At 36.6% G+C, this 136,511-nt stretch overlaps 13 protein-coding genes, 2 long non-coding RNA genes and 1 pseudogene across 28 annotated transcripts; 8 read left to right on the forward strand and 8 right to left on the reverse strand.

Annotated features, from left to right (window-relative positions):
* Nucleotides 1-1,485: 1,485 nt before the first annotated feature.
* LOC113695463 (myb family transcription factor EFM) lies at nt 1,486-4,327 on the reverse strand. Its single transcript, XM_027214577.2, has 4 exons — nt 3,946-4,327; nt 2,875-3,513; nt 2,582-2,658; nt 1,486-2,292 (listed from the first exon to the last, which is right to left on the reverse strand). Exons 1-4 carry the CDS (start codon nt 4,136-4,138, stop codon nt 1,789-1,791), a joined length of 1,413 nt encoding a protein of 470 aa, XP_027070378.1. The 5' UTR covers nt 4,139-4,327; the 3' UTR covers nt 1,486-1,788.
* An 8,555-nt stretch (nt 4,328-12,882) lies between these two features.
* LOC113695135 (uncharacterized) lies at nt 12,883-15,504 on the reverse strand. 2 transcript variants are annotated; one of them, XM_027214123.2, is made up of 2 exons: nt 15,251-15,504; nt 12,883-14,537 (listed from the first exon to the last, which is right to left on the reverse strand). In XM_027214123.2, exon 2 carries the CDS (start codon nt 14,529-14,531, stop codon nt 13,371-13,373), a length of 1,161 nt encoding a protein of 386 aa, XP_027069924.1. In that variant the 5' UTR covers nt 14,532-14,537; nt 15,251-15,504; the 3' UTR covers nt 12,883-13,370. The 2 variants fall into 2 exon arrangements, with proteins under 2 accessions (XP_027069924.1, XP_027069921.1); XM_027214120.2 differs by having other exon boundaries at nt 12,883-14,677; nt 15,251-15,503.
* Nucleotides 15,505-16,365: 861 nt separating this feature from the next.
* LOC113695312 (pentatricopeptide repeat-containing protein At3g26782, mitochondrial-like) lies at nt 16,366-19,760 on the reverse strand. The gene has a single exon (XM_027214350.2). It carries the CDS (start codon nt 19,449-19,451, stop codon nt 16,590-16,592), a length of 2,862 nt encoding a protein of 953 aa, XP_027070151.1. The 5' UTR covers nt 19,452-19,760; the 3' UTR covers nt 16,366-16,589.
* Nucleotides 19,761-27,174: 7,414 nt separating this feature from the next.
* LOC113696232 (probable inactive receptor kinase At2g26730) lies at nt 27,175-32,108 on the reverse strand. Its single transcript, XM_027215639.2, has 2 exons — nt 29,999-32,108; nt 27,175-28,270 (listed from the first exon to the last, which is right to left on the reverse strand). Exons 1-2 carry the CDS (start codon nt 31,353-31,355, stop codon nt 27,603-27,605), a joined length of 2,025 nt encoding a protein of 674 aa, XP_027071440.2. The 5' UTR covers nt 31,356-32,108; the 3' UTR covers nt 27,175-27,602.
* A 1,324-nt stretch (nt 32,109-33,432) lies between these two features.
* LOC113694705 (uncharacterized) lies at nt 33,433-37,900 on the forward strand. Of its 5 annotated transcripts, XR_011816840.1 has the most exons (7): nt 33,449-33,840; nt 33,984-34,061; nt 34,363-34,439; nt 34,943-35,002; nt 35,602-35,787; nt 36,357-36,544; nt 37,675-37,900. It is a non-coding gene; the product is annotated as an uncharacterized lncRNA (long non-coding RNA). The 5 variants fall into 5 exon arrangements; XR_011816839.1 differs by having other exon boundaries at nt 33,433-34,061; nt 36,354-36,544; XR_003449457.2 differs by having other exon boundaries at nt 33,457-34,061.
* Nucleotides 37,901-47,208: 9,308 nt separating this feature from the next.
* Nucleotides 47,209-52,097, forward strand: LOC113697256 (sodium/pyruvate cotransporter BASS2, chloroplastic-like). Of its 2 annotated transcripts, XM_027216803.2 has the most exons (13): nt 47,210-47,632; nt 47,804-47,918; nt 48,520-48,643; nt 48,775-48,816; nt 48,891-49,004; nt 49,110-49,172; nt 49,280-49,407; nt 49,577-49,658; nt 50,067-50,118; nt 50,306-50,403; nt 50,520-50,678; nt 51,513-51,602; nt 51,707-52,097. In XM_027216803.2, the coding sequence occupies exons 1-13, from the start codon at nt 47,521-47,523 to the stop codon at nt 51,782-51,784; spliced, it is 1,257 nt and encodes a 418-aa protein (XP_027072604.1). In that variant the 5' UTR covers nt 47,210-47,520; the 3' UTR covers nt 51,785-52,097. The 2 variants fall into 2 exon arrangements, with proteins under 2 accessions (XP_071910947.1, XP_027072604.1); XM_072054846.1 differs by lacking the exons at nt 48,775-48,816; nt 48,891-49,004; nt 49,110-49,172 and having other exon boundaries at nt 47,209-47,632.
* A 3,585-nt stretch (nt 52,098-55,682) lies between these two features.
* Nucleotides 55,683-64,138, forward strand: LOC113697379 (transcriptional corepressor LEUNIG-like). Its single transcript, XM_027216973.2, has 18 exons — nt 55,683-55,811; nt 56,629-56,726; nt 56,838-56,932; nt 57,150-57,446; nt 57,527-57,627; nt 57,722-57,806; nt 57,921-57,993; nt 58,746-58,795; nt 59,010-59,252; nt 59,397-59,573; nt 60,019-60,213; nt 60,800-60,899; nt 61,010-61,113; nt 61,260-61,406; nt 62,084-62,239; nt 62,497-62,613; nt 63,201-63,407; nt 63,878-64,138. The coding sequence occupies exons 1-18, from the start codon at nt 55,777-55,779 to the stop codon at nt 64,013-64,015; spliced, it is 2,418 nt and encodes an 805-aa protein (XP_027072774.1). The 5' UTR covers nt 55,683-55,776; the 3' UTR covers nt 64,016-64,138.
* A 1,208-nt stretch (nt 64,139-65,346) lies between these two features.
* On the forward strand, nt 65,347-66,516 carry LOC113697503 (mRNA cap guanine-N(7) methyltransferase 1-like; annotated as a pseudogene).
* A 285-nt stretch (nt 66,517-66,801) lies between these two features.
* Nucleotides 66,802-77,379, reverse strand: LOC113696088 (ABC transporter G family member 32-like). 2 transcript variants are annotated; one of them, XM_027215424.2, is made up of 24 exons: nt 76,740-77,379; nt 76,053-76,173; nt 75,841-75,929; nt 75,678-75,762; nt 75,400-75,559; nt 75,248-75,324; nt 75,095-75,148; nt 74,356-74,446; nt 73,977-74,278; nt 73,618-73,899; nt 73,111-73,427; nt 72,869-73,029; nt 72,655-72,758; nt 71,912-72,071; nt 71,558-71,680; nt 71,343-71,434; nt 70,929-71,261; nt 70,566-70,856; nt 69,457-69,540; nt 69,202-69,335; nt 68,883-69,110; nt 67,960-68,131; nt 67,623-67,877; nt 66,802-67,256 (listed from the first exon to the last, which is right to left on the reverse strand). In XM_027215424.2, exons 1-24 carry the CDS (start codon nt 77,012-77,014, stop codon nt 66,984-66,986), a joined length of 4,263 nt encoding a protein of 1,420 aa, XP_027071225.2. In that variant the 5' UTR covers nt 77,015-77,379; the 3' UTR covers nt 66,802-66,983. The 2 variants fall into 2 exon arrangements, with proteins under 2 accessions (XP_027071225.2, XP_027071226.2); XM_027215425.2 differs by lacking the exons at nt 75,678-75,762; nt 75,841-75,929; nt 76,053-76,173; nt 76,740-77,379 and having other exon boundaries at nt 75,248-75,322; nt 75,400-75,538.
* A 5,514-nt stretch (nt 77,380-82,893) lies between these two features.
* LOC113696060 (uncharacterized) lies at nt 82,894-86,592 on the forward strand. 2 transcript variants are annotated; one of them, XM_027215385.2, is made up of 6 exons: nt 82,894-83,231; nt 83,326-83,493; nt 83,834-84,071; nt 84,349-84,531; nt 85,154-85,422; nt 86,217-86,592. In XM_027215385.2, the coding sequence occupies exons 1-6, from the start codon at nt 82,977-82,979 to the stop codon at nt 86,376-86,378; spliced, it is 1,275 nt and encodes a 424-aa protein (XP_027071186.2). In that variant the 5' UTR covers nt 82,894-82,976; the 3' UTR covers nt 86,379-86,592. The 2 variants fall into 2 exon arrangements, with proteins under 2 accessions (XP_027071186.2, XP_071910948.1); XM_072054847.1 differs by having other exon boundaries at nt 83,054-83,231; nt 83,340-83,493.
* A 2,031-nt stretch (nt 86,593-88,623) lies between these two features.
* Nucleotides 88,624-92,088, forward strand: LOC113696061 (protein PGR-like). The gene is made up of 5 exons (XM_027215386.2): nt 88,624-88,970; nt 89,080-89,193; nt 89,896-90,118; nt 90,757-91,005; nt 91,725-92,088. The coding sequence occupies exons 1-5, from the start codon at nt 88,825-88,827 to the stop codon at nt 91,854-91,856; spliced, it is 864 nt and encodes a 287-aa protein (XP_027071187.1). The 5' UTR covers nt 88,624-88,824; the 3' UTR covers nt 91,857-92,088.
* A 171-nt stretch (nt 92,089-92,259) lies between these two features.
* Nucleotides 92,260-92,925, reverse strand: LOC113696062 (uncharacterized). The gene is made up of 2 exons (XR_003449663.2): nt 92,784-92,925; nt 92,260-92,461 (listed from the first exon to the last, which is right to left on the reverse strand). It is a non-coding gene; the product is annotated as an uncharacterized lncRNA (long non-coding RNA).
* A 3,633-nt stretch (nt 92,926-96,558) lies between these two features.
* LOC113695769 (serine/threonine protein phosphatase 2A 57 kDa regulatory subunit B' kappa isoform-like) lies at nt 96,559-100,476 on the reverse strand. Its single transcript, XM_072054848.1, has 3 exons — nt 100,091-100,476; nt 98,046-99,226; nt 96,559-97,525 (listed from the first exon to the last, which is right to left on the reverse strand). Exons 2-3 carry the CDS (start codon nt 99,207-99,209, stop codon nt 97,169-97,171), a joined length of 1,521 nt encoding a protein of 506 aa, XP_071910949.1. The 5' UTR covers nt 99,210-99,226; nt 100,091-100,476; the 3' UTR covers nt 96,559-97,168.
* A 4,938-nt stretch (nt 100,477-105,414) lies between these two features.
* LOC113695763 (palmitoyl-acyl carrier protein thioesterase, chloroplastic) lies at nt 105,415-110,704 on the reverse strand. Of its 5 annotated transcripts, none has more exons than XM_027214910.2 (7): nt 110,345-110,702; nt 108,988-109,553; nt 108,739-108,872; nt 107,903-108,016; nt 107,493-107,664; nt 107,316-107,384; nt 105,415-106,010 (listed from the first exon to the last, which is right to left on the reverse strand). In XM_027214910.2, the coding sequence occupies exons 2-7, from the start codon at nt 109,483-109,485 to the stop codon at nt 105,741-105,743; spliced, it is 1,257 nt and encodes a 418-aa protein (XP_027070711.1). In that variant the 5' UTR covers nt 109,486-109,553; nt 110,345-110,702; the 3' UTR covers nt 105,415-105,740. The 5 variants fall into 5 exon arrangements, with proteins under 5 accessions (XP_027070711.1, XP_027070710.1, XP_071910951.1 ...); XM_027214909.2 differs by having other exon boundaries at nt 108,988-109,566; XM_072054850.1 differs by having other exon boundaries at nt 108,988-109,588.
* Nucleotides 110,705-118,082: 7,378 nt separating this feature from the next.
* LOC113694900 (uncharacterized) lies at nt 118,083-120,526 on the forward strand. 2 transcript variants are annotated; one of them, XM_027213805.2, is made up of 4 exons: nt 118,083-118,235; nt 118,386-118,581; nt 119,508-120,103; nt 120,187-120,526. In XM_027213805.2, the coding sequence occupies exons 3-4, from the start codon at nt 119,824-119,826 to the stop codon at nt 120,282-120,284; spliced, it is 378 nt and encodes a 125-aa protein (XP_027069606.1). In that variant the 5' UTR covers nt 118,083-118,235; nt 118,386-118,581; nt 119,508-119,823; the 3' UTR covers nt 120,285-120,526. The 2 variants fall into 2 exon arrangements, with proteins under 2 accessions (XP_027069606.1, XP_027069607.1); XM_027213806.2 differs by lacking the exons at nt 118,083-118,235; nt 118,386-118,581 and having other exon boundaries at nt 118,610-120,103.
* An 11,072-nt stretch (nt 120,527-131,598) lies between these two features.
* LOC113697384 (E3 ubiquitin-protein ligase At1g63170-like) lies at nt 131,599-135,947 on the forward strand. The gene is made up of 5 exons (XM_027216979.2): nt 131,599-131,738; nt 132,880-133,707; nt 134,616-134,741; nt 134,822-135,113; nt 135,421-135,947. The coding sequence occupies exons 2-5, from the start codon at nt 133,034-133,036 to the stop codon at nt 135,625-135,627; spliced, it is 1,299 nt and encodes a 432-aa protein (XP_027072780.1). The 5' UTR covers nt 131,599-131,738; nt 132,880-133,033; the 3' UTR covers nt 135,628-135,947.
* Nucleotides 135,948-136,511: the final 564 nt, after the last annotated feature.

The raw sequence follows: 136,511 nt of genomic DNA on the forward strand, positions 1-136,511 counted from the left end.
AGATGATTTGAGGCAGCCTTCTTGCTCCCTCAAGCAAGAAGTTGTGTAAGCTTTCGAGCAAGAAGAAGTGTGAAGATGGAGAACCTTGTTAAGTCAATTCTAATTGGCTTTCAACTGATCTACTTCGAGTTTTACTTGAAGTGGGTACATCTGCTCACGCCGGAGAAGTGTCAAAATGCTGTTATAATCTAACGGTACATAACCTTTTTATTTTTTATTTTTTCCATTTCAAGCTGAGCTGTTTTCGTAATTATTCCATCCAGTGATGTCCAAGTAAAATCGACCATTTTATCCTTCCTAAATTGTTTACTTCCCGATGGAAAAGCCGGCTGTAGCCTATTAAGAGGAAAGAGGTAACAAATAGTGTGATTTGGTGGAGCCATGGAATGATGTTCTTAGGCTAGCAGGTGATTTGGAATTGAGATCGATTCGTGATGCAGGAATACACCCTGCAGTGTGAATGCTGCATAGTTCACAGAAAACGGTTGTCAACTGAACCGTTTAATCAAACTAGAAAAGAAGAGGGGCTAGAGATATGTGCCGATCGTGCATTTGCTTTCTTAGACTTTGAGTTGGAAAGGAGTTGGATTATAGCCCTTTCGGTGCTTGGTATTAGTTTGCTTCTGTCGGGCTTGATTGTTGGAACCGTTTTCCTTCCCTTTTTCGTGGTTAATGACTTGATTTAATTCCATTTTCAATTATGATCGGTAACATTTTTCATCTAGTAACGCAAGTTGAATTTCTTCATTGTCCTATGCAAAATCACTGTTTTTTTCCCTTTCATTTGTTTACTTTTGTCCGCAATTTTGAATTGAAGCTTGGTGAAATAAAGAAGTGAAGTCTGCCAAAAAAGAAAAATAAAAAAGAAATGAAGTCTCCGTATTAAACTAAACCGCACAATGCCTGAACTAAGCAGAAGTGCAAATGTTTTTTTCACTTTGTGCATTGGAAAAATTGTCAATTTCCTCATTAGATCCACGACTTCACAAAATGAAGGTTTAAAAAATCACCTTCATTACTCTTTATATTTTCCGAGGCAAACTATCTAGTGTTAAAAAAAAAAAAAAAAAATAATTTTGAGTTGTCACTTATGGCTAGATGAATCATGAAAGGTTCTTAAGCAAAAAGCATCAATGTTGTTTTACTTTCTAACCTTTCGACTTTTGTTCTTGAAATTTGTCTTGCAGTTAATGTGGATTTGCAGTTAGGGTGAATGCAGGAACCCCATTTAGTGTTTACGGGCTAACTTTTTTTTTGAACAAAGTTAGACTGGAATGAGCTACAATCTAGTTGGTAATCAAATTTATTGCCACCAAAAAGTTTTAGCTTCTGTCTTGCTTTTCTCCTTCAATTACAGAAAATACAAACTGCAGCATCTTATAGTTGGTATCGAACTGTCAATTCAGGAACGAAACTAGGGGGCAAATCTGTCAAATCAAGAAAATACATGTAAAAGAAAACAAAAAAACTCCCGAAAACCAAAAGTTAAAAAGCCAATCTGCACATTTTGTTGTTGACAGGACATCGAGAGTCTGAAACATACTAGAATGGAATTATCGACAAAACAAACAAACAACTACTCGACTTTTTCGGTTTATGCCCAGCAAATATTGGTGACTGCTTGCCACTTTTACCCTCCTCTCCACGTCCAGTACAATACTAAAAGGACCTTATCAATTATCATCAACAGTTAGAAGCTTTAGATCTAATCTAATCTAATCTAATCTGAATCATACTGATTAACTATAATCCTAATAGTTCTAATCAGCCAGAAAAAAATGTCAGAACTCAGAATTTAAGAGTGATCTCACTTCCATTGCTCTCTTCGCCGTCTTCTCTCAGCACCAAAACTTTTCTCTCAGCAGCATTATTTTCACCATTGCTGTCAACCTTCCAGCTACTGCTATCCGACTTGCCATCCTCGATGCTCTCCGACCGGTCGCCGTTGCCGCGGACATCAGACTCAGGAGAGCTTTGGGTCTGTGAGGGTGGCTTGTAGACATGGAGCTGGTTGTGGAGAGGGTGGTGATGCAACTGGTGATGGGGTGGCTGAGGTGGAGGAGTTTGAGCAGGATAGAATTCTTGGGGCACTGGGGTGGCACAGTAATGAGCCGATGCATGGGTAGTTGGATGTGCGCCGTAAAGGGCGGCCGGTGCTCCTCCATGGGCGGCGGCAGCTGCTGTAGCATACTCTGGCGGAACCCATATGCCCCCTAAAACCACCAACTGGGGTTGTGCAGATACTGCAGCTTGTGAACTTGGACTAGGCCTTCTTGTGTGAAGTCTGTATTTCTGTAAGACCAATCAGAGAAATGGTAACATGAGAAGAGCGGCAGCAATGTAGAGCAGTTGTTGTTGTTAGGGATCAATGACTTGCAATGTTTATTTGAATATGCAGATTTGATTGCAGAGTAATAGTTTACAAAACAACTTTGACAAAACAAGGATAATGATAAAGATCGAGTCTTTCATGCAGACATGCATGTCTGTTGTACTTTGTTTCCGGTTCTCAGTGCACTGCCTGTAAGAAAAAGTGGGGGGAGAGAGAGAGAGAGAAAGCAATTCAGTACTAGAGACCAACCTGCAAGTGGCTTTTAACTTCATCATTGGTCAAGCCGTCAACCTTCATCAGTTCCCTGATTTGTTTTGGGGTGGCCACTGCAATCATTAACCACAAACAAATCCCAAAAGATTAGACTACTGATGATCAGTCACATGATAATAACTGCACTACAGCAATTTCTTCCATGATTTAACAGTACACCCCAACGATGCTAATAATAATGATAGCTATGCCATTTGACCATCAACATCAATTCTAAATTTAACTAGTGCCACTTTTCTAGTAGATACTTGTTTAAAAATTAGTAGTACCTTGGGAGCCACCTAGCATCTGAAGTGCATTAACAAATCGCCTGTGCAGATCAGGGGACCAGCATCTCCTAGCCTTCCTGTGGGTCTGACTGCTTGTAGTGTTGGGATTGCTATTTGTTTGAGAATCAGCCTGACCAGTTGTAGCTCCTTTGCCTTGTTCCAGTACTACTCCACTGCCACTGTTAACCCTACAAGAACTTTCTCTCCTTAAATCGCTTTCCGGAATGATCTTTTTGTCTCCCGCATGATCTTTATCTGGAGAAGAAGCAAGGGCCAAATCCGGGATTGCCCTTAAAGCGTGGGATGGACAGGAAATTGATCTATCTTTGGAAAATGGATGGAAAGCTCCTCCTCCGTTTCTCTGCTTGTTGTCCAAAACTTGCTTAGGATTGACAGCACCAAAACCAATATCGGTAGTTCCTTTAGGAGATGTCACGGGGGATTGTTGTTTGGTTCCCTGATCACTTGCTTGACTCCATAGTTGTGCCGATGTCATCCAATTTGCTTTGTCAGACATGGTTGGCGCCTTATCTGATCCTTCCGAACTTGGATGCTTGAGAGGAATGAATTCCTCAAGGAGGGGCTTTGGCACCTGGTTAGCTCTGTAGGACTGTAGCTGCTGCCTTGAAGCCTCCATTGCTGATAATCCGGACAGTTAAAAGCAAATAAGATTGTAATACAAGTTAATAAAGTTCAGAGCTTTAGGCTTTTGGGTGAATTATTTCTTCTTCATGTCGTGAAAATCATATGTCTAGATTAATAGCCAGCTACTTTAGATGCTATATAGATTCATTCGCTACAAATAAGTTTGTGCAGATGCAAAGCTGGTATTTCTCTATCCTATCAATGGAAAAGACGAAAAGAAGACTAAAGCTAGGTACTACTACTTCAAAGAACATGCATGAATATTCAATATCTGGAATTTACAATTTTTGTTTCTTTAACTTGTCAAAAAGGCAAATGTATTTCTCCAAATGTGTTGCATTAGTAAAAGCCCGAATGCTTGCCTAAAATAATGGGAAAATGTGCGTGACACGGAATCATAAATGGTTGTGAGCCTTGATTGATTACCATTGGTAAGCAGTTGCATGCAAAGTGGAAGCTCCCGTTTGAAAGCATCAATCTTGAGCCTTTCTTCTTCAAGACGAGAAAGAAACTCCTCAAGCTTATGGGCCTGGTCAGACTGCTCTCCCACAGATTTTAGAAGCATGGAATAGCTGTGGGGCTTGCAGTCGAGGCTAAGCTCTGAGGGTGATGCCATCATTCACGTATGTCCTTAGAAACAGCAGTTGATAATTTAATAAATTTACGTAGATGTTCGACAAGAATTTCTACTCAAAAATAATGTTCATGCTCAAATAGGAAGAATTAGGCTGTGAGCGAGAGGGGGGCCTCTTTGCTTGGTTCTTGGTTTCAAACAGAGAAAAAAAAGGGGGGGGGGGTGTGTTGGGAGGGAGAGAATGGAAAGGGATGTTGTTTGTGAACACAAGGAGGATTGAGGAGGGAGGGGGATGGTCTTCTTTTTAGGGTTGAGTTCGAGGGAGAATAAAGCAGCGGTTATGAGAGAGAAAAGGAAAAGCAAGGACGATAGATAGATAGATAAAGAGCAGGGATGGTAACTTCTTGCAAAGAGCAAAGGCAAAAAGCTAAAAATCAGATGTGTGTGAAGCTGAAGGGGTGGGGTGCCTTTACTTACTTACTGCCTTGGCTGGGAGAAGATTAGAGAAGAGAAGAATCTGTGAGTCCTTTTTTTAGCTCTCTGACACCTGCGGTGTGGGTCATGTGGGTTACTGGTTAGGGAAAGTGTCTCTTGTTGGTTGTAGAAGAACCTTTGCCAAGGCTCGGCTTTGCTTTGGGACAGTCTTTGTACGAATTCAAATCACCAACAGAAAAGATGATTCTTCTTCTTCTTCTTCCTCAGTCTTACTTTTTCTTTTCTTTTTCCCTGTGCACGGTATTCGTATTTTGTTCATAAGCCTTGGTTTAGCATAGAATTTTTTAGAAAGTTGTCAATTGAAAAAAAAAAAAAAAAAAGCACATTTGGCCTAATGGGAATCTCAATTTTTTTCTTTTCTTTTTTAAAAAGTAGCCATGTACCAAATGATTCTTCAAGGCATGAATAACCTTTAATCCGTGGCACAAACCAAATATGCATGCAAGAATGGTGCATGGGACATATACTTGATAGCTATAGTAGGATAAGGATCAGTGTCAAAATTAATTGGGAAGAAGCAACTCTTGGTAGGTTAGTAGCAAAGATTGATGCAGGAAGAAAGCGACGAACCCCGCCATGCAGTGTTTGCCTTTAGAATTAACATATATAATAGTTTACAAATATTAGTGTAACATATTGAAGGAAATTTGAATTCACTTTGTTTGGATTACACGTTATTTACACACACTGACTTGCTTGTCTCATCAACATGTTTTTCAATCACCTTTTTATCTCACATACATCACATCAAAAAAGTACTATAGTGTTTTCTTCACAAAATTATCTTAAATAATCTACTATCCAAACACATAAACATGTAGCTACTGGCTGCATGTGCATGAGCTGAGTAACATGCATTTGTTTTGAACTCACTTTGTACATTAATACTTGTATTAGATGATACGATCACTTTATACATTAATAGTGCTTTATTAGATGGTGATAGCGGACGTATGGATTGGATGGTAGGGGGAATAGAGCGTTAAAGATAGGCTGCGAATTCGAGACCTCCCACTTACTATTTAAAAAAAAACTAAAAAACGAATTGTGCAACTATTCTCATGGTGCCATTAATGGAATGTCTTATTGGCTAAACACAGTAAGGGGGGAAATGACAAAAAACAAGAAAGATTTTGGACCTAAACAATATAGGATGTCTCAGTGCGTGTGTGTGAAGAAGAAGAAGAAGAAGAAGAAGAAAGAAAAATTTTAAATGGCCGTGAATCTTTATTAGTATTAAAATTTGGGAAAAGGTAAGCTAATGGCTGTGATTGACTAATCATGTAAATGGAAACCTCTACGGAGCCGACAAGCGGCAGAATTTAGCACACGTATACGGTTTATGGTACTTTAAGGCATCCTTCAAAAGCATTGAATCACAATTTATTTATTTATTTATTGGTTTGAATTCAGATGATTCTGATTTAATTACTACCACACTAATTAACACTAGTTCGTAACACGTAAAAAGTTTTTTTTTTTTTCTTTTTGCCAGAGCATATACTACCAATACCATCCACCCTTTTGCAGAATTTCTTTGTTGTACGCACACCAATTAAGTATTTAAATAAAAGAGGATCGGAGGAGAGGATATATTCAATTTGTGTTGAGTATCAATCCACCAAGAGAGAGCAGCTCACTTTTTGGTTTCAAAAGTTGCATAATTGTTCTGCATTTGAGTGCAGTAGATAAAGGATCGGAGGAGAAGGGAATATATCTAATCTGGTGTTTGAGACAGAGTGATTATAAAAGAATATAATATTTGCTTCCAAGCAAGGAATATCTGAGTTCCAATTTTACGATTCTAAATTAAGGGGAGAAAAAATTAACCCGAAAGTATTAAAAATTAAAGCCGAAAGAAGGAAGCCTATGGATATTAATTTGCATCTCTATCTCTAAGCTATATATATATTTTTTTAAAAAAAATAAAAAAAGACATTAATTAAAGGAGGAGATTAAGAGGGAATCTTCTTCTGCTACTAACTTTAATGAAGTGGGTAGGAAGGTAGGAAGATTCTTTGTTGATATTTCATAATTTCTTTTGTGGGCAGCGAGAAAGTTCGGATCTTGGGTCAGGATCCACATGTGAATAATCAAATATGAGTTCAAAATTTGCCATTTTATCCCCCCCCCCCCCCCTCCAAAAAAATGGTTTTCCATCACTTCTTGGCTAAGGATATACACATTCCAGGAGTATACTACAAGGCTGAGAGGATGCACGCTCAACTCGATATACATTTTGCCTCCTTTTGCAGCCAGAAAGGAATAAAGAAAAAAAAATCACCTCTCAGTTTTTTTTTTTTTTCTGTACCATTAACTGGATGCTTTCCTATCTTGTGTTTTTTTTTCCCCCTTAACTTCAACTAGATTACATAGTACAACAATAGAAGGAGCATCAATTAGAAAGAATAGCAAGAAATACAGTATAACCCACACAGCAATGCGTATTCGACGGCATTCCTGAAGAAGAAGAAGATATGAATTGGATGGTACGAAAGAAAGAGAGTTTTTGGATTCGAAACATTTTCCTTAAAATTAAAAAGAAAAGTGAGAGGTTAATCCCAATTAAATTTATAGTACTAGTTTTCAATTCAAAATAGATAACAGCACTCCAAAATTCGAAATACTACTAGAGAGATAATAGTGCCAAGAATTCCCTTTGTAAAAAATGTGATACTAATAAATGGAGTATAAAAAGAGGCAATTGGGGCATGACGACGATGAAGAGGGTTGGCTGGTCACTTTCTATGATCAGTCTTCTCGTACAAGACTCCAACCCACGCCTTTTGTGCAGATTCTCTCTTCTTTCTCTCTCTCTCTCTCTCCCTTCTTTATTTCTTCATCCTTTTTCCTTTTCTACTTTCTCCTCTCTCTCTCTCTCTCCATGTAATTCTGTACTACTACTGCACTGCTGCTTCTCTCCATGAAATTCACTCCTAGCTAGGAATCAATTTCCCTTTTTTTAAAAAAAATTTTATTCTCTCTCTCTATCTTTCTCCGCGCTTAGTTTCTAGTCTGGGGGAATCAAAAAGACATGCATTTGGATGGCATGGCAATGCGTGATGGCGGAGATTCTCCTCGAGACACGTGTCGTGATATTCCGCCCCGATATCGTCGTCCTTTGTCTGAATATCCCTTTTGTCTGGCCTATAAATCTGTAAATATGTATGAAGTGGCAACCCACAGAATATTCGCTTCGCTTCCAATGAGAAGAATATGAGACGGAGAAAGAAACCCTCATCTTCCTCCGACGAACTGGTTCTTAGCCCAGTTTATATATATATATATATATATATATATATAACAAATTTCGATTTCGTAGATATATTTATATAAATAACAAATTTCTCAAGCCCATCGATTTCATGCATGCAACCCCGGAGTGGCGCGCGTGTTTACTCGTTCCTTCATCTTTTTCAGTTTTTGAAGATCTCAAGAGAAAATTAAACACTCAACTCACTACTGATTTGTTGAATATTGCTTCTCTTTCGATATTACTGATTCAAGTGCTACAATTCTTTTAATTTCTGAGCTGACAAGTTAGTTTATTCCCTTTTCTTTCTAATTTCCGTTTTGGGAAAAAAAAAATAATAAGAACAGTGTTGATCCCAGTTAACAAATACTATTCTGGTGGATTACTTTCTATGACAAACTCTTCCTTCTTCGAGTCTGATTAATCTTGGGAAAACGAGCTTATAAATTCTCCTCCATTTGCGGAATCCCAGAACCCGAATTTTGATGCTGATTGCTGACTGGCTTTGATGGTGCACAAGGACCAAAATCGCCCATGGAAAGGAAAACAAAAAAGCCTATCTTGTGGTAGTACTTTTTACAAAGCCCATCACGTGTGTTTCTGCAAAAGAAAAGCCCAAAGTAGGAGCATTGTATTCTTTGGTGTTTGATCCTCCCCGATGTTCTTTTCAAGTTTCCGCTGCCTTAATTCTTTACTGAATTTTTCCATTGCTTATACATATAAATATATATATATGTGTGTGTGTGAATAATCGTTACTGAATTTTTGACAAGTGCCAATACCATTCCCCTTTTTTCTTTTTGTGCAATCTTGATGATTATAGTTGAGGACTAGAAATTAGTTTGTCACTTCAAGGGAACAAAAATCTAGTGCCAAACTAAACGTCTCGTTGAACTAATGAACTAAAATTCCAAGCATACTATAGAAGGAAAAGTGAGGCATGCAGCCTGGCAGGCATATATGCATGTCAAGGCTTTTTGATCAGATGCCCATCTAATAAAAGTATAAAACAAATGAAAGCCTAATTAAGGAAGTTGGAAGAGATGCATAAAAGCCAAGTGGTTTTCTAACATACTATAGTGTTTTATCATGGAGATGCTTAGCTGCAAAGGACCTACGTACGTACGTGTAGCTTGATCACAAGAAGATTATTAGTTTCGGCAGCCCCACACATTCAATATCAATTATTATAAACATATATTAATTAGTTGGAGTTGGAGTTGGAAGAAGACCAAGAAATTAAAGAATTGCAGTTTTGTGGGGGGAGTATAAGAATAATCAATGAAAGTTCAGACACCGATACTCGATTTTTTAGAGATTCTATTCCTCTTCTTTATCCAATCCAACTACAAGACTTTGTTGCGCCTGCTTTAACAAATTAAATTGATTGAAAAATGAAAAAGGAGAGAAAACATCAAAGAATTGAAAATTCCATCCAGTTCAAATTCAAAAGGGCTGTATGTAAAGTAAGGAGGAAGAAAGAATGGTCTTTATTAATCTTTATTGCTGCATTATAAGGATATGAAATATTCTTGGTATAGAGGGCTTTGCGGAAAGCAAATGACAGGTACATTTACGGGCTGTAAGGCTTTGTCGTAAGAATCATTTTAACTGGGCGTATCAGAAGACGATGATCAGCATCACCAGAAACCGATCGTTCTACTACTACTACTAAATTCCTAATAATTCATTTGGGATAGCTAGATTCGACGATATGGCTCCATTATGCGTCAACAATGATTGATGGATTTTGGCTTTGGGGGTTTTTACATTTTCAGGATACTTATCCTCCTCCAAACTTCTTCCTTAATCACTGACTGCCGTTGCCCTCGCTTCTATACATGTATGCTTATCCATATCCATCTAATATTCGAATTTCATTTCCCTTTTCTTTTTTTTCTGGTGCCATGAAAGCTTTGAGAAAATTTAACGTTCATTCAGTTAATGAAAATTGAGTTGTTTACCTATAAAAAAGTAAAAAGCGACTGTAAATCGCAACATGCCCGTGCAAAAGACACATACATGCAAATATCTTCTTCTTCTTTGTTTTCTTTTGGTATCTATCGCAATGAATCGTGCGCATATAAAATACTAGTATCATTTTTCCTCGAAAATTCTTACACAGATAAACGGGTTATTGAAATCAACGCGGAAGAAGATGTGTTTGGATACAAGAGTGCTGGAATTTATTTTATCGATCTTACTTTTTTTTTAAAAAAAAAAAAAAAAAACACAGCAGTGAGGTTGGAACTCAAACAATCTACTGAAGAATCATCGTTTAAACATCTGAAGCCATGGATGGCCAAGCTATATATTTAGAGCCTATAGACTGGTAAAAGATATTTGTAATTTGAAAATTTTTTTTTTTTTTTTTGTGTGGTCTTGTTTGAGATACATTAACCAGGTCATGAGAGTAGACTAGATGCATGGCTTTCACCATAGATAGGAGTCTGAGAAAATTAGTGGTAGCTCAAGTGTCGAAATTCGTTTTAGAGTTTGACCTATATACAGAAGGCAGGAGCATAAAGGGCGTATAGCATCTGGAGCATGAGAAAGTGGGGAATGAATTCAGAATCACTCTGGTCGGCCTCATTCACAAAAGACGTCTTCCTAAACAAAAAGAAGAAGTTTAGAGTATTGCTGAAGACAAGAATTCGAGGAAATTGATAGAGATGGATCAAAATACAGGTCTAACAAATGGTTATTCATTTCTCTGACCCTTTAGCTTTCGCGTCTAGTGTCAACTAAAAGTTCAGAATCGCTCATAAAGCCGATTTTCAGTCTTAGAAAAAAAAACGTCTGCTTTCTTTATTGGCTATTTTTTAGTTGAATATATGCTACTAGTCCTTTTCTTGTCCATTACTTCCTTGAAGATACTCTTCCTTTTCCTATTTTCTTTTTTTTTTTGGGGGGGGGGGGGGGCAGAAGAATACGTTTGCGTGTTTGACCCAAAAAACTAGTTAGTAAGTATTCACTTAAATACATGTTGGAATCCCCAAACCCTAAATTTTTATCATTCCTTTTTGTGCTTATCCTGACAATGACACATAAGATGTGCTTAAAATACAAATTTGTCATTCCCGTTTGATTATGCTGTGATAAAAGATCAAAGCTTTGGAAGTGAAATATTATGAGTTATAGAACCAGCAAATGCCAGCACCGCCGGCCCAAGCAGAATTCGTCGAGGAAAAATTGTTAAAATTCATCTGATTCTTGAAAGAATACATATATATGATTGTTACATTTATTGAACAACATGAATTTATTACACCAATTTTTTACCCGGGCCTTGTGATTATTGTACATTCTTTTTTCCCAAATGCAGAATAAATCTGCTATATTAACAGAAACCTCCAAAAAAAAAAAAAAAAAAAACCACTAAACCTCCTTTCAGATAAATAGTAGAATTGCTAGTGAAAGATTAACAAAATTAAGTATGAAAGCAAAATAGTCAAAAAGACTAAGGCCAAGTTTGGGAATTCATGAGAACGAAGAGAGGAAGAGAAAATTTAAGTTATGAGAGGAAAGAAAAGGGAGAGAGTGAGAGAGATTTTGTAAGTTTCGCCCGCTTAGTGAGGAAATTTAGGAGGAATAGAATGATTTACAATTGATGAGGCAAATATGATTCTGTTCTTAAGCCTTATACCTTAGGTCACAATTTCTCCACTTTCTATAGAAAATTGTTTTAGCAATTCTATCCTTCCATTTCCTCCCATTTAACTTACTCCTTTCCATTTATACATCCCAAACGACGGAAAATTTTTGCATTTTTTAAATATATATATATTTCCTTTTTGGTGGTTTCTTTGCTCTTTCCATTCTTCCATTGGCTAGTGAAATGTCGAAACCAGAAGAACTCTAGTCGCTAGAGCTGGCCTGGACTAGGCCCAAGATAGTTTAACGTCTGGCGGTCAATCTGTTTGCAACTACTATCAGTTTGGACTTTCGACCCATCAACATAGCTCTGGGCCAGCTCTCGAAGGATACGGCGAAGTTGTCGGTGGTTGTTTGGGCTGGATTCCAGCCTTGAATCAAGTTGTCTAATAAAGCATCATCAATTGTCTAATTAGTGATTCCCTTTAGAACTGGACTATGTTTTTCCTCAGGAAGGTTTTAGCTGAGGTCAAGAAAAAAAGTAATTAAACAAATCTCTCGCTTGCAACCCTCCGAAAATTTGATTATAATCACAAAACGAGGCTTCGTTCGTGCTCTATGATATCAATTTTCAACAAAAAAAATCGCTGCCAATGAACCGGTCTCCGAAAACATCCCAGCATGCAACATGGAGCCACAGATTGGTGAATCTTAGTGCACCTTTTAATGTTCTCAATTACGTATGCTTCACTAATTGATGCTTCCCAGTCTGTAATTTTCCTCTTGACAGACAAACCGTTCATTGTTTCTTCTAAAGGTTACCTACCATCCTTTTTGTTGCCAGCATAATCGTGGTTTCATAAATTATATAGGTCCAAACGGCAGTAGAGACGCAACCCTATGATGAGGATTCTTGCAAAACACACCATTCATTTTCCATACCACGGCCATGGCAGCTACCAGTCTGGACTTTCACCAGTTGACAGTGCTGGCGCTGCTCTAGTCGAAGTCTACATGATTTGCATGAACAAAAGTAACAGAAATTTGTAAGAGCACTCACCGTGACAGTAACTACACAAATGTCCATCCACAAACATCGAGATTTTCTCTAAACCCATGTGGCAGCAAAAGCTCAGAATTGCAGAGAGCTCAGGATTAAGACTTGACAAGCTTTTCCAAAAAACAAACCCATAGACATTCATCAGCTGCATCATAAGCAATTTATACAACACCTCCAAGTAAAACAAGCAATAGTGATGGACAAGACACCGTAAAAATGAACAAAGAATATTAAGACTTCCACCTGGACTCTTGCAAGCTGCTAAAAACAGATCAACTGATGCAACGAAATGCTTTGCCCAATCCAAACAAACAAACTTGCATGAGAAACGCAAACATTTTGGTTCTAAACGGAACATAAAAAAGCTAGCAAAAGCAAAAAGAGAGAAGCAGCCAAAGTACAAGCAAACCTCGTAAAGTGTACAAATTTTGTCCATGCAGATTGTAAGTGGTTCAGTAACGCACAGAATACATAGATTCAAAGTCAAATAAAACGTTACAGGGGAAGGAAAAAAAAAAAAAAGAAAAACAGAAGCAGAGGCAATGCACAATGACAACTGCATACCACTGAACATGCACTTCTGGCTTCTGTGCACCACTCTAATGGCAGCAGAAAAGTCTCGCTTTTTGACCAGATGGGAATGTAAATACTTATATGTTTGACCCATTTTTCCCATGGTTCCTTTCTTGATGACGAGGAATATCCAGTATCAATGCATTATGTATAGAAAAGTAACAAAAATGAGACAAGCTCCTTTCATACAGAGAATGTCCTGTTTGTAAGAACTAAACTTAAGGTTTGAAACAATGACAAAATCTAGGGGCAGGGCAAGAGTGAAGAAGCTAGAATTTATCAGTACTGAGTTGACAAAAGACTTAGAAGGGAAATCCTTTTTGGACGCTTCTTTTTGAGGATTCAGCTAATCTCTTAATACCTTTTGCACTAGTATAGAATGACATCAATTCCTTGGCCACAGCCTCCGGGTGACAACTAATGAATGCCTTGATAAATCGCTTCTCAGTCATCCTCAAAGCTCTTACCATAGAAGGCCCCCTGACTTGAGGAACAAGACCCATATCATCAATCTTCTCTGCAAGAAGATAACGTGGTCTCAACAAGGTCTCCAAATTGAAGTACAGGAGACATGGATTACGTAATACACTGCTGGCAGAGAGCTTCATAGTGCCCAAAATAAAAGTCATGTTTCTCTGAACTTTATCAACAGAAAGTGTTAATAAAAGAGGAGAGCGTCCAAATAATTTCAGTATCTCATCTTCAGAAAAACCAAATTTCTCCAAATTCGCCATCTTTTCATGGATTGTCTCAAGACGAGAGATGGAAAAGAGAGTAACCACATACTTATACATCCTTGAAACCTTTGAGACCCCAGTTCGACGTATGTAGTCCATCTTTTCATCATTCAGAGCACACCGGGGGATCAATGTGGGCCGAGAGATGAGCATAGGGATCAAGTCCTTTCTGCTAAGACCAACATTCTCGAACCTGGCAATAACAGGTTTTATACTATTATGAAGGTCATACGTGAGCAGTGATGGATTGCGGAGTATAGCCTTGAGCAGAACTTCCCTAGAACCAAACAGTGCTTGAAGATACTCGATGCGTTCATCCAAGTTTTTATTGAGTCGACAATTGAGAAAGCGGGGACGACAATAAATAATCTTTGCCAGGTCAGATGAGGAGATACCCAAACCACTGAGTGTGTGAAGCTTGGATTGAAGGTTGTTTACATCCATTTTACGCAAGGATGGCCGGCGGAGAAAAATAGTGGACACATCATTTTCACTACAACCCCAGCTCCTTAAAACATCAGCAGGATCTAATGGTTTCTTTTGAATACCAACAGTTTTAACCTTTTCACCATAAGTTTCAACCACTGGCAAAGCTGCTGTAGCATAGGATCTAGGGTTCAAAATGACTGTTTCAATCGCAAAAGCACTAAACAAGGACAGATTGAACCTTTGGGTGGCTGAAAATAGGGAGCGCAATTTGACTAAAGCACTTAAATTCAATTTCATATCAATCTGCAAATGGGGGAGTATTCAGAGACTTGGAGGATTTATATGAACTAAGAACACTTGAAGCAAACCACCTAAAATAATTGAAGGCAGGTTCCCAAAAACAAGGCTGAGCCCCTAACAACCCAGCAAAGTAAAGGGCTTTTCTGCAAGCAATCAGCAAATAAAAGGAAAAGAAGTTCAGCACAGCCATCCTTGGACAAAACAGGAACTGTTTTGATTACCAAACTAAGCAACGAATTAACGTTGAGAACATAGAGAAAAACATCAGTTAATTATCTCCAAAAAGTACAAACAACAAAATATCAAACGCCTGCCGAATGTGAGCAAAGCAAAGCTGCAGTTTTATGATGGATGCGTGTGCATGATTCAAACAACTTAAGCGAATAACTAAAACCCACTTTGCTAGACAAATTAGAGAAATTCATCGTGCCAAATTAAAATCATCACTTTTCTTGTATGAAATACTTACGACAAAAATCTAACCCAGAATCAACCACTGCAAAACTTGTGAAAGAAAATGTACTTCGTCCAACAGCTTGCATTGAAAATCGAAAACTACACCAAAAACAAGAAGAAACTAATACAGAATAACTTATTGCGCTACATCTCAAAATCCAATATGATTTAAGGTATCGTAGGCGTCGAAAAACTGGAGGGAAAAGCAGTATTAAAATATTAAAGCAGATAAACAAAGATAAGAGCGAAGAGGAACTTACGTCGGAGAGGCAATGGAGAAACTCCCGGCCAGAGGTTTTAAGGTTTTGTCTGAATTTTTCCAGTAATTTTTTAGTCTTTTATTTCTTGAGCATACGGGCAAGTGCCAATGATACGGGATTTTACTGTTATACCCTAGGAATTATATTTTACTGTGGGACACAGTAAAAATTTGACGGGTAAGCAAAGCAGGACATGGTGATTGGTGAGTTTCTTGAAAATAGGAGGGGGTTGTTGGAAAACTATGGAGGATGCTGTATTTTTACACTTCTGCAAATCTAAGATGTTGTTGGGACTTGGGAGAAATCATAATTAGGACTCTTTTTCGGAAACAAAATTCTAAGAATTTTTTGGGTCTAAAATAAAGGCATCTTTCGCCGAGGAGAATTTTGAATCGTAAATCAAAATTGTCATTTTTTTTCAACTTATTTCTGCATCAGTTGACCATAGTCTTGTAAACAGCTGCATCAGTTGGTATTGGTAAGATGAACAAAGCTCATAATGTTGCCTGACTCAAGAAGATTAATTAGTTCAAGGTGCATCTGTTCTTAACTCGAAACGCTGTCGAATGAACAAATTCATAAGAAAATGCTAATAGCAACCACTTTGGGCTACATCTTTTTAACTAGAGAATAAGCTGTCTTTCATATCACTAAATCACTAATAGCTAGGCAGAGGAAACAAATAGGTACAAAATTCAATTTCTCTATTTGTGTTGTAATCATGCACAAAATATTACATTATTGTTTTTGAATCGTAACAGCCACAACTATTGCCCATATTTCTCCAACCAAAAGTTGTCTTAAGCGTACAATAATTATCCCCCCTAATTCGCAAATTTATTTTATTTTATTTTTTTTTGATACAAATGGGGTGGAGTAGCAACTTCTAATATGTCAATTCCAAGTAATTCTCTAAGTTCAGTAATTCGCAAACGAAGTACACTGTAAATTAAATATGAGGTTTTTATGTGACTTCAGAAATACAAACAAGAAAGTAGTTTGGAGTAATGGTGAGTAATTTCAATTTTCTACAGAAGATAGATGATGCCTCTCTATACAAGGTCTGGAGAGTAACTCTTTTTAACCTAATTATTTATCAAAGGCCATGAAAAAGATTAGTCCTAAAGAGCTCAATATTGTTAAATTGCAAGCGATCAGGAAAAATTAATAGTATTATAGTCCTAGGCAACGCCCGATGATGGAATAAGGGAAAGAAATTCTCTGTACAAATTATAAAGCCAATTGGTTCGCAATGTCAGCTACAGCCTAAGTATTGACATTGGTTAAGGATCTCGCTGCCTAAACTCAACAAAAGTTCAGTTCAAAACTGTCCCCTCTTCTACCAGTAGTCTCCACAAGAACACTTGCCATCTCTAAAATGGTGAAACCGGTAAGGATCCCTCAGTATGATTTTCCTTTGGACTATACTACTCACAAACTTGAAAACCGTATGGCAATCTCCACAAACGCGAAGATTTTTGAAAACCCTCAAGGTCGAACCTTCAGGAGTACTTATCAAACCATATGCAAGTGCAAGTCTCTCACTGTGATTCCACAAATTGTGCTCCTTCTGTTCTTCATCAGTGTCATGCAAAGCAAAGCTAATATCAGCAACATAGCCTGCTTCATTTATCTTTTTCCTCAGCTCCGCAAGTTTAACGTATATCTGCTCGGACTTTGGGTGAGAACGATCTCCTATTCCAAATGTACTAACTTCAGTTTTCAGCTTAACCCAACTGCACGCAGGCTGCTTCTTTACACTATTTGATTCCATTTCAACCCTTACATTCTGTACATCTTGCCATTTCCCAGACGCTGCGCAGACATTTGAATATAAGACAAAAGCTGAATCATCCGATGGCTTGGTTTCAAGAAGACGTTTAGCAGCTTTCTCTCCCAAATCCATGTTTCCATGTATTCTACATGCTGCCAACAAGCTTCTCCATATAAAGTCATTTGGTGGGACTGGCATATTTGTCACAAATGCTTCAGCTTCAGCTAGTCTTCCTGATCGTCCAAGAAGATCAACTATGCACACACAGTGCTCTATTGCAGATGGGACACCAAAAACTGAAGTCATCGAAGCAAAATACGCAAGACCCTCATCAACGAGACCCCCATGACTACATGCAGATAGAAGAGAGACAAAAGTGACATGATCAGGTTCTGAACCATACTGCAGCATTTCATGAAAAGCTTCCCTAGCCTTTTGAAAATACCCATGCCTAGCATAAGACGATATTAATATATTCCAAGACAATCGTGACCGCAAATTCGGTTGTGGAAGCATTTTTAGGATATCATCAATCTCACCACATTTACCATACATATCCATTGTAGAATTTTTAACATAGTGATACGAGTCAAACCCCAGTTTAATGGCCAACCCTTGAAGTTGTTTGCCTTCCTCCAAGGAAGCCAAGTCCGCTGCTACCGCCAGTGAAGCAGAAAGGCTAAATTGGTCAAAATCCACTTTAGCTCTTTGCATCTCCAGGATAAGTTTCAGAGCCTCTTCTCCACGCCCATGATGAGCATTTGCAGCAAGCATGGCATTCCAAGTTACAGAGGTCTTGTTAACCAATTCATCAAAGATTATATTACTCAAAGAGAGTTCACCACAGTTAGCATACATTGTAATGAGGGAGTTCTTAACATATTCATTTGTTTCAAAGCCCGTCAGAATCATATGTGCATGCAACGGCATTCCAAATCTCAGTAGGTAGGATGGAGCTGAGCAAGCACCCAGAACACTTATCATGGTAATGTAGTTTGCAGGTTCGCCTTTTTCTCTCATCAACTTAAAGGCCTTCGCAGCCTCATCTGGTTCTTCATTCTCAGCATACCCTCCAATGAGTGCATTCCATGTAACCAACTCGAGCTCAGGCATTTTCTGGAATACCTGCTTAGCTTCTGACATCATCTGACACTTTCCATACATGGTGACCAATGCATTCCCAACTATCAAATTTTCATGGAATCCAAATATGAGGGCAAGTCCATGGACTATCTTGCCTTCAACGAGGAATTCAGGATCAGAACAAGCAGCCAATGCACTTGCAAAAGTCACATAGCTGATAAATTTTCTTATGCCCAAAAGGCCACCCAACACTCTTAAGGCATCTGAGCTCCTCCCTTCAGAAACATAACCAGCCATCAATGAGTTCCATGAAATTAAATCCTTATCTTTCATTCCCTGGAACAAACTTTCTGCTTCTTTGGATCTACCAGTCTCTGAGTACATAGTAAAAAGAGTATTAGACAAACAAATGTTTGAATCAAATCCCACTTTCACTGCTAAACCATGAATCCCCTTTCCCCACTTCAAATTCTCGGGTGTACTGCTGACTGAGACCAACGTGGAAAGTGTGGTTGCATTTATATCACCATGATCACAGCGCATCACATCAAAACATGTAAAACATTCCTCACAAAGTAAATTATTTGCATAAGCAGCTATCATCGAATTCCATGATATGGTGTCGTGTTCAACCATATTATTGAAAACATAGCATGCTTGTTTTACACCACCGAAGCTACCAAACATGGACACAAGCGAATTAGCAACAGAAATATTTTCCTCAAATCCTGACTTTATGACATGACCAAGCACCTGATGACCCAAAAATTCGTCATCAAGAGCGCCAGAAGAACTAATAACAGTAGTAAACGTGTTCTGATTATAACCAATTCCTTCAAGTCTCATTCTTTGATATAAATCAACAACCACTTCAGCATCTCCATTATTGGAGAACCCAACCATGAATGAAGTCCAAGAAACCACATTTCTTTCAGGCATCTCCTCAAAGAGCTTTCTAGCACTCGACATAAACCCATATGCACCGTAAAAATGCAATAACGAAGTGCCTACGAAAACATCATGTAGCAGCAGCCCATTTTTCAACGCCAAGCTATGAATTTGACGCCCTTCAAAAACCATGCATTCTACCCTAACAAAAGCAGTCAATAAACTCGCAATAACAAACCCACTTAGCTGAATCCCTCGAGCCAACATTTCAACGAAGAGCCTAGTCGCATCAATGTAATAACCCATCTTAACATAACCGGAAACCATATTATTCCACGAAGCATCATTTCTCGCCGGCATTTGATCAAACACGTGCCGTGCCTCTTGAATTTTCCCAAATTTCGAATACATCCCTATCAAAGTATTTACATGGAAAATACTTAAATTGCTCAACATCCATGACTGTCTCAGGTCCTTCACAAAGAGCCCGTGCAAAGCACGGCCGACTAAGTTGTTTGTGATTTGTGAGAAGCCTTTGCTGAAAAATGCAGAGATTTCTGGGTTGGGATGGTCGAGAATGTAGTGAAGAGTGCTTTCGTTGTCGGTTATGTCCTCTTCTTCTTTCCATGGTTCTGAGATGGGTTTTCGAGAAACTCTAACGTAGTCGACGATTGCAAGATGTGCTGAAGAAGCAGTAGAGAATTTGAGTTTGAATGGCAGGCCAAGTTTGAGAGTTGGAAGCTTTCTCCTGCAGTACCTAGCCAGCTCTGCTTAAATTCACAAAAAGCGCGGGCCAGGTGGGATCTTTGGCTACCGGCAGCTTGTGGTGATGGCGATGATGGAAAGTTCAGCTTTCAGTTTCTGCAGTTGTTCAGAACCAGAGAGGGAAACTGAAGGGGCAAATCAGTCTTTCGAAAACTTTGAATTTCTTTTTTTTTTTTGTCTTCCAACTGCTATCATAGCTGCAGACTATTTTGAAAGCAGGCAAATTGTCAAATTGACCCCTTAAATGTTTGGAAAAAACTTTTTTTAAGTCCTTCACATTCAGAATTAGTCAAAATAATCCCTCAAATATAGAAATATTGTCCATTTGGTCCCAGAGCTTATTTTTGCTGCGTTCTTGGGTCAAAAGACGCACGCCTACCTTAATCCATAATTTCAAGAGCAAAATGGTAACAAAATCTGTCACCTTCTTTGTCAAATGAACTCACAATACTCAACTGGATTCAAGTTTTACTTTCTTTCTTTGTTTATATAGTGACTCATCAATATTTTTCGATTGTTTTTGTCATTTTTCAATTTGATATCGACACCCTTTTCTTCGCCTGCTGTGACGATGCACTTCTGAAGTTTTGTTATTAGGAATTGGGGTTTGGTTGCTTAAAAATTAGAAATAGGGTTTTAATGGTTGAAAATCGGGGGAAAATGGTGGTCATTTGTATGTGTGTGCATTTTTTTTTTAGTGAAGCGAAACGAACTTATTCCCATTTTGCCCTTGTAATTATAGGCATATGAGATAGGTGTGCACTTTTTTTTTTAATTGTAAAATTGAGCAAAGACGAGTTCTAGGACTAAACACGCAAAATTGTTTATATCTAAGGAACTATTTTGACTGATTTTAAATGTGGGGTACTAAAAAGATTTTTCTTGAAAATGGAGGGACCAACATGGCAATTTTTCCTTTTGAAAGCAGTTAAACAAAAATTTCATAGCTGATTTTGTCAAAATGATCACTATATCCATTCGCAAAATTGCTCGTGTATAGAGTTGCATTCGAAACAATTTTGATTATTCAGTTATTTGAATTCGATTTTTTTGGTTATTTTATTTGTAAAACTTTCACCTGTTTTCAAATTCAAATTGGAAATAACTGAATTCATTCAATTACCGAATCGAATTCGAAAACGGTAATGAAATCGGTTATAACCGAATTGGATAGTAATTTTTACATAATTAAATGAAACTCACTTGTGTAGTTGTATACACTTAGTCACTTATAATTTACTAAAGATGTATTGCATTATATTTACATTTATTCGTATTTTTTATATAGTTTAAATGTTTAATTTGCAAATAACTTGATTGCTTTCAATGGTGAATGTTAATACACTAATATGTTGACGTGCAATTCATATACATTCGCTTAGATTGCTTAATCATAGTGTTTAGTTGTCTACGTTCAAACAAGATTAGTAATGAAAGAATATAAATTCACATATCGTATATGTAATGTAAATTTAGAGTATACTAATACTTGCAAGTTAAAAGTTACATATTTAAATATTTAATGATTCAAACATGAATGATGAATCAATATCTAAATTCTAATCACTAATTATGTTTAATATTTAGTACTGTACTTATACTTATTATCTAATTCTAATTATGTATAAAAGGGTAAGTCTTATAATTATGTATTATTGTATATTTGTAGTATTATAATCATACAACAAATACTAAAATAGTATATTATACATCATTGTATATTTTTTATGATTATAGGTACATGATAATACTATATATTATCTATTATTAATAGTATTTACCTATACAATGTATTAATAGTATATAGCATTTATTTATATAATATATAATTTTATAAACTAATTTGATATTCGAATGCGGTAATACTCCATATGCTACTGTCAGAAGATAGAATGAGGTATTAAAATCTAGGGAAAAAGGAAAAGGCCTTGAAATGAGTTTTGGTACAGTTTGGCTTCGTATAAGAGTAGAGCTTAGTGCGTTTTTTGTTGCAGAGATTCACGAATAAACAGGAAATATATGCAACACTGACAGCCACGCGTTATTCAGAAGGAAAACGATGAAGTATAACTAGGAACCTATTAAGAAATTAAATTGCCAACTTCCAGGTGATTATGCACTCACTAATAAGGCAAGTTAGGAGGAAATGAGACTCGAAGAAACTTATGGATTTACTGAAGCATCCAGATTGTTTAATTGCCCAAGGAAAGAATAATTGTTGATGATACTATTCAAGACAGGTGCACCGCAGCCCCAGTTACGATGCTGAGCTCTTAAATGCTGGAACGGTGGCATAGGAACATGTGGGAGTTGCTCTGGCAAATTCTGTTATCAAAGACCAACCACCATGGCGCATACAATCTGGAAGGCAGTCAGTGAGCGTCAACACCGCTTCAATTGAGCACCCACCCTAGCAAACTTTCATTGCGATTTTGCTGCATGCATATCTGAGCTGGAAGCAGGCTTGTCAAATGCCTTGATGATTATGGTGTTAGTCTCCTAATGTTGGCGAGTTGTTTAGTTCTAACATCACCCTGCATTTTGGTTTTTGCCAATGTGACATGTTGCAGGATTGACGAAGTTCAAAATTGAGCACTTGAGGGGTTTGAAAAGATAATGACGACAAGAAACATGAGGGGCTGAGTGCCGACAGAAGAGATTACTGATTACTGATTTCTTCTTTTCGCTAGAGATAAACCATTCTCAGAGATTGCAATGTCTGAAATTATGAGATACGTCTAACATCCAATCCAAAGTAGTGCTTTTTTGTAACTTTCCCTTCAAGTTTGGGATACTTAGTTGATTTTTATTAAATAAATATTTTGATTGCTAATCAACTGGGCTGTCCTCAGTAAGCCATAAAATATCAAGGTATGCCTGAGTGATTACATCCAAATAACTTGGAACTGCTAAAATCAAGTGATTACTGATATTTATCAACCAGGGTATTGATGAAGAAGCCCCACGTGAATATCCATAATTGTTCTGTTCATTTTGGATAACTAGAGTTACTGACATGGAAACTAAACGCTTGTCCATGTTCTAAAGAACAAACAGCTGATAAATCTGTTAAGATTTTGCAGTGGAGCTGTTAGGCATCATGGTCGAATTACACAGAGAAATGGATGGGACCTGAATCATCCTTAGCAGCTCCATGGCAGACAACTGACCATATGCATCAATTACTCGCACAGCCAACATGGTTCCTTCAAGTAGCAGGTTCAATTTAAGAATGTAGTTTTCTGATTCCCTACTCTCTCTTTCATTAGAAGAATTATGGGCATTAATAAGAACCGTTGCCAGGAGTAAGGAAAAGGAGAGCAAGCCTTATGGAATTAAAACCACGGTGGGTGGCCAAAAAGGCACAGGACTTTATCGCGTCACATGGTCCTGGATAAGGTTTTAAACAAGTCATTGCTTTAATGATTTCCGACGTGAGCTTATTCCCAGATCTTAAAGCTGCGGCATTACATGATGAAAGTCCCATGTCTGGAATAATAAGTATACCTGCACAACATATATGCGTATAAAATTTGCTATTTCTCTGTTTCTTTCCACTCTTTCTTTAATCTGGTCCTCCTGTGTGAAGGTGGGATAGCACGTGAAGAAAAGTTTGTCAAACTCAATAGCGACCACACCAAAGTAGAGCACTTGCTGCATTAGCAAGAAAGGATCAAAGTAACGTTCGATTCTCATTCCGCAGAAAGAAGCTTTTTTTTTTTTTTGTATCAAAATCATAACGTCTTTCAGCATGCTGCCCATCCAAAATGATGTCCGGGAAGCCCCCTGGAAAAGCTACCTGCTAGCGGTTCCATGATGAAAAGGTCGTCAGGAAATTAATATTATCCGCATTCTTAATAATCAGAAGAAAGATGGGAGCTGATAAAGATTCTGTTTAACGATTGTGGAACGGATTCTGGGAGTTAAAAGATATACGATTGTAGTACTATGCCATATATTCCAGTTTTGGTGCAAAAACTTAACAAAAGCAGAGTCGAGGACCAAGGAAATCTTAGCGTGCTTTAAAAATATTTGCTGCTTTCCAAGGCAGTGACATTGCAGCACTTGTAACTTGTAAGTAAGGCCGCAGCCCACAGGAAATGATTTTCTGGAAAGCAAAGATGGGGACAGAGAAAGAAAGAACAACTATCCAATGCTTATGAAACATCTAGGCGAAGATTTTACACAGTTTTTCCAGTGGTATCGGTGCTTTTAAAATTCTGTCGTGCATTTCAGAGCCAATAATTGGGACCTAAATTTGAATGGAAAAAGATTCATGCACGCCAAAAGATTTCAGAGCTGATACTACTGACTGTGTTTTTTTTTTTTTTTTTTTTTTTTTAAAAAAAAAGTCTTTTCTTTTGACAAAGTAAGGCAAAAGATTTCATATTTACAGAGCAAACAGACATTCAACAGGATGGTTCTTCCCAGGTTTGCATGTACTGCTATGGTACAAGGGGAAATTTACAGGGAGAAAGATGGAGTTGACATGAATTTGGGGGCAGGGAGAAAGATGGAAATCAGGAGTTGATAGATAGATACAATTGGGGCCATCAACATCAAGAGCGTCATATAGATATAATCCAATTGTTGTTCCATAATTGAGTCACCCGCTGATTCGCTCCGATTTCTTTCCAACGACATTCTCATTCTCACGCCTATAGTCTATTTTATCAAAAGTCTCACCCTCCCTCCAAAAGCCAAAACTAACTACTGCTCTTAATAAAGCGGAAAAGCTATTAATGTCATCGGCCTACCCTTCAAATGGGGACCCCATGGCTTTGGCTTTGGCTTTGAGTTTGGCATCCAAAGAACAACAATCATTATTAACGTCAAGTGCATTTTTGTCCAGTGCTCAATTTAAGCTCCATGCTTCTGTTTAGATACACAGATGGGCACTACTACTGCTATGACACATCTGATTAACCCGAGAAGAATCTGAGCAGAAGGGGATTAGTACGTGTAATTACACGAGAATGAGATATCTCAAATCATGCCAACAAGAAAGAGGCTAACTAATCTCCAAATATAGCATCAAAAAAGTAGCATTGGTATGGCTGCTTTAACTTGAAAAGTAAAAAAGCTATGCTACTTAATTAGTCTGATCAGACAGAAAGGAGGGGCAATTACATTTCCTGGTTTTGTTGTCAATGAGGGAGATGCAGCACAATTTCACAAGATGCACAAGCCTGCAAGTCCAAGGCCAAAAGGCAAAGGAGAAGTGCCATTTTGTTTACGACAAAGGAAACAAATGTCTGTTATTCCTTAATTGATTGAGACTTTCAGTGATCAAACCTTTAAAATTTAGTAATATGTTTGGCCTTCAATTAAGGACTAACGTGTTTCATTGCTCCGTTTCGTGCTTTTCTTTTTCTTTTTTTTTTTTCCTTTTTCTTTTTCTTTTTCCCCCACCATTTTACAAGCTGGAAGAAAGGACCAGCAGTCTCTGGCACATTCATTCCTCCCTTTGTACTAGTTTCCTTTCCTATGCAGGTCAGTCCTAACCTCGACCACTCTTTCTAAGACTGACTGGTAATTCCTCTGCTTTAACAACCGTAAAGAGCTAAAGACCATATGACTTGTGATACATACGACTACTGACTGTGTCAATTGCAATTTTTGCACGTTTTTATCAGGGATAAGCAGATCAGATGGCTCTTGTCTTTCTTTTTGGGAGGGAAAAAAAATAATCGTTGTATTGAAGATTAAGAAAGGAAATGGGGACTTCATTAGTTTTCAAGATTCTGCCCTTCAATTGACTCGAGTGGAGTGGTAGGTCAAGGTTTCAAATCATGTCTCCCATCAATTGTTATAATAAGTGTCTCTTCTAAAATATTCATACCGGTGTTTGATCCGGTGGTGGTTCAATTCCCACCGGTCTCCCGTAGGTCCAATTGGATCTCCTCCCAAATAGATTAGAATAGAGTAAAATATAAATAAAAGCGACGATGACAAAAAAAAAAAAATCAACTTTTGTTTATCTGAATCTCAGCAAGCAAACTCTCTCGAAGAGTGGTGGAAGTATTTAAGAGGCAGGAATTCCAACTCTAATACTGAGTTATCATGTGGAATTTTCTATATTAGAAAAAAGACAAAACAAAGCCAATAGAAAAATAGGCATGTTGTAAAGTTAACTTCGGTAAAATTACAATAATATATATTACCATAGCGTAGGGCAAGGCAAGGAATGCTTTTTTTTTTTTTTTTTTTTGTACTTTTATCAATCCTTAACTCTTACACCATTTCTATTCCTATTTTGACTTATATTTAGGGAGAACTTAACTGGATTAAGTAAGTGGGACTAAGAGAAATGATTCCTGCCTCTGAACTATAGAAACATATTATCACACATTTTCAAATTTCATTATTATAAGTGCAAAGGGTTAGAGGGTGAGCATGGTATGTGCTAGTACGATGCTACCTACCAATTGGTTGCAGTTGCACTTGCACCACAGGGCAGGGCACGACGGATTGCCTACTGCCTGCGCTGCTCCTTTAGCTTGTCAGAGAAAAAGAAATGTCTCCACCAAAAGCGAGCCAGCCTGTTTCCCAATTCCCTGCCCCACCGCCCCGCCCCACCACGATCCCCGTCAGTCTTCCTTCCTCATCACCCGGACGATTAATTCCCGTTTCTCCTCCCCCTTCCATTTTGTAATAACTCTAAAGTACCACCAAAACCAAAGACCCAAAGCCAAAATCAAGCCCCCCCCCCCCCCACTTCCACTTCCACTTCCACTTCCACTTCCACTTCTCATTCCCACTTATCAGCCATTTATGCCACGTGTCAATTTATTGTTCTCCAGTTCAGAATGCCATCATTAGCAACTAATTACTGTCAATACAAATTAGTTCAATTAGTAATTAAAACGGATTATTTTCTTATGAAAAGATCTCCAAAGTATAATGATGATGATCAGAGCTGAATTTACTTGAACAATTTTACACCCAAAACAAAAGGGAGAGAAAAAAAAAACCATTGCCCCATATTTTGGTCTATTCAAGTTTCAACACGCACCAGTTCCCCAGTCAAAAAGAGATTTCAAATTATTCAAGATAGAGGACATTTTTACCAATGAGGATGAAACTTCACTAGATAAGTAGCCAGCGACAAAGAAGTATCAAGAAGTGTGGTGCATAGAGAAAAGTAATACTAAAGAACAAATGAGGCTGAGAGCGAAGGGTGACGCCTGCAGTAACCGAGTCGTCGTCGGCCAGCATCCTCCTTGACATCAATCAAACGTATCGGAATGTGCCTTGGTATGCTACTATCTTTTTGTAATTTCAAAGTAGAATTGTTTGTCAACAAACCAGTTGGCAATTTCCAGTCACATGGTTGCAGAATGACCAAATGGTAGTTTACCCAAATCAAGCCAAGACAGATGCATCCGCTAAGGAGGCATATATTCTTCCAGTCTTTGACTAAAAATCGGTAGTTTCTATTAAACAAAGAATCAAATCAAAAATATAAAACAACTAGTAAATCACAGAATGGTCAATTCCAACCAGTACATGGAATCCCCCAACTCCCACGGAACTATTTAAATCTTCAAATCTTCAACTATCACCGCATCCCCCCCCCCCCTCCCATCCAAAAGGAAAAACAAAAAAAAAAAAAATTAATGCACAATTTGAACCCCACCAAGAAAGGGGAAAAAAATAAATTCCTGCCTACGAAAAAATCTAAAGAGAAACACAATGGTGTCAACCCATTATTACAAATTTAATCCCCAAGAACTGTGCAATTTTTTGGGGTGACACCATTATTCCTTTTTTTTTTTTTTGGTGATTTCCAATTTCCCCTAAATGTCGATCTTATTTTTACCATTTTCCACCCGGTAGGGACTAGGGAGTGACACCACGAGGTGACGACCTCGACTCCTGAGGTGTGTGGCTATCTGATCCTTTGGAGGGATCATCAGAGGACTGCCGTAGCCCATCGTCTGTTTCACCTCTGTTCATATCTTCAATCATTCTGACCACCTCTTGCATTGCGGGCCTTTGGTCTGGTACGGTAGCAACGCATGCCATCCCTATTTGAAGAAGCTGCACCATCTCTTCTTCCACATTGTGATATCTCATTAGCTCGACGTCGAATACTTCAGCTGTCCATTCCTCCCTAACAACACTTTGGACCCATCTAGGCAAATCAATGCCTTCTTCACCTAACGAAGCTTGATTTGGCGCTTTGCCCGTTAAGAGCTCCAGTAACAATACCCCAAAGCCGTACACATCAGATTTAAATGTGACTCTGCGAGTTTCAAGCACTTCTGGAGCCCGGTAGCCGGCAACTCGGTGATTGGGAGGGCTCGAGTTGGAGAACAGTGGGTTCAACCCGTAATCTGATACACAGGCGTCCTGGTTTTCTTGCTTGAGGAGGACGTTGGACGACTTAATGTTGCCGTGGACTACTTTTCCTGAAACGTGGAGGTGCGCAAGGCCTCTAGCAGCAGCTAGGGCAATCCTCATCCTACTATCCCAGTCCAATGGTGTACGACCAGACCCTCTGCTCCCTGGAAACATAGAAAGCACCATTCAATAATCGGGTTCTAAATTATAGTTTTGAGTATATTGAAGTTCCATAACTATAGAAAACAGTAGCAGGCAAAAAGATAATCTTAATCTACACAACTGTTGCCCGACAAAAAGAATTAAACAAAGGATACGCATATAGCAAATGAGCCGAACCAAAAGGACCAGGAAATGATAATACATTTTAGCTTTAGTTACCGTGTCAAATTTGGATCAAAATAAGGCTTCAAAAGAAAGAAAATTGCCAGTGAAGAAAGAATCAGAAGATTGAGACATTTTAGTAAAAACAATCACAGTTGCTTACTTCCAAAGAATATGTCTGGTACCAGTGCATCAATTATTAGTATTATAAGCATTAGTTGTGATTGAGGAGCGCACTTTTCAATTTTTCAAAATAGCTACAAGCACCTTACCACAGAACTGCGTTTGGCGAAATGGGTTTGATGCGTAATTGGGGTTTACACAGGAATACATTATGAAGATATCGTGAAAGACACAACTTCAGAAAAGGTCATAACTACCATTTTAAAGCTGCTTTGAAAATTGAAATTTATCAATCTGGGTAAAACTGGAAACAGAGTAACAGACCCAGTGATACAACTGTAAGAGAAAAAAGAAAATATTTTCGTATCTTGACAAAGACTACATCTACAGTCTTAGAACATTTTATTAAATCAATCATCATTTATCAGAGAAAGCATGTTGGTCGTATGCAAAGGTACTACTGCAAAGTTAGAACAACGATGTTAATCTGTAAAATAATGGCAATGGACTTAAAACTACAATCACTAGTGCATTCTAACTTTCAAAATTGTTGCAGAACTAGTGCAACAAATTCAAACAAGAGCAGCTCTGCACGTTATAAGCTGGTTAACGGTGTTACATGAGACATTTGCGCAACATCTGAACCGATCAACAACAAAAATATGAATAAACAAAGCAGCAGTTCTTAAAGTAGAGTATTTTCATGTAAGACAATGCAGTGCAATCGCTCAATAATTGAGGGGAGAGGAAACACTCACAATTTGTTCAAGTTTCGAAGTCATCATGCCACGCCACACCAACACCCCCCAAAACCCGAAATAAGAGGTGGTTTTTTTTTTTTTGGGGGGGGGGGGTGGGTGGGTGGGTGGGTTTTGGGGGGAATGGAAACACGAGGGAGATGAAAACATATTGAAAGAGAAGAAAAGCGTGTAAACAAGAAAAAAAGCCCCAGTCTTTAGACTTTTCGAAATCAATCAGTAGCATGACAAGCAGAGAATTAAATGTAGCTATACATTTATCGCATCCATAAATCTGAAAGAAAAGTCTAAAAAATGTAGCACATATCGACAGAGACATGAAAATTCAGACATCACACATTTGTTAGTAGAAAATTCTTCAATCAGGATAGTAATGCAGCAAATAATTTCAAGAGGAAAGAGCGCTTGAAGTCCCAGCGAGTCAGTGGCATATCCACAAGTTAAAAATGATGTATAGGCAAACATAGATTTAAAAAAAAATCAAAACTTTCCAGAGTTGCAGAACTTCGCAACTTCATCTGTATCCAAATTCGGGTTCAATTAACAATATGTAGCAAGGAAAAATTGATCTACAAACAAAAACATCACTCCATTTAGTTAAAAAGTTAAAAGAGAACAATTTTTTCACAGTAAACCAAGAAAAACATGTTGGACATCCAGAAAATTTAGTAGTAATTAAGAACTCACCATGAAGCAAAGCAGATAAGCTACCAGCAGGCATGTAATCAGATACCAACAATTTCTCATCCTTGGAATAGTAATAAGCTCTCAAAGGCAGTACATTATCATGCTTGATCTTTCCCAAGACCTCCAATTGCTGCTCAAACTCTTTCTTACTCACCACCACATCTTTCAGCCTCTTCACCACCACAGTTGTACCTTCTTCCAGAACAGCCTTATAACTAGTCCCCACACTCCCTTTTCCCAAAACCTCAGCAGAAGCCCTCAACAAGTCCTCCAAATCAAAGCTATACCCTCCGCCATCAAAGAATACCAGCTTATTCCTCTCTTCTCCGGCAGAGCCACCGGTGACATCATCTTTAGAGGAAGATGTCCCTGCCTCTGCTGCCCCTCCCACTGCCCCAACGCCTGCCCCAGCTGCCCTTGCAGTTGACGGAGGCTTCTGGGCTTTGGGGGGCTGCTGCTTTCTTCTGCGTAATAGGCAAAGTAGAAGGACTAGTAACAACAAGAGCAGCAATGCTCCGGCAGCCACTGATATTCCGATTATCGCAGCGGTCGAGAGCTTTTTGGACTTTTTGTGGGGTGGATTAGATTGAGGAAGGGATGCAGGGGAGGGGGCTGGGGAGGGGAAAAATGGGTTGCATGGGGGCAATGGGCCGCCACAAAGATTAATGTTACCGGCGAAAGAAGAATCGGGAAATTTCTGCAGAGTTTGTGGGATTGAGCCATTGAGGCGGTTATTGGAGACATTGAATTGCGCTAGGGGTGCGTTAATGCTTGGGAGAGTACCGGTAAAGCCATTGTCTTCAAGAAATAGACCAGTTAAACGGGTTAAATTGTTGACGGAAAATGGGATTGAGCCGGTGAAGTTGTTGTGGGAGATGTCCAAGCGAGTCAGGCGAGTCAACTCGGAGAGACTCGGCGGGAACTCGCTGGAGAACCGGTTGTTCTGGAGGTAGAGGCTGCGTAAGGCCTTGAGGTTGGAGAAGTCGGGGGGGAGTGAACCGGTGAGCCGGTTGGCGCGGAGACTCAGGACCCGGAGCTGAGTCAGACGGCCCAGGGTGTTGGCCGGAATTTGACCGACGAGGCCGACTCCGGGAAGCCTCAAAGAGTAGACGTAGGACTGGTTGGTGTTGCATCCGACGCCGACCCAGTTGCAGGCAGAGTCAGAGGAGTTCCACTGCAAGCGATTCTCGTGAGGGACCCGAGAAATGAAGGAAAGGAGGGCTTGCTTGTCCTGAGTGGGTTCCGAGTTAACTCGAGGATGACTCAGCGTGAATAGCTCCAGTAAAAAGGCAAAGAACAAAGCACGAGAAAGAAAAAGCAGAGCAGAATGAGAATGAGGAAACAATTGCATTGCCATTGGAAGGAATATCGTTGGTTGGGATTTTGGGGATTTTGGCTGCTCTATCTAAACCCAGAAAAAGAATTTGAAAGAATGAGTTGGTGGACGGCGAATGGCTCCCGCTGCTAGTGTTGTACCAGTAATAGCAGCAGCAGTGTTAACAAAAAATTGGAGAGGGACCTCAGTATCAGCAAAAGTGAGTCTCAAGTAAGATGCCATCATCATCATGGGGGGTGTACTGGTGCTGGAGGGGGGGGGTGGGAGTGTCCAGCAAGTGTGTGAGAGTGTGTGTAACGCTTAGGAGAGAGAGAGGGGGGGAGAGAGAGTAAGGGAAGAAAAGAGAGCCAAAAGTAGTCCTGTTCCAGTGGAGAAAGAAGGGGATGGGGATAGTGAGAGAGGGCTTTTTCTCCTTTTCTTTTCTTGCATAGGAATGGGCTGTGGAGAGAGAGAGAGAGAGAGAGAGAGAGAGAGTGTTCACGAGAGGAGACTAGCAGGAGACCAGAGTTGGAGAGAGCACAACCAGAGAAAAAGGCTGAAAAGCAAATTCACAAGTGAAAATAGTGGGACGGGAAGGGAAGGGACTGCGTATATCGAAAAACAGCACTGATTCTGCTGGCGCCAATCGGGAAGATTTAGATACTAGCGCAGATCAGCACTCCGATGAACCGTCGAGTGAAGTGAAAAACGATCTCTCCTTCTTCTTCTTCATTTCTTAACCTCTTGGCTGGCACTCCGGCAGTTATATTTTCAAGCGGTTGTAGTAGCAGTAAGTGTCTGTCTCGTACTACAACTTTAGTCCTCCTGGTTTTAAAAATAACAAAATAAAAAAAAATTAGGCCAGGTTTTTTATTTTCTTTTTTTTTCAAAGGTAAATTTCAAATCTTATAAAAGAAGGGAAAATGTAGAGTTTATAATTGAATAAAATACAGTAAACCCTCTCTTTCTCTCTCTCTTTTATTGATTAACGTCCTCGTGCTTTTAATTAATCTCGAAAAACATCCAAATTAGATCTGAAATTCCTATACTACCCACACTTATTTTTGTCAATCAAACACTGTACTCTTTCCTCCGCCATTTTCCAGCACCAATTCTCACTCCCTTAACACACTGAAAAATGCTCCATCATCTCACCCAGTATGGGTTTCCTTTTTTTTCCCAATCCTTTAATGGCCTGGGCCTCCTTTCTTCTAATTCTTTCATGATTCCCGTGGCCATAGGAGCTTGCCTTTCCCCATGGCCGCGCCTTCGATCTCTCCTACCAAATAGTTCTAGACCCGTTCTCTAGTGACCAGATAGATGCCATCGCAATCTCACATCACCAAGTCTTCTTGGTTTTTCTCGTTTTCAGATTTGTTTGATACCAAAATCGTTATCCATGCAGAAACCAGAGAATGGCCTGTAAGTTTCACCATCAACAGTGGTAGCCGACAGCACTTCTGTGAGTGGTTGATAGCAGTTGGCTGTATATAGTTTGATCAATCAAGGAAGAACATTTCTAAAAGTTTTACTTTGACCCTTTTAAGTTTTTCTTAAACTTGGAAAATATTTTTGGCCCACTAACTTTTGGTAAACCCCCACAAAAGATTTTTTTAAAAAAAAAAAGAGCAAGGAAGGAAAACAATAATAATATGGTGAATTCAATAAGGTCATTTTTGGAAAAAAACGATGATGACTTTTTTAAACTTAAAAAAAAAAAACAAATTTGCAAATTAATAATAAGTAAAATCCAAGCAATTACTCCACTTGGAGATCATTTTTATCATTTTCGCATATATTAGTGAAATTTTTTCATGGTTAAAACATTTTTTAAAATACCTGCACCTATGCAGAATATCTTTAGATTCACTCAAAACTCAAAAGTCCAGCGCTTGGTGGACAACAAACATGAGGCGATTATTTTGCAGCGTGCTGTTGGAGGGAGTATTGGTACCAGACGAAACAATGGCCAAAAATATTTATTTATTTGGTAGACTTGCGCGGAACGGAAGAAAGCAAAAAGTATTTGGACTGGTCGGAATACCTGCCCTCCCCTGTAGGCAGGCTGGGCTCGTATGTCATATTTGTACTTGTCCACTTCTTTCTTCTTTTTTTTTTTTTTAACATAACACTCTAAGAGCCAAAGGCGTTACTGTTCATTTCTTTTGGTCGTCGTCACGTGCCATAAGCATGCCTTCAGTATTTTTTTTTTTCGCGCGAAGCGCGGGTTGTCAGCTTAGGGTTAGACACACAAAATACTTCTTTCCTGACTTTCCTTTCCAAAGCCTCGCCGCCGCCGCTTTTCTTTCCTGCCTTTCCTTTCCAAGATTATAATGCCAAAATCTTCAGTACGTTTAAGCCTCCTCGCTCTTTGCTTATTTTCTTGTAAGTTTGTAGTTTCCTTACTCTTAGTTTCAATGCCAAAGGGGAAGAGAATAAAAAATTGAATGAAAAGAAGGAGATGGAGATTTCAGAACCTGGTGCTAGATCCTCCAAAGCGTGTGGCCAGCATCATTTCTAGCTCAAGGCTTGGGACTTTTCTTTGTTTTTCCCAAATTTATTCTCCTTCGTTATATATATTTTTTCTCAGAAAGCTCCTTCATTCTCCGTTCAAATCAGATTATTTTTTTATATTATTGTTCCTTATTTTTCTTACCCTTTTCAAATCAGGTGGCTTTTTTGATGTGGTTGCTCTTCATCTTTTAAAAAAAAAATCTACAAGAAACTGTTTATCCTCCGTCAGTTCAGGTAACTTTTCTACAAGACCTCCCTTTGCCCCCTCTGTTTATTTTCTTATGTGTTTATCTTTTTTTTTTCCTTTTTAAAATGCATAGAAGCCCTTTGAATTGGGATGTGCGAAAGTATTGATGCGTTTCTAAAGGGCCTTTGAAAGATTTATTTCTATGCAGCAAACTGAACAATATGAGGCAAACAGAAATTTCTAATATAAAGTGCTTAATTTCTATGTTTTATTTACTTTTTTCCTGTACTTCGTCTTTTTTTTAAAAATTTTCTTTTTGGTCAATGACATTTTTGGGTTTGATGGAAGCCTTTGAATATGATGGCGAGGCTTCTTCGAAATGCTTCTTCTCTCGGATGCCTCTATTTTTGCAACCTCTCTCTCCGGTAATTTCCCCACCAAACCAGATTTTGTTCTTATTTTCTTTGTATTTTTGGAGAACAATTTGGTTAGGATTAATGATAGGTAATGGCCCGTTGTAGAAATTTGAAGCATTTTTTTAAAAAAATTTCAGCTTTTTCTCAAATATGTTTTTCACAGCTTTGTTGAGTTTCAACATTTTTACGCTACCTTGTCTTGTTTGTACTATTCTTTTGAAGTTATAGGTGTAATATAGTGTTTATACTTGTTATTAGCAGTTGGAAGCTGCGAATAAATGATTATAATATTATTTCCTATCAATTACGAAAGCCAAATGCTTTACTTTGCTAGCTTGCAGAAGTTGTTCCTTGTTTTTAAAATTATTGAACTTGCATACTGTATAAAGAAAAAGTCTTTTGTTTGATACGTTTTCTAACATCATTTTTCAGTTAGTACTGCTTTTCTTTTTTTATTTTGTTTCTCATTTTCTTCACGAGTCATGACATGAATTTGTTGTTTGTTGATGCAGACTTTATAGGAAAGTCTTGTTAGGGGCATACACTCAACTCTCCTACTTTTCCTCCAAAAGGTACCCGAAGTTTATTTTCCTGCTGAACTGACTTGCATTTGGTCTTCATACCTTCTTAACTTGGTGATCACTTTGATGGGTTTCAAAAATAGATAAAGTAAAATAACTTTTGCATATAAAGTCTATCTTTTTAGGCTTTAGCCCCTTCCCAGTACCAATTAAAACTAATACATATATTTGCTTAGTGTTTGAATACTTCAAACATCTTGTTTATTTAATGTGGCAATTGCATGTTTTCCCCCATATTTTGGGGTTTTCTGTTCACTAAAAAATTATAAAGCACCAAAGTATGCAAGTGTATTACCATATTTTAGCCTTGTACCTCCCTCCTAGAGTATTTTAACATTAAATGCATCATTCTTAATGTAAAAATCACTTGACCCTTTTCCCCCATGTGATTCTTTGAATTAGATGAGTTCTTTTAAGTATAGCTCTTTTGCTGAAATTTGTTGAGTTTGATATTTTTTACATTTGGCTGGGATTGTGTTATTCCTGCTTGAGAGTACCTACATTTTGCTCTTTCTGCAATAGAAAAATATCAATTGTTTTTTTTGGCTTCATTGGTTCATTATGAATATAAGTCTTTTTTTGTATGGAAGGTAGAAGAAAATCCAAGTCAAACGTCAAAGAAAGATTTGGTGCTCAAGTACTATCAGATCACTGCATCATTTGGAAAAGGTTCTATCATGTGGCTTGGCCGCTCTGCCCCTGTCAAACAAGTTCCAGTTGTGTCCACAGCTTCATTTGCTTTGGATATTGCATTTGGGATTGGAGGACTTCCAAAGGTTGGACATCTTATGTGTTTCTTATGCTGCAATGCCAGATGTTGATTTTGAATTATTGTTTCAAGTGCACTAAACATCTGCAAATTTCTAAAGAATCATATTGACATTGTTTTAGAGTGCAAATATACCGCTGAAAGGACTTCTCTCTATCTAATTGGGACTTCAACTAATAGTTGCTGTAATTATTCTTGATTTGAATATTTACATTCTGATTTATCAGTATTTGCAGTTTCCAAACTGTATAGCAAAAGAAAAGCTTTGTCTTGTTCTTGAAAACCTTCACTGAAATGGAAGCTTTTAAATTACTTTGTATCACTATTGGTTTCTGTTAACCTTATCATTTTGTATTACTATTGGATCTGTTTGATGTAATTGGAGTAGTGCATTTTGGCATCGGGCAATATTAGTAGTTCCATGTCCATGGGAGATGTTACCATCCCCAAGCAATTCACTCAGGCTGGCTTATGGGATTGGCTCATAACTTCCATTTCTTGTTTTTAACATGAATACATGAAACTTCGTTATACCTCTATTTTCGCCTGATTTACATGAATATTTTTCCTTAGCAGAAACTTAATGCGACAATCCTGACAAGTGATTTTACTAAATTGGATTTTGAATCCTACAATGGGCCTTCCAGAGGATATAATCAATTGGGGAGCATTGGATACAGCACTGAGTAGTTCTTTTTGAAGTTAAGAAAGCAGCAGTTTCACGTAAGCAAGAATTGGCTTAGATAGCATACACTCATCTTGAGGTATAGGACTCGATACAGTTCCTTCTCTTCTGTGTTTTTCCTTTTCTTTCTCAATTGAAGATTAGAAGTATAGGACTTCTTTATGATCAGTTGCATTTGTTCTGTGTTTCTGGAGTCTGAAAAACCTTAGCAATTATTAAGTGTCAAATATTAAGTTTCAATTATTATAGCATAGAAAATTTCCCTATAAAGGCTTCTATACAAACCTTGGTTTTGCCTTTATAGGTACAGAAATATCCCTTCATGATTTATAGTTTCTTAATACTTCTTATCATATGCTAAATGAAGAATTGAGCTATCAAACCTTAAATTTTTCAGTCACAAAAGATTTTAAATTTTAGATCTAGAAGACACATTATTCTTAGATGAGAATATCTAGAGCTTCTCCAAGGATAAAAGCAACTATGCAATCTAACTTACATGTCAATGCCCCTCTAACTTTTGGAATGGAGTATTGTTTTAACATAACAAAAAGATGTCCTCCCTATAATGAATAAGTTTCCACTTTGTTTTTGCATTTCAGGATCATTCCATTGACTTTGTGTTCTGCCCCTTCCTTGCTCCTCCTCCAAAAAAAATAATAATATAGTTGCTATTTCAATGTTTCACTTTTACGACAACGGAATGAGTTTCATGTTTGGATATTTTGGAGTTAGCACTTGTCGGATTTATCTTTTGGATTAGAATCATTTGTTGCCAGTTAACCTATTTCCAATTTCTTCCTTTGGGTGACATACATGGATGGCCATACTGCAATAAATTGCATTCTGAATTCTTTTAAGTTCAATTTTTTGGAAATAGCAGAATAGCTAATTTATCTGCTTTGGTGGAATTATGAGTTACCATGCAAGTTGCTCTAACTTGACAACTTATAGGATGCTTTATTTCTCATTTCTTTGATACTTAATAATGGACAGAATATATATCATGCTTCTCTTAAGAGGGGAAAAGCTGGTTTAAGATTTTGTATGACTATTACAAGTTTTAAAGTTGTCGAGGTTATCTTGTTTATTTTGGGATCAATCAATGTCTCCTAACCCATTTTCAGTTTCCATGCATTGGTGACGAGATCCATTGCTAACTGTAATGGAATATATACTAAGATTTTATCGTTATAATTTCATGATTAGGTTGTCACGGGAGAGCTTAGCAAATCTTGCCATGGGGACAGCAGAAACAAAATTGCTTTTGGATAGGGGAAAGATGCATTGTGCGTTTCAAGCTCTATGCCAATGTAATTAGTTTATCATGAAATTGTTATAGGTTTTTTTTTGGTTAATCTGTAACTAAATTCCATCAGACACAAACAATTCCATTAAATGGATCCACTTTGAATATGTACAAATCATTTTATTACACTGGGCATCTGCATTTTTTTCCCGCACTATGCTAATACGCGGTTTATGCATTAAACTAGGGAACTAGGGTAAGTAGGGTCATGGGATCGAAAAGAAATCATGTATCTATGGCATTATACATTTCACATCTAATGTATAGTATTTCTGCAAATTTCAAATCCTCTTGTATCTGTAACGATATTTCCTTTTCCAAAACAAGAGAACAACTCGGTTACCGGATTATCTTGTTACATTTATCCCACACTTTTCTATTGTTAATCGATATGTATAACTTCAATGTTAATTTGTATCTAAAATTACTTATCAGCAATCCCAACTACTATTTACATAATTTTAATTCTTTTATGGGCATTTACGTTTTGTAGTCCACCGCGCGAAGCGCGGTTTATCTCTCCTAGTATAGTACTACTGCTGCTGCTGCTAATTTTGTTTTGCAACCGTCGTCGGTGCTAAAAACCTTTGCTGACTTGTATTCCGTACTAATGTGAAGTGCGTGAATCGCACGAATTTTGTACGATGGCAGTGAACTTTATCGCATTTGCACTCGAGGGGTGTGAATCGAAATCGAAATCGAAATCGATAATTCGAAACTTTGAAATCAAAATTTTTTGAAATTTTGGTATCAGAATTTTCGATCGATTTCGATTTCGAATTCATCAATTCCGAATTCGATAAATTCTGATTTTCACCGAATTCATGAATATAAAAATGATTATTATTGTTATATAAATATTATATTACATATATATAAAAAAATATTATATATATGTGTGAAAACGAAATTGAAATCGAAATAGGAATTTCGATTTCACCGAATTCATGAATATAAAAATTATTATTATAATATAAATGTTATATTATATATATTTTTTATATATATATATGAAAAACATATTTGAAATCGAAATAGGAATTTCAAATTCCGATTTAAAAAATTTCATTACCGAATTCGACCAATTCGAAATCGAATTTTCCGATTTTCATTCTGAATTATCGAATTCAATTCGAATTCGATCGATAAATCAAAATTTTTCGATTTTGCACACCTCTACTCGCATCTTAGAGTTAGCATACTGGTAATGCATTAGTATCTTATTTTGCTGCACTCCTTTTTGGGGGGGGGGGTTGTGACAATTATAAGAGAAAAAAGGGGGAGAGAAGGGGAAGAAAATAACGTTGGTGTCTAGTCTACTTTCTGTTTCCGTCTTTGGGGTCCTTTGCTTCTCAATATATTTAAATCTCTTGAAAAAAAAACAAGTACTTTATAGCTTGTTTGTAAAGTGACATTTTCACGTTTATAATAATGTAATCTTTGTTTGTCTTAAGTACATCTTGAAAGCAGAATAATGACAGCTTCTGTGACTGAAAGAGGTAGTTTAGGTGTCAGTTAATTTGTTTCTGTCATTGGCCGTGTGGAGTTCGTAATTAGTGACTTTGTCATCTCGCACTAAGATGCCCCTGTTCTTCACAGGAACAGCTAATTAGTACAATTTGCATGCTCTGATCTCTTTCGTCTAGCCAATAATACATGATGCGTAAGCTACTAATTAATGCAAGTTTAAAACATCTTTATTTGTATGCACCAAAAAGCTTGGGCCCCGTTTGGCTTGATATTTACTATAGTTTTTGTAAAAAAAAATATATATATATATATATATATATATATATATATATATATATATATATATAGTATATCGATTTGATGTATATGAAATGAAAAGATTATGTTTAAAAAATGTAAGAAAAATTTTTGAAGTAAAATGACAGTGAAGTAAACTACTTTTTCCTTTTTTTTTCCCCAAAGAGAAGGGGACAAAAGAAAACAAACCACTTTTGCTCTTGTATAGAGATACAAACGAGTCGAGTTGAGATTTGATTTAATCGAGTTAACTCTTAATTTAGTTTTATGAATCTCGAACTCAACTCCAGTTCAAAATGCAAAGTTCGACCTCGAACTTTAAAAAATTAAAATAATTTTTTATTTTTTAAAAATAAATAAAATAATATTTTTTAATAAATAATAAAATATTATAAATATATATAATTTTACTATTAAAATAAAAAATATATATATAATCGAATCCACTCAAGAACTAATAAATTGAATATGTTTAAGTTTGAATTCGAGCTCGAACTCGAGTCGAGCAACCCTACTCATGAATGATCATCTAGGATAGTAGTGCCCAGTACCCTGGCGAAGCTTCAATGTTCAAACAATAAATTGGGGGGGTTGGGTGTTGGTTACAATTCCTAAAACGCGCTGCCTGTCTCATTCTTCGTTGACGGGAGATGGGTGCCCAAGTCAACAATGCCACCATATATGCATGACCTCTAAAGTCTAAATATGTCATTTTCTTTTCTTTTTTTTTTTTTGTTAACTATCAATGTATCTATCACTATTTTACTTCTACTCCTAAGTTAGTCAATAATAAAAGAGGATTCAATTGGACTAGAAAAGTTAAAGGGACAGAGACTCACTTCTAGACCAAAAAAAAAAAGGTGCACAATTACACACCACTTGGATTTGATTCAAAGTGCGAGAGTTTGAATCCCAAAAATATGATCATTAGGATTACATCTTCGTGTGCCGTCCGGTAGCCAACTTACTTAAGGAAAATTAGTTAAATACGTCATTTAATCAATTGAAGTTTTTCTTTTTCTCCTTCTCGAGATCTTTTTAACTAGTTTCGGTTGAAATAGACAAAGCGGAGAATTTGACGAAAATGCGAAATGTTTTCTTACGCTTATAAAAAGTGCAATTTGCCAATTTGGAAATTAATCGACCCAAAGATTTTGGAGATTCATGGCCGGCAATCAACATGAGCAATCCCGTTACGGTAGGACCTGACACGTGTGGGTGAGATTTCTAACAGTCATCTGGCATACGAACGTGGTGGCATCAATTAGTGTGGATTTAGTAGAGTATTTTCATTTTTTTTTTCCTGTTTTAGCTAGAATTCTTTAGCTTCATTCAAACGCCGGAAAAGTCTTTAAAGGGTGAAGGATAACTTCTGGAGTTGTGAGATATTTGGTGATTTGCTTCGTTTCCGTTCGTTTTAGGTACTTTCTTGATCAAGTTATCCCATTCCGTTCCGTCTTTTACTAGGTTCCTGGACTCCTCCCTGTTTCAAATCATTATTTATATGTTACAACTTACAAGGAGGACGGAGAATCACTGTCGGCTACTATTCAATGCGAACGTACATTTACGCATTGACTGCTATTATGCTCAGTCGCGTAGGCACTGTTTGAACATGATTAACAAGTTGTCGCACGAAAATGACAGTCCCTTAGATTTACGCACTGACTGCTATTATGCTCAGTCCCTTGAACCCCTCATCTTTTGGAACAAAATCATCAATTATCCATACAATCATGATACCTTGCAACATCGAGTTTAGTACTGGATTCCTCACTAGTGTCTATTATTTAGAACCAATTCCTTGATTTTCCAAATTTAGTCTTGTTTGTTTGGGATGCAAGTTTTTCTTTAAAACTTTTAATTTTTTTATCTTACGTACATTAAATCGTTATACTAATACATTTTTCTTCAAAAGCTCTAAAAAAAATAGCAATTCAAATGGGCTCTAGCCATTCTTCTTTTTTTTTTTTTAGAAAAAAGTGCAAGCTATCAATGGTAAAAACTCTCCAGATGCCTTTCATGGAAATGCATCAAATTTTGAGAACTTGTAATTTTGATTCTAAGGTATTAATCCAGCTCAGCAAAAGGTCACACCTATCATGAGATGCACTACTCTTAAGCCCAAAGTTTTACGTACAAAAAACTCATGATACCAATTTAGCCAGGCACTTAACAGAAATAGCAACTTAATTTACGTACCATAATAATTGCGGCATCTACTAGAATTCTACTCTATTTGTTTAATTGCACCAATCGGAAGCGAAGATGTGCCGCCGCTGATGAGGAACGGGAGAAGAAAGTCAAGAAAGAATGCTGGGGAAAAATCCAAAGTAACAGAACTTTGATCATGAACGACGTGGAGTATAAGAATTTTAAATTTGATTGCGTTACCTACCTGTAATCAAGACAAAACTTTGAGCTTCTTACTTGTTTTTATGTGTCTGTCATTTGTCAAACGACTTGGGAGTAGGACTACACAAATTGGGTGTGGAGACTTTATCATCAGTTTATTCAATGTGTATTACCCGTCGAGCTGTCTCCGCTTCTTTCTTGTTGCACTCAACCGATCTCTTGGACTTGAAGTGATGGTTATAAAAAATAATAGTAGCATCCACTGAACCATACTCTTCAAGGAACACTGGAAGAGGCACAAATGGATACTGCATATAAATATTGAAGAAGGGCTTTCTGTTTAATTTTCTTCCTGGAAGAGGCTCTTTTTTTTTTTTTTTTTTTTTTTGGGTTTCTAAAGTAGTATAATATATAATAAGCAAGACCAAGCTTTAGAAAACATGATGAAGATTACTATTACATAATAAAGAACTGTAGTGTACTTTTTAGTTTTTGTCAACCAATGCTGCCATATTCTAATTTTCAAGGTTCTTTTTAATCCTTGACAGCACCATTCCTTCTCCATCCTACGAAGTATTTTGTGCCGCTTTCTTCTAAATTGATTGACAGTTCACAAGCAATTTCAATAGGGAGTCCTGTGTATCCCAATAAGATACATTGAGGTTAAATTAAAAGTCTACATATAAAAGAGACTAGTGACTTTTTCATTGTTGATTCTGGGCAACAGAAAATAAAAAAGTAGTATCAGCCCAGCTAGTGCACTCCGGCTTCCTTTTGAGTTTTTCTTTAAGCAAAGCAGGCCAGACAGGCGATGGAGTTTTCAATTGGATTCCATCACCTTTTAAAAGACAAAGTTCATGGGTTAACTGAACTCTCCGCGTTCTAGTATTCTATGACAATATATTATTTTTATAGATATATAGTATACTATGCTAAGCCATTCTAAGAAGTGGCAAGGTTTCTTTTCTTTCTTTTTTCTTTTTGCAAATTGAGTTTCTAATCTTTCTTTCTTTTGTCATTACTAGCAGTTTTTTTTTTTTTTTTGGGGGGACTCACAACAATTTTTTTAATCTGACACATATCACATTAAAAAGTATTACATTAATTACCTCAAAAAAAATTTCCAGACAATCTTCCATTCAGACACACTCATCGGCTTCTGCACATCACTCTCTTTATTCACTCCCTCCTGGACCGTGATAAAAGTTCTATTATCTTTTACCAAAAAAAAAAAAAAGGGTCTATTTTCTTGCATTCCAATTTTAGTAAGGAAAAAAAGAAGAAAAATCTCTTTCAGTTTCAGCTTTATAAACCCCAGTGGAGCCTGGGTATGAAACGTGAGGCCAAAACCATCATATTCCTAAATTTTGAGTGGCTACCAACCTTTAATTTAATGGCAAATAAGTACTTATTGAAAATTGCTGGAGTATATATATGTTTTCGCAAGAGAACAAAAATATCAAATTGGAAAATTCGGAGTGGCAGGCCCAACCCAACCCGCTCTCCCTGCTCCCGCTGTTGTTGTTTGCCGATCGGCAGCCAGCGCCAAACTCCACCACAATAAAAAAAAGGACGCTGGAAAAAGTAGAGGCCTGCAATTGCAAGTCAATAATGAGCAAGTCAAGTTGGCAAGTGTACAAGTATTATCTCAGACGATAGTCGTCAATACATATATTTATTATATTTATACGAGTCTTTAGTTTTTTTTTTTTCTCTACCAAAAAAAAAAAAGAGAATATTCTGGTCCGAGTGAATTGACCATTTTTTCAAAAACAAGTTTTTCAAATATAGTGTTACAGTAATACACAATAATTCAAAAAAATCTCATTCATACAATATATTTAATATTTCAAAAATTTTTTATAGTAAAAATTTTTCATATACATTGTTACAATAAAATTTGTCAAAAATACCCCCAAAAGCAATTAATCCAAACGAGGCTTAGTTTTTCTGCAATTTCCTTTCTCCAACATAAAACAGAAAGGAAAGAAAATGAGGCCACGCTCGTTATGAGCTAATTCTTGAATTATCAGTTGTGAATTCGTATCTGTTCTTTTTAAGGTGAAACAATATATTAGCAATTGCTACTTTATGAAGTAAACGGATAAAAAAAAAAAAAAAAACTCATTCATCACTCATATGCTGCTTCATCTTCCTTTAGCCACGAGCAGCTTATTATATTCAAGTATAAGAAAACTCGTACGTTATTAAGACTTGAAATTGAAATTTTGTACTATCAGATTTTCTTTAACGCTACGATAATTCGATATCCTTTTTTTTCATACCACGACGGAATGGAAGAAAAGCAAAGAAACCTGCTATGGCTGTTGAATGACTGGCTTAATTACTTAATCATCTGGGGTCATCAATTGTTAGATCAGATCAATAAATTAATATTAGACAAAAGCTCCATATACGCCCAAAGTTTTGGAAATTTAAAAGTATAAATTAGTTCAAGGAGTAATATATATAAACTACTAGTATGCTTGACTGTCGAAGCACGTGGCAGGAATTAATAGGACAATCATAATTCCTGACAGCATAATGACAAAATTCTGGATACAGGACACTTTCGCATCCACATGTAGATCACATTTTGTCTATCTACACTTCGGCCCTCACGGTTTGGTCTGGTCTTTCTGAGTCTTTCACTATTTCACCTCGAAACCAAGAGAATATCGACTTTCGGTTGCAATTGGAGTTGCATTTTGAAATGCAGACAAAGGGTGCATATATACGTATATATGTGGAATAGTGCGGTAGACTTCTTTTTACGTATACAAACGGTTTCAAACTCCAACTTGAAACAATTCAAGATTCTTTACGGATTTCGTCACTTCAAAGGAAAGAAAGTGCTGCTACAATGGTTCCAATCAATCAAAACCATGAGCGATACTTATTCAACAATGGTACCAATTAGTGTCTTATAGGGTGTGTTTGGATTGTAAGTTATTTGTCCAAATATATTTGCTTACATCACTATTACAATTTCCAATACACCTTTTTATCTTCCCAATTATCTTTTTATCTCACATACATCACATCACAAAAAGTGCTATAGTAAAAATATCTCAAATAACTTACAATCCAAACACACTATAGTGTTGGTGTCTCGCAGTACTCGCGACGTTAACTAGTTGGAAACAGCAAAGTTCATTGCCTTCCCAATTCCCTTTCCCCCAAAAATCCTTGTTCCCACATCGGTCGGTGGTGATAAGTATGTGTGTGTAGGATTTAAGGTTCTCAGGTTTACTCATAAGTCAGCAATTGCCTTTTGAGTAAATTTGTGGAGTTACCTTAGATTCTGGGTGTGTGTGTTTATTATCTATTATTAAAAAAAAAAAAATCGAAGAAGATAAGATATGAAACCAAGGATGAAGATCAAGAATGAGTAATTCCTTTCAAAACCAAACATGTGCGTCCCTGTCTTGTATACGTACTGAGTATATCTCAGAGAATGATCATGCGATGCGCACCCTTTTCTGTGCAAGCTAGTATTCAGAGAATATCAACATCATTTTTTGCTGGAGCCTGTAATTAAATCATTGGCGTTTACGACTTATATATATATATATATATATATATATACGAATACCTAAAGCCAGTTTAGGCAGGCTTCTCTAACAGGACAAGAATTTCTGCAGCTTACAAAAATACGGAATCCTGTATTAGTAGAAAAGACAGCAATACGTACAATTCAAGAATGGCAAGAATTGTGTTCCACCAACCTGATCTAACAATTTATTGAATAAGAATGATGGACCATCACCTAAATCTGCTGAAACCCATCAACACACCACTACTACTTATGTGGTAGTTCATATGTTTCCCACCGATTTCAGCTTTAAAAAGGAAGAAAAAGTGTTAGGTGTGGTTCTCGCCAGCCGGTAAGTATTATAACCAAGGTTTGGTACTTGCTGGATAATTAGCAGGCTCTTGCTTAACTTGGATCGAGTAGTGTCGGAGGAGCTGGGTAGTGGGTACAAATGAGCCTGGTCAAGCCATGAGAGTCTTTTTTTGGGATGCAAGTATGGTCGAAATATTCATGGTTGGTTTGTTCAAAGTAAGATGAATAATACCATACCTGGAGAGAGGATACAAATGATCATTATATCGATTAAGAATTTCCCAACTTGAAATCCAATCGATACACTCGTTAATTAGAACTTCACTGAAATTCTAAATGACTCAACAAACCATGCACCAGCCTCTCAGCCTGAACTTTCAATGTTTTATTTACAGTAATACACCTAAATCAATGCTTGTCATATGTTATCAGAAATTATCACATTGCGCCGACAAAGTCTTGATCTAATGGTTAATGTTGAGATCTTAGGATTTAGAAATTTTAAGTTCTAATCCCCTTTGTCCCTAAAGGACCTATCCGCTTCTTAAATTATACCCGTCCCTTGCTTGAAAAAATTTAACCAACCAAAAAAGAGAAAAAGATTCACAACAACTATAAATAAACATAACTTTTTGAGAATGACAACACCGGGTATTCATCTTCTTGTTCTCGACTTGGGCCAACGTTTTCGGCTCTCTCAAATGCTTGGCCACACCAAGGGCCGCTTTCGGCCCCTTTGAGAGCAGTGGATTTGTTCTCTATATTCAGATTGAGCCCTTCCTCAATGCTTGGGCTTCAAGTCCCAAATCACAGACTCTGTTCTCAGCGTTGTTGTTGGTCTGTAGGTACATGAGGGAAGAAACTAGCAACTTTGAAGTTATTGGGCTTCAAGCTCAAACTATACCTCAGAAGCACACCAAGACCCTTCAAAACATCATTCAAGTAACCATAGACCTTCATCATTTTCATTTTTTTACTTTATCTGATATTGCCACAACTAAAATGATAAAACTACCCCTCTCAAGTCAGTTGCAAAGATTTTTTTTTCTCACTTGGCTTGTTATTTGTTAAGGACAATATCGGCATGTTACACAAAGCTGTGGCATTATGATAAATTGAACATCCACGTTAACCAGCTTAAACTGTTAGGAAGTCTCCTTGAATCCAAAGATGGGAGTATTTGACTTTTGGGTTCATCTCATTCCAACCGGGGCCAATCCTCGACCGCTCGTATCGACGTCTTGACAATAACCGCTCACGAAATGTGGGAACTTCGGTTTACGAGAAACCCACCAAAAAATGGGACGTCCGATGGTCCTTCGAACAGGACAGGACAGGGTGGGAACATGCAGAAACCAACACACGAAAAAATAGACCCCAACCATTTTTTTTTCCCCTTATCTGTCATGGGTCGTTGCAATATTGAAAGTTGCCAAAACGGCTAGATCAGATCAGACCCAATTGGCTAATTAAGTGGCTGTTGTGTGCCTCATTGGTTTCCACGACCCCCCGCAAGAAAATCTGTTATCTTTTTCTTTTTTTTGGGTCTGAAAATTCTGTTATCTTCGAAATACTGAACAAACATCCCCCAACCTTTCATTTTTCACGGTTTCCCTATACTCTTTCACGTCACTGGTTCACTCCACTCTGTTGCCGCTGCTACCGCGAACCTCTCTCACTCAAAACCCAAGCTCAACATATTATTGATTCAAACAAAACTTTAGCGCCAGGCCCTTTTACTTTATTGTTGCGTTTGGCTCTCTTGATACCGTAAGCAATGGCTTCTATCTCAAGAATTGTTGCTAAAGATTGTAAGAGTTTGCAGTCATCTGAGGTCTATCAGAGACGAAGTTTTGGCCTTTCTGCAAGGACACCGAAAACCAATTTGGGTATGTATTGGTTCTTGAATGTTTTCATATCCTCTTTGGCTTTGTAAATTACCTTAATTTGTTTGGCATGTTGGTTCTGGTGGCAATTGGCTTTTATTGGGCTTTATATGTATATTTTGGCAGTTCTTATTGAGGTCTATTCCTGGAGTTAGGAATTTATGTTGATTTCAGGTATAAGAAGTGGAATTGCTATGCCTGAGGCTGGTTTAGCAATCCAGAACAAACCACAAAGTTCAATATTTGCTGTCACTCCCTCTTCCTTGTTTGAGGATTCATTTGAGTCCAGGTATGTTTCTGTTTCATGGGATGATGCTCAAGAACTCCTTCCTTGTATCAAAGCATGTGTATGTACTATTAACTTCATACTGGTTAATGTTTTGCTGAGAAAGTTAAAATGGACATTACAATGATATCAGCTGTATGATCAATGTGTTCTTGCCACCCAAGAAAGCTATTAGGTAGTAACTCTTGTTTATCAGTGTGGTCAACATGTCTAACTTTGCTTTATTTCAGGGTACAGGTTTTGTTATTTATTTTCAAAGTGAACAAGGTTTGGACTGGAAGAGAATTTCCATGTCCTTTTGAGTAACATATCCTCTTGGGATTTGACACCTGTTATCTGTAGTTTTTTAGTCAAGAAGTGGCCCAAGCCATGCTAGTAATTTTTAATTGAAATATCAGTGCTCCCAATTTGAGGCTGTGTTTGTGTGAACTTTTATAATCCCTCTTTGATTACATTTACTTCTTACACACGAATTTTCGATCCTTTCTTATCAACAACTCAATTTAAGTGAAACTTTCAAACGCTTTATACTATTACCTATGATGATTCAAGTACATGCCATTATTGCACTAATTTGCTAATAACCACGAACTGATGTGATTAGGAATGGAAGATGTTATTGCAACGCAGCTGCAAATGTATCTGGAGATCTTCCTAGCAGCTCTCCTGGAGAAATGAGCCAATATGAGAGAATAATTGAAATATTGACGACTCTTTTCCCTGTTTGGGTATGGTCTTTCATCGCATTAGATTGGATAAACTCCATCTTGATGGATTCTGAGTTGCTTCTCTCTTCATTGTTTAGAAGAAATATTGTGTTGGGAAGAGATTTATAGTTGAGTTTATTTGATCTTGGCAGGTCATACTGGGTACCATAATTGGCATCTATAAGCCTTCTATGGTAAATTGGCTGTTCTGTCTTTGGAAAGTTCCTAAAGGAAATGTAATTGATCTCTAATGAATTAAATCTAATAGGTAACTTGGTTAGAAACGGATCTTTTCACGATTGGATTGGGTTTCCTTATGCTTTCGATGGGATTGACACTAACATTTGAGGACTTTAGACGATGTTTACGGAACCCATGGACTGTAAGTAGCAAGTTGTTCTGTGTTATCTATGGCTTCTTGTGATGATAATAAGATCGAATCTTCTTTCTTTGTCCGTTTAAGTAAGTTGTCGGCATTATTTTCCAGGTTGGTGTAGGATTTCTTGCTCAGTATTTGATAAAGCCCATGCTAGGCTTCTTTATTGCAATGGTATGTGGCTTTTTCTAAGCAGCATACTCTACATATATAATATGCTCTTATCTGTGGTGTTGAAGATTTTTGTATAAGATGTTGGTAATATATTGATTATGATGCAGACTTTGAAATTGTCAGCTCCTCTTGCAACTGGTCTTATTTTGGTGTCATGCTGTCCTGGAGGTCAGGCATCAAATGTTGCTACTTATATATCAAAGGGCAATGTAGCACTCTCTGTTCTTATGACAACGTAAGTTTACTTCTGAAGGCAGCAGAAATTATTAATTGGTGGTTCATTACACAAGCAGTTTCTGCTACCGAAACTACATCTCTTTTCCTCGTCTAAGGAGCCTGTCAAAAAATTAGTAAGTTGGTATGCCATGGATGTGACACTAAATGACTCTGTGCTATCATTACAGGTGTTCAACGATTGGGGCTATTGTGATGACACCTCTCCTGACTAAGCTTCTTGCTGGCCAGCTTGTCCCCGTTGATGCAGCTGTAAGTCTATACAAGTTCTACCAGTTACCCAAAGGTGGATAACAGCTGCTAATTAGTAGTATTCTGGTATTTGAAAATTGGTGGTACACCTCAGAATGATAACTTTGCATACATTCAGAGAAGGAAATGTGTTAGGTGATGCAGAGGAAACAAACCAAAGTCAGCAAATTTATTTACATTGCTGTTATTAATTTTCCATACCTAAAGCAGCTTAGCTCACCTGTAAGAGAAAATATCATGTATGGGCTTGTAGACACATGCTCTGTAGTTTGGCTGAATCAATGTGTAGTCCTAAAGCAATGTTTGTTTTGTTGCCGTCTATTCATTAGCTCCTTTCTTCTGTACCTTACCAGGAAAGAAGTCCTTTTATGTGTAACACACCAAAAATCCATTTTCTCCTCTTTTCAGGGCCTTGCCATCAGTACTTTTCAGGTTGTCTTGGTTCCAACAATTATTGGAGGTAACTGAAAGGTGTATAATATTAATTTCCTATATATTCCTTTTTGTTTTTTTATCATCTTGTAGGAACATGTTTAATGTTGCTTCTGAACTGAAGTGTTATTTTCATGTAACTTTCTGATATCTTATATTTCGTAATAATAATTAAACACATCCAGCTTTAACTTCATTATCATTTTCTGTGGCAGTGTTATCAAATGAGTTTTTCCCAAAGTTTACTTCAAAAATTGTCACTGTTACGCCTTTGATTGGGGTTATTCTCACCACTTTGCTTTGTGCTAGCCCAGTAAGTTCATTGTGTTGTGCTGTAATTTCATATAAGGATTTCGTTTTTGTGCTTTAACATGTTTCTTCAAAAGTTCTATTATTTAAAGAAGGTTTTAATACTTGTGTGTCTTCAAGATTGGTCAAGTTTCAGAGGTCCTGAAAACTCAGGGAGCACAATTGCTGTTCCCAGTGGCCCTCTTACATGCTGCAGCATTTTTTCTTGGTTACTGGATCTCAAAAATATCATTTGGTGAATCAACTTCCAGAACTATTTCCATAGAATGTGGAATGCAGGTAATTATCCTTTCCTCTACATTGCATACTTATTTGTACATTAATTAATTCTGTGAAGTTACCATAAGATTCAATGGTTCTATGCTTATAGAATAACCCTCGAAATGACTATATATATATAGTAAACTGATGATAAAAAAAAATAAGTTTGATGATTCAACAATTAAAGTACTACTAATGTAGAAATGTGAAGGCATTAATCCAGAACTGTATAAACTGATGAGATGAGCAGTTGCAGAGCTCAAATAGAAGTCGATAGATAGCAGAATTCAGAGACCAAAAGAATTACAAAACCAAAAAAGTGAAAAAGCGATCAGGGTCAGAAATGCACCGTGATCAAAATGTGAACGCCGGCCTGGCCCAACTAGACAGGGACAGGGAAGGAGAAGGATAGTAGTAGGATCAAAAGCATGAGTCCTGTTGATCTAACTTGCATTTGATGTTCCTCACTGACCAATGGTCTAAAGTAGGTATCACATGAGATACACATTATGCCTCCTTTTGTGATACCATACATGTCCTATGACAGATTGATTGACTATGTTATGTTGTGTTAGTGATACTGCTAGCGTAATGCTGCTTGAAGTAATAAAATCTTTTATTGAACAATCTGGAGAATTGAAGATTCACCTGATTTGCCTCTATCAATGTGTTATTGATTCCTGAAATTGGCATGAATGTGTGGGCATCTGTTGTATGCCTTGCATATAGCCCTCAAAATGTGGAAGAAGCTCTCACTCTTTAAACCAATGCACCAGTTATTTTTCTCTGTCTGTTTCAGGAATATGTTATAATGTCCTCATTATTTTGGTTTCCTCATGAATTCTTGTACAGAGTTCTGCCCTCGGATTTTTACTGGCACAAAAGCATTTCACAAACCCTCTAGTAGCAGTGCCATCTGCAGTTAGCGTTGTGTGCATGGCGGTAGGACCCTTCGTGGTTTTTTTTTTTTGTTAATGTGATGATCTGTCATATCTGGTTTTCCCAGTCAAGGCTTAACACTTTCAATGTCATTATCCCACATGCAGCTAGGTGGAAGTGGTCTGGCCGTGTTGTGGAGGAACAGACCAATTTCTGTTGATGATAAGGATGACTTCAAGGAGTAAAAGAGTTGAAGTTCGTATCCATGTTGATGGTGGTTATAGCTTTGATTCCAGTAGCATCTCTATATTGCATCATGGCAGTACCATCGGAAGTTGCATCCATATTTTGGCTTCAGATTTAATTGAAGCTAAGTTTTGGAGTTTATGTCAATTTAAGTCGTAGATGCAGTTGAAATTAGAACACACTGGCTTTTAAAATGCTAGTATTTTAGATCGTTTTAGAGGGAGGGATGAAAGCCATATCACTAAATAGGAACTTAACAGTCAAATGTAAACGATCTTATCGTCGATTCATACTTTCTCATGATTTCCATGATCTTAGCGACTGCCATGGTTTGGATTGCCACCAGAACCTGTAATGGATTAGGGGTTCTACTGATGAACTATTATCGTATCAAAAAAGTGTTATAGTATATATATTTTTTTAAAAAAAATTATTTCAAATAATTTCCTATCTAATATTTTCAATTAATCCATTTCTCTCTCTTTCTCTCTCTTATGTGATGTGACTAGGGCTGTAAAACGAATCGAGCCGCTCAGTCAATATTGAACTCAAGTTAAGTTCGAACTGATCAAATCGAATTTAAGTTAAAAAATACTAAACTCGTTAGTTCGAACTCGATTATATATATATATTAATAGTAAAATTATATATATGTTCATAATATTTTATTATGTATTAAAAAATTATTATTTTATTCATTTTTAAAAATAAAACAATAATTATTTTTTTTTTTTAAACTTGAGTTCGACTCGAATTTGAGTTGACCCTAACATTTTGAGTTCGTCAACTCGAGTTCGAGTTCGAGTTTTGTAAAATTATATTAAGACTCGATTCGATTAAATTGAAACTAGACTCGACTCGATTTGTTTGTAAACTTAGATGTAAAATAGCCAATTGAAGAGATTTTATAAGTCATTTGATTGATTGAACCAACCAATTTAGCATTCAGGTTTTTCTTCCAACTTACCAATCAAAATCAATCTATTTCTTCAAACAACTTATATCTAGTCACTTGAATTATTTTGACTGTAACAATAGAAAGGTACTTATTGGTAGTACAATAGATTCATGATAAATTTATACAATTGATAGATGAATATCTAGTACTCATTCAATGGTCATAGACCCATTTGTACGCCGTATAATATACTATGTATTGTGCAATAGTTGCAAGAGTTTCCTCATGTTATCATGCATCAGCTAGCATCATTTTATTTTAATTTAATCTATGCATATATGGCTACTATTGAATAGTATATCCATCCATGATCTACAAAATAAATACGTAGATCAAGCGTACACAAGCTTCAAGTCAGCGGTACCTTTTCGCCATCTCTCTCCACAGGGCCAAAACAGACAAAAAGGAAGAACGCGACTCGGAACGAACTCACACTCTTACGGTCTTACCTCTCTGTTATTGGCCTCAGCCTCACGCGACACGGCGACAGGTGGTACGGCCGAGCTTTGTTTCTTGTCTTCCAAGCATCCAAATCTGCTGTTTTCAAATAGCCCAAAATTTTTGCCGCTTTTAGAAAAAAAAAAAAACCCAAAATTGGGTTTGACCTTTGGGATACCTCCATTACTTTTTTACTAGTTCCCCGTCAGACTGTCGCCCACTAAATTAAAATTTTGTGGCCAAACCACGTGACCCAAAAAAGCTGCTTAAATTATTACTCCCTAGTATTAACAAGTTCCAATACTCAGGCGCATTTTTGTCCTTTAACGGAAGTGTTCAACTATTAATAATGCCCACCGGCCACCACACATGTTGCCTCGCCTGATAAAATCGAATTATTTTTTTCACTAGAAATTAAAATCACATTATTTAGAATAAAAAATTATGTACTTGCATTGTTAACACGTATCTCAATCAACTTCCTACTCCCTCCGTCCCACTTTGATAGTTCTGTTTTCTTTTTTTCGTCTGTCTCAAATTATAGTCCACTTTTCAATTGAAAAATGTAGTTATATTTTAATTTTCCTAAAATATCCTTATTCAATGTAAATTGTTGTTACTATAAACCTATCCCATTTAATGAGAGTTGATTCTTTTTTTACCATCAATTCAAGTTCCCATAAAGTTGTACTCTAATTAATGTGAGGGTATTTTAGGAAAATAGCTACCTAAATTGATTGTTCCAACAAAATTAATTACTTTTTCTTAAACTGTGTGAAAAAAATCAGAACTATCAAAGTGGGACGGAGGGTGTATTATCTTTTCAACTACATTTTTATACGATATGTATCATATTATATTATAAAACGTGACACAATAAATATTTCAAATAATCTCTAATCAAACACTCCAGCTTGCTAGAAAATTTTTTTAAAAAATGTTGTTTTTGAATCATTGTAAGCAGTGATATATGATTATGAAAGCACACGACACTTTTTTTTTTAAATATTTTATTTTTGATCACCTTTTAATCTTCTGGCAAACCAATTCTTTCTTTTATATATAATTGTTTTACCTTTTAGAAGCTTCATAAAAAAAAAGAAGAAGAAGCAAATATGCATAGTATTAATTGTTTAATCGTGTTCTTCATTTTCACCATAATTTATTGCAAATAATTGTGAACTTTGTTTCGATCCAAAGGTGATGGACAGCTAGTCGTTTGATTTGATATTTCAAATAAGACATGTACGAAAGAAAAAAAAATCACGCGAAATGCAGCCTGTGAAAGGGAAGACAAAACAAAAAAGAGAGTCAATTACGTACTTCCTTAACAACCTCATGCAAATAATGACAGGAAAATACAAAATTACACGTTGGAAGATGCTAAAGAAGCACATGTAATTAATTACACCGTAGGCCACTCCTTGGAATTTGATACAAATGTAATCACGCCAAAATACCAAACGACTTCTTTGGAATTGTCACTTAATCACACGTTTTGAAGTATTATCAAAGCATATAAGTGAAAAAACCAAAAAAGCTCAAATGTAGAATCAATTTTTTCATCACAGTCACTTTTCCTGCTTGCAGCCTTGTTTTTTTTTTTTTTTTTTTTTTTCTCTTCAAAATACACAACAAACTAGAAGATGGCATTATAGCACTTTTCGTACTACACAATCTTTCAAGTGAAAATAGATGATTTGGAATGAAGTCAAAATTTACTCAAAATTCAAATGAAATGAAAAAATAATTCTGTTTGGATTAACTGTTTTTGAAAGTATTTTTTAAATATTTTACTGTAACAATATAGGTGAAAAACTTTTACTGTAGATGAGGTTGTTTTTGAAATTATTTTTGGTGTTTTTGAGTTTTTTTTTTGTATCCGTTTGGATTAGCTGTTTTTGAGAATGTTTTTGAAAAATTTTACTGTAACAGAGTTTTTAGAATATATTTTGAAATATTTTTAGAAAATATTTTGGCATATTTATGAGTAATAGAGTTTTTAAAAAATATTTGAAATATTTTTTAAACGTTAGCCAAAATTTTAACTACTTTTTAAAATACCTTTTAGAGTACTTTTTAAAAATTTTATAATATTTGAAAAACTAGTTTTTAGAAGACACGGTTGTCTTTGATATTTTTACAGTTATTTTTGTTTGTGTATTATTGTAACATTATATATGAAAATTTTATTTTTTAAAATATGACCAATACAAAGGCAGCGAAAGTTACCACTGAGCACATTTTTTTTTTTTATTAAAAGGAAAGATCTTCTGAAATCTTTTTACTTTGATGTTAAGGGTAAGTTTTGGCATTTAAAGGAAGCAATCTGTCACTGCCACTCTACTGCTGAGTGCTGACACTCGCTATTTGCATGTCTTGCTTCCTTCTGCCTGCAAAGCAGAAACAGACAAATTCTCCTCTCCCAAAAGGCCATAACCTCAACCGCCTTTAATTAAAGACCACGAGCTCTTCACATACACACCACCCCACCCCACCACCCCAAACAAAAAAAAAAATTGCCATTTTTATAAAGTGTACCTTGGCTTGACATTCTTCGGTGATTGAGGTTTTGGAAAGAGGTTTTTCCTCCCAATGGCTCATCATTCTACAGTGGAGGCTGATAAAATGCAAGTATTTCTAACTAGTACTGTACTGTAGTATTTTACTCGTACACATTTGTAATATCCTTTTGTATTTTAATGGTATATGTTTTTGACAACAGTCTCTCATTTCAATGTTTTGATCATTTTCTGTGTCAAACGTTTGTGGGGGGTTTTTTTTATTATCATGGTTTGTATCAAGTTTAGATTACTTGTTTTGATCATGGGTTGTTTGTACTATCATGGTTTGTAGTTTTTGGCAAGCGGGCTTGTGTGTGTGTGTGTGTATTTATTTATTTATTTTTTTTTTTCATTTTTTGGTTAATCTTGTTGAGTTGGTTTTGAGGATGCCTGCTGATACAATAATATTGTTGTAGGTATCGGCTTTTTTTATTTAATCAATATTATTGAAACTTGAAGTTTGTCTAATTAAAGAAGCGCAGGGATTTCTTCTGTCTGTAGGACCTCTGGCTCTGACAATCACAAGGACTCTGATAGTACTTTGTTATTGTGCCGCCTTAATGTATTTGTTCATTTTTTTCAACATGTATGTCTTTTGTGGAGAATGGAGATATGCAGTATACTTCAGTTATAGGAGAGTTTTTTTTTTTTTTTTTTTTTTTATAGATTTCATCTCGTATATTTTTATGGCTTGATCATTGGTGTTATGGTGCAACTTTTTCCATTCGTGTGATTTCAGGGTCAAATTATTGGATTCTTTTAGGCCTTATCTTCTGTTGTCCTATAAATTATCTAATGTCTAGAAATTTACTTATATACATATATATATTCATTTTTGTTTTCTCGCACTAAGATCCCGGTTTTTTTTTAATGATTCCAACAGGTTAGATGTTTACATCCACGATTATCTTGTGAAGAGAAAATATGGTAACTCTGCTAGAACATTTCAAACAGAAGCCAAGATACCTACAAAACCAGCCGGTAAGAAGTCGGGAAGCAAAGCTGATTAAATAAAATTTAATTTCCTTTATTTACTTTCTTTTTTAGTTTGTAGAGATGGGCTCTTCAATAATGGCTTACCTATGGTTGCAGCTATTGACACTCCTGGTGGTTTCCTTTCCGAGTGGTGGTCAGTGTTTTGGGATATCTTCATTGCTAGATACAAGTGGACAGGGCCTAACAATGAGGTATTGGATCGGTTCTGCTAATGTATAGAATTATCTGGCTCTGTACTCTTTCATGAGTTGGATTCCTCCTTCGGTCATGTTATGTCTGTGTGAAGTACCAATCGTATATTCTATGAAGCTATGCTTATAATAAAGAAAGAGTTGCTTACCAGCAGCACGACGACAGTGAGACACAGATTTAGGTTTCTGCTCACCTTCTCTTGGTTCTGGAATGCAGCCCCTTCTTTCGAAACCACGAGAGCAGCTTCAGCAACAGAAGTGGCCGCAGAACTCTCAACAGCAGTTGCTGCAACAGATGCACATGCAACTTGTCCTTCAAAAGCATATTGAACAGCAACAGCTGCAGCGCCAGTGCCAAGGCCAATTAGTTGAGGCTCAGCTTCAGCACGGCACTGCCAGCAATGCTCTTGCTGAGCAAAAGCTTGGAATGTCTTATGCCACAGCCCAAAAGATGTTTGATGAAGCCTTGAACCCTCAAAATCAGGATGATGTTCTGTCTGAGGCCCAAATGAAGGTCATACTTCAGGTCTTTGGTAAGTATTGTCACTATTACAGCATTTATCTTCTTGACATCTTACCCTTATATTGCTGCAGAGGTATATGCTGTCACAGGACAGTGGCAAGGTTGGCCTGCTTTCCGATGCAATGCATACCTCAATAGTAAGGTCAGCTGTCAGTAGAGACCAGCCTTCAGGGTAGACCTTCGTGTTTGAAACTGACTCAACTTGCTTTATGGTATACTGTATTGTATTTCTCATATTAAAGTTTATTGTAATTGAAAATTTTCAGGCAACTAGGACATGATACACCTATTGGCAATTTAAAATCATGCCAAGGAGTGAAAGATCAAAAGCACCAACCTTTGGCATCTAAAGTGATTTCTTTTCCTTCTTACTTTGCCAAAAAAAAAAAATCAAATAAGGGGATGATTATGACCTTACTCTGATTAATTACTTAACATCTTTTCTTCTTTGACATGCTGGAACAGGACCTAAAGAATTTGATGATTTCCCCAAGCCCTAGATATACTGGTTTAGATGGATCACTGACTGAAGTTATTGGTTAGCTTCTTTCTAAGCCATCTACTGCATTTTTCCATTTTCAAATTACCTAGGGATTAAATTTTTCATGCAGTTCTTTCTGGGGGTATTGTTTTACATGACATGGTAATATATGGTGGCAAAACCTATAATTTGTGATGTACAGTGATTTCATTCTCATTTATTGCCTCCATGGATATTTTTTCTTTACCTTTTTCTGGATCCTGGGTGTGCCGGAAATTGTATAAATAGTTCCAGATAATAAAACCACAAAGACAAGTAGTATAACCTGAAAGAGTGGACAGCTCGTTCATTTATCGAGTTTCATTTCCTTTTACTTGAGTTTTATCATTTGCAAGTGAAAATGTTAATACTTGGGTAATAGTTGAAAATGATTAAGCTATTCCATGTTGACCAAACTGGAGCCAACTGCTCAAGATGTCTTTATAGGCTCTGCTTTGCCCAAGAATTGCCTAGACAAGGTAGATTTGCGAGTCTAGACACTGAATTTGAGTTTCAACTGTTGATTCGCCCATCAGATTAAATCTCCACAAAGAAGAACCTTGGACTTTGACTAGGTGCAAGGTGAAATTTGGTCAGTAAGGACCCTCCTCCTTGCATCCTATGACAGCTTTCTTACTCCAACCTTAGTGATCCATTTCCTTATCTAGTTCAGGTTACCAGGCATGATGGATGCTAGTGGAGTTGACGTCAATTTTATTTGTATCAAGCATCCAGTTGAGCTTAAAATTCACACGCTGTTTTTGTTTCAGGATCAAATCAAGCAGTGAACACTTTGCCATTAAAGGGTTGGCCACTCATGGTGAGTAGGGTTAAGTTTTTACTTCCAGACATAAACTAGTAAGACTACTAAAGTAATATTGCATTTAAGAAAAATAAACAAATCAAACCGTACAGTTGTCTTGTTTCATGAAGTCCAGGTTTTCTAGCTGGTGAATAATTGATTATGTATCCTAAATTGCAACCTGGTTTTGATCCAATCTCATTGAAGTAGTTTCTGTTTCTTCTGTAATTAGAGCCTTGATCAGCTTCAACCTGGACTTTACCAGCAGAAAAAGTCTCTTGTTCACCCTTATCAACCTGCCCAACCTCAGTTACATCAGCAAATAAGAATGCTTCTCATGGATCAGAATATTGTCAGGGAGAACTATGCGAAGGACAGTGAACAGAAATTAGTTGGCAATATTATTCCTGACATTTTGCATGCTGAAGTAGGTCACCCTATTTTCTCTCATGGAGACACAGAAATTCCCGCAAAGGTTCCAATCTGTATAATTATTGACTTTCCTGAGCACTGTTACTCATCCTTGAATCTTGGCTCCCTTGAAATGATTTTGCTTGTTTTTACTATTAATTATTATTATTATTCATTTATGTTTTGGTTTGTGGGTGAGTTGTTTCAGTTCTATGAGCGACTGCTGCAGAACAACCAATGCCATCAGCAATTTATGCAGCCTATACCTCTTGGATCAACATCAGAAAATTCAGATTGCCAAATCCCACCAGCAGATAGAGCAGGAGCTGCTAGTGGCAGCACCGACGATATTACCATTTCAAAAACCTCTAGAGAATATGATCAGGTTTGCAAATTATGGAGACGCTATCTTGAAGAAGTGTTTAAGCTCAACAAGGCCTGAAGTATCCAGTATGTCTTAGGTGAAGCATGTAGTCTCATAATCCATGTGGCACAAATGACTTGCCTGTTTTGATTTTTCATTCTTAGAGTGGTGTTATCCCATTCTTCAAATATAGTTGCATGTGACTCCTAAAGTGGCAGTGTCAACTCTAAGATAAATACAAGTTCCTTGACTTCAATCTGGGCAGTGCTGTATTTTGCTGTTTGTCTTGGCTTATTATTTTTCTATGAAAATTGACAATTATTTCCCACATCACTTTCTGAACCCTTATTTGCCTTTTTTAATGGCTGAGATTCCAATACAACTTATCAACACACAATCCATGTAATAAAAGTATACGTCTTCTTCAACTTTCAAAGTTTTTATTCAGTTTTATTTCTTCGTTTAGGTGTCAAAGAAGCAGCCTTTGAAGAAAAGAAAGCAACCAATGTCCTTTACATGTCCTCCAGAATGCTCAGGAGCTGCAAACACCCCTGCATTGACCCCAAATTCAGCACCCTCAACTCCCTCGACACCCTTAACAAATACAACGGGAGATATGTTACCAATCCCTGATTTACCTCCAAAAGATTTTTCTTCTAAGGTACCTGTGTTTCCCACTGTTGCCTCACATGCATTTGTCCTTAATTAAGCAGTCAATGATAGTACTTTGACTTAGCCATGAATATTCAGAAGTTTCCAAGGAGCAATTATTACATTCTGGATGGCTGCTGGTATTACAATCTGCTTCTTCCAACTTAACCTACTATCAACTGTGTTTTGTGTTTCACAATATGCTTCTAGTTTGACTTGAAAACTTGAAAAAACTCTCTTTTTCCTAGGTTGATTAAAGTCCTATGATTGAAGTAATACAGTTTTTCTTGTTTAGAACTGACCTGCTTACAGGCAAGAGAACTTGAGATATTCCCAAAGGAGATACAACATCCGCTATTTTGAAAAGATTGTGTTGGTTGTTGCGAGGTCTAGTTTCATGAACAGAATTTTTGGGATCTGTTTTCGGGGGAATGCATCAAGAACACTCGATGCTTTTGTTCCATGACTACAATTGTTTACAAGTTATTTTTGCAATGCACAAAATTTCTTCCTTGCATCAGTATTGCAGATTTCACATGAATGCTTATCAGCCTTTCCCTCAGCTGAGTTATAATGGACAGTAGTGTTGGTTGCAGGCTGCCCTTGATCAGTTAACAGAAAGTGGACCTTTGGAAGCTAATGTTGCACATTTTCTGTCTCCTGACAATCCTGGAAGTGCACCTACTGGATGGTCAGGTAAAAATCAATGTTTGACTTGTAGCGTTTGCTTTCCTTTGGGCAGTCTGTGATCTAACAGCTGTCAAGCTGTTGATGACTTATGGATGGTTTCTTTTGGTGAACGATAGATACAACACTGTTGGAGATTGGAACTATGTATACTGATAATGTGAAGTGCTGCGGCATCTCATCAAATGGGAAGCTTATTGCAACTGGTGGAGTCAACAGAAAGGTATAGAATGTGTTAATTTCAGAATTATCAACACAATATGATATAAGGTGCAATAACAAAGTGGAGCAACAGTTTCAGGTTTATTAATACTCTCCGTTTTCATTAATTATCAGATACATTTTTAATTGGTGGTTCTATGATGTTAGGTTGTATTATGGTGCACAGAATCAAGAAAAGAGAGGTATCAATTTGAACAATCTGCTGCAATCACAGATCTCTGTTTTGGATCAAGGTTGCCGAGGCTTGCTACATCTTCTGTTGACAAGACTGTCAAGATTTGGAATGTTGATAATGTAAGCTGATATATATGTACATTATTAAGTAGCTAGTGGAAGTTAACTTTGTGTAAATGTTAAAGTTGCAAGCCTCGTAAGACTGTTTTGGCTTTTGGTTGGCCTGTCAAATGAGAGTCCAAAGTATCTTCTTTATCTTCATGTGCTTACATGTTATATGAAGGTTAATTTGATCTTAAGGAACTCAAATCAAATATATCTTTTCGTATCTGATTGACTGAATTGGAAGATACATTCTTGATTGCTTTTTTCTATAAATTGCTTACTTCAACTAAAATGTAGTAGCAGCTGCTTCTGATTCTCATGAGATATTGACATACCTTCTATTTTCCAGCCATACTGATAGCTATCAACATCATTTGCTTCCCTGAAAATGACATTTGAACTTGTTTTCTTGGACATAGAAGCATATGTTGAACATGTAACTAGTCTTTGATTTTGACTTGAAGGTTCCTTTGATTCGAATCATTCTATTGATTAGAAACTGCTGCACTCTTGATCTCCACTACATCAGTAATAGCTGATGAATGACAGCATGGTGGAACCTGTTGCACCTACTTTGCTGGAAGGATTTTTTTAGATTGAAATCATTTATTTTGTGAGCCTATAATATGCTTCAAGAATACGTTGGAGGATTTACATAAAGTATGAACTAAATAAATAACTTCATCATGCAGCAAGACTGTCCTATTCAAACTTTCATGGGCCATAGTGGTTCTGTAATATCAGTGGACTTGCACCCAAGGAAGGAGGATCTTGTGTGCTCCTGTGATGATGATAGGGAGATACGATACTGGAGTATCAGGAATGGCGCTTGTACTGGAGTTTTGAAGGTATAAAGAGTTGACAAAGCAACAGATTTTCTTTTCTTTTGGGCACCAGTGACTTATCTTTTTGTCACACTGTTTTTTTCCTGATAGTGTTTCAAAATTGTTTTTTCTGCATTTGAGGGAACTAGGAAAATAGGTGGGGAGAATTGAAGCCAGGATCTATCTTAAGAAAGTGTGACCATGATCGGTGGTCCAACCTTAGCTCTCTTGTTTATTTTCACTTGTATGTTTTACTTTGTACTTTTACTGGCAAATTTCAGGTTGGTGCAACCCAGGTGAGATTTCAACCTACTCATGGAAGGTACCTTGCAGCCGCAGTTGGAAATGGTGTAACCATAGTTGATATCGAAACCCAAACATTTAGATATCCTTTAAAGGTTAGTCAGTTGTTCTAGATATCCTTTTTGTTTTAGAGCCTTTTTTGAAGAGTTCCTTTATAATGTGTGCGTGGTTCCATAAGAGACCAAAAGTGTTACTGTTTTCTCGATCAAGTTAGTATCAGGAGATAAGAGCTGGTGAATAATGTTAAATTGGATAGCAACCCTGGATCTACTAGAAGTAATGCTGCAATATCTTTTCCTTGTCAGTATGCAATTTTTGCATTAAAGAGGACCTTTTGTAAGTTTTGAATTCAGTGTCTCCAGGTTTCGAATGACCAGTCTTGTAATTAAACTTGTGCCCGATATTCAGAATCTAAAGGTGTTTGAAATAGATTTCAGATTTTCTTTGTCATTATATATATCTAGTTTTTAGGTCTTGCAAGCTAGGTAGTTGTTATTTAATGATGTTTTAATAAGTTTATCGGAATCACGCACTGGTATAGGCAAGTCAAGCTTTGTGAATGAGATCAATGAAACCTATTCTATCTGGATTTGTCTCTAATTGTGGAGTGATGTTGAATACTAGAGAGATCTGTGCTGCTGCTCGTTTTCTTCAATTTTTTTTTTTTTTTCCAATCGTGAAGGATCACGCCACAGATGTTCTTTGTGTATGCTGGAATTCTTCTGGTGAATATCTGGCTTCTTTAAGTGAAGATTCTATCAGAGTCTGGAAGATTGGTTCCTGTGGACAGCAAAAGTGCATGCATGAGTTAAGCATCACTGGCAAAAAGTTCCGCTGCTGCGCTTTTCATCCCTGTCAATCTTCGTTGCTTGTGATTGGTTCTAACGAGGCAAGTCATATTTTCATATTATTGTTTCCAGTTTCACTAGCGCAAATCTGCGTCTACGTGATCCTAGAAGCCATATCATATGGATTCAGCTAAACCGATGCTCATATATGAGACATTTAACATCCAATTAAGAATATAGGATTTTTCCCTTGTTTCTTATTGCTGTGACAATGAATTCTTTATACGTCTTAATTTGTTCATATGCACATTGTAAGGGAAAAGAAGAATGAAAAAAGAGAGTTTTAGATGTGCCTTACAATGAGAATGGAGCTTTTTGATCACTTTATGACTCGATAAATAATCCTTGCTCAAAGACAGTTTCCTACAGACTCTTGTGCTTATGTCAGAGGTTCAAGTCCTTGACATTTCAACAAATACGCACGTCTACCTGAAGCCATTTAGCATCACCCTTTCTTCCATTTGCTTTTCATAGTCATTGATGGTGACGCGTTATTTTTTTTTTTTATCAGTCTCTGGAGCTTTGGCATATGGCTGAAAACAAGATGATGACTGCGCTTGGACAGCCAACAAAGACATTGGCAGTATCAAATCCTTCCGGTTTGGTTGCTTCAGTTGGTGAAGACAATTTCATCAAGGTCTGGAAGTGACTCTGTTTTCCAGTCTCTTCTGTGCTTAACGATTCGATAATTTTTGTAGTGATTGCTCTTTTTGGTTCAGAAGTACAGTTGGTTGGAAAACTTATACAAAGGCATAGTGCAAACCTTCCTATACATAGCTTTACTAACTAGTTACCATAGAAAGAGCTCCTCGGAAAGCAACCTAAATGTTGCAGAGTGAATTATGATCATCTCAATCTTATACTACGTGGTATTGCATTTTGGCTCCTATTTATAATATTACTCATTTTCTGTTGGAAAAACCCGAACTCAGTTTATCAAGTTAGAAACGAAACGAATTGGCTGATTTTGATGATTCTAGTCTATACCTGTGGTTATAATTCTGCGCAAATCCTTCATTTGCAGCTAACTTGTTGGGGAAACAACCAAACAACAATAAGCGACGAGTCTGAAAGCTTTCTAAAGCTCCAAAAAAAGAAAAAAAAAAGGTCTGAAAGCATGAAAAAAAGTCTACGCAGTGTCCTGAAATTTACGTGCCAAAGGAAATTTCGTGATATAATCCTTGTGCATGCTGTGAATGTAAAAGACCTAGTCTGTGTATGTATTCGTTACCTAAGTGTATCTAGGAGGATGTGTGAATGTATGTAAAAAGTTTCAGTTCAAAAGCTGTCTCATCGATTGATTACCTTTCTTCCTTCAGAGCAGTCCGTGTCGAGAGTGAATGAGGTTAGTTAATTTTGGAGTGAATTTCTCAATGCCCTTCTCTATGTCAAGAAATGCATTTCTAGCCCGTAGAGCTTTTATACCCACAAGTGGTAGATTGACTTCAAAACCCAAGATTCTCAGACGAACTTGCTCCTGACTGGTCCCAAATGATCTTCAATCCAGACAGTGACCCGTTTTCTATGTTTCTGTTTCTTTTACAAAAATTACGTCAGATCCTCAAGACTAAAACAAGTAAAAAAATAACGAAGATTGTAACTTTTTTTTAGAAAAAATAACGAAAATTTGTTGGGTGGATGGGTATCCACGGTGTGTGAGGTTGAGATGTCAATTATCTCGTATATTTTCGGATTACACCGTCCATGAAGGACGGGTGAACAAAGATTGTAACTTGTTCAACTTACCAATAATTTGGCGTTGGTCACTTATAAATACCCCAATGGCACCCAATTTGACATTTTCTTTAAGCTACTAGTAAGTAAGGTTTTTTCTTTTCCCTTTTTTTTTTTTTGAGGAAATTAAGCTACTGGTAAGTTGAATTGGCTCATTAGCAATAAATCAAGTGAGTGATTTGATACTTCCGGAAGTTACTAATACTTTAAGAGATTTCGTTACTAGTATTCAACTAACATACTACGAAAGAATTTGCGAAGAGAGTTGCTGATCATTATAGTGCAAGGACCAATCAGAGTTTGGAAGAGCGGGAAGCAAGATCCATCAACGAAAGCTTAACAATTGGATAAAGGGCTTCTTGATTCAAATTTTTGCCAAGACAAGCAGATCAGTTCTTGATCTTTTTAACAAGTGCAACAAAGCAAAGGTCGGATATGATGTTGGCGCTGATATGACTGAAGACTGCCGTGCCGTCAATGGAGATTCTGATCATTGTCATCATCAGCCGCATCAAAAGATACTTTCGTTCTCATTCCCGGCAAAGATTTTGTGTGGAGATTGTTTTGAGGGTTTTAGCAGATGATGCCCGTTTTGATGTTTGTCGTAGCGAGTCTGCCATTTATTCACGGTCTAAGGAGGCAGGTGCACCGCGGGCTTTGGCCAATGTATCAGCTTCGGTTCGTCCCGGAGGCACCTTTACGGGAACAACGCCAGATGCCGATGTTATCCTCAAAAGGCTTGAAAAAGCTGAGGGATTGGTTTTGGTAATAGTGAGCGTGTTTACTGGGTAATATTTGAAGAGGAATGTCCAGAAAAAAGAATTCAATCTTCAAGTCCCTTTGGGATCTACTAACCAATTCCACCTTGAAGATGCGGTTGACTTGCCAGAATGGCCTTTTCTTTTCACGTCTTCAAATCATTGGCCGAAGAGTATGAATTGGAACCAGTTTTTGTGAAAAACTTCCGTGCTTTTGTGGATTAGTATTCAAAGAGGAACGAGTTCATACAGCTCATGCGGAGCATGGGAGTTTTGGGTGAGGCAAACAGAGACGAGTCTACTCTTCATCACCCTGATGAATGGAAAGTAGCATAATTTGTATTTGGCATTTGTTATGAATAACCTCACAAAAGAAGTCAGCAAGGCAAGATGCATGTGCCTAAAGAGGATACGGTTGACTTCAGACTGATGAACAGATCCAAACTTCAAGGGGCAAGACCCAATTAGAATCTAAAGAACCGAAGAAGAGCCAAAGGTGATCTGACAAAGACGAGGTGTAAACGTGTAAGCTTTGATTTTTTTCCCAGTGTCATCAGGTTGCTGATCAATTTTGTAGACTTTTCAAAGAAAGGTTCCATAAAAGGTTCTCAGCCAAATCGGTCTAAATCATTCCTAGTCAACTCGCAAATTTACATTTTACAGATTTTCCTTTACTAATTTTTTTATTGTTTTTGTTTTGAATATTTTTGAATATTATTCACAATTTTTAGAATATTAAATGCTTTAAAATTTGCATCTACCGAAATCGATGTGAAACGATCCGAACCGCGACCGCAACTTTGAACCATAAGTATAACAGACGTGGGAGTCTACTAATCTATGAGATTGATGTATATCAAGTCAAGTACATATGAGAATGGCAAGCCTCGTAATCCTTTTGATTCAAAAAAAGACAAAAAAGGTAATTGCTTTAACAGCCGAATTGGGTAAATTTCAGTTGGTCATTGTTTGTTGTGTGCAAAAGAATGAAGTAAAATCTTCATCAGTCTATAATACAAGTCTAGCCCTATACAGGTCTTATAATTTCCAGCTTTTCTATACCTACGTATCAATGGAGCATCCCTTGGAGGAAACAGTCTTAAAGAGTGCTGAAATCTACCAAAATCATCTCTTCATGAAGTTAAAAGCTTTTATTGCATGAGCAAAAATCACTGCAAATAAGATGCAGAAACCAACCACCATAAATCCAGCAATCCCAATGAAATCATGCCTAAATCCAAAAACGTGTTTAACCATAAGCCTTGTAGGAAGTGAATTGATCCCATCCGATAGCTTTACAGGTCTATCGCTGTCAGAATATTGTGAGGCAACAAGGCCATAGAGACTCCATGCTATAGGATTTGCCCAGTAGTACCATCTCCACCATATTGGAATCCTCTGTACAGAAAAAGGAAAAACTGAACTCATTAGTACATAGCCTTCTTATTTAAAGTCATCTAATATGTGATCCATGTGTGTGTTAATCAGATTCTTCATGCTAATGATAATGACGAGAAAAGGCATTTGTAGCTGATAAACAATATGCATGTCCCTTCTGATTTGCTGGGTCTACGACAATGATGATTCCTTGAAGGGATAACTGACACCAGGTACCATTAAAATCTCAATCTTGGCTTCACGGCATGCATTTCATATTGCAACGATGGCATTTTTTAAGAGTAAGATAGCAGGTCTCCTCATAAGTGATTACTAGCTGGTAAATGAACTACAACAGAAATAGAGGAGAACCTAAGATTCCATTACCTTGTGAGGAATCATGAATCCACTGAAAAGGTTCCAAAGCATATAGAATGGAGCAGCTATAATGGCAGCTACATTATGGTTTGGTGTGACTGCAGTAGTCATCATCCCATAAAAGGTGAAGTACAACATGGTGAAGTACATAAAGAACATGTACCAAATAAATTTTGAAACCGTCCGCTCAAAGGAGGCCATGGAATAAAATATTGCACAGTATATTAGTGCTTGCCCGAACACATAGGGGAACTCAATAGCAACCTGGGAGGAGAGGATTAGGAAAAAGATAATATCAGTCCTAGGACCAAATGACAGTAAGATAATATTTCTGAGAAAATCCTACCTGAGCGAATGCAAACGGTAGAGCTGAATACATCCCCGCTGCTCTCTCTCTGTATGAAACAAATCTTTCAACAGAAACTACTGGTTGAACGGCAGCTCCATTGGTGACTCCAATAAACAGCACCGCAATATATAGGGATCCCATAGCATTGAATAGATCTTGTTGTGTATCCCTGAAAGATATATAAGCACAAAACTGAGGAAAATACAAGTAGTAAGGCTGAATATATAGGAACAAGAAGAGCAGAAGCTAATGCACAATAAAGGAAAAGCTAAACCACGCATATGAATTTAATGATACAAACAAAAGTGAACATAAATGAACTTATCCTTTTTGCTCTCTGCCACTAAATGCTAAATTTCTTCCAACAACTGACCGTCACTCAACTTGACAGGAAAGATATTCATTTCCTTTATTTTAAATGTAATTGTAGCAACTGTATTATCTTAGCAGACATTCAGCCAGCTGCATGTCTAAGCAACTTTAAATCGCAATTCCTAAATATTGCACAACAACAAGAGTGGGAACTAAAAAGTTCAATCTCCACCCCAGGGAAAAATTTCCACTACACGAATAGACCAACCAGAAAATATGTAACTAATACCATGACCATGTTCCGTTGGTAGAAGCCACCAGGTAATTCTAATATCACACACTTAGGACATGGGCATCGAGTAATCTTAACAACATCCTTTCTAAAAAAAAAAATTGCTATTACCCAATTACTGAACCTCTTTTGGTTGACTTACAAGGTGAAGCATGTTATCCTTCAATAACGCTGTTTATTTGTCTGGACTGCTAACCAACATTATCATTCAAATCGAACTCTATAAGGAAACAGCTCATTCAAACATGGCAAAGCATGCTTTACTCTAAGATCAATAATATAGCAACACAGTGATAAAAAGATGCCAAATTAGAACCTTTTGGAGCCAAATTTCCAACATATTGTCCCCAGCATCAAAGATATAATGAAGGTGTAGAAGAGGCGAACTGCAGTGTATTGTGGGTTTCGCCAATATGAGAGGTTTTGCTTCCAAAGACAAGCCAGGAACTGATCTAGAAAGGACTTGGAATATATAGTAGGAAACTTCAGATCTTTCGAGTCACTATTTGGTTTAGAAAGCCTTTCAACCAGCTCTTTATTCCGTCTGTGACATAAAAGAGGATATAAATACCAAAATGAAATCTGGAACCAAAAGGAGGAAAGATAAAGACTAACATAATGTGAAATTTACGTACTGAAAAAGATTAGATCTCCGGTAAACTTCTGCAAAATCAACACCAATGCGATTTTCTTCTGCTGACGAAGTAACCTCTAGCATCCATGTAGCAGGGTTATAACCAGGTCTGATCTTTCTCACACCTTCAATTGCCTAGAAACACATGCAAAAGAAAGAGACAAAAGACAATAAGATGAAAGAAAACAAAGAGCCAACTCTTACTGCATTAGTAATCACAGTCCATAAAGAAAATAAAAGCATCTGAAAGTCCTACCTCAAAATACTCTATCAATTTGCATGACTTTGGCCCCAATGGTCCAGCATATATGAGTTCTCCTCCCCGTTTCATAAACAAAAGCTGCACTCACAGAGAGATCAAGCAAAATGAATGGCCAGAAACATATACCGATAACATAACTTATTATGTGAAAGGAAGATACCCAGTAGCCCCATAAGTCAGGAAAGTGTTAAGTTGTGGAAAATTTTCATCCAGCATTCCCGCTTACAGGATAGTTACAGATAAGAAATTTTCAAAGAAAGAACAGCTATACTTCTATTATTCCCCCAGAATCCTACTGGCAAAAACATGAAGTCCCTACATACTTAAGGGAATAGGCATAGAGCAGCAAAAATTTCATTTCCTGGTCAATCTACAAAGTAAGCAAAAGGTTTGAGAAATTGGCTTGTGGTTCATATCTCCTAAAATGGTTGAATCACTTGGCACCCTCCAGCTAAACATCAATAAGCATATGACGAGCAATAGGGTTATTCCATTGGTACAGGAAGCAACAGAAAATACATAGGGCCTCTCTACAGCATTGTTCCTATTTTAGTGCTTGCTAAAAATAACTACTACTCAGAATGGCCCAGACAAGAATTACCTGTTAACAATTCACATATATCAAGCCAGATGATACTTTTGACATATTTCTTATTAACACTATTGTTGAACAGGGTATGACTACAGATTTATATACAGACAATCAAGCATTTTTGCATGCAGACACACAGACAAGAATTAAGGAATTCATGAAGTAATAGCGATTACATGTTGGGGGAAAAATATGAGTGGAACACACATGGGATTTGTTCTATTCATTTTCAAATGATCCAACCATGCTGCTTTTTGCATCTTGGAATGGTGACTTAAACTGTCACATGCTTTAGTAGTTTGAGGGAACTGTAGATTGACAATTGAATTAAATATCCAAAATCATTAGAAGGTGATTCTATCCTAAGGAGCAATGCTTCTTTACTGTGGTTATGTTTGAAGAAACAAAGATATCTACATATTATAGTTATGCAACAGAAGAAGAAAATGTGTGTCCAGAAGATTGATAACAAAGGATTGAGAGAACTGATTTGAGAGACAGAGAGAAGGACCTCATCAAAGGACTCGAATATGTCAATGCTTGGCTGATGTATGGTGCAGACAATTGTTCTGCCTGTATTCACTATATTCCTCACAGTCCTCATCACAATAGCAGCAGCCCTTGCATCCAATCCTGATGTGGGTTCATCCATAAATACTATGGAAGGATTTGCAACTAGTTCAACTGCAATTGTGAGCCGTTTTCTTTGCTCTGTAGACAACCCGTCAACTCCGGGTAGACCAACCAAAGCTCCTTTCAGAGGAGTGAGCTCCACAAGTTCCATCACCTCCTCAACAAATGCCTGAAAATATATAATTAAGCAGAGTCATCTCCTACCCAGAATATATCAAGGCTAACACATTTTATGACATACCTTTTGTGTTCCCAAATCAACATCTGATGCCAAGCGTAGCCAAGCAGAGAAAAGAAGTGATTCGAGAACAGTTAAGCAAGGGGAGTGAATATCATTCTGCTCACAGTAACCAGATATTCTAGCAAAAGTTTCTTGCTTCTTTGGATAACCAGATATATGGATGTTTCCTTCTATGATGCCACCAGTTTTTCTGCCAGCTAGTACATCCATAAGGGTGGTTTTTCCTGCACCACTTACTCCAACTAATGCGGTCAGCACACCAGGTCTAAAGGCTCCTGTAATGTCAACCAGTAACTGCAGTCTGTCTTCCAATATTCCTTGCTGCTTCAGTTCCTGAAACAATTTGGAGGTGATAATATTTCTTACAAGTACCTTAAGACCAATTGCAGATTACAAAGCCAGCACTATACTCACCAGGGGCACATCAACATAGTAATTGATGTTACTGAAAGACATGGAAAGTGGGTAAAATGGAAGAACCATCCCTTTCTGTTTGAAACTTTTTCCTGAAGCAAAGCAAGATGGGAAGTTGGATAGGTGACAAATGGCTATCAAGTGAAGAAGAAAAAAGGAAAGCATGCCTTTGAAACAGGCAAAAGAAAATTAAAACAAGTTCATGAGTTTATTACTAGCAAGTGAGCCGGAAAACTGCAAATAATCTCGTAATTGGATAATGACAGGTTCTCCTTTTGCTGTAATCTCTTTCTCTTGAATCTCTTCTTCAGAAACAACAGCTTGTCGCTTCCCTAAGGCTGCAAACATTGTGATGCAGATAAAGACATGACATAAGAAATTTGGAAACTTTACAGTAATGTGAGTATGTACGCAAGACAGAGAGAGAGAGAGAGAGAGAGCAAGCCAAAATGAACTCATTCATTCTTGGCATGCTTCCATGAAGTGTGCTTATGTGTATGACTATTCTAATATTTCTGATTATTGATAGTGCAGTTCTAGGGAGTCATTCTGCAAAGTAGATGGCTTACGATCAAGGTACGTCAGGAAAACAGTGAACAGGAAATTGAACAGGATTGTAAATCCGAGTAGACCCCCTAAACCAATCCAGTACCAGTAACTCTCTGGGAACAAACTGCGTGCCTTCAGCAATGCTTCACCCAAAGGCAATGATGAATTGGTACCAGCACTCTGCATGAATAAAGGGCATATTGCAGTTAATTCAATTACATCTTGAGATTCAAAAGGAGCTTTTCAAGGACAGAATAGTTTAATAAGACTGCGTTTCTGAGAAGAGACGAATGGTTGAGTAGAAGCAAGAATCACGTAAGATTAGGAATGGAATTTAATGAATCGTTTTGACTGCTGACTGTCAAACAAAATCTACTCCCAATCCTGTCTTGCATGCAATTTCCAGTGAAATAGGAAGTTAAAAGCAACAAGCTAAAGACACTTTTCTGTGCAAGTCTCAAAAGCTGCAACTTACTACACTAGTTATGCTTGTAAATCCCTTAGGTAATAACTGCGGTTAGACAAGAGTGGCATCACGGGAAACGTTTGCAAAAGAAAATTGACTTCAATTTGCACCATGCAAATTGACGAGTTTGATAAATAAAAATAGCCTCTGTTTCTATGCTCTTAACCTTTCCCAGAACCCAGAACTGTAGGATCCTTGTGCACATGGTTGTCCATGTTAATGATATAATGGCATCAATAATTTAGTTAATACTTTAAAAAATCCAGTAAAATTTTTTATTACAATTTCAGTAATTACCTTATCCCAGGAATGCCCAAGAAATTCATTTACAGAAGCACCATTTTGGGCATACATGAGAGGAGAAATCCAAAACCCCCAAATCCACCATCTTGGTATACTGTCTGTAACAATAACATAGGAGATAAATTGACATAAAGAAATCCCAATGTACTTAAGAAGAGGCCTAAAGAGCAAAAAAGCTATGAAACGGAGTCATAGAATCTCCAGTTACCTCTTGAAACGACATATCCCCCAAGAGCCATGACAATCAGCATGGCAAAAGCTCCAAAAGTGTTTGCAACAATCATATTTCGGCCTAAGGAACCTATCAGGCGGAAAAGAGATAGGGACATTTGATGCAGAAAGAAAAATAACAGGAATTGCCGAAGGAACCTGCAAGTTAGTGAATCACATGTTACACTTCCTATGCAGTAAAAAGATACAGTCTGGTGCATTAGCCACAGAATACATTACCTGATAATATTGGGATCGAATCCAACCACATAGTATGTAACTCCCACCCAACATCCAGACTCTATGAGTGAAGTTGGAATACTCAAGACCCAAGAAGGAAGTGTATAAGCCCAGCAGGGATAGAAGTGCAAGTCCCTATGCTTATAAAGCACAGGAAGTTTGGCAACCAGCATTGAAACCTCAGTAAAGCCATTAAAAAGAATAATCACCATTGCAAAATACAGTTCGCCAAGATAGAGACCTCCATCATCAATTGTATCATGGTGCAGTCTTGTGCGGAAAAATACACTCATGGTGATTAAAGCAACAAAAAGTAGCTGGCGAAAAGGATAAATGAGGTTTCAGATCAGAATATGCTCCGTAAAATGAATTTACTAGCACACAAAAATGCAAGTACAAACATATATTGTCATACATGGTGATCAATTGGTACACCATTTTGATTTCTAGCCCTTGTCTTAAGATGGTTTAACTCCTAAAGTCTAAGAAACTTCATTAGAAGATTACCTGAATAAACTTGAAAACATAGATAAATGAATTCCTTTTCATTAGTAGCAATTGCCAGTCAAAGTTGGTTTTAAGGAGTTCCCTCCTCTTCACTCCATACTGGGAAGTCGACAAGGCTGCTGGATGATTATAGTGTTGGTCAAAAGGAATTGCCAGCTCTTCAGATAAGTTCTTCCCAGCACGATATGCACGAAAAAATTCTGCAAACTTTGAAACTGGGATGTAGCGGTAAGGGCGGTCATCAACAGACCAATACTGCCCTTGGTCCTTCTCTGACACAACCTACAGAAAACAGAATACTGAGACATTTAAAGACCAGGTAAAAGCAATTAGTCCAATACCAGACATCTAGCGCTTACTTCTTGAAGGAAGTCAGCAACATTCTTCCGCTCCGGACAGCTGAATCCCATGAATGAAAAGAAATCAAGAGCAGCTTCACGGGGCCCTTGGTATACAATATGGCCCTCAGACAAGAGTATTACATCATCAAATAACTCGTATGTCTCAGGAGCTGGTTGAAGTAGAGAAATAACTGTAGTTCCATCAAGCGCATGGGTAGAATGCTTTAGATACTTGATAATTTGATAAGTAGTTGAACTATCAAGTCCATTTGATATTTCATCCATGAATAGCACTCTAGACGGACCAACCAATAGCTCACCTATCAGACATGGGTAAGTAAGCGTGATGATAAAACTTGCCATCCATGGTCAAAAAACAGCAGCCTAAAGAATTTACCAGTTGTAAGCCTCTTCTTTTGGCCACCAGATATCCCCTTAAGCATTTCATCTCCCACAAGGGTTTCAGCACAAAGATCCAACCCTAGAATCTTTGTGATATAGATTTTAGTATTTCGTTCAAAACAAACAACCCTGTTTACTATTGGGTGGCAAAACAGAAACAGCATGTAGGATATCTCATCCATCTCAATTGCAGTCCAGCATTAAGTTATATAAAATACCTCCAATTATCTTGAGAATCTACTGTTACAGTGACGTTTGGAAGAACTACAACTAGGAAGCTATTGCGTTTTGATTGCTTAATGACTTAGAACTTGTGGAATCATTACAAAATTCTCTCTCTCAACAAGGGGGCTTGTGTTTGGTTACAGACTTTTGACATGAATAACCTTTGCACTTTCTCTCCCTCTCCCTCCCTCTCACATACAAACAAAAGCACAAAGTACCAGAGGTATCATTACGTAATTAAGCCAGTGGACATCGTTATTCAGTAATGTTATTGCCTGTACTTTGAAGTTGCAACACATTACTGTCAAACTTGATCTGTAAAGCTTCCTAAGAAACACGGGTTTGACCATGAAGTGAGACTATGAACTCTTAGACTCACAATAAATACTATAAAACGCAAACATTTTTCTTTACTTTCAAGTTTAAATGCTGATGCGGATTGCGAGTCCAGAGCAGTGCCATAGTGAAATGCCAATGAGCAGTGAACATAACCTGCTCACAGAAAATACCTTTAAGACGTACTCCACCACGAGGCCTGTCTCCTTCCCCTCCAAAGCCAATGCCTTTTCCGAACAAAAAATAAAGAAATCAATGAGTATATAGACTCCAGATGTAGAATGATCAAGCAATAAGAAGCAAGACACTCAAAGGAGTATTTGTACCTTCATGAATAAATCAAGATCTTCATCAGGCTTTACTCCAGCAATTTTTTCTCTTCTTGAAAGCTCCAAAAGCATCTCTATCATGAAGTCTACAGTTCAGGATCAAGGTGATGAATTTCATTCTTAGAGAAAAAAGATATCATAAAGCTTACCATATTTTGATCCAACTCCTTGACAACGTGCTGAGAAGTCAAGAGTTTCTCTTACGGTCATTTCTGCCACATGCCAATCTTGTTGACTGACATAAGCAGATGTTCTTTGCGCAACAAACTCGTTCAAACCATGTCCATTGTAAGTTATTTTTCCTGACATCTTTGAAGAAATCAAGGTTTTGGTTGATATTGTCCAAAAAGAGAGTGCGATTCATATATTCTATGGTGGTCTGTGGCATGATAAACAGGAGTTCAAAATTTGATCACAGTTCCAGTACCTGTAAATCAGATTTTATTCGTCCAGCAAGGGCCAGCAGCAGTGTTGTCTTTCCAGAACTTGGAGGGCCCAACAGGAGAGTTAATCTGCAAATTAACATCCATATCATCCATTATCTTTTAGAAACTACCCAAACTAGATTGAAGATAAAATTTTCTACACACCTGGAAGGTCGAATTATCCCACTGAGGTCATCTAAAATTTTTAACTTCCTTCTCTTGCCGCCGTGTATCCTGAGATTCCTTAACAAAGCCTTCATCGCCAAAAGGGCAGGTTGGCCAGAGTTAAAGAAAACAAAAGGAGGAAGAGATCAGATAAGAACGATATGCAGGGTAACACAACCTGTTGCTGGAGACATGGGAAAACCTAAATGTACCTCGGTCATGTTGAAAATGAAATTTGGAATGGTCGGCAACGCTCTACTGCCAACATGAACAAATGATTCAACCCTCAAGTTCTGAAATCTAACTTCAATCTTTGGAAAGTCCAAATCCACTCTGCAATTCCAGGAGTTCAGTTTATTTAAATGCTGAATTATCAATTTTCAGCAGTGGAAAAGGCACCACTCAAACTGCATTCTTTGTGCCACATTCCTCAACTTCAAAAGGCAAGGCATCACTTCAATTTCACTACCATCTACCAGTCCCGAAAATATAAGCATCATAATCTCCTAATTTCAGCTAAGCCCACCATTAGCCAACTCAAAGTCCAAAAACAAATGTAACGAAACATAAAAACGTCAAGTGGAGAAAATATATAACCCAAAAAAAAAAAAAAAAGAAAACCAACTCTGACTTTAGTTAGTTAACATAATGCTCAGCAAAATAGGCAATTAACAGGAGGTCCGAGTATATCGGTCCCCCTAATCTTTTAAACACTAGTTAGATAGTACTTATTAAAGAAACTTTTGCAGTCATCGGAAACTATAACACCATTTTTTTAAATTTTTTTTTGAAACGTCCTTCTCATTGCAAAGTTTCAGTTTCACATCGCCTTCACATTTCTAAAGTCTCAGGAACCAAGCAAGCAAATGAATTAAAAGAAAGCTAGACAAAGAATGAACCTATCAAATCGGCGGCGCATGCGTTTGAAGAACTTCTCCCAATCATCATCTACAGAATTAACCAGCCGGTCCAACACCACCTTTCTTTCCTGAACTTGAAGCTTATCCACGTCGATCTCCACTCTGTCCCCTACCATATTCCTAAAAATCCCCTTCCGCACTCGATTAAAAGTCGGCAACCGCTCTAGCGCCGCCCACCGCAGCGCCTCCTCGTCGTCGTCGTCCTCCCTAAACGAGGACGACCGCACGGACAAATTCTCCGCCGAATTCCACATTATCTATCAAAACTTTCTCCAGCAAAAATAAATTTAAAAAAAATGACAAAATTGTTGCGCAGGAGTGAGGCAAGGTTCAGAAGAAACTTGAAGATAAGCAGGTGAAGGTGATGAAAAAAGTGGAAGAGTAAATTGGAGTCGGCATTTGTGGTTGGGACTGTGGAGGTTATGCTAGTCTATATAAATATATATAGATATAGAGATACAGTGAAGGTGTATGTATAGGTGTGTTTAAAATTCAACTACTACTTAGTACCGGTGGTTGAGCAATGCATTTATGGAGAGCGAAAGAGCCCGGTCTTTTACTCTGCTTTTCTCTCTTCCCTGAAATTCAAGCCTCTCCGTCGATGCTAACAAAGATTTCTGTTTCGATTGGTAATGCGTAAGAGGAATGAATGACTAATGAGTTGTTGGATTGGGTAAGTTTTTTTTTTTTGGGATATTTTAGCTGCTTGCATTTTTTTGGACTGTCGAGTGTTCCAGTGTGTGGAAAGGGATGGTAGCAGAGGGGCTGCATTGAATGTTGCGGGAAAGAAAGAAATATGGCGGGGCGCCATGCATGTTAGTTAAACATTCGACACCCTCGGACTTCGGAACGTAACTGACACGCGTCCTTTACTGAAGCTCGGTGTGCTAGAGAAACGCTCGATGTGGAGTGAACTGTGAAGTGGCGCGAGTGAGAAGAGGATAACGCGGTGATTTTGAAATGTAACGGTTGCGATGGTGCTTTTACTGTTTGTGGCTTTTTTTTAATTATTTTTTTTTTCGGTGAATGGAGAAATTCAATTCGAGAGCAAACGACGGCTGCGCATTTTTCTTCCCTTTCGTTTGGTTTATTGAACGTTCGAGGTAAAAAAGTAAAACAATCAGGGATACGGATGAAGTCTGAAGAATAACCGGAAAAAGGTGATCACTAATTACACGTGAAACGTGAATTATGAGACTCCACTTTGAGTAAAATTTTGGCGGCTAGTGAGAAGTATTACCGTAAAATACTCCATCCATCCCACTTTAATAGTCCTGTTTTTTTTTTCACACAGTTTAAGAAAAAGTACTCCCTCCCTTTTTTTATAACTGACGTTTAAGGTTTTGCACACCAATTAAGAAAAGTTTTTCATTGTTTAAATCTATACACTACTTTCCTTTTGTACCCTCATTAATTGTCCAATTCACCCATGTTTTCTCTCACTAGAGTACTAAATGGTGCTGTTTTACTAGGCCAAAAGCAATGCAAACTAACTAGGAGTAGTAATTAAGAACCCTGTATTGGAAAAGAGAGATAAAAGGGTAAAATTGTGAAAAAATAATTAATGCTGCATGGGGATAGTAAAACGACAGATAAAAGTACTTAAGAGCAAATTTCTTAAACGTCAGTTATAAAAAAAGGGAGGGAGTAGTTAATTTTGTTGGAAAAGTAAATTTAGATTGCTATTTTCCTAAAATACCCTCACATTAAATATGGTACAACTTTATGGAAACTTGAATTGATGGTAAAAAAAGAATCAATTCTCATTAAATGGGGTAGGTTTATAGTAACAACTACTTACATTGAATAAGGGTATTTTAGAAAAATTAAAATACAACTACATTCTTCAATTGGAAAGAGAACTACAATTTGGGACGGATGAAAAAAGAATACAGGACTACCAAAGTGGGACAGAGGGAGTATATTATTATTGTTAAGGTACCCAAACTCATTCTCCAAATTCTGGAGTGTTATTGTAAAATTGAAAGTTTCCAATCTTAGCTTTTTTAAAAAAATTATTTATTTAAAATGAATGTTCGATTTAGTGTTTAAAATCTCGTTTCAAGAATGGCCTTTTTTTTTTTATTTTAGCTTTGGTTCAATTTAGTTCAAAATTAGAATTAAACGTGAAAATGTAGTTAGAAATGAGAACTGGGACGAAAGGAACCAAAATGCATCATTATTTTAAAATGAGGGACTAAAAAACTACAAAGCTCAAATGCAATGGACCATTTTTTGTGGTTTTCCCCTGTAATTAATTGATACATGTCCTCTTTAAATTATTACAATAATACTACTCGTCTTGGTTACGTTCAACTCTTGCCAGGAACACGTGTCAATAAATGACAGCAGGGTATAATTTAGTTCTTACATATCAGTGTGTAACAGAAGACCAATAACCCATCATTAAGTTGTTCTAAAAGAGTCTGACCTAAATTTTAAAGACAAAATTTATAGAATTTAATTTTCTTCTTCTAAGTATTAAATGTTGTTGTTTATTTAAAAAAAAAAAAAAATTTGGGATATGTCGGTAATCCATTTAGTAAAATGTTTACGTTTTGGATTCTCAATTATTCTTACGTTGTTGCTTTTATTCAAAACTTCTTCCACAAATGTAGCCCGTGGTAACCGCGCTCAGCTCACTGATTCACTTTATGACTCATGACTGAGACTTTTAACATATTGCTTTGTCAAATGAGAAAATTGAAGTGATAATTGAATGATGACCAACAATAATATACTATACTACAACATAGTCATTTTTATGTACAGTCATTTGATGTACATAATAGTGAATCACATTAATTATTATAGACCTAAAAGAAAAACAGAGAGGGAGGGGAGAGTAAAAGAATCTAACCTTAGCAAACTATAACCGGACAAACACGTACGTTGTTGGCGCTGGAAAACATCACATTCGTGGCTGATGAGAGATCAATAATGTTCAATAAATTTCTTTTATATATACTAGTAGTATATATTGGTATTACTTCGTAAATTTGCCTTTCTTTTTCTCCAGTTCAAATGCTGGATGATTTTGCTATGTTTCATGTGCATTATTGATTACGCAGCGGGTTTGGGTCCAGCCAGAGCCGGGTAATAGATGCCAGTGAAAGAACGCTCTCTACAAAATCTTGAATTGCCTCTTGAAGTCTAAATAAAACTTTTAATTTCGTGGCCAGTAATCGTCAACTGTTCAACTGCATTTGGAATGGAAACGTCCGAATCTTTACGAGGAGGCGTTCGACCCTTATTTAATGGGCTGCAATTGCTGGTAGAAGCTAATGACTTTCTCATTTATCCATCATTAAGAAAACGATTGCAGATTACTAGTAACTCCTACCAAATTTAGTACCGCATTTTGCCAATTCTAGAAGACTTGGTCATAATCTTTGGGATTTGGGCCGACCACACTCAAGTCCCTTTCAAGTTTACATCGATGAAGCAAGAAACATGATCGCATGCACAACAACATTCGGCCAAAATGGATTGATACACATTAATGATCTTGAAAAACAAATACAAGGACCTTACTTCTAAAAACCAAAGAAAAAAAAAAAAAAAAAAAAGGGAAAGGCATAAAGACTGCATTTAAGTCAAAAACGATTTGGACTCGAAAGGCGGTGGGAGTAACGTGGTGGTTTGCAAATAAGGGGCGATGAAGTAAATGTTAGCTGATACATGTGGAAGACGATTAGTTGAACATTTTTTTAAGCACTATCAATATCCCACTGTGTGGTTTGCTCTCCTATTACTACAGTACTGTTGACTAATTGTTTTTTTACGGGACGAAGGTTAACTTGCGATTCTTGGCGTGCGGAGGTATGGATATGAACCCTAGACAAGCACCTCTTTGCCAGTTCTCATGGACGACTCTGGTTTAATTACCTCAAGTTTCGAACTCTCAATGGTGTACCTTTGTGCGGTATACATGATTCCCAACACTTTGTACAAACAAAATTTTACTAGAATAATACTCTCTCGATTAATCATTGATGGCAATTAACTATTCACAGAGTAGTTGGCCACCTGGAAGAGGTTTAAAGCTCTCATTGGATGAATGTCAAGAACTGCAGACACCCGTTTATTAAGATGATGATTCAGTTACCTTCGAATTTCTCTCATTAATTCTTTTAAATCCATGCTTTTTCCTTAGTGTAGAGTAGGGATAGAGCAAATTATATAAATATTATCGTTGTTGTAAAGAAAAAAAAAATTGACCATTGATGGCAAACTTGTGCTTGTGCCCGTACCCTCAGGTTAATTTTATAGTACTTCTTTCGTCTATTTATGATTGATTCAATTCTCTCATTTGATATATGGCAGAAGCTTTTTCCTTTCTTTTTGCCCTTTTAACCATACCAGAATAAAAAGAGTTGGTGAGACGTGAATCTGTGTACTTAAGGTTAATGTTGCAGAAAGAATAATATGAAGTACGAAAAACAATAAAGACTCAAAACTTTGACAAGAAGAGTAAAAGCTAGAAAAAATAATCAAGGGGTTGGTTCAATTGGCATGTGGCACTGAATCATGTCAAGTGCATTCTAAGTTGGAAAACGATTTCTAGGAATCGTGGCAGTTCATTTGCCATTCAAGCATCCCAAAGAGATGGGACTTATTGTGTTAAAGTCGTAACCTTTGAATGTACAATGGACCAAAAACAATGTAGTACAACTATTTAAAGGTGAAATGGAGTAAAACTTCACGAATACAGTTCATGAAAGCGGAAGAAGTCTTTGGCTCAGTGTGTGTGTATATATATATATGCGCGCGCGCGCGCGCGTTCGTTTATCGAGTAACTCAGAAACATGACTAAGAATTGGTGGCCCCTGCTAAGCCAGCTCTTGCGGTGTTGGAGACACTGGGATTAATTCCTCTGGGTCCATTGCACATAAGTGGTTGGATGAGTATGACTTTCCTTCTTTCTGTTTCTGTTTCGCGAGATCTGTTCTCCTCATTGAGATTGTGGTTTAAAGTGATGCACATTGAAAGCATGTATAGGAGACCAAAAAGATATGGTAGCCCTAGGCTAGAACAAGGAACTGTTGCCATCTCTCAACTTCTGGCTACAATAATGTTGAGTTCCGAATTTAAAAAAAAAAAAAGGTTGGAAAATGTGATTTGTCCTACTTAATTATGGGAGTGAAACTGACGGTGCATGTGCTAATTTACAAGGCGCGAAGAAAACTAGTGACACTGACCACCTAAAATAATATTTTGTCATAACTAAAAATATTAAAATTATAAGTAAAAATCATTTAAAACATTACTCACATTTTGTAAAATAACTTTTTTCGGCCCTCACTTTTAAAAGTGTAATTTTACGTCCCTTACAGATTCATCCTACCTAGGTTCCGACTAGTTTTTAGTCGGAATCCACCACGTGCCTTGCACGTGATTATTTTTAAGGGGCAAAATTATCAAATTAAAGTTTACATAATTCGATCCATAGTCCCTCACATTTCGCAAAATGAATTTTTCGTCCCTCACATTTCACAAAATGGAAATGTGAGGGACAAAAAAATTCATTTTGTGAAATGTGAGAGACGAAAAAATTTATTTTGTAAAATACGAGGGACTATGGATTGAATTGTGTAAAATTAATTTGATAATTTTGTCCTTAAAAATGATCACGTGCAAGGCATGTGATGGATTATGGCAAAAAACTAATCAGAAACCTATGTAAGGACCAAATTTGATCAATATGAATTTGTAAGAGAGACGAAAAAAGTCATTTTACAAATGTGAGAAACATTTTGAACGATTTTTCCAAATTATAATTGACATTTCATCATGTTACATGATAAACAAAATTATTTTCTGAAATATTGACAAGTACCTTAATGATTTACTCCTCAAAAGTTATCTGGATATATATATATATGATCCAGTCATCGATAACGTCTAATCAATATGAAATTTTAATAAATAATGAATCCACCGTATAATCATCAGACCAAGCTCCCACAAGTATTCGTTTCGGTTCCTTACATCAAACCGGAAAAGAGAGTTGGGTTCCAGGCAAGGGGTAAGTCATGAACTTGGGCTTGGAATTAGAGCCCAAGGACAAACAAAGCCCAAGGCCCTCTGGCCCCGATCGAACTTCCTCCTGTTGCCACTGACCAATTTCCGCTCTCCCGTCTGCCTGCTAACGGGCGTTCAAATAACGAACACCTATCGGTACCGGCCGCTAAAAGCCTACAAACAATACACCAGATGGAAACCTCCCCATCTTCTTCAGCTGCTGCTGTACAGTCTCACTTGCAAACCCTAACTTCCCGAGGTTGGTGCTTCAAACACGTCGATCAAGTCCAAGCTCTAGTAGCAGCTGAATTATCTTCGCGTCTCACCCTGGATTCTGTCGAATCGGCACTCCTCAACATGGACTTGCGATCCATTGGGGGGAAATCTTTGCCTGAACTTTCCCATCTCCGCCATGCCTCGCATCTACAAGGCCCCAAAGTCCTTCAGGTAAACCATATAAGACAGCAGGATCCTAATTTTTTCTCGCCGCCCAACCATCCGTGTGTATTTTTATTTTTATTTTTATTTTTTTAAATTACAGATATCTTCTGTTAGAGATATAGGTAAGAGCAATGTGGCTGAGAGTTTAGGAAATTCGAGTAATAGACGCCTGCTGAGATTCAACCTTACTGATGGCCAAACTGAAATAGTTGCCGTAGAGTATTCTCATCTGTCATCAATTCCAGATGACGTAGTGCCTGGCACTAAGGTATATCATTTCATTTGTCTCTGTCATTTTGTTTGCTTTCAGATTATCTCTCAGTTTTGATGCTTAGATATGATTTCTTTGAAAAATTTCTACTCTACAAGAATGCACTGGCTTTCAACCAATGTCTTACTTCATAATTTGGAAATTGCTGTAAATAAGTGATTTAGGATAATGCTGTCAATAAGTGATTCAGGAAGCCCAAAAAAAAAGATTCAGGAAATGCTGCATATATGGGTTCCTCCCTTTTCATTGGCCTTTTGGTTTGGGGAATGGGGGAAGCTGTTGGCAGTGTTGTTGTTATAACTATTTTTTTCTTGTATTTTTTGTTTATTTTTGGCAGGTTCTGTTGGAGAATAATGCCAAGGTTCGCAATGGAATTGTCTGCTTAGATGCCAAAGTGACGAGAGTTTTAGGAGGTCGGGTTCAGTCACTGTATGAAGAATGGGAGATGAACCAAAAATATTCAGCGTTTTCACGTTCAGCCTTGCGACCATTGAATGAAACTGCAGCTAGTTGCCCTCCACGATTTGAGAAGTTCCAAGTTGGTGCATCTTTGCAACAGCAGAGCAGAACTTCTCGTCAGTTCTATAATGCTCTCTTTTTTTTTTTTCTTTTCCATCTCAACTCTTCTTGCTTTGTTTTTTAGTTTCCAGTATCGTGGATTTTTTTTTTTTGGTGGAAAGTCTCCTTTTGAGGAATACACTTGAAAGGAATCTTTTATTGACTTATAATAAATGACTGACTAATGTAATATGCGCTCAAAATTTTTTGCAATTGCATATGCAGAAAGGTTCAACTTTACGTCAAACAATTAAACTCAGTGCGATCTCTAACCTTGTAATTCCTTGGTTATAGAATATTCCAGTAGTAGCCTGGGGACCGCTTCTGAAATTGGTGAAAGTTCGACATCAAGGCAGATGAGTGAATCTCAGAGCCGCAGCGTCATAATGGATAGCCGGCAAACTGAAGTACAGCCGCCAGCTCGTGTTGAAAATGCTGAAGATAACTCCACCAACTTTCACGCAAGGCAAAAAGAAGGTGGGGCGTATATAACCTTATTGCTGATATAAGAGAGGCCACAGGAGGTTTAGTTTCTTTGAGATCCTGAGTCTAAGAATAGTTAGCAGTCAGATGAACATTCATGGAAATTGTGCAAACAAGCAACATACCAGAAGCTCAGTAACACCTTTTTATGAATGTAGGACCAACATGGGATGGTAGGCAGATATAGATAACAGAATGAAGTTGACAGTAAAACGTTGAGTTAGGTAATGAACCTTAGCAAAGTAGATCTAGCTTTGGGTCCAAAAGAATAGTTTTAAAAGGTTGTTTATGGGTTGATAGATCAAACGGAGAACAGTATTTAAAGTCATTTTTGGGTTTTGGATGGTCTTAGTCCAGTATAGGTCTTCGTCCTCCAAAACATGATAAGTTTGAGGTCTAATAATGGAGCAAGAAAAAGAAGCCAAGAAAGTGAGCTAGAGAACACACCTTATCCAATATGCTTTTCTTGGAACCTCCCTCATTTATACAATTAATGGGTTAAAAGGAGAAACAGAGATCAATATATTGTGATGCACATTTCTGTATCTTATGGTGTAAAGCTCCTTTTGTTGTTAGGACTGTTTATTTATGTGAGTATATTTTCTTGTGACTACAGTGGCTGAATCTATCCCCGTTCAAAACCAAGCAGCTGCTCAAAAACTCCTCCAGAGAATGAGTCAGCCCAACCATGATAATAAGCATTTCCGGGGGAGGAGACATGGGAGGAAAGAAAAGGAGGAAGATACTGCAACCCTCACTTTAGATGAGTGGGAAAGGAGAAAAACCGGGATAAGCAGTTCAACAGCACACAGCCTAGATGATGTCAGCCTAGATGAGGACCTTGCACGACAGCTTCAAGAGAAATTTGATTTGGAAGATGTTCATGTAAGCATATTTTTTAAATCTGTATTATCTTCAGTACGGGCAGTTTGTCTCAAATATTAGTTGTTTGTCTGTTGTTTTTCGTACTTCTCATGAAACAGCCTCATTATAGGCTTTTTTTCATTTTAGGAGTTTGGATGCCTTTGTTGGAGAACATATTTGAGACTCGAGAGGAAATTGAGATGTTCTTCTGACAGTGTTTTTGTCTACGTGGTTAATGTTTTACTTACAGAAAAAGTGCTGCTTGATAATTCAAAAGGTTTTGGGTCTCTGAATTTTGTAAAATGGATTGTAGCAAAGCATGGGCATTGAAGCTTTGCTTTAACTTTTTATATGAGCGATACATGTATATGAATGTGTGTGTGTGTGTCTCCGTATCCATGTACGTCCTTACGTATCCTTGGTAAAAACTGAGAAGAGTTAGATATATACCTTCTCTGCATTAATTACATCAGAAAGCGTGCCTGTTATCATCTTTTACTTCTGATTCTAGCATAGATAACAAAACCAATAAGTTTTAGACCTAGAATCAATTAACAAAATCTTATTTGTGTTAGGTCTAGATTAAAACCTTTTGGAATGAAAGAAAATTGTACTCCATTTTGCATATTTACTCTTTATCAACCATAATATGACACTGAAGTGATAAATGTGAATCAATAAAATTAGGTGTCCATAAAGAAATTCAGATTTCTATTTACCACATTAAAATGAATATGATATTATCAGATATGACCATTTATACCATAAAAAGTTGCAGCTGTTCATCTCATTAACATTATTTTTGACTTGTTCAGGTTCAGAAGAATCCTAATGCAACGGAGGCAGAGAATATAAGAATGAGCATGTTTAATTTTGAAAGAGATGATCCTAGAGCCCATGGTAGGATGGGATTTAGAGGCAGAGGTAGAGGTAGTGGAAGGGGAAGAGGAAGGAGTGGAGGCAGGGGAAGGTGGTGATTTTTCACATGTTTGGCTTCTCCTTATTGTTCTGAACATTGCTTTGGCTTTTGGTGATTGCTATGCCCAAGATGTGCGCATGCAACTCTGAAGAGACTTCTAACCTCAGGGTGCATACGAATTCATCTGTCGGAAGTGGCTTCTAACCTCAGCGTGCATAAGAATTCATCTGGTGTTGTTAACTTCCAACTTTTACCTGAATGGTCTTACCAAATGGATGAGAAATCTCCATGTCCTAGGTACTCCTTGCTGCCCATTTAACAGGTACAGATCTTTGTTGATCTAATTCTGCTTGATGATCAAGATTTAACTGATGCATTGATCAAGCGACTTGTGTAAATAGTACTATTAAGTGTAATCCGGAACATATTCCTCTGTCCAGAACAAATCAAAAGAAATAGGTGCTAACATGTCTTTCCTTTGTTTTCATTTCAAACATTATCTTTGTTCAGTTAAATCTTGCCGATGTGAGTAGATAACCTACTCTATCATAACTGTGTGATTGGAATTTTGATGGATGTTCTTGCAGAATTTTGACAAAATTCATGTTTTGATCATCAAATGGTTTTTCTGAAATGATGGTGAATTTTTGTGGTCGCATGCGATCCTCTGTCAGGTCCATTATTGAATATTTATTATGAGTCGTACTTGTTGCTCCTAACTGTAGTTCCTTTTGATAGAACAAGAATAGCTGAGTTGGGCTGGAAAATCAGCAGATCCTTTTAGTCAGATGTAAATGATTTCGTTTAAGCCAGCTTTAAGATTACTTTTTCATCTTTCCCTAACCATTACTACTTCCGCTTGGATAGGTAGCAGTTTTCTTGTAATCCTTTTCTTTTGATTTATAGATTTACAGCATATCTTTTCTTCAGGCTCTTAACCATCTCATGGTGCAATCTGAGATTAGGAAGCCGGGAAGTGCACTGCAATGGTTAGATTCAACACAGGGACATGGACTAAGTAGATAACCTTGTACCTCAATGTTACATTTGGTGTTACTTGTTGAAGAGTGGAAGAAGAAATGCAAAACTGACTGCCAACTGTCAAAATTTTGATGGATATTTTTGTCGTGTAAGCTAGGGCAGTCTACAACTAATCTCCAGGCTTCCAGTAGATTTTTGAAATTTCTATACCTTTTTGGGTAAATCAAGTTCCCTGTTTGAAGAATGTGTATGGTGGATTTAACTGCAGAATGCAGTTCACTCTTTAAACATGTTCTATATATATAAAAAAAAAAAGCGCCTCAGAAATGATATAAAGCCTAAAGGAGTGTTGTACATGCACAGTTGGAGATTTGGTCCTTTTCACCTATGCACGTAGAAGTTATATATGCAGCAACCTGTATATATTGCGTAATGTTCTGGGAATGGAGATTGTGAATAAGTTTTCTGCGAATGGATCTGATAGTTGGGGTATGGAGAGGGAAGGGATGATAAGGGAAAAAAGAGGTTGGTGCCCTGGCTTGCGCTGTTGGATTTGTGGCGGGAGCAGTAAAATAAAGCAAGCTTCCCATTCGTCATTTTACTTGCGGGACGGATTGGATTCCAGCCAATTATGTCTGGCAAGTGGCAATGAGGAGAGCCAAAACAAATTTCATGTAAAGAAGAAAGAAATGCCGGCCCGGCAAATTACAAAATGTGGGTTGAACAGCTCCAGTAACTGGGTGCACTTGGTTCCACAAGACGATTCAGGAGCCACTAATATTTTCTAGCATCATTCCTTTTTCTTTTTTTTTACGGAGACATGATAAATCTATTCTATCTTATATCAGGGAGAGAGGTGGACCTGAAGAGGTTCAAGGGTAATCCGAAGAGACTGAATCACCATCGGATTAGATGGATGTTCTATGCACCAACCAAGTTTTAATGCTTTGACCGTGGCTACCAGCCAAAGGCCGGTGGTTCTAGTATCATTCCTATTGATTTGATTCAATCAGATAACTAATTTTATTTGGTTTTTGAGGGTTGAAAGCATTAATACCCTGTGGTGTTGGTTTGAGTTAATCTCCTGCCATGGCAATTTATACCCACCCATCCAAGTCCCAGACAAACAAATTGGCACTGAACATGGGACCAAGGGGACTGAATTTGGGACGCAGGCCTAATCTGCACTCGTTAGGTGTAAATTAGGTGTCTTAACCGATAGGCATAATTTAGATGAGTACACGTAAGCGTCTGAAGGAGCGACCTGGATACTTAAAAAATCCGTATACTGTATTAGTAGTATTATACAGGGTACAATCATCGTACAGTGCAGTGCACATGACGCCGCCCGACGTTGAGGAGCGCCAAGATATGCCCACAACCCGACCGAACATAACCAATTAACCGAATTCGCCTCCACTTCTTTGGAACCGCCGTCTCATCTTGAGCCTCAGTAAACTACCGCAGAGCAGCAGCGGCCGGCCCGCTGAGTTGACTTGGAAGGGGCGGTAACAGAAAGGAAAATGGATAAGCAGATGATCCAACCCATAGTCGCTGCGTTCATTTCTTCAATAATTGCTTTTAGAGCTTATAGAAAGAAGTCACTTGACCTCTCTGGAGCTCTCGCTGGCTTTATTGTTATGACCCTTCATATTGCCGTCAATTTCAGGCAGGTTCTGGAACCTCGGAACTCTAATCTACGGATGCTTACTTTATTATTATTATTTGAATTAGGTGAAGTTTTTTTATTTTCTTTGTGGGATTGATGGAGTTTGTAGGTTTGGGGCAATGTTGCTTGTTTTCTTTTTCACTTCTTCCAAGCTCACTAAATATGGAGAGGAGACAAAACGAAAACTGGACGCTGAGTTCAAAGAGGGAGGTCAACGGAATTGGTAAATTTCCATCCTTCCAATATTTTCCTCTGGAGTATCTGTGCTTTATTGGCAACGACATTTTTATGGTTAACCACAATGAACTAAATTTGTGTGTTTTGAGAGTCAATTAGTTTTCAGTTCTTACTATTTACGGTAATGCTAACTTCATCACATCAGTTAATATGAGAATAGCAACCGAGGAAAATTGGTGGAGATTTGAGCTTCAGCTAGAATAAGGCTACTTACTGCTTATTGGGCAGAAGGATCATTGAATTAGATCAGGAAATAATTCCAAATTTAGAATAGAAGCTCGTTGCCTTGTCTTTCCCTATAATTAATGGAAGCTAAAGCATTACATATCAAATACCAATTCAAATTCAATGGATTTAAAATAGTGTTATTGTGTGATCAGGATGATTAATTTTCCCATTTTCATCCATTGAATGCTCTACCTTATACTTCTGTAACTTTTGGGGAAAGTGGTTTTCCACTCTTTTCAAAACCGCAAGTAACACGTTACTCTTTAAAAAGCTTTTGGGAAGAAGATGAGTTACAGTAGGAGATGCCATATAGGGGACTGGAAATCAAAAGAAAATGCTAGTAAGAATTTGAATTGAACAAACAGCTCGTACAGAGGAATTATAACGTTCCACTTGTTGAGGTTTTTGTGCTTAATCTTTTTCGTTTTACCCATCGTCTCTCCGGATCTCTTCTTTGCAGGATCCAAGTTCTGTCAAACAGTGGCATAGCCAGCCTTTTGGTCTTGGTTGCATGGAAGTTGACTGGTCATCAGGACAAGTGTCTCGATTCAAAAGAATCTGGCAGTATGGTGTATCTAGTCGGTGCCATCATTGGCCACTATTGCTGCTGCAATGGAGACACTTGGTCATCAGAACTTGGGATATTGAGTGATGAGCAGCCTCGACTGATCACAACCTTAAAGGTCAACTTGATTATACTTTATCTGATATCCTTCCCAGTCCTCCTGCTTCTCCTTTAGAATAGGATTTTATTTCATCTGTAGCCACAAGATGTGCATTAAGTGTTCCTTGATATTGTTGAACTCATTTGGTATCCCTTCTGGTATGTGGTACTTGCAATTTGACCCGGTTACTAATTGTTCTAATCAAGCATAATGATAGGCCTTTTCCAGTTATATTTCCTTCATTTTTTTCATAATTGGCGTTTTGATGCGCTAGTATTCAAAAAGTCTCAACTTAATCGGGATGAACTTGTTCTTAGATGTTAAACCTCCAAATATTGCAACGAGAAGATGTGATGGTTTGGTTTTTATCAGCTTTTAAGTGCTGGTGAATGCTTCGATAAAACCCCTGAGTTCTTGTGTTATCTAATAATTTGTGCCATTGGTAAATCTTCCTTTTTCCTCCAAACCTTCTTGTCTGGTTTGCTTTAGCAGGCAAATCCAACTCATTTTTTAACTTTTGAAGCTTGAACAACTGGATGTTTATGTTTTAAGAGACACAGGTTATGAAATAGTCTATGTGAAGCTAGTCTTCAGAATTGCAATTATTATATTTGAATCAGTTCTGTGGATCTCATCTTTCTCATCCACCATATCAGCCAGTTCGGAGGGGTACAAATGGTGGTGTGACCAAAGCTGGACTTCTAGCGGCAGCAGCAGCGGGCAGTGTCATTGGATTGGCATTTGTTCTACCTGGTTACTTAATTACAACATGCTCTTTGGATGTAGCTCTGAAGCAGCTACTTGTCATACCAATTTCTGCTCTGGCAGGAGTTTCTGGAAGCGTCATAGATTCTCTGTTGGGAGCTACTCTGCAATTTAGTGGATTTTGCAGTGTCCGCAATAAGGTAACTTCTTGGTGGTTTTACAGAACAAATATATGCGCTGCAGTTATGTCTCTGATGATGATTTTACCTCCGACGTTAGTCATGAGTTCTCGCTGCCTGTTAATCATCTTGATTTGTGACAGAATAAAACAAAAAATAAAATGATTTATATAAGTGCGAGATGCACCCACTATTCACCACACTCATTCCAGCTTGTACCTTCTTTTCTAACTCCCCTTTTAAAAGAATAGTATCTTTATCATGTTGGTTTTCATTTATTTTTGCTGCCTAGCGGAAAATGATCGTCTTGGAAACGTGTAAAATGGAAAAGGATTCAAATTACAGGCATTCAAATTACAGCCAGAATAAGAGTATGTCACCCCGCTAAATCTCATCCTCGTTCCTGTAAATTTTCGTGGCCTGAACCTCATCTCCCAGCTACAACCTACCCTGCTCCCATTTTCAAATGTTTGAATGGCCTTTGAACAATCAGTGCTTGAAAATTAGCACGGTGATAATGCAGTTGTAATTGGAGATTATGCCACATCATGCGTTTGAGGCATGAATTTGAGCAACAATTTTGGAGTCTAACTTTAGTTAACTCATGAACACAATTGTCCACGGTGCATGTTCTGGTTAAATTGATCAACATGTTGATCCAAGAATCTCCCTTTTTCAGGGATTCAATTAATATCAACAGAAATGAGGACTTCGATAAACTGATGCGTACTTTTGTGCAGGTGGTTGAGAAACCGGGACCAACAGTAAAAAAGATCTCCGGTCTTAGCATTCTGGATAACAATGCTGTGAACTTCGTCTCCATATTGCTAACTTCTGCCCTCACTTCCGTTACTTGCTCGTACATTTTCTGAACTCCTCCACTCAGCTCCTTGTGAGTGGCTGCTTTCCTTTGTCCTTTCTCTTTCTTTTAGGAGAGGATCGAATTTTTTTTTTTTTTTTTTTTGGAAAGAGGGGGGAGGGGGGTGGTTTAACATCCTGAATAGGTATCGATTGATAGAAAATCAGTCATTATGTTGCATCGCCAGTTACTTTATAATCTATCAGAAAGTAAACTAGATGAATGATGACTCAAAGGTTGAGCAATTCTGTATTTTTACAAGCTTTGTTACGAGAACCCTAAAACGTAGTTCCTTATTTTCCCGGAAATTGGATATAGGATAGAAGAAGGCCATGCTTGCAATAGAGAGAGAGTCGTGTAAACAACAGCTGTAAAATACTAATCCATAGAGAGAGCAAGTCACCATACACAAGCGATAAGTGCCAAACTCCACCGTCCCCTCTTCTGAGGGGTATCCCATATAAAACGGTTATTCATTGTACCAAAACGTTTTATTCAGTATATTAACATCAGATGAGATGAAGTATCCCATATAATCAGGTGCAGCAACAGCAGACAACGTCTAAGCAGCATTCACAGGTCTCGTAGCAGCAGAAACAGCAACATAATGCGAACAAACTGCACCCATAAATTAGCAAAATTAGACCATAGTTTTCACTTCAACCTTCCCTGTCTTTCATAAATACAAGAATATTCAGTGCCTAATACAAGAAATAGACTCTTCCAATGTACCCCAAAAAAAAATAATAACTCCATAGTAGTAATAAAAACTAGAAATATATAGACTAGTCAAAAAATTCATACACCGACATCCCATTTTCAAATTCTGAAGGGGAAAGAAAGCAGTAACGACTAAATGTAGGAAAAAGTCTCTAGTTGAGAAGATCAAGAGATTTTAAGAGCAAGTAAAAAAGAAAGTGAATCAAGCCCTAGGACAAACCAAGTATAAAGCACGCCTTTTTCTTCACGACGCCTTTGGAGGTGCTCCTGGTAAGACATCCCCTGGTACCCTGGTGCTCCATCCATGATTTTTTGTTTGTTTTTTGCTGGCTTTTCTTGCGTTACAGTTTCAATTGAAATTGGCAAGCCCACAACAGTGAACAGCTAGAGATAAAAGGAAAACTAGCCGGAAGGAATATGAAGATGGTACTACTACAGTACTACTATTGAGAGAGCAACAGTAGTAGCCAGGGGTATTAATAGCTAGTAAAGAGAGAGAGAGAGAGAGAGAGAGAGGAGGTGGGGACTGGCCCAAATTGACTGGAAATTCAATGGGAAATTTCCTCTGCCTCTCTCCGTATCTTTGATTTCTTTCCCTAGTTTCTCTGGATGGGTGTACCAAAACTGTGAACGGGCCAGATCACCAATGCCTTCGTTATTAAGCTTTTACCTTAGATGCTGCTCCCTCAGTGACGACGGGATTCAGTCCTACAACTACTCTCCCAAAAAATAAACGTATGTCTTACGTAACCCCAAAGAATTTTAAAAAAAACAAATTTTTTTTAACATTTTTACCCAATCAGGGTGAATTACGTATCCATTCATTTCCTCCGTTTACTTATCTATTCGGTACATTTTTGAAAGCAGTTGTAGAATTTATGGCGTCCATCCATGGTTTAGGCTGCGTTGGAAGATTGACCTTTAAGAGATTTGAAAAGATTGTCGTTTAAAGATGGATATCATTTTGATTTGTAATTCATCAATGTTAATAATTGATGAATTACAAATCAAACGCCTTCCAAATAATCGAAACAAATTACATTGATTTAAAAGGATTTTAAATCTTTTATCAAATCTCCCAATCTAAATGCAACGTAACAAAACACAATTAGTTGCATAACTGCTATTACCAATATAATAGAATTTTCCTATCACATATACATAGAATTGATTCCTACTGGATATTTTTTGGAAACATGTATTCTAGCCATCATATTGACCTTTAAAGATTTTGACCCAGACAAAAAGTGACAAACCAATCAACAACTGAGGGAAATGGATCAAACTAAAAAGATGGATCCATTTCCTTTTTGTTTCTGTTTTTTTTCCCCCCGCTGGGCAGGAGAAAGATTTATTAGACACCCGATAACATCCCATTAACAACGCACAAACTTTATCCAATAATAAAAGGCAGCATTTTTTCTTCACGGCGTCTTTGGAATGCGATGATAGTAAAAGATTGTCTTGAGATAGTTGTGCCTCAATGTCCATGTTTTCCCTTTTTTCTTATTTTTAAGGGTTCGTCTCTCCTACACTGACAGTGTATACACTATCAGTGTAAAAAAAAAAATTGAATTTAAATCAAAAAAGTCTAGGTGGCATCAAATAATTTCGAACCTATCGATCACTTGGAATATCTTTATAGATTATCCATCAACAAAATCCTGACATCTGGGCTTGTGTTCGATATGTGTCTTTTGTTTATTACTAATTTTTTTATACCGGCTGGCCCCTCCCCACTCTAATGAGGTTCTCAGTCCATCACATGGAGCTTTGCTTCCATTATCCCTTTTTTTTTTGTAAGCAGAATGACTCGAACTCGAGACCTCTTGCTTACACTCCCTCCCCCCTCCATTATCCCGTTTTTAAAAAATTAATAGATCACATTTTTTTTTTTTTTTTGAAAGAACATGCAATGTTACAATAAACACATTTCAAAAATGTTTTACATAAAAAAAATTCCACCCTCTCTTTCTTCTTCCACCCATCACCTCCTCTCTCATACCACCGCCCCTTCCACTCCTTCATCCTATCTCCTCTCTATTTCTCCCCCTGTTCTTCTCCTACCCTCCTTATCTCCCTGTTACCAAATCAAAAAAGGAAAAAGGAGGAAGAGAAGAAGGAAGGATAAAGAAGAGGAAGCGAGGAAGAGAGAAAGGGTACAAGGGAGGAGGTAGAGGAAAGAGAGAGGAGAAGGGTGGTGGTATTGCTGGGGGTGGAGGAGTAGCGGTGATGGGTGGTTGTAATACGGGAAGATTAAAAACATTTTAAAAATTTAAATTTTTAAAAATATTCGAAATACAATTTTAGAGTAAAAATTTTTAGTATACAATGTTACAATAAAATTTTTTTAAAAAACACCTAATGTATACAAACCTCACCTAATCCATACGGACAACCACGTTGTTTTGTATGATATGGTTTTCATGGTTGCTTTGGTCCCCATTCGAATTTATGAATCAAACCATTATTATGAATTCTGAAGATTTTTGCTTTCAATAGCAAATTCTGATTTCTTTTTTTTTTTAAAGAAAATAAAACCGAAAAAAAAAAAAAGAGGGCTGAAGAAGAGCAAGGGACGCGCTTGGCACTTGGCACTCAATCTGTCTCTTTGAGCAGTTCAACTGGATGGTGCATGTGAAGTGGTGATCTGTACATGCACGTCATGACGTTCACGTGAACAATTAATTGCAACCAGTCTCCACACATAAACTCTCTATTTCTTTTTTATTTTATAAAACAATTTTATAATTCAGTCTCGCAAATCTATACTATTAACGACGGAGATACATCAAATTAGCAAGCACCAAAATTAATAAATTTATAATTCAACAGATACATTAGATTTAAAAAAATGGCACCACGAATTGAAACCTCAAAATATATATTTTTTAATTAGATGAATCACTGCACCTCTTTTCCGTGCATGTCTTGAACTGCCAAATCTGATGTAAAACAAATTTGGCTTACGAAGAAAGTTAGATGTGTCATAAACTCTCCATTTTGATCATAGAGAGATTATGAATAATAGGTTTGCTCAAAAGTAATACCAAGCACTCTTTAAATGAGGGATAAGGTACGGCGCCAAGTAATCACTTGTTGATTTGTTTAGCGTAAATCCTCCTCATTCTTGAAATGTAGCAGTAGGGAGGTCCGTTTTTCTATCTGTTCCAAAGCTAGGACAGGTACAATAATAATATCAACATCTTCTAGAATTCTGGTACACACCTGACGTTAGACTCTCTCGTTATTTCGGACAAGGAGCACGGACGGTTGAAGGTGCAATCGTCCCTGACGGTTTTGACCATTTTCAATAACGCGTAACTTTGATTACGCACGGCGTAACTTTGTTTGCACAAGGTGTAACTTTAGTACAAAATTTTGCGGGCCCCACACACGATGTGAAAATCGATGCACAACTTGTTATCTGGACCGCACAAAATTTTTTGACCATATCATGACCAAATTTTTTGACCGTCCCTGCCCCATTTCCCGTTATTTCTTATTCACACATTGCACTGAGATGACAGTTGAGTCTAAAAAGAGTTGTGGATGAGAATAATGCAACACAGGCCGATGAATCACCCCTTTAATTTTTTTTTTTAAAATAAATTCCGGAAACAATAAACTCAGGAAGATGGATCACTTGAGTCGATTCAGCAGATGGATTGTGTGGTGCAGCCTCGAATCGATTGGAGATCCCTGCGGCTATTGGACCACTATTTGGCAGAGCTGCAGTTAGACCACAGATTTTCTTGTCCATGCAACAGATGGGTAAATTGGGCTTGATGTCTTCCCATTTTAAAACCATCTTATTCGCATCAACTCTCTTATATTAGATTTTAAGTCATCTTACGGCCCAACTGAAAGTGCTCAAGTCATCTTAGTCACTTTAACCTTTTTTCTTTTTTTTTGAAACTCAGTGCTAGAGTACCTGGTTAAGGAAAGAAGGGCATTTGAGAACCGACAAAAGCCTAAAGGAGAAGTATACAACATGGTGTTAATAACTTGATATTGATTTAACATTCTGAACAAAGTTGTTCCTCAAGGGAAAGGGTTGAGCAAAACACAAGTTTCCATTTGTCTATGCAATCTCACGGACCTCTACTTCCACACCAATGATGAGCTGAACTGTATAGTATGATTACACATGCCATGCCAACAGCCTTCACCACAACAATCTGGAATCTCAGCCCTCAACCACGATCAGCCTCGCAACTTAATACATGTAGATGTGATATTATAGTATATATCAGTGCAGGCACTCATCTTTGGTATCACCAATAACGGTTACAAGTGACAACAATTTCTGAGGAGGAAGATAAGGTTTCCTTGTAACCCCTAGGGAAGGGGAAGGGTAGCTTATCAGAGCAAATTACAAGTGCTGTGAACACTAAGGAAGCAGTGAGTTGCAGTCATCCTTAAAAACAGCTTGAATTCACATCATAACACAGAAACAATTTGTTGACATCCCATATAACAGAGCTCCAAAGGGATATTATGATAATCAAAGATCACCTGTATATATTGCGGAGCTAGTTTTATCCTATTCATTTTGTCTCCCAGATCCTATGCAAACATAAGAACAGGAGTCCATCTCATCAATTAGTAGCTAACAACACAAGAGGCTGATTCTCTGACTCCTGAAATGCTACTGACTATTGATTGGCAGCTAGCAGCAGTTTCAAGGCGTTCCCAAGTCATTTTCCGCTTCTCAGCAGCCAAGCTTGACTTTGAGTTTTCCTCCTCCACCTTGTTTTGGCAGGCAAGTGCCAGTTCTTGATCCATTTCAGATAAAACCTTCCTTAAATTCTGTGTAAGGTTTAGAACTGTTTTATTCCAGTGGTTCCGGCTGTTCCATTCCAAAGCTGAAAAGGTCATAGGCATGATAACATGTCTGTTATGTGCAATGAGATTAAGCACATGATCATTGTTCCACAAAAAGTGTGCTCTCTCAGCTACCTGGACATCATCAAGAATAAAGAATTCAGGTTCAGAATTTTTCCCCATTTTACAGTCTCCTTCAGCTTATAAGAACTTGAACAGGAAATTTAGATTCTTCGATAAAAGCTATAGCTGACCTAGGAAATAAACAAGGCAAAAAGTTTTAACCGTTTAACTAACACCATCAGTCCGTTTGATAGAGTTTATGGTACTTCTAAAGGTAAATTAGAAATCCTGCCTCATTTGTTTACTTAGTTCCTGATGGAAGACAATGAATAGAAACAACCCTTCCGTTGCTTCTTCTAGGTAGCCCTTTTCCATTACCTTTTCTTTGTTGTCTATCACGTTTATTTTCTCATTGTCTAGTTTATTAACATCCTATTCGGGATTTAGATTTCGCTTTTGATGTCACAAATCACAATTTATAGCACAGATCTTTTCCTCCATCTAACTCCTTGTGATTAATAATACCCTTATCCAATGAAAAGAAGGAAACCAGGGGTCTAAGCCATGAGAAATTAACATCAGCAAAGTTTACCTGAAAGTGGGAGCTGTTGAGGCAGCATGACATACGCCGAAACAACGGCACCATGATCTTCTCAAAGTCTACCATGCTAATCATTTCCAATAGCTCTTCTAACTCACTTAAAAACATCAATTCCTTCTGACTACTTGTTACAGGCCAGTATTTCAGAAGCCCCTGTATCACCATTACAGCCAACTTTTGCTCCTTTTCAACAAACTGTACAACACAGTATGCCAACTGCTGATGATAGACACCCAGTGATTTTGGTTTATGTAAAGGAATTAAAGCCCTGGAGAGGAACACTTTGTGCTCCTCCTTCAATGGTAAAGCAAACCCACTTATTACACTCCCAAATACCTCCAGTAGCTCAGCAATTCCATTATGTCGTTCAGTCTCGAAAACAAATCGGTAGAATATATTGCTTACAGCCTTTCTGATAAAAGGCCTGTGCATCATGAACTTTCCATAAAGACGATGCAGAATTGATTTCAAACAATCTCTTTCTCTTGGATCCTCAGAGTCAAATAAATCAAGTATCCTTATAATGAAAGAGTGGTCAATGTACTTCTTAGCTAGCTTTGCATCGAGACTATTTTGATTCAGGACTCGGAGAAGCAGGTCATAGACAAGCTGCAAATGGGACCAAGCTGGATCAAATAATGGTTCTTCTTCTTCACTTTCACCACGAGGAACATGAGAGTGATATCGGGGTGGAAAGTCTCTGAACAAGTTAACCGCGCACATTTTGCAAATTGCAGCAATTGCTGATTCAGTGAATTTTGCAGAACCTGAAGCAACAAAATCACCAAGTTCTAATAATATCTGGTGTTTAAGGTCTTTCTCCTTGGTGTTCTTGCCTGGATCGCTGAAGTCATATACCAAACAGCAGAGATTTAACTTACTCACGAATAAGCTCTGTTTATCAGCGTTTGGAACATCTTTAAAAGGAACATGAGGCTCGACCAAGTCCCCTCCAGCTATGATGCTAGCAGGAAAAATTGCCCAAGACTTCCTCTTTACTACATTCAGTCTACTCGATATCACACTGCAAGTGTTGGTAAATTGGATGCCGTTGTCTGAATTTGGACTAGTGTTGCAAGAATCACTTCCAACAGAGGTTAATGAATCAGATTTTAATGACTTCCTAGGGAGTTTAGCTAAAATTTGCTTAAGCATAGTAGCAGGTCTCCAATCTGGAAAGTTAAAAGAAACCAAATTAAGAGAAAAGTACTTCCAATAAGATATAGACAACTTCAACAATGTAAATTCTTGACTGAGAAAAGCAAAAGCAACAAGGAGTTATATTAGATTTGCGGAAGAAACCTCGTTTAATCAAAGTCTTCCAATTTTAAACAAGCAATTAAACATATCTATTTGCATTACTCTCCCCGTTTCTGCAACCCAGCTCAATTAGTTCAACTTTCCTAACCTGTACAATTAAACACACTACACTAATACACCTCTAAGCTCATGAATTCTACCTATTTGCTCATAAAACTAATTATAATAGATATCCAAAAGTTTTCATAGTTTAAAATGGGCACAAATAAAGGGGAAAAAAACGCTGGTGCAAACAGATCAGTTAGAGCTATTTCTCAAATTGGTAGTAAAGAAGTCAAAGATCAGGCTCTAACCAACAAGCTTCAGCACATTCATGAGCAATTACATGTATACTAATGTACGTCTAAATTACAGATCTGGGAATTGGATTGCAGCAAGACAGAATAGTACAGATCCCCTTCTCAGCTCTCACCACCAGAAAAAGATGAAAAACCAAATCAAGAAGAAATCCCGGATCATATAACACACAAAAAAGATGAAGAATATTCCCAATAAGAGGGAAAAGAAAAAGGCCTTCTTTTGTTTTCCCTTTCCCATTTTTTGTCATTGTAAATGGGTTAAAATGCAACATAAACCAACCCCCCAACCCACCAAACCCCAAAAAAATGAAAACTTGAGCATCCAGCAAAAGTCAGTCACAACCAATCTTGGATTTAAAGAAAAGCATTAAAGAAAATCCGTACATACTTAATACAGTGAGATAAAAGAGAGAGAACCTGGGGCTTGTGGGTCTGCTTTGAGGAGCACCAGAATCAGAGTTGGACTGTGAAGAAGTAGAAAGATTCCTGAGACAATTGCAGCAGGGAGTGGTGAAGATCGAAGAGAGATGTGGTACTACTTGCGCCTGATGGCCTTGTGGTACTACTATACTACATGAGAGAAAAGAAGTAATCAAAGGCAATCAATCAAAAAGTTAACTTTCTTCCTTCTTTTTCTCTTTTAGTAGTAGCAGCAGCAGACTAAGGAGATATCAGACTAGCAATAGTTATACAAAAGAAGCAGCTAGCTTGTGAATGATCAAAGACATAATTATGAGGACGGAGGACCCATATCTGGGTACCAAGGAAACATTATTGTGTGTTTTTCAGTTTTTGGTTTGATTATGGGTACTTTTGTCTTCATCCCACTTGTTTTCATGTTCTAATCTGAACAACAAGAAGAAGGAACAATCCCTGCTAGCTAATCTATTTTTGAGTTAATACTACTAAATAGTAGTAGTAGTAGTTGAGTCTTCAGTGGGAAGTATGATATATTCCGTCTAAGTTTAATAGTATCATTAGGATTTAGGACTGCTATTATTAGTTTAATTGGTGCTCCATTTAGTTTTGTAGTAGTAGTAATGTAAATACGACTAGTGTCCTCGAATGAAGTGCTAAGCATGAGAGAGCAGGCCGGCATTTTCTCAGAAAATGCAGGCACTATTTTTCAATTGGAAATTGGTCTCTGACTCTCTGCATCTTTCAGTTACCCACTGCCCAGTCTTGATTTCTGTATCCTTTCACCATTTGTAACAAAACCACAGAGCACCAGCTCCAGACGGTAAAAATTGGAAATTGGGATCTGGGACGTGGGACTGGCTCCTTCTAGATTTTAGATACTCTTGATTCCTTTTCCTTTTCTTTTTTTTTTCTTTTTAACGCTTGGGAAGGGGATTGCCTTCCTCGTCTTTATTTTCCCTTTTGTCATACACCAGAACTTATTATTGCTTCTTGGGAAAGACAAGAATTTTTATCCCATTATGCAGAAAAGAAGAAAATCCTTTTTCTTATTTAAGGGTTTAACATGGTGGGTTTGAAGTTTAACTTCGGAATCTGCTTCTATGCGGAAGCCATGGAACTATTTTGCATACTATATACTTAGTGTACTATGGTTTTAACGGCTGAATTGGCAAGAAACATGCAACCTGAGTCCGCTCTACGATCTTCGTTGAAAACCTTTAGTACTAATTGGTTTTGTCGAGAATATACTATCATTTTCTGGCAATGATTGAATCACAGGTAATGATTCCATCACAGGGTTGCTTCACATTTTAAACAAATCAAAGATAACATTTTTCAGTTGAACAGGTTGGTAGTATAAGATGTTAAATTGTCCATGAGAATTAGAGAATATATTGGCAGTTGCTGCGTTGAAACAGACAGCTTCTGCTAAGTGTGTGTGTATATATATATATATATATATATATATATATATATATATATTAATAGATAATCAGATACTCGTATATGGGTGCATGTGACATTGTGATGTATGCAGATATTGTTATGTGTACACATGTTGGTCGTGTTCATGTTGCATTAAAAAAAAAAAAAGGGGGGCATACGCACAACTGTGCATATCTACATATCCATCTGTGTAATGTATAGTATGTGTGTGTGTATTCGCATACCTCCATATTTGAGCACATACTCATGTATGTGTGTGTGTTTGATCTATACGGGTATATGGTGTATATGAATAAACATGTGCATCTGTATACTCGTATAAAATATCTATGAACATTTACTGATATGAAAAGGGAAAATCATTCAAAATATCCCTTATATTTTATTAAATAATTTTTTTCATCCTTCACTTTTAATAAGATAATTTTACATCTCTTATAAAATCATGTCAGTAACTTTTGGTCCTAACCTGGGTTTTCAACTCTTTTTTACCCTAAATTTATTACATGACCCACATATGATAATTTTTTTAAGGGTAAAAAGGTTCTTAGATCCCATTTGTAATAAAACAAATGATTTGATCCATATTCGATTTTGCTTCTAAAAAAATTGAATATGATCTGAACTATATTTAACTTTTCTCCTAAAAAGGTGAGATCTAACCCAGTATATATTCATTTTTACCCCTAGAAAAGTAGGATCATCTGACCTTTTTTGTGTATAAAATTTAACCAAATACTGGTCACATGGTGATTTCAAACTACAAAATGGTCGGAAGCCTAGATTTGGACCAAGTTTTATTAACTTGAATTTATAAGCGATGTAAAGTTACCATTTTAAAAGTGAATAATGAAAAAAATTCATAGAGATACTTTTTCTTCAGGAATAAATGAAGGATATTTTATTTACCTAATACAAATAAGCTTTGGGGAGGGTTGGATTCGATGGTAAGGTGGGAAGGAAAAAAATGAAGTTCTAAAACTATTTTTAGATATCAAACATATTTTTTACCAATTTCTAGTTAATATAAGTTTTATAGAGAAAAATAAATAAATTGAAACATAAGAACGTGCATATGAATAAGTAATTTAAAATTTTGTTGCGACATTCACGATTCCTATACAAACGGATTGTTGTATATATCCTGATGGTTGTGTTCGTATTACTTCAACGCAATAAAGCGCCTATACTTAAAAAAAAAAAAAAAAAATGCCCAGAAAACTTTTAAACAATCAAATTTCTGCTGCTGCAGTGCAGCGAGCAATTCCTAGATAGCGAGTTGTATAGTGCTGATACTTTTATAATGACATAAGTACTAAATATTTATTTGTGCCCAGAAAACTTTTTGATACATGAGTACGTGTATTACAATACTCATTACAGTTATCTGCCATTACTACTTACTACATCAGCAATAGAGGCGTCAAAATGGGTAACTTGAACGGGTTTTGGTTGATTAAAATAGGTAATGGGTATAAGTAAGTCAATCCATTTATACCTATTTTATTAGATGGGTGTAAATGGGTATGTCAAAAAATGAATTGGATAACTCAATTACCCATTTACAACCCATTTATTTTAATTTTTTATAAACTCATTTAAATTCATTTTTGCAAATTAAGTTATTAATTTATATCACCCTTTGCACCCATCATTATTTTAAATATTTACTTATAATGTTCAATAAGCCTAATTACCAAATTTTTTTCATTCATACTCTATGTCGCAAAATTACATACTATTTAATAATTGAATAATAAGAATATAAAATTTTGAAATAAATATTATAAAAGTTGTAGTAAATCTTATATACACTGACAGTGTATACTCTATCACCGTTTGATTCATGACATGTGTACAAAAGTTGAATTTCAAATTCAAATTTTGCATAGTTGTCATTCATTCAACACTGATAGTGTATACACTGTCAGTGTAAAAAAGATTAATCATAAAAGTTAACATAAAAACTTAATCCAAAAATATTGAATCCCTAGCATTTTTTTCATATGTAAATTTAAATTTTTATTTTGAAAAGGTAGCAAAAGTGGTTAAAACTTATTATAAATTGGTAATGCTGAAAAATGAGAACAAACTAAGAGAAAATAAAATGGTAAGACAAAACTAACAAATAATAATAATAATGAAACAAAAGTAGTTAACATCATAACAAAATGAAAAATTTGAAAAAAAAAAAGAGTAGGGGAAGATAGGAGGTTTGGGGAAGACAATTTTAAATGGGTTAATTGGGTTTGATGGGTTACCCAATAATATTAAATGGGTATTATTGGAGTAACCTATTTATACTCATATGCAAAATTTTAAAATGTCCAAACCCATCTATTCATGGGTGGGTATGGATAAATTTAGTTAAATGGATTTGTTTGTCACCTATAATTAGCAATTAGCATTATGTTCTTCTAAGAAGAAACAGCTATGTTTGGACAGCAAATTTTTCGTTTGCATCGTAAATATATTTTTCAATTCACCTTTTTATATTTTCAATCATCTTTTTATTTCACATATATCACATCACAAAAAGTGCTACAGTAATTATTCAAAATAATTATTTGGAATAATACTCAAAATTCTCAAATTTCAACTAGGGCTTAGCAGCGTCATAGAAGTTTTTTTTTTTTTTAAGCGCCATAGAAGTTGATACAGTAAAAAGAATTAGCTGTAGAATCATGTACTGTAAACTGTAGGACTGAACACTCCTTTTACAAAGATGCTGAAAAGACGTGCACATTGGTTTTACTAGGCGACTGCTTTTTGACAGCTTGGTACATTGAATCAATTTTGCACCCTGATTATCACATAAAACACTACTTTTTGCCTTTTGACGACAGCCTTACTCATTCGGCTGTTTTCATTTGGCGCATGGATGATTGCCAAATGGCACAAATGTCACAAATATGTCATTCGAGGTCATCAAAAGCTTGCGAGTTTGCTTTAAACATTTGTTACACTTCACTTCCGTCTCCATCCCACGCCCAAAATATTAACCCACTGAATCATCAGGCGGCCGACACGTAGAAAGACTGCGAGGAGAAAACTAGCAGTACTACGTGTGACATAGGAGGAGGAGGAACCGGAAAAGAAAAAGGCTCCCACGAAAAAGGAAGAAATCAAAACAAATTGCACTGCAAATAGACTTCCCTAACATTTACTATTTTATGTAGCAGTAATTCGAGTTTTGGATAGAAAAGGCATTTTTCTTTTTTATTGACCCCTCAAGCCCCTTCTAGAAAACCTTACACCAAAATAATTCCTACACAACATGCAAATTATTCTCGCCCGCTTCGATTCTGATGATGCGATGGCCAAGCAATGCAACTTGCAGGTGAGAACTGCTCCAGAAAAAGGCAAAAATTGCATGTGAGAAAGCTATATGCAATTTGTATCCTCCCTTGAATTGATTGAAGATGCACATCATTGATTGGTTCCCGATCATGTGAAGTCTCATTAACAGCGAAATTTTCTTGTTGCCCACTGCAATTATATATTGCGTGCAGTTGGGCTTAATTTGCTTTTGAAATTCTAGTAACTACACGCAATATAACCGCAGTGGCCAACAAGAAATTCTAGAAAATTTGAGGACACCTATCTGTTATTTCTTCTGTCATATACTATCTGTTCAGTACATATTATGTCATCTAAATTAAATTAAATGAAAGGAACAAATGCAATTGCAGTGGAAATGGATTCCAGGTCAAATTTCTTGTAGTAGCTGCAGTAGGAACTCATCCGTAATATCCTCAAAATGCGTGCGTAAAAAATTAGCTACTGATTAATAGAAATGAATCATTGGTCGGTACAAAAATGAGATGGACCACACGCCCATGAGAACCAATAATATCACTAAAAGTAATAAAAAATTGCAATAAAGAAATTTTTGCATTAGTTGTCACATTCATGAATGGTATCCAGCTGGAACTTCCATGGGAGAGAGAGAAAGAGAGAAAGAGACTAAGAGAGAGAGAGAGAGGGGGGGGGGCAGCAAAGGGCTACTTACAATGCTTAAGAAATTTCCCTATTTCTCTCGAAGGAGAAGGTGGGGAAAAAAAAGATATGAAGAAATTTATATATATTTATATTAACCGGGGAGGTCAATAGAGTAGATCAAAGAGCACAGGATTGAATCTACAGAACTGTAACACACAGCAACAAGACTACTTCCGCTCCTGCTGCAAAGGAAATCGCACTAAGCGCTTGCTGCTGGAAGCTGACCCATGCTTCCAATCCTGTTGGCATATTTGGGTCTCCACACAGTCCTTCCCTTGACAATCTCTGCTCCACCCTCGAGTCGAAGCAAATGCTGGCACTCAACATAACCAGAAATGGCCATATCACCAACACCATTCCCCAATACAGAAGTAAGGGACTGCACCACACTGTCCTTCCTGCACTCCCTCCTGTACTCGAGCGTCATTGCAGCAAGCTCGTGACTCTCCAAAATGGGGAGGGGAGCACTCTGTGATGGATAAATTAGAGTTCTGCAATTAGATTGACAAAAAACACCATACCAAGTAGCAAAGGACAGATACAATTCCTTTTTTCAATTTTGGAATTGCTTTTGTGTGCTAAAAGAGCAGCTAGCAAGCTCTGATTTTTGGGTAATTTCAATTTTGTTCCCTGCAAAGAGACCAATAAGCTTAGACATTCTCAAACGAAATGAATGGTTCATGATAGAAGTTTAATAAAAGCCTAGTAATAACACTCCAATTAATGGCCATCTGTCGCTAAAATTCCCTCATCAGTCTACCTCATTAGCAATGTATACAGGTCTCTATACCTACAGCCTCACATATTCACCTTAGCAATTACTACATATCAACAAATGACAACAAAAGAAACCTAAAATTGAACCAACGGCATAGTTCAATGAACCAACAATGTACGCTGGTCGCTTTCAGTCAGCAATTTTGTATCAGGACATTGTGAAAAGGAACCTATCACTCATAGCAATTTTGGATTGAGACACCACAAAAAGGAACTTATCACATATTCACTGCTATTAAATATATATCAACAAATGACAACAAAAGGAACCTAAATGAAACTAATGAGATAGTTCAGTGTACCAATAATGGAGGTTGATTGATTTCAGTCTGCACTTTTTAATTAAGTCGCTGAAAAGGATTCTATTTTGATTATCTTGGCTCTAATACGCAAACACATCTAACAAAAAAATGTGAGTGCTGAACCCCAATCAGTCTTATTGTGCTTCAAGTATCAGTATCATATTCCAACATTACTCACCTTCAGAACACAACTTACTCTACCAAAGCCAACAACGATACAACATATTCCCCCCCCCCTCCAAAAACAAAAACCCCCCAACATCCCACAGCTTTAATATCGACTCAAATTACCATTACTTAGTTAAACTCACCACCTCAGCTTAGCATAAGGAATTAGCCTTCCGATGCCAAAAAACTAACAACCTGGAGTGATATCCATTCCTATGCCAAAAAACTAAACATCCTGGAGAGATTTCCCCTCGTCCTTCATTATCATTTAACAATATGACTAGTCCAAAAACAAGTACTTCAGTGGCAGCCAGCTTATTTTATGCCAAATAACTGCAATTTCAGATAACAAAACACAAGCATCTGCTTTTGCACGTGTACAATTTAAAACAACCAGATAGAGAATGTCTAAGAGCCTAAAATTTCAAATTCTCCAGTTTCTTCCCTAAATCATCAAGAATTCTTGAGAGCTGAATTCTCCACATACAATTGAACTCAAAAAGGCAATAAGTTAGGAGAATGTCTACCTCAAGAATCCAGCCAATGTATTTCACATTATTCACATGCTGGTTCACATCCAAGTCACTCCATCTTGGCTGCAAAAATCACACATTTCTTCATTCGGTATACATTTACGAGGGGGGAAAATATAAATCAGACAAGAAAGGAATGCCATGTGTCGTTCAGAAAGAACAAAATCTTACAGTTAAACCAGTACGAATGTACTCTGCCGTCTTATCATCAAGTTTTGGTAACTTTCTGCCATCCTCATCCACAATAGGAGGTGAATCTAAATAATAGCCTTCTATTTCTGCTCGAACCTCATCTGGAATTTTAGACAGTCTCCTAGTCTCTTTATTCATCATGACCCATAAACTGTAATAAATTCAATTCAGCATTTACAGGGGAAAAAAAGGAAACACCGTTAAGTACAAATCTTAGGATGCTATGGAAACTGAATAAAAGAATGAATCTTCCACAACAGAGGAAAGAAAGCCCAGCTTGCCTGAAAGATCAGATCACTATCATAATGATTAACATTGGGGTAAATGGAAAACAGTAAAATGCAGTTCAAATTATTTATTTAATGCACCACAATAAAACTCCAGCTTACCTAGAAGCTCTCGTTATTACATCCCCAGTTTTACAATCACGGACAAGCCAATCTCGCCGCATCCCATTCTTACCAGATGCTGCAACCCACGTGTCCACTTGAACAACATCACCCCTGCAAGAATCAATTTACAGCTCAGACCATCATTGCCGAGGATTCACTTGTCATGTAATCTAGGCATTATAGGGCAAAGAATCTGCTGATCTTTTAAGATTATAACAAAAATCCTGCACATAGTCAGCAATGTAGCAATAGGGCCATTTAGCTGAAAGCATGCACAAAGAAAACATACTACCACACAAAAAAAGAGATATGATGAAGCCAACAAGCAGGTGCATACAGTTATGCATGCTTCCATGTGTTCTCTTTAAGACTCCATATTAATGACACAAAAAATGAGATATGATGAAGCTGCCAAGCAGGTCCATGCTTTAATATATATCCCTGTTATCTTGTATACCTATGCACAATAGATTCCAATGCTATTAGCACATATCAAGGAAGCAGATTTCAAAAATGCCAGCATCTATAGAAGAATGTTAATGGTTAAATCTAAAAAGCAGAGGAAATCTTATATTGAAAGCAATGTATAAAGGAAATGCAGCAAGAAACCAAACAACTAATATACATTTAGTAAACCAAAAATTAAAACAGTCATAACAGCAACATACAAATTTGAAGACAATGAAAGTGAATGGGTATAGAACCTTAGCCATCTCAGCCTTAAATAGTAAGCCTTAGGCATCTTTGTATCAAGGAAAAAATTACAAATAGTACTTGATATAACAGCTCAGTGCTTAGTGGTCTGAGCTAATTTGCACAGACATTAAACTCACCAAGTAGGATAACGGTCCACCAGAACCTGCATCTTGGATACCACCCAAATTAGATTTCTTTTGGCCATCTCCGGAGTAGAGCCAAAACCATCACCAAGCAGTCCAGCAGATTTTACATGGTTAAGTGCTGTTTCCTGCAAAGAATGAAAAGCATGTAAAGCTTGAAGGCTTACAAGCAACAGATATTTAAATTGTGTGACCAAAGCTAATTTGCTTCTTATCACTAATTTCCAAGAAATCCAAGCATACCTGAAGATGATTCATTAACGTTTCTATGGACGCAGTTCGGTCAGCTCCTATCTCATATGACCTGATGCTGAAGTTTTCGCGAAAGACAAGACCATCTTGCACAATTCTACCGAAGCCAAAGGGGCCACCAAGCATGTCAGGACGCTTTGGCTTCCAGTCAAGCATCATCCATTGCTTCTCTGCCGCTAAGAAAATAGTGGTGATGGCAGCAAGGAGCATGCTCCAATCAGGTAATGTGTTGATGAATGTCCTCGGTGGAGGTGATGAGATCACATCATCATCAGTCTTGATTCCAACCTTAGTTCCATTAACCTTGGAAGGGGCCTGTGCATTAGCCTTCACTTGTAATTTCCCAGAAGATGAGGACTTTGACTTGATCCCACGGGCATCCACACCTGCAGGGAGACTTCCTCCATAATTTCCGGAATTTCTGCCACCGGAGTCAGGCAGCGACGAAGTAGCAGGAAAAAATGCAGCAGTAGCAGCGCTAGCCACCATGACGAATATAGTATGATCAACCAACGAGTCTAACTATAGGAGGTTGAAAGTGGAATAACTTGTCAAGTCTGCAAATTTGAACTGCCGAGGGTGTCGGCAAGAACTATTCCAGTGATCATCAAAATTCGCCAGAAACTAACATTTCATAATCAAATCGAAATTTAAAAGTCCACGCATCCAATAATAAAATTTACTGTTTTACATACATAATCATTCAGCTCCACGAATCCAACAATAAATTTCACTTTTCCACACGCGCAAAATCACTAAACATTTAAAATAGAAAAATTCCTATTTACAAAAAAAAAAAAAAAAAAACCAAGGCAATTGTTTTAAAAATAAGAATTTCTTCATTACTCAGTAAAATTTGCCCTGATTCAAAATTCAAACGAACGATGTTTTCTGTCGTATCATCATTTTCATGGGTTTTCTTGCAAAACAACAAAAATGAAAACCATTTCCAAAAAAAAAAAAAAAAAAAAGGTTCTTAACCAACCTTTTTTAAAAGGAAAACAGAAAATCGTTCTGACACAAAATTGTACAATCAATGCATGAACATAACTGACCACGAATCCAAGTCGAAACAAATGAGAAAACACAAACCATAAACCATGAAAACGACCGCCACACCACCATCTAATTAATGCAATAAATAAGCTTGTGCGGCGGATCTGAGCATTCAACTCCAACTCAAAACACCACATTACACTTTAAAAACTCAAATAAAAACTTTTCCCCCTATTTTACCCCTTCTCCAGACACGCCTGTATGACGTGGAACCTTCCAGATCAACACAGTTTGGCCAAAAAGAATACAGAATCCAAAAAATTCAAAATAAAAGATAAAAAGAAAAAAGTACCTTTTGGAAGCTCGAAGATTCCAGAGAATAAATGAAGGTGAAAATATATGTCTATAGAGTCTCCGCTGGCTTTTTTCCGGGAAAATGAATAACTAACTTTGATCAGAGAGGCTCCATTTCTGATCTGCAAACCCGTTTCTAAGAGATTCGCTAGCTTTTTCCTAGGGTTTGCGATCGCCTACGATGGTTTGTTTGTTTGTTTCTATAACAGCGGCTATGCTTCCTCTTCCGCTTTTTCAGAGTCTTGGAATTTCTTTTATTTTTAATTTTTTAAAATGTCTAGAGTGTTGGAAAATTGCGAGTGTGTGCGAGAGCAAGAAAAGGAAAGGGCCAGCGGATTTTAAGTGGTACAGTCTTGGAGTCCAGCGACTCCATTTTATACTATCCCCCCTGGCCTCCCGCCTCTCTTCTCAACTTTCAGCTTTTGCACCTGCTTTTCCCGTTATTTCCTCTGTTGCCCCTCTGATTATTTCTGCTGTGTTTTCTGGGTAGTCTTTCGCTTTTAAAAATTTTCATGTGCATTGTTGGCGCCGGTGTTTATAGAGACGGTGGCATTTAAGACATTACATTCATTTAATCCGACGGCGAGCACACAAAATTTTGTTGGCCCAACCGCAATTTAATTTACCAAATTTCTGTATTTTTTTATTGGAAAGATGACCTGTTTCATTATTTACATTTCGCAAAAATATTCTTTTCGTCCCTCACTTTTAAAATGAAGCAAATTCGTCCCTGACATTTAAAAATTAAAACTATTACATCCTTGAACCTAATTTTCAATCTGAATCAAACCATCCAATAACCCAGTAATAAATTTCGAAAATAGAATTGATAGATCATTCGATCAACTTCATCGTATTCACATGACATTTATTAAACCAAAAAATTAAAAATTATAACATAAAAGACCATTCTTTGTCTTGGAATAGTATATATTTTTTTTTTTTTTATAAATCACCGTTAGTATATCCACTTGCGAATCTAGATGTGTATTATAAATATAAAATTTGGTGTTTAAATTTAAATTAAAATGATATGGCGGTGCATAAAACCGTCAGTGTATACAATAATAATGTACAAAAGATTAATCTTTCTTTTTTATATTATAATTTTTTATTTTTTCTTTTTAGGTTCATTAAATTTTACATGAATATCAAGTTGAGTTAACCAAGTGATCTACCAATTACACCCCCAAAATTTGTAATTAGGTTGATTGGTTGTTTGATTTATATTGAAATTTGGGTTCAGGGATGTAATAATTTTAGTTTTTAAATGTCAAGGACGAAATTGCTTCATTTTAAAAGTGAGGGACGAAAAGAATATTTTTGTAAAATGTGAAGGATGAAACCGATCATTTTCCCTTTTTTATTTTAAACACACTTAACTTGTTTGGATTGAAGTTTTTGTAATAAAACTAATTATCGATATAGTGTGCTTGAGATAATAATATATTTTAAAATATATCAAGAGAATACTATTTTTTAAAAAAAAATACTTGGAAAACACACAAATCATATCGGATTGTAAGTTATTTGGGATTATTTGAGATATTTTTACTGTAGTACTTTTTGTGATGTGATGTATGTGAGATAAAAAGGTAATTGGGAAGATAAAAAAGTGTATTGAAAATTGTAATAATGATGTAAGCAAATAAAATTGGGTAAATAATGCTCAATCCAAACAAACTCAGGCCTCGTTTGGATTGTCACTTTTTGGATTTCTTTTTATATTCCTGAATTTTTTTGTAAATAAATTTCTAATCTCCTTTTGAGCTCACATCTTTAAAATGTACTGCAATAATATTTTTTTTTTCAGCAAAAACTTCCCATCCAAATGGAGCTGCTAGTATTCCTTAAAAAAGTTTTTTGTCGTGATTTGACTAAAGAACAATTGGTGGCGCGACTTTTTGAGTTAATCTTTTAGTGTTTTGTCTTTTTTTCCAACTTATGAGGGGCTTCTAGACTAATAGCTTTTAAATCAGTTCTTTATCCAGCTAACCAAACTATATATATTCAGGCGGCTGTGATTGTGAGGCTCCATCCACTGTTCGAAGACAACAAACATAATAAGTGATTAGTGGGCAAAGCTTGACTATCGCAGTCCTCGTGATCGGCTCTGGAGAACTTTTTCCTCTTCCTCTAAAATTCGTGTTTTGCCTACCGCCTTTGTTAGTCTACTCCAGCCGGCATCACCTCGCTTAGAGGTGTGGTTAGTTTAGTTCGCATCCGGAATGATAGCACATGTATTTGAGTTTTTATGAGTCTATCATTCTCCCTTTGCCCATTTAATTTGGAATTTATATGGGTTTCAATCGACTAAATGACTCAACAATCAATTCAAAATCAAGTCATAAATGAGGAATTACAGACGGCAAATTTCTAAAGCTTTATTTTCATTAAATGACTTTGATAAAATGTTTATCAACTAATAGGCAACATTAACTTTAACGAAATTATTTATCAAACACCTCCTGAATGTTTTTTATTAAACAAAATATTTTGATTTGTGATAGTAAGGATCCATCGACTGACACCCGCATTAAAGATAACCAAACATCTCTCTTTGATGGAAGAGAACGAAGAAGCGGTGCTGCTGTTGCCACGATACACAAAGAGAGGAAAAGGTTTGAGAGGAAATTAAGGGAGCTCGACTTTGTGTTTATTGTTGGATTTCTTAAGCAGCAAAGGTGACGAATGAATTGCAGGATGAGTGTCCCTTTACGGAAGTATTTGATGGTTTGGCTTCAATTTTTCAAAAATAAAAAAAAGGAATTTCGGTGAAATTTGACTTCTTGTAATTGCGCTTTAAGTGTAAACGATTTCGTTCAACTAAAATATGTCATCGTTTGAGTCTGCTCCCCGGGTGAAATACGTACGACAATAGTTTCAGAATACCTCCTCTGAGGATCATGACACTTTTACCAACCTCCCCTGAGATTTTGGGAAATTATACAGACCTCTCCTATCAAAAATTTGGCCCATTGCTTGCATAAAATAAAATATAGTGGAACCCCAAGACATCATGCTTTGTTGCAAATGGATATTTGACCCCCCCCCCCCGGCCCCAAAAATGTAAGGTTACCAAATAAATGAGATTAACTAATTAATTGAACTAGGATAACAATTGTTTCGTCTCAAATTAGCAAACCATAACTACAATTAGAAAATGGCATCAATTGAAACCCTAAGATGGCTCTATTTTTGTGATTGATATCACTTGACAATATAGACGGTCTTATATAATCTGCATAGAAGAATTTTACGAGCAAGAAAAGTAGAAGGAATCTCTATCTGGCTTATTTTGTAGAATCTTGTATCGAAACAAAACTAATTTATGCTTTTGTTGTTGATTTGTTGACTAATATTCGAATGTTTTATGCACCAATACTTTACTTTGACCTCGCTTACTACAATAAAAGAGATTAAGTTCCTACCCCCCAAGTGTAGATACTTATACCAATAATCTGAGTTTTTTATAAAGCTAACTGTGTCATTTATATGTAGTTGTGCCGTTGCAGTATGCACTAATTATTGCAAAGATCATTGCTGCTTTTAGTCGTTGATGCTGCATTTTTTCGAATTTCACTTATTCCCCTTGACTTTTATTAATTATTTCATTATTTAGTAATACAACTTGAGGACAATTAAAAAAGGACTTATGTGGCTCATCAGAATATATTTTTAATTCTATTACCAAAACCTCAAATTCAAAAAGGGTTAGTATAATTTTTAAAACCTCGTACAAAATCTATGAAAGTATCAAAAATCTCAATGGAGGTTTTTTGAAATTATCCCTCACAAATTGGCACAGCGAAGAAGGTAAAAGAAAAACAAATTGCGGTTCTGACAAAAAAAAAAAAAAAAAGGGTAAAAGAAAGGTTACGAGATCGTTTTCCACGCTTGTAGTTGTGCGGACAGCAGACACCAATTATTGCAAGCACCGGGAACTGGGAAGACTATAAAATGAAGAAATAAGAATACTAACAAAAGAAACTGAGCTCTCCTTCCTCGTGAATCGGGTCAATGCGGATTTTTTTTTTTAAAAAAAACTTTTGAGATCTGTCATTGATCAGCAATTCAACTACCACCCGATTACAATAGGATTCACATTCAGAACACTCTAAAAAAAATAAATCCAATTTGATATTACCTCAAGACATTTTGAGGGATAAACCTCACCAACCAACTAAATCATTATAAATTTCGCACTTGTTACATTTGGCGGAGGAAGTTGAAGGAAAAATAAAATAATGTGAGAGAGAGAGAGAGAGACTGACTTAATTACCCACTGCGTCACCCATAGTAGTAGCGTTACTTGCATCTTGTCGAACAAAAGTCCTGTTTGAATTGTAATTTTTTTAAGCTTATGTAATTAAAAAAAAAGTTCTGTTAAGAAATGTGTTTATGAAGAACGTTCAAAATTTTTTGATGAAAAATGACTTTCAAAATGATACATTTTACGACTAATTTTTCTGATGGAATTTTGATCTGACATTTTTCTGTTGAATTTCCAGCTTGTAATGTGGAAATCAAGCAGTACTAGTTGGAAGTATGTTGTTGTTTTGAGTGAATTACTGATTAAAAAAAAAAGAATTACTGATAAAACAAAATTGGTGGGCCTGCTTTGTGTTTTCCGTGGCTTTCCCCAAGGCCGTTGCTTTCTTCTTTTTTTTTTTTTAAAGATTTTTTAGGCTTTTTCTCTAATTATCATCAAAGTGACGTTTTGTGAATCCAGCGGCTGTAATTAAAGGGTGACCGTATCAGTTGTTCTTAGGGCGGGTACTTGCACCATATAATTCTCAAACGTGCGCAAATAGTTCAAGAATCAAGACACGTAGCTTTAGCTAGTTATGGACCAAGGTTGGTGATTTTTTTCACCTAAAAGTTTTGCATATATATAATTTTAATTTTTTTATCTTATATATATATTAAATCGTTATCATATACATATGTGCATAGACACACGAATATAAAACTCCAAAAAATAGTAATCAAAACCGCTCCTTATTATAACATAAAGGCACTTAGTCTTTAAGTGCTCGATATTAGAAGTTCACATAAAATCTGTTATGTTAATTTTTAGCCGCTAAAATTTCTCAAAAAAAAAAAAAAAACACATAGATGTGTCCTTTTTCTTGGCATTGTAAATTGCAAAACGATAAGCTTATTTAACGGTACGCTTTGGATTTTTCTCTGCTTGGGTTGATGATTAGGTCATTGACCACCTCATTGCTACCAGAAATCAAATTTTATTTTACTCACCCGAGCATAGTTAACAATTGTGATCGGCCCAATGGTAGGGAAGGACTTTAGGATCTGTCAGGTTGAAATGATGATAAGTAATCCATGTCACCTTCACTTTCTTCCTTAAAGAATGTAATCATCATCACGTTTGAATCTCTCCTTTTGGACAAGAAATCAAAATCGAAAACCAAATGGTTATTTGGCAGATGAATTACAAACTAGAACGTTGATTAGTTGAAGACAGATTATGAATTTGGATGGCACTGCTAGTAGTTACGAAACATATCTTGCATTTCGCTTGTTTGAAATATTATTTGTAATAATTACCGTAAAATTTTTTATGCTGTGATGTTATGTATGTGAGATAAAAAAGTGGATTGGAAAAATTGTTTACGATGAAAACGAAATATTATTTGTAAAATTTTGATATCCAGACACTTTGCTATCTTTGTGAAAAAAATGCTTCATAGTTAACGTTGTAATCTTAAAAAATTGGAGATTTTGAGTTCAAGTCTCACAACACATAATTTTTTCTATCGCTGTTTTTGTGGATTTGTTTAAAATATTATTAAATTGTAATTACAACGATTTCTAAGCTAATTTGTTGAATGTATCGCTTCTACCATTATAGATTGCTAGTATATTAATGAAAAAATAACCAACAACTTTACATCAGTTTATTTACTAATTAAATAAAAACATTGCTTACTGGAGAATGGGATACTTCAAAACGAAAATAAACTACCTAGTTAGTGCGTGAAAAAGACTCTTTAGAGAGATTAGAATAAATTGCAGCAGCAAAGATTCTCTTTAGAGGGCTTAGAATATTACTACTATGGATTTGTGGTCCTATTCAAGGGCGGAGCCAAGACCCTGCAATAAGTGGGGTCAAATTTTAATATAGTAAACCTTGGAGCTTGTTTTGATTATTAATTTTTGGAGTTTTCATAGAAAAATTTATTGTAATGATTTGATGTATTTAACGTAAAATAGTGATTGAAAAATATGATCATGAAAAATATAAATTTTTTTTTTGAAGAAAATCCAAAAAATTTTGACAATACATTAAAACTTCTATAAGGGAAACAAATATTTTTTTAATAGAAGAAAGTTTTATTAACAGATTGCTGGAAATCATTTAGCATGGTTTGATTTATATTACTGCCTTAATAGCATATTAAATATATGCTAGAAATAATAGATCTACGAAATATTTACAATTGTACCTTATGAGTACTCATCTTCTAAAAATGTAGCAAAATCAATTCATTATCAATTTTTTCAATGTGAGTGATTGAAGCTTTTGATTTTTCTTTTGAATGATTTATAAACTACAAGTAACTTGATATTCTATGGGGTTCTTTTGAGAAATTTGTCTATAGCCAGTTATAAATAAAAAATCATAATACCTTAATTTTGTATTATAAATAAAACATTAAGCATCCACTTGAAAAATTCATGTTTTTGAAGTTTTGAAAAAATTGGTTTTTCCACTTCACTCCAAAAAAGTTCATCTTTTATTTTTGAAAATTTTGGAACAACTTATTCTTGAAATAACTTTTATAAACAGCTTGAAATAAATTAAAAATTACTGTGATAGTAACAATTGTGAATTTTCAATTGTTTGGAGGTCAATGTATATGAAAAAGAGAATTCGTTAAAATTTAGAGGAGTTAAATAATATGCAACTCTAAAATTTTTTAAATTTTCTAAATCTAAAAACTAATTTTTTCAAAGCAAAGTGGGGTCAACTGACCACACTTGCTTTCACGTGACTCCGCCACTGGTCCTATTGATCCCATCAGACTAACTTAGAAGCTGCCAGATGAACCAATTTTTCAATTTTTTTGGCCTTTGTTTAACTATTGACAAATTGGTCGATATCTTCCACATTTAGGATGCCAAAAATGTCTAAGCTAGGAGTCAACTTCAATAATTCACAAGTTTTCATTTACGACAACATGAAACGTCACTGATTTCCGAGAGTAAGAAGGGTTGCGTCGCTAAGTGTGCAGAGCACGTGGCTTGTGGCAACCTTGTAAATTCCACGTCCAGCTGCGATAGTTTTGGTATTTCAACATTTGTGCAATAGCCGCGAGCTTGTAGGTTGGACTTTGGAGTTGGGGACACGTGGCCCCGCACAAGGCGGTGCCAGCTTCCTAATTCAATTTCTATTTTCCCACCAACACGAATAAAAAAACACATATTATAATCTTTTCTAAACCCCCCCCCCCCCAGTCCCCGTACAACCAAGAAAAAATATATATATATTTTTCAACAGAAAGACAAAAAGTAAGAGAACGGAAGCAGCATCCCCAGCATGCATCATAATTAGAGGTGTCAAATAAAACCATTTAATTAATTTTACCCATACCCGCCCATTAATAACTGAATATGGGTACATTAAATTTTTATATATAGGTATAAATGGGTTACCCAATTATACCCAATTATTAAATGGATATAATTGGGTAACCCATTAAACCCAATTAACCCATTTAACTTGCATTCCCAAACTTCTTTCTATTTTCAGTTTTCACCGTCAATCTTCTTCTCCTCCCCACCAGCAAGCCCACTGCTTCCCCCCCCCCCTCTTCCTCCAGTGTTTGATTCCCCTCTCCCTTCTCCCCGTCTCTGCTTAATAGAAGGTTTTTGCCCCTTCCATGTCCAATTCCTGAGCTGATTGATGGATAACTTTTCTAATGCCATTAGATCCTAGAAACGCCACTTATATTTTTTAGCTCTAGTTTTTTTCCCTTCATTTGATACCATTGCATTTCTTTGCTTAATGTTCACAGGAATCTAAATATTGTGAGAAAAGTTGAAAAGCTTTGGGAGCTTGAGGTACAAGAAAATTAGAATCAATCTTCAATTTTGTTTGGATGGAATTGTTGGCATAGTATTTGGACATGGGAGGAGAGAGACAGAGCATATGCTGCAGATCCTGCACCCCGGATGCAGTTGGTGGTATCTGTAGCATTGTGGAGTCTACAGGTAAGGCTTTCCTGCTTAAATTTGTGGTGGGATGCATACTTATTGGCTGTAGTAGTATTTGAATGGGATCTTAATTTTGCTGGTTCTATGACAACTCTACTGGGAAAGTTTTACTTGTATGCATTCGTCTCCTTGCAATCTGTGAAGCTGTTTGTTATTATTGTTCCCAGTAATTGCAAATTTGGAAAACTTCCAGTGCCTAGTAATTTCTTTTTAGTCTATTCGTAACAAATTTGTTCAGCACTACTGGTAACAATTTCTTGAAGGCTACAAAATCTGCAATGACGAGGACAAGATTGGTTGGCCATAGTTTTTCAAAATTTACACGACGCTAAACTGAGGTCTAAGGATCCAGCCATGTTCTTTTTCTATAACAGGAATCTTGTTAAGTAGCATATTCTTTAAATTTTTCCTATAACAGGTATCTTGTTATTGGGCATGTAATTTTATTTATTTTTTAATAAAATTGTTGTTGGAAACGGGATAGAAAAGCATAGAAAATTAACATGATAGAAAAGCATAATATCTCGTATATAATATCATTGACAGTAGTATTTTAGGTTCAATCTGATGCATTGTTTAGGGGAAAGTTTCTGGTATAAATTTGCTTCATGTCAATTAAGCCACACATAACACATAAAAAGGTGGATCATATACACATGAAATCCTCTTTTTCTATGTAATTTGGTTTATGTGAACGGTGGCATATGTCATAATCTACCCATATCCTTGTAAAGGGTATATTTGGCTAGGATATGTTTTAGGTTCTCGATATTGTTGTAGTGCTAGAGTTTGAGCTACAATGTGGAATGGAATTTTGTGGCTTGTGTCTTGTGTATTATTCAGCCTTTGTTGTTATGACATGGTTATATTTGTGCCTAGTTATGTGGAAAATGGAAAGATGCTGATTTTGTTTGCATGATCAGGCTTAAATTGGTTCTAGCAACCTTGTCAGGATGCTGATACTGATGCACTGAATGCAGCAGCATCACTGTTGTAAGGTTCTCCCATTAGAAAGAGTCAAAAAGCTAAAAAACCAAAGTGGCAAGGAACTTTTTAAAGTGCTGAAAATTGGAAGTTGTTGAAACTTGGGCTTGGCTATCAAGTCATTGAAACTGGCAAGTGCAGTCAGCACAATTAAGTCTGAGAGGGCAGGGCAGGACAAGTTATATGCAAGGCTGAGAGTCTTAGATAGGAAAACATCAGATGAGGTGTACAAAGTTGGTAGTATAGATAACAGAAATGCTATCCCTTCATGATCCAACAGATGAGTTGTCAGAGCACATTCAGGAACTATGTTCTTATACAAGCCATGAGCCTACCAATACAGATGAGTTGATCCAAGGTTCTTCAAAGTATTCGAGACAACTCACGTCATTGATTTGGAAGGAATTTGATATATTGTATGTTGAACCAGATGGTTCACAAAGAGCACAATGTAAATGGTGCAAGCGTGATTATGCATGTGGTGGAACAACCGGAACAAGCAACTTATGGCGTCATCTTTCAAATGGAGTAACAGGTATGTTATACTTAACCTTTTTGTGCACATGATCTTGTATTTTACTTTTTTAGTCACTTATTGAACTTTACTTTTGATTTCAGCTTCTGAAGATGAAGAAGATAGAGAAAGACTGAGTATTGACTTTGCACCTTTAGTTGCTAAACTTACTAACCTTCATGTTGGCGGATTCCAACAATGAGCTGGAGGAGTTTTATGCTATGCTATGCAGTTGTACGAAGCTTGTGCTTGTTAAGTATCTTGATAGAGTAGCTAGTTGTGGGAATTCAAGTAGCTATTGTTTATTCTCGTACTGAAGGTTGGCAAGAAGTTTTGGCCATGTAACCTTTCACTGTTCTATCAGTTATTTCTATTTATTGAAAATTTATCTTTGTTTGTATGCTAAATGAAGTGATTGCTAATCCTTATCAGGATTTTTAACTATTTTTTATGTTAACTAATTTTGTTTTATTTATTATATTTATTTGTTGATTTTGTCTTATCGCTTTATTTCCTCGTAATTTATTAATTTGATCATTGTTTAGCATCACTAATTTATGACAAATTTTAGTCTCCTTTCTTACCTTTTCAAAATGATTATGATTCATAATCATCAGGTATATTAAAATAGATAAGACCTGCATATGTATATTTCATCATCACATGCTTTACTACTCCCCATTCAATTAAGTCGTAGACAAGCCAAATGGAGGTGGTAGGTACTTGCAAATGCATAAGCCTCACTTCCAAAGAAGGATCTTATGCATGTTTATCACGTGTCCATGCCAGCATCTAGAAAGTAGAAACAGGAAATTCTTTCTGTATACGAGTTCTTTATGCATTATAGAGCGAACACGTTTTGCCACCTGATTGTCTGATTTAATAATCTGAAGAAGAAGGAGCTAATGTTGTTAAACAAATGCCAAAGAGTACTTCTTTCGGCTTTTCGTCTGAATTCGTAGTTGTGTCCCGATGGGTTCACAACTCTACTTGTTTTAAAGAAATCCGACGCGGATGCTTCTTTAAATTAACCGAGTAGCATCCAAAGACATCCGCGTCTGGCGGATTTGAGACTATCGAAGATGAAAGAGCAGTTATTGACAATAGTGCAAATGAGTCGAATCGAATAAAATTTTGATCTAATTAAATTGAATTTCAATTTAAGTTTATGAAGTTCAAACTTGAACTTCAACTCGAAGAGTTTAACATGTAAAATTCTAGGTCAAATTTAAAAAAAATAAATTTTTAATAAATAAGAAAATATTAGAAAAATATATGTAATTTTACTATTAAAATAAAACTAATATATATATAATTGAACTCAAGTCGACTCGTGAGTGAATAAATTAGTATTTTTAAATTCGAGATCGAGATCAAATTTAACTTGATCAATTTTCGATTCGAGATCGATATTGACTGAACTCAATTCGAGTTTGTGCTTGAACCCCCGCGATTGACTCTAGTCCTCGTTCAGGAAGAAACGGGAGGTGGACACTGGACAATGGACTTCGTCAGGCAGTAAAAGGGTAGTGGTTGCCAGTTTACTGATTAATGTGCAATATTTCTCCTTTCCAGAATTTTCAATTTTGAGGCCTCCATCAGTTCCCCATCGATTGGCATTTCTTCACCCATCCTTCTTTTGTCCACAATTATTATTGGTTTTTTCTCGCGTCTTCCAGTCTGCTGTTCCGGAAGAAAGGGATTGGTAAACAAAATGAAAATTTGAAAGCGAGAATATACTTAATAATTAGGGATAATTTCAGAAACCTCCCATGAGGTTTCTGACAGTCTCACTCACCTCCCCTGAACTTTGTAAAATATCAGATACCTCCCCTGAACTTATAGTTGGAGTAACAATATTAGCCCATGTCAGAAAAATGAGCATTAAAAAAATATTTTGAGGAGTGAGATGATGTTTGTGTTCCACGTATGCCCTTTTTGTTTATCCACAACTTGAGTCAAAGCAAAAGCAAAAAAAAAGAAGTAATAAGTTGAACCAGATAGAGACAGATGGCTTTTTCAAGTAATGTTACAATACTATTTATATTTTTTTGTTTTAGCTATTAGACATTTATTTAGCTAATATGATCATTCAATTATTTGAAACATACTTCTGGTGATATAAAAAAATGTATAGTTTTATAATTTGAGTGATTAAAAGTATAAATTTTTATTAGTTAAGTCATAAAAAAATATTATTTGAGTGATTAAAAGTATAAATTTTTACTAGTTAAGTCACAAAAAATTTTCAGTATTTGGTTAATTGAGTGAATGGCAATTGCAGTTAAATAAATAGTGTAACGATCAAATAACCAAATTCTCAATAGTTTAATAACTCTTTTTGCTATTTTCTCTGTGGAAAATGAAATGAAGTAGCAAGATTCTTCATTTCATTTAGTGCTAGATACTTTAGTTGAGATTTTTTTTTAAAAAAAAATTAATTCACACTGTAGTTTGTCAAATTTATTCAACAAGTTTCATTTGAATACCAGAACTTAGGTAGATCCGATTTTCAAAAAATTCAATAACCCAAATTGTGTCGCATCACTTTATGAGATGATATAATATACAATTTACGTCATTGAATTTTTGAAAATCAAATTTACCCAAATATAAGTAATGAGTTACACTAGATAATTGTCATACAAAAAAAAACATGAAATACATGACTTTAGAGAAAGGTAACACTAGTGTTAAACTCTTCATTGGTGATTGTACTACGAATAAAAAGTGTAAAGTAGAATAGAAGGTATATCATAAGTTATATCAAAAGTTATATCTCTATTACTCATTTAACCAATTTTGTCAAAATAGCTTCAAAATATATATGTTAAGTTATGAGGGTATATCTGTCAATTCATCATCAATGATATCACAAATAGGGCCCAATAATCTGACAAGGAAGGTATCTGATATTTTGTAAAGTTCAGAGGAGGTGAGTGAGACTGTTAGAAACCTCAGGGGAGGTTTCTGAAATTATCCCTAATAATTATTGGGATGTACGGACTCTTTTTGTACGGCCATATTTCGCTCAATGTTTTTAAACTCGGACCGGTCAGTGAACCGGAGAGATGGCCGGTTCGCGGTTTGACCGGTCCGACCGGTCCAACCGGCCGGTTCAAAGGTTCACTGTTTTTTTTTTTTTTTTTTTTTTTTTTTTTTTTTTTTTTTTTAGTGTTAAGTACTAAGCAGGTTTCATTCTACACTTGAACTTTACCAACATAACTTAATTTAAGTTATGATAATAATAAATTTTCTAAAAGTTATACACAAAACATGGAATGATAAATATAATTAAAATATCATAATTCACCACAAGTTTTCATAAATTCATTATAAACATAAATAGATACAATCCAAATGTGCACCAATTATCACAAATAAAAACACAAAAAATAAATAAATTAAATATTGAAATTCTTTTACAACCCTTAAAAAAATTCATATATAAAAGAGTTCAAGTTAAGACAAACTATTTGAATAGCAAACTTTTATCAGTGGCATGATAAGCAACCACACCACCTTCACAATTTCATCAACTTAAGCTGAAAAAGTTAAAATTTTATTATAAAAATATAAATCTAATTGCTCAAACTAAAAAAAACTAAAAATTTTTGAAAAACAAATATACAGTTAAACACATAAAAAATTAATTGCTACTAAACATTATTAATTAACATGTTATATTAAATTCAATGATTCTATACCATTAATTATTTTAAATTCAATTATCAATAGCTTCGATTATGTGCCAACTACCATATTTTTGACCAACCCAATGTTAGTATTTGTAATTCCTACCCAATTCCTACATGGATGTGCACTACTTTTGCAAAAATTTCATCCTTAATTAATCGAATAAAAATAAAACAAAAATGAGGGAAACATATGAAAATTGAGGGGAAAAAGAAGAAAATGCAAAAAATCAACTAAAGATAATAATATAGAAAAAAACCTTGAAAAGAAAAAAATCAAACTTACTAAAATGTTGGAAAACAAGAAAAGTTGAAATTTTCAACTTGTTTACAATCTACTAAAGATAATAACCTGATAATAATGGTGAAGACTTGAGAAAATCTTGTTGTGGATATTTGGGTTAAAAATGGTTAAGAAGAAAAAATTGAAAAAAAAAATAAGAGAAGAACTTGATGTTTTAATATATTTTTTAGTCAAGTAGAATTCTCAACAAACTTAAGTACAGTCTAGCGGTAAGATTGTCATATTTAAACTTGGAGACCCAGGTTCGAATCTTAGCTACACCATTCTTGATATTTTGTTGAAGAATTTAAAAAACCGCCGGTTCACGGTTCTTAACGGTTCACACGGTTCTTCCGGTTCGTCCGGGTTTCAACGGTTCTCCATGAACTTCCGGCTTTAGCATTAGACCGAACCGGTGACATGGCCGGTTCGCGGTCCAACCGGTCGAACCGGCCGGTCCGGTCCGGTTCTGAAAACATTGATTTCGCTACATGCAAAACAAAAGGTACGAATTTCTGTGAACTTCACTTGTGCAAACAGAATATTCTCTCACACTCTGTCCACATAAATTTTTGCTTCGAATTAACTGACGTGGTGCGGTGGAGCACGACGACTATTGCACATCTTGTGGTGTGTCCAAAAATTTTTTTTTAAAAATTTTTCTTATGATATTATAGAGTACTCATTAATACATTTAATATTCATCTAATATACTATGTATATACATATACTAATAATTATTATATTTTCTTACAATTTTATATACTTTTTGAATTTAATCTTACATATTTTTCTTTGTATTTATTTACTTTTTTTAATTAATCTTATATTTTTAAAATATGACATCAGAAATATATCTTAAGATTTTATGAACACCCGTCAGACGAACTTCTTTTTCTTTTTTCCCCCTTCTTTCGCTGTGGCGGGGGAAAGCGAGAGCTAGTACCACTGAATTTTTGTTTCTAAGAGGTTGAAATTGCTGCGCCGGTCTTTTCTAATGGGCCTAAACGAAATATACAATGATCATCCTTTGCACTTGCTCTTCCTAGTCGAAACTACTAATGTTGTCTCCTAATTTTCCACATCCCAGAAGAGAAATTCTGGCTGTCTCGTGGTTTAATTAATGTTACTGAAGATTAAATTTGTAGGACAGTTAACATCCCATTATCTGATTCATTCAGTCAATTAAATACAGAGCGACCGAAAAGCTAGTTACCACACGAGTCACGAGCGTGGTAGGACAGGACAGGACCAGTGAATCTTAAAACCAAAAATTATTTGCTAACCGACAAAGGACTTGGGGGGATTTTATGGCGTGTGGGCATTATTATATTGAGATTTGCGATATGCATAGTTGCATACATGGTGCTAATTATATTAGTTGAACTCCCAGAAAACGAACTAATTACTTCCTCAGGCAGGAAGTAGGTAGCCGGACACGGAGTCAAGCTGCCATCGACTTAACCCAAGCAAATTAGTTTCACTTGGTGTTACTTGTTCCGCAATATTTCTGCTTCCTATGGTTATTTACCATATTAGACATCAGATAAAAATTTTACTAATTATTTTGACATGAATTAGGATAAACATGCAATGTCCAAAATTTTTGGAACTGACAAAATTGTAGACCCTTTACGTATGTCAAATTATTCTGTAAAAACCTAATCCCAATAATGTTACCTTTAAACTTTTGCTTCTAGTGAGAGTTCAGAAGACCCAGAACAAATACAATCATCCTCCAGAACAAATCTGACCACGTTTCTTCATATTGCTGACCACGTTTCTTTGTACTCTGACTTTTCTACCCGTCAAATTATGGTATAGATAGCAAATTATTTCAAGTAATATTTCGCTTACATCATAAACACAATTTTCAACCGATCTTTTTATATTTCTAACTATCTTTTTAACTCGCGTACATTGCATTATAAAAAGTACTACAGTAATTATTTCAAATAATATTCCAAATTCTATGAAGAAAATATGGGTGTGGCAAGCAAGAGGGTTTGTTTAAGGTTGCATTTATTACAAGGGTAGCATGAGTTGAAACTCTTAACCACATGATGCAAATGCAATTGACTAGCCGATAAAGACAACTAATTTGGTTAGCCTCTCGTTCAAACACCATCTCTTCTCTCATTTTCAGCCCCTCTCAAAAGTTGAGAGACAAATATTGAAGCGCTTTGAGGCTTTTACCCGTAAGATTTTCAAAAATTGATGCAGGCAGGTGACGGTTTGTTGAGCTAGAATTTAGTTAAGAGGATGGATGGCTCAGTCCCACAGAGTATTATTCTTGTTTGAAACGAAAGGGACGTCAATTCATGATCAGTCATTGCCATTAGTGTATGTACGTGACCGACTTTACAGCGTCATGACGTTAATTATGTTCGAGTTCATCAATGAGAAGAACATATGAATAATTAATGCTTTATAGGTGAGATGTAAAATAATACTTCTGCCCAGCCTAACTCTGATGATATCTGTCGGCCACATATATAGTATTGCACTTTGAATTCTTCTCAGCCACCAGCTCACTTTTTAAGTCACAAAGAGATTGACTTCCATAGTAGTTGTGGTAATTTTGCCAACAGTATCAAGTGTTGATGTAAATGCATTTCTATTGTCCATTAAAGGTGTTTTACTTACATTATCAGTCTGTTTGAATTAGCTGTTTTTTTTTTTGGTATTTTTGAAATATTTTACTATAACAGCGTATATGAAAAACTTTTACTATAGATGTTTTTTTGAAATATTTGATATATTATATGTATGAAATGTTTTTTTAATTATTTATATTTGTATATTACTATAGCATTGTATTATTTGAAGAATTTGTTTTTGAAAAATAGACCAATCAACCTTGAAAAGACACGTGTTAAAATTCTACCTTATATTTCCGGGAAGATTCTACCTTCTATGCTAATCAACCTCTTAAACATTTGATCGCTAATGCTGGAGGAGCCCCTAATCCTTTTTTTTTTTTTCATTTAATACTTGAATTGTATGTTGGTTTCCATGTAATAATAATTGATCGATCATTAGGAGCAAATGCTAGCTACTAACATGGGAGTTCCAAGTAGAAAAATTGCAGCTTAACTAGCTTTTGGTACCTTGATCGAGCCTATGACTGCTGCAGAAAATCTGGCATTTATAATTTTTGACTTACTAACTTCAGTGTGACTGGCCATTTGGTCCAGTGGTCATCACTATTAAAGGTGATGCTGGAGGTCAGGGGTTCAATCCCTGCCTCCCACAAATTTGCCACAATTTGTGGCGGTCTTAATTGACCTTCATCGATGGAGTCTGTACTCACATCGAACCCCCTCCCCTTCCCCTTAGACTAGGCTAGATTAGGTTATAGGACATCTATCGTTTCGACAAAAAAAAAAAAAAAAAAAAAAAAAAAAAACTTCAGTGTGATGTTTAATACTGTGGATGAAGAAAAATTAACACAAGTTATTGACCAACTTGACGGTGGAAGGAATTGCGTGCACTTCAAAAGTTCTTGACAAAACTTCGATCTTTTCGTGACCTGCAAAAACTCGAATTTTCAGTTTAATTTTGGACAACTTGTTGCAATGCAAATCGAAGGACACGCATTGAATTTAAGCGTGTGAAGCCTCAACAAACACAACTTACGTATTAGTACGTGTTAAGTTCTTGCTTGCCAGCGGAAATGGCCCGTTTCCAGATAGCTTCAAAATACTACTTAAAACTTGTTGGATTGAATCGTCGTGGTCACAAACTGGCATGAATATTAGTACTTGTAAAAATTTACACATGAAAACACTATGCTAACCAATTGAGTTAGGGACAGATGTCCCTGCTTGGACGTAGATAAGGGGTTTTTTGCATTTCCCATCTACAGAATATTTTTGAAGGAGTTTAGTTACTTCCGAATTCTTAATAATTCTTGGCAGGTATTTGGGATCTTAAATTATTCAAAAAGGCTTTAATTTTCAGAGGGATTAGTATTACGTATTTTCAAATTATTCATCCGAGTTGAGTTATTTTCAGATAAATAATCTTGTTATCCTATGTTTAGTTAATTTTATGTTAGATGAGACGTTTTGTTATGTTATTAGGAGGAGTAAATTAGTTCAAATTTTAAATATTATTACAACGAAAAGGTAAGTTTATACCTTTGTTGGAGATTGAAATAAAGCATTATTCTAGTAGTAGGAACAAATAAGTCAAAATTGTTATCGTCACGTATGCCCCTTCGTGTCAGGATAAGTCGTACCACTTTTCCTCGTGGGATTATTTTTATCTCCCATATAAGGGATTAATTCCGTTAGATGAAATGTATAAAATGCATCCAAATATGAAATGACACAGAATTAATGATCAAATCCCGTAATCTACCGAACGAGCGTATGATATTCATTTGGCGCTTTTGCGAAAGTTCGCAAGAGAAGACGTTCAGCTGGTTATTGAGTTGGCAGTAGCCGGTTGTCTTGTAATTTTAGATATTACGTGATCTGAATGAATCTCTTTCTTTTTTTCCCGAAAATTATTAAAACAGAAAACGAGGCAAAGATGCCAATTGCTTGGAGACAAACGAGAATATTTGGATCGTACTGGATGACGAGTCTATTTGGAGACAAAAGCCCTTGTCAAAACAAGGATCGCAGGTTGAAGCTTAACCAGTAAGGACCACTTGATTGAATTAGTTTAGTGGTCTTCCCAGCCGATGATGGGAATAATATGCATGCTACCGAATGAAGCATTTACTGATCGATAATTTCGGTGGGAATTAATAATAATGTTGTGCTCCTGTGAAATTATCATGTTAGCTTTCACAGGTTTCGACTTCTGCCTGGAACGGACACTAGTATTTGTTATGGTAATTGCGATGTATTTCATGTTAGCTCGGCTTAATCAATTGCCATTCTTAGAAGAGTAATTGCATTAACTTAATAACCGGAACTCGGACCGAGGATAATGGTCCCCTACCAAAAAAAAAAAAAAAACACCAATCACTAGGGTTATTAAGATTTGCTAAAAATAGAAGGGCTAAACAAAGAAGGAATGAATTCAAGATTTTCAATTTTGCTTTTAATTAAGGCAACGTACAGCCTAATTATCTGAACAGGAAAAAGTCTAGTGAAAGTAGAGACTTCTAATCCTTTTTTCTCCTCCTCCCCTCTTCTTAAATTCCATCCCTCCCCTATTAAGAAAATCTGAACATAAAAGAGGTGGATGGAATTTGCCAAATTGGGAACGCCAAGATGCAAAACTAATATTCGTTTAAATAACACCAACTAAAGCATGTTAATTGGGCCAGCTCCCTGTGGACTGATAGTTACTAGTAAATCGATCGATCCTCGTATGCTACGTCGTTGTGCATTTTTTGGATAATACTCTGTACAGTTTTAGAGGATTAGTCTGATTGATCGAAGGGTTGGAAAATTCCTAAGTAAAAAAAAAAAAATGTTCATTGGGCCTAATGTTGGTTCACGAAAGTGTTATTTGCCCAACTCAAAAGATTAACTGTGGCCCAATATCAAGTTATCGGTACAAATGATATGAACGCTCCACGTTTTTCCGCGAGTACAGTGGGCTTGGGAAGTGATGAGACTAGCCTGAAAGCTAAAAAATCCCAATACTTTGTCTAGGAGATTCCAGTAATTACCAAGCTGAAGTTTCGGGATTTGTCCATTTTTTAATATGGCTTCAACATCCAGGATCAAGGTTCACCCAAAATTTCATAAAGAGTTCTATCCATTTTACAAAGCTGAGCAAGGCTAAGATCAAGTTGGCCCAGCCCAATCAACTAAATTAGCTATAGGGAAAATAATTTCCGGCACGACGCGATTTGAATACAATCCGAAGTTAATATATAGTAGCAAGACCCGAACTTTAGAGGGTCTTTATTGGAACACCCTGTAAGCAACGTACAGAACTTTTGTCAAATGTAATTCTTCATTCTTTTTTTTTTTTTTTTTGTCATCACTGGGGTATCCGGGCCTACACCCGACTAATCCCACGGCGCCCCAGCAGAGCGGGCCCGACCGATGCTGAAGAATTTAACAGCTGGGTGGCTGCCCGGGATCGAACCCAGGTGGAGCTCAACCAAGGGGCGTCCTTCCACCAGCAGACCACCCAGCGCGGGCGTAATTCTTCATTCTTTGCACCTTGATTTTCAACATCCTCATTTAACAAACGTTGTCTCAAACTAATCCGAGAAACATTTTGAAATAAATGCAGTAAGTTCCATCACCGTTTTGGAGTGTTTTGCTGTAGAAAAAATGATTAACAAAAAATGGACAGTAACTATGTGATTAAAATGTAAATACACAAAATAAGAAAGAGTGTCGTTGGGTAGCAAATTATTTGGAATAATTATTATAACACTTTTTGGGATATGATGTTTGTGAGATTAAAAAAGTGGTTAAGAAGATTAAAAAAAATTGTGTTTATAATACAAACAAAATATTATTTAAAATAATTTTACTATCAAAGTATGTATGCGCCGTATTCTCAACTTTCTTCGTCTAATGGATCTCGCATTCACACCCTAGTTTGCAGTGAAAAAAACTTTAGCAATATTTATTCTCAATTTTTTTCTTTAGTATAAGTGGGAGGATTCAAATTGAATATCTTTCACTTATATTCCGCCTCCTTAAACTACACAATCCATCTTTCCCACCTATTATTATTATTATTTTTGGCAAGTAAGAACTTCTTATATCTAATTTCTTTCACCTTACCGCCCAACTGAACCCCACCCCAACCCTTTCCTCCCCTTCTTTTTGTAATTAGAATAATTTGAATCTAAAATTTTCTATTTATAATCCTCCCCTCATTTTTAATAATTTATAATCACTCTTATTATTTAGCAATATCGCATGCAATCATCTATACAATATATAAAGTTAGATGTGTGGCAATTGATGCAAACTTTTCTACGTCAATTTTTTAATTTCTAATTTTATCCTTATAGAAACCAAAATGTTCACCTAATTACACTTTGTCAGCATAATTACTCATAACCGTCCTAAATATTCTAACTACCAAACTATCATAATCTTATAAATCAAAGTTTTTAAATAAATTTATAATAACTATATTTCTTTGAAACATAAAATTTATAGAAAATTAATTTATTTTAATTATTTCTAAATTGCACACACATTGAGCGTGCTCTTAATACTAGTAAATTATAGATGAAGAAATATGTATCTTAGCCTGCAATAAATAACTTCAAACAAATATTTTTGAAATTATTATAACTTGCGATTGGAACGTCACGTGCCCAGCAGAGCGGCGGGTATTACTTTATCCTCGGTTTTGATTTCAGAGTTTGCCGTAATAATTCACATATTTTCTGGTCCTTACCCGTCCAGTGACTAGTCGGCCCAACAAACCAAAATTTCAGACACGGTTCTCTTTAATTGTTCCTCGTAATATTCGTTTAATAATAGTTCAACCGGATTTTCTGTCTCCAGCTCTTCGTCTTCTTCATCATCATCATCTACTATTCACTTAATTATCCATTCATAATAATTTTCCGACTTAATAAACAATTATTAATACCTCCTTGTCGGCTTGTATGGGAGTAACATAGGACAGGGGCACTTAATTATATCAAGGCTAACATTTGATCGTTAGACCATAAATAAACACGAAGAGGAACCAAATAACGACGTCGATCAAAAGAGCTGCACCAAAACTGGTAATTTCTTCGATCATTGACTTTTTTTTCTTCTTCAATGACGATTTTTGAAATTTTACATTTCTCAGCGTTGATTGCATATTATGTTGAGCTACCTAATCGGCGGACGTTTAATCAGTTGAATTGATTGATTGATGATGTTTAGGGTTTCTGGTCGGATTGTTTTGGATTGGAAATTTGTCTCGTCTTAATTCTGTATTCTTATTGTTGTGGGTTCTGTTTTTTCAGGAAGTTTATGAAAGCGAGCATTTTTTGATAGTAGTCGTCCGTTTAGCTGATTCTCGCAAAAATTCTTCGTCATAAATACAATTCTAATTTATTTCATCTTTGTTATTAGATAGAAAAGTTTAGTTTATTTTTCTTCTTTTTGATGTTTAAAGGGTTGTATTGGTACATTATAGTACAACTAAGTGTCTGCTTTTAGCTCTCACATGATATTAAGTTCCCCTTGCTGAGTTGGGTTTCTTGGTTTGCCCTTGCTTCCATGTTGGTTCAACGGAGGAGTTTGATACTTTCTTTAACAAATTTGACGGGCAATTGATACATTGGTTGTGTGATCTTTGCTTGTCCATCAGTGCTCAATTGTGCCAGACTTGAGATTCTGTTGAAATTAAAGGATTGCTTTAGGAGCTCTTTCCCTCTTTGTGAGTGTATATCCCTTCCTTCGTCTTCAAGAAATTCGTTTGAAGAGGATTTCAGGGTTAACTAAATTGTGATTATTTTGCACTTGGGTGCAAATTGTTAGTAAATTCATTTTTTTTAAGGTGTTCTTCTCAAACACATATTTATCAGCTTTCTATATTCTGAATTTTGTTGATATGAGATGTTTTGAGCTTGATTTGCAGTAGGGACTGCTAGCTCCCTCCCACCTGTGTCTTTTGCTTTTGCAATCTAAGAGTCTGTAGAAACATCATAAAACTCAATTCTATTAAAACTCAATTTTCTGCCCTTCCTTCATTTAATACTGAAAAGAATGGCTTGAAATGTGGGTTGTAATGCGTTGCTTTCTTACATAATCTGATAGGAGATGATCTTTTAGATTAGTCTTTTTTCCTCCTCTCCTGTCAACTCTTTCCTCATGTAGGTTTATCTATTAGCGTTTGGGGATGAGATTAAAATATGTATTTTTCTTTTCTTCTAGGTGAGCAGTTATTGGTATATTGGAAACAATTGCATTGTTACATCAGTCAAGATAATATTGACATTGCCATTGAAAATGCTGCTTGTGAAGACCTAACGCACACAGCGCCCGGAGTAGCTAGAAGTATTCAGTTCTTTCCGTTTCTGAGGAATTAATGGCTGTTACCTCTCAAGAGACCGGTCGAGAAAATCCCACTGATAGATTTCCTTTGCTCATGGAGCAGGCAGAGAATCGTGAAAGTAATGATCATGTTATTGATATAGGACGGGTTGGTGATGCTTCCTCTCCAGACTCATCTGATCATGGTTCTCCTTGTGGTTTGACTACACCACATCATGAAACAGGACCCTCAGGTCGGGGTCAAGTGCCTTTGACTCAGTCACCCTCAGCGTCTAATGGTTCCAACTTTAGGAGCTCTTCACTTTCACGGCGAGGTGAAGGTTTGGGGCGTCGATGGAGTCCATTCAATACGGTGTTGTGGATTTCCCTTGAGCTAGTATTCACTGTTGGCCAAATTATTGCAGCACTGGTTGTTCTATATTTGTCAAGACGTGAGAATCCACAAACTCCATTGTTTGCTTGGGTTGTTGGTTATGCTGCTGGTTGTGCATTAAGCCTCCCTCTCTATTACTGGCGCTATATTCATAGTAATCAGATCACTGATCAAAGGTCCACTCAATCACGTCAAGGCTCGAGACGAGGCAATTCGACATCAGAACCCAATTCTTACATAACCATCTCACTAACTAGATCTTCAGAAGAGGAAGCTGGCCAGAATACATCTACAGGCGCTTGGAATGGTCAGAATAATGGCGCTCCCAATGCTAGGTATCTGTATTTATGACAAATTTTTTATGTCATTTCTATAGGAGGAGATATAAACCTTTTTTTTAAAAAAAAATTATTATTATCTGTATATTCTTTGTTTTTTAGCAAACAATGATGAGTGTTTAAGTTTGTTTGGATGATTGTTATCTAAGTCGCATTGTTAACAATTAAAATAGTTCAATATGCCTGTTTTGTCGACATTCTTTCTTAAAGTAGATACTACATCTAAAGTTCGTACCATGTTATCTTGTTACTGGTAACTTTTGTTTATTACCCTTTCGTTTTTGTTGTTGCCTTTCTAGTATGAAGGCTCAACATTTGTTTTTCAAATTCCTCTTATGTAGTCCATTTTGACATAAATGCCACGTTCTGGCTTTGGCAAGTGATGCTTGCCTGGGGCATTGCTCTTCCAGGAAATATTCCTTTCAATTTTCTAAAACTGGGAAGACAATTCTAAAGTATCTTGTTCAAGTTATTAGGGCAGAATTGCTTATTGCAAGTGGTATCTCTACAATCTTAGAGTTGCATATTGAAGTCAGGGAGGTGGATTTAGGAGACGAGGCTTAAAATAACTTCAAGTTCACCTCACTCTTCAAGTTTATAGTAGTTGTATTTGTCTAAGTTGTTTATAGTAGATTTTATGGCCATAGGGAGCTTCAAGTAAGAGTAAATTTGAGTACCTTTGTAACTTATTCTTTATATGGTTAGTATATTAATGTAGCATTATCTGTTCATGAAGCTGCATTTATCTAAAGACATTCATGACTTGACTATACATTTTTCCGAGCTGAGAATACTTTTTTGTGGATACCCCACTCATCACATGCAGGTTCATTGCCTTGAGAGCTAATCTACTCAAGCAGTATGTTTTAATGTATAGTTAATGTAATTTGTTGTTGTTATTTCAGGGTCAGTATACTGATGGACCACTTCAAAATGGCCTTGGATTGCTTTTTTGCAGTTTGGTTTGTTGTTGGTAATGTTTGGATATTTGGAGGGCATTCATCTTCTTCTGATGCCCCAAATTTGTATAGGTACAAGCTGCTTTTATATTCGTAGATTTTACTTTTATAACTATCCTTCTGATTTGACGTGCCTCCTGAATCCTTTGCAGGTTATGTTTGGTGTTTCTTACCTTTAGTTGTATTGGCTATGCCATGCCTTTCATTTTGTGTGGAATGATATGCTGCTGTCTTCCATGCATCATTCATATTCTTGGTGTACGTGAGGATATGAATGGAGTGAGAGGAGCCACTGAAGAGTCTATTAATGCTTTGCCCAAATATAAGTTTAACCTAAAGAGGAATCGAAGTAGCAGCAGTGGAGACAGCAGTTCTGGATTTGAGGAAGGTGGGTTTCTAGCTGCCGGAACAGAAAAGGAGCGTGCCATCTCAGGGGAAGATGCTGTAAGTTATACTCTGCTTTGAGGCTTCAAAAGTCAGAAACTAGACAATGGGATTTATGATCTCTATTTTACATTCTTATTGCAATTTATTCGACTGTTCTTCAGATGGTGGAATGGTGCAGTGGTTAAAAGAAGGATGTATAAGTATAACATCTTTTAGCCATGATGTTCCTTATCTTGTACTTAGTTCAATTTGGTTGGAGACAGTAGTATATTTAGAATTTCAAAATCAACATACAGTAGGATAAGCTATGAATGGTATTTTTTACCCTGTTATGCTGAAAATTATTGTTTTTGGACTGGTGCAGGTTTGTTGTATCTGCTTGACAAAATATGAGGACGATGATGAGTTGAGAGAGCTTCCCTGCTCTCATTTCTTCCACACAGAATGTGTGGATAAGTGGCTTAAGATAAATGCATCGTGCCCCCTCTGCAAATTTGAAATTGGTGGTGGTGGTGGTGGTGCTGAGGATGCAGCACCTGTAGAAGCCAGCCAGGAAGATCAAGGAGTATGAAACATGGGTTGATGAAACAAGTAATGGCACAAGGTAGGAGCTTGCCCTTCCATACGAGGTATTCTGAATATGAGATGCTGGTAAGGTTGTACAGTCGAGGTCATCAAGTGTCTCTGCAGCTTCATGACATCAACATCTGTGATGTACAAGGGTAATTGTGATTTGTCAAATGCGCTTCCCGGTTGTGCAGAAGTATGCGATATGTTGTCAAGCTGTAGATTTGAGTTATACCCTATTTCTTTGAAGGATATGTATACTCTTGAAACTGCTGAGCAAGAAATACATAATCTCTGAATAAATTACTGTCGTTGTAGGCTGCATTTTTGGTTTTAATGTATGAAGAAGAACCCTGCTCTGGTTAATGTTTTAGCCTGCGATGGTATGTTAATGCGGGTACTGGATCCCATTACGCAGCAGTATTGGAGGTAAAATGGACTCCCCCAACTGATTTAACCAAGTTGATCGAGAAGTTTGTGGGGTTACCGCTCCAAGAAATCACTTCAATGCCGTTTTAGCGCTGAAATTATTTATTGTTGCCGGAGTTACCAATTGGCTGATTGGGAATCGCCTGAAAAGAGATGATCCATGTTAATAGGTAAGAACTTGAAAGAAAGTGGCCTCATAGGGTTCCTGTCGAAATTGTATTCGACACACCTAGAATGACAGGATCAAGCTTCAGCGTGTTGATCTGGCTATGTTTTATTAGAGTTTACACGGCATCTATTAGCATAACAATTAGTAATAATTCTTTTCTAGCACAACATGTTAATCACGCTCGAGTGGCTAGTTTTATTAATCGGTCAAACTATATTAAAGAAAACTGTGCACCTCTGATGAGTTTTCACAATCACAGATAAGGGAATGGTCTGTCTAGCAATAAACTA

The sequence above is a fragment of the Coffea arabica genome, chromosome 6e, assembly GCF_036785885.1.
Source record: "Coffea arabica cultivar ET-39 chromosome 6e, Coffea Arabica ET-39 HiFi, whole genome shotgun sequence".
In the NCBI taxonomy this organism is placed as follows: Eukaryota; Viridiplantae; Streptophyta; class Magnoliopsida; order Gentianales; family Rubiaceae; genus Coffea; species Coffea arabica.

Bases quoted from the DNA above. Each gene is read 5' to 3' on its own strand.
- LOC113695463 (XM_027214577.2), bottom strand. From the start codon at position 4,138: ATGATGGCATCACCCTCAGAGCTTAGCCTCGACTGCAAGCCCCACAGC. The intron at 3,514-3,945 runs GTAATCAATCAA...CCGGATTATCAG, and splicing joins CATGCAACTGCTTACCAATG to CAATGGAGGCTTCAAGGCAG. The intron at 2,659-2,874 runs GTACTACTAATT...TAATGATTGCAG, and splicing joins GATGCTAGGTGGCTCCCAAG to TGGCCACCCCAAAACAAATC.
- LOC113695135 (XM_027214123.2), bottom strand. From the start codon at position 14,531: ATGAAATTGAATTTAAGTGCTTTAGTCAAATTGCGCTCCCTATTTTCA.
- LOC113695312 (XM_027214350.2), bottom strand. From the start codon at position 19,451: ATGTTGAGCAATTTAAGTATTTTCCATGTAAATACTTTGATAGGGATG.
- LOC113696232 (XM_027215639.2), bottom strand. From the start codon at position 31,355: ATGGCAATGCAATTGTTTCCTCATTCTCATTCTGCTCTGCTTTTTCTT. The intron at 28,271-29,998 runs GTGAGTTCTTAA...CTATGTTTCCAG, and splicing joins CTTATCTGCTTTGCTTCATG to GGAGCAGAGGGTCTGGTCGT.
- LOC113697256 (XM_027216803.2), top strand. From the start codon at position 47,521: ATGGCTTCTATCTCAAGAATTGTTGCTAAAGATTGTAAGAGTTTGCAG. The intron at 47,633-47,803 runs GTATGTATTGGT...TGTTGATTTCAG, and splicing joins GACACCGAAAACCAATTTGG to GTATAAGAAGTGGAATTGCT. The intron at 50,679-51,512 runs GTAATTATCCTT...ATTCTTGTACAG, and splicing joins CCATAGAATGTGGAATGCAG to AGTTCTGCCCTCGGATTTTT.
- LOC113697379 (XM_027216973.2), top strand. From the start codon at position 55,777: ATGGCTCATCATTCTACAGTGGAGGCTGATAAAAT. The intron at 57,994-58,745 runs GTTAGCTTCTTT...TTTTTGTTTCAG, and splicing joins ATCACTGACTGAAGTTATTG to GATCAAATCAAGCAGTGAAC. The intron at 59,574-60,018 runs GTTTGCAAATTA...TTCTTCGTTTAG, and splicing joins CCTCTAGAGAATATGATCAG to GTGTCAAAGAAGCAGCCTTT.
- LOC113696088 (XM_027215424.2), bottom strand. From the start codon at position 77,014: ATGTGGAATTCGGCGGAGAATTTGTCCGTGCGGTCGTCCTCGTTTAGG. The intron at 71,435-71,557 runs GTAATAAACTCA...GCTTTGCTTCAG, and splicing joins GTTTTCCGGCTCACTTGCTA to GAAAAAGTTTCAAACAGAAA. The intron at 68,132-68,882 runs GTTCTAATTTGG...TATATCTTTCAG, and splicing joins TGGAAATTTGGCTCCAAAAG to GGATACACAACAAGATCTAT.
- LOC113696060 (XM_027215385.2), top strand. From the start codon at position 82,977: ATGGAAACCTCCCCATCTTCTTCAGCTGCTGCTGTACAGTCTCACTTG. The intron at 83,232-83,325 runs GTAAACCATATA...TTTAAATTACAG, and splicing joins AAGGCCCCAAAGTCCTTCAG to ATATCTTCTGTTAGAGATAT. The intron at 85,423-86,216 runs GTAAGCATATTT...TGACTTGTTCAG, and splicing joins TTGATTTGGAAGATGTTCAT to GTTCAGAAGAATCCTAATGC.
- LOC113696061 (XM_027215386.2), top strand. From the start codon at position 88,825: ATGGATAAGCAGATGATCCAACCCATAGTCGCTGCGTTCATTTCTTCA. The intron at 89,194-89,895 runs GTAAATTTCCAT...TCTTCTTTGCAG, and splicing joins GAGGGAGGTCAACGGAATTG to GATCCAAGTTCTGTCAAACA. The intron at 91,006-91,724 runs GTAACTTCTTGG...ACTTTTGTGCAG, and splicing joins TTTGCAGTGTCCGCAATAAG to GTGGTTGAGAAACCGGGACC.
- LOC113695769 (XM_072054848.1), bottom strand. From the start codon at position 99,209: ATGCTTAAGCAAATTTTAGCTAAACTCCCTAGGAAGTCATTAAAATCT. The intron at 97,526-98,045 runs GTAAACTTTGCT...GATGATGTCCAG, and splicing joins TCAACAGCTCCCACTTTCAG to GTAGCTGAGAGAGCACACTT.
- LOC113695763 (XM_027214910.2), bottom strand. From the start codon at position 109,485: ATGGTGGCTAGCGCTGCTACTGCTGCATTTTTTCCTGCTACTTCGTCG. The intron at 107,665-107,902 runs GTAAGCTGGAGT...AATTTATTACAG, and splicing joins GTAATAACGAGAGCTTCTAG to TTTATGGGTCATGATGAATA. The intron at 106,011-107,315 runs GTAGACATTCTC...TATCCATCACAG, and splicing joins ACATTGGCTGGATTCTTGAG to AGTGCTCCCCTCCCCATTTT.
- LOC113694900 (XM_027213805.2), top strand. From the start codon at position 119,824: ATGCTATCCCTTCATGATCCAACAGATGAGTTGTCAGAGCACATTCAG. The intron at 120,104-120,186 runs GTATGTTATACT...TTTTGATTTCAG, and splicing joins TCTTTCAAATGGAGTAACAG to CTTCTGAAGATGAAGAAGAT.
- LOC113697384 (XM_027216979.2), top strand. From the start codon at position 133,034: ATGGCTGTTACCTCTCAAGAGACCGGTCGAGAAAATCCCACTGATAGA. The intron at 133,708-134,615 runs GTATCTGTATTT...TTGTTATTTCAG, and splicing joins AATGGCGCTCCCAATGCTAG to GGTCAGTATACTGATGGACC. The intron at 135,114-135,420 runs GTAAGTTATACT...GGACTGGTGCAG, and splicing joins CCATCTCAGGGGAAGATGCT to GTTTGTTGTATCTGCTTGAC.